Source organism: Populus alba, chromosome 13 (genome assembly GCF_005239225.2).
Source record: "Populus alba chromosome 13, ASM523922v2, whole genome shotgun sequence".
In the NCBI taxonomy this organism is placed as follows: domain Eukaryota; kingdom Viridiplantae; phylum Streptophyta; class Magnoliopsida; order Malpighiales; family Salicaceae; genus Populus; species Populus alba.
The window spans coordinates 11,963,069-12,106,248 of record NC_133296.1 but is presented as its reverse complement, the minus strand read 5'-3'; the positions used below and the strand labels follow the sequence as shown (position 1 = coordinate 12,106,248).

Here is a 143,180-nt window from a genome sequence, read left to right as displayed (position 1 = left end):
TTTTTTTTTTTCTAGAAAAAAATGCAATAATTTTTATAGAAAAAAGTGGTAGTTGTGCAGCACACAACTCATGTTGTATCTCACAATTCACGTTCTATACATGATAAAAATTTAAATCACAAGAAAAGTATTTTCTGAAAAAATATGTGTGTAGGGATGGCAGTGCATTTTGAACCCATGGATATCGATTCAAATGGATGAGATTTTTAGATAGTTGCTTTACAGGATAAATAATATTTAAAATATGAATATTGTCAAATTTAAATTTGCTGAAAACAATTTTTTTTCTGAAAAATGGTTTCTTTAGAAAATTAATTTTTGAAAATAAATGATTTTTCTGATATTTGGTAATACCATGAAAAATAAGTTGAAAAATAATTTTCAGTGTTTGACTATGTCATGGAAAATAAGCTGGAAAATAACTTATTAATATATATTTTTTGAAATTTATTAAAATAAATGAGGAACAAATCTTATAAATTAAAAAATTGAATAATAATGAAATTGAAAAAAAAATAAAATCTAATTTCATAAATTATCTCATATAAAATAAATTAATAACAATCAAAATAATGAAGATTAAATCTAATAGATAAAAAAGTTGAAAGCTGATTAAATTAAAAAAAAAATTACAATTTCATAAATTATTTCATATAAAATAAATAACAATACAAAGAATAAGAACCAAATTTGATAGATTAAAAAATTAAATTAAGAAAATAATAAGAGAAAGACAAATAACAATCATAAAAATAAGGACTAAAGTTGATAATAAAAATCAATTTAAATTAAATTCTAAGGGATGAAATTGAAAAAAAAAAAGATTCAAAACAAAATATATAGAAATTAAAAGTTTAAGGATCAAATTTGATATAATTAGCAAATAACATGAATTTCTAAATTTTTCACAACTTTTGGAAAGTGTTTTTCACCAAAAATATATAAAAAAACACTTTTTTGAAAATTAAGCCAAATTTTTTTTGATTGAAAAGTGTTTTCCGTTGATCAACTTTTTTTAATGATAAACAAACACATGAAATCACTTTTCACAAAACAAATGGAGCCCTAATATAAACTTAACTCGGGATATATACATTTATATCTCGTAGATATATATTTAGATTATTTATATTTTTCTGAATCTAATCTAATATATACATATCTTAATATTAACATAATACAAAAATATGCATGCATAATGTTTAAAAGTTCTTCCTTGAGTATGTGTATCAAATAAATTTTTATTTTTATTTTATGTTAAATAATAAATAATACTTATTCTATATATATCCGAAACTTTATAAATAATAAACGATATAAGAAAATAGCTTTATGTTGATTTTTGTACCTTTAAGAATTACTTGACTAACAATAATTTTAGTAATAAGTCATCTATATTCTTAAACCTCGTATCAACAAAAATCTTAGTGGTGAAATTAACATCAAACAAAAAATAAAGGCCTTGTTTATTTTTATGTTTTAAAAATACTTTAAAAAAATTTAAATTTTTTTTGCTTCAATTTAATATTTTTTTAATGTTTTCATACTATTTTGATATACTGATATTAAAAATAATTTTTTTAAAATAAAAAAATATTATTTTGATACATTTTTAAGTGAAAAAAAACTTCTAAAATTGGATAAAAAAATAAAAAAATATAATTGATCATATTTTAAACATAGGGATAAAATTAAATAATTGACACGAAAATAAGAGGTCAGTTTAGGACTTTTGTACATGAAAAACAAAAATATGGGACGGGCTTCCCATTTCTTTCTCAGCTCTCGCTAGCATTCACATACATTTAAGTAGATCCGACTCAAATAGTTTGCGGAAGCTCACCTTGCTCGAGTTGGGCCCCTGAATTGGTTTTTTTTTTTTTTCCTTAAAAAAATTCCCTTGAAGAACTTCCAATCCATGACTTTTTTACGTGCTATCTAAATACTTTGTTTTATAAGAAAACAAAATAAAATAAAAAAAAAATTAATTAAAATACAATTACTTAAATTTTTACTGAGATATTATGAAATCATTCAGTTTTTTTACTGGTCTCAAGTGGAAAATATTCATAATTATGAGGTTTTTCTTTTCTTAATTTTGTTATTTTTAGCTTATTGTCACTTAGGATTGGACTAATATTCTTAAATATAAAAAAAATTATTAAGAGTATGAATTTTTTTTTGACTATATTATTAAATCTAGCTACACGTTCATTCTTGAAATCTTACAATTTAGCTCTTTGTCTAACTCGAGCTTCTAATTGAATTGCATGGGAGCTAACCCAAATTAAATCGATTAATTTCATAGGTTCAAGTCAATTCTTGATAACCGGTAAAAATATGACTAAACTTTTAAAAATATTTTAAGATAATTTTTTTTTTTGGAAAAAAAATTAAAATAATAATAGATTAGATCGATCCTAGTTTCTCAACAATCCATATCATGAACTTCATTGAGTTTAATAATGTTTTCTTAATTTTTTTAAATATATGATAAAAATATATAATCATAAAATTTAAAACAAACCTAAAAAATAAATATTTATTTTGAGGAGATAATAACCCTATAAAAAAACAAAAAAAATTATATAATTTATTTCCCAACTAAACTAAAAAAATATCAACTGGGTTCTCATGGATTCCCCCATCACTTCAAATCTGATCTTTCAAAAAACAAATGACTATATTGATCTTGATGCATTTTCTTGGGGACAATAACAATTCTCCCGTTGATATTGATTCTAGGTTAGATGATGCATGTTTGAACTCGATTAAGTATCTGTCAGAGGGCTAAAAAAAAAAAAAAAAAAAAACCTCCATTGATTTTCATTTTTGCCTGCATGATGTCTGTTGAAATCATGATGATCATAAAAATCTGCTATTTTCTTTCCCCCGAAAACTTGACCAAGATGCTTCACTTATCTAGCAAATAGCTAATGTTGCTGGGAAGGACACTTGATTGGTTGTGTTATTGTCCAGTAAAAATCGATGACGTTAAGGTGTTAATAATATTTTATTCGGCAGTAAATTGACAAATATTATAAGTTAGTTTGTATTTTAATTAATTTTATATATTTCAAAGTTAATAATTATTTAAATTTTCAAGTCTAAAATTTATAAAATTCAAATTAATAATCTCAAGATGATCATTATGGTTGCTTTGTCGTGCAGGCTTAGCCCACGCAACAAGGCATGGCCCAAACAGTCCTTTTTTACCTGTATTATTACCTGTAATATTAGCTATATATATATACATTTATATATTTTTTATTTTGTATTATCACATATTAATTTTCAGAAGAGCCAATCCATCAGCACAGGTTTTACAATCACATAAAAAATATCATTATTTATTGAAAATCGCATAATTTAGATTGAATATAATAATAAGAATATCTGATTTCCTTTGCCATCAACAATTATTCTCCGTACATAAACTATATCATTTATTTTACCACACCGAACATCATTATCTAGTAATAATGTCAGGAAATTAACAGATCATATACACTTCTTCTCTGTAGTCTTCTTCTTCTCAGCACATGCATGGCCGTTGAAATAATTACAATGAAGCAGGCAAACATGACGTGCCTGTGATGTGATTTTCTTTAAGCAGATATGAGTAGATACAAAGGATGCGATCTGTCCAAGCTTCAGACTCCGAATTCCAACTTGACTGCGTGATATCTGTTGAAATCATGATATCATTAGAATCATGAAATCTAGAACACGGTGGTCGCGGATGAGCGTGTGGTCGGCAATCTTAATAGAGGCGGCGCGTGAAGAAAAAATGTATAAATTGGGAAAGAGAGGTAGCGAGGGGAAAGGATTTGTAGAAGGAGAGACAAGGGAAACTAGTTGTTCTAACTTGTACGGTGCTATTTATAAAACAATCTAGTCGTTTTCAAAAATCCGTGTTCATAGAATGACAGAAATGCCCCGGTATTTAGTTTTAATTACTTACAACACCATCCCTGTATATATATTTGTTATGATTAAATTAGATCCTCGGATTCTTAATTTTATGCATCGAGTCCTTTTACCATCTACCGTGTTCATAATTTACACTTTTTGTCCAAGAACTCAGCAGTAAGGACTAGTAGACCAACTTAACTTAACTGATTTGATCTTCGATTTCTAAAATCAAAATCCAATAAAAATACAATATTTAGCTTACCATATAATTAGCTATTAAATGCTTTAATTATCTCCAATATCCCAAACTTATAAAACTATACAATTTATTAAATCTTTCAATTATCTCCAATTTCCCAAACTTACAGAACTATACTATTTTTTTTCCAGTCATGATTGCACAACATTTATTTACACAAGTCATATTATAATTGTGTTACCAATTTGCATGATTCTTTTTTTTTTTTCCTACAAAAAAAAATGCAATAATTGTTATAGAAAAAAGTGGTAGTTGTGCAGCGCACACAAGCCATGCTATATCCAACAACTCACGTTCTATACATGATAAACATTTAAATAAATAGAAAAATATTTTCTTAATAAATATGTGTGCAGGGATGGCAGTTTATTTTGAACCCATGAATATCAGGTGAGATATTTAAATAGTTGTTTTACAATAATATTTAAAATATAAATATCATAAAGCCTAATTTAATATCTGAATTAATCAAACTTAAACTTAAACTTAACCCGAGAGATGTGCACTTATATCTTGTAGATATATATGTAGATTATTTATATTTCTTTAACTCATCAAGTATTTTTAATTTAACTTCTATTAATTTCTTTGCTATGTGATGGTATTTTTTTTTTTTAATTTCAGATTACTAAATTATGATTTTTCCATTTAATTCTTAGAAGGAACTTTCTCCCACAAGGTTCCATTTTCTACCTTTTGGATACACTACCATAATGAGATGAAAAAAAAAACATAATTTAGTAAGGTCAATTGCAATTTAAAAACTCTTAAATAGTAACCTTATAATAAAATAGCTTTACGTTGATTTTTGTACCTTTGAAAATTACTTGAGTAACAATAATCTTGGCGGTGAAATTAAAATCAATGAACAAAAAGTCTAATTCACCAAATTTAAAACAAAAGGTTAAAATTGGACAAAAAGACAAAAGGTATAATTGATCATATTTTAAACATAGGGATAAAATTAAATAATTGACAAAAAAATAAGAGGCCAGTTTAAGACTTTTGTACATGAAAAACAAAAATATGGGATGGGCTTCCCATTTCTTTCTCGGCTCTCGCTAACATTCACATTCAAGAAGACCCGACTCAAATTGGTTTGCGAAAGCTCAACTCCAAATAACCTGCTCAAGTTGGGCCCTCTGCATTTTTTTTTTTTTAAATTCCCTTCGAGAACCTCAAATCCATTACTTCCATGCTATGTAAATATTTTTTTTTATAACCAAACAAAATAAAAATAAAAAAAATAATTATAAAATAATTATTTAATTTTTTTACTATATTATTAAATCTAATTAATTAGTCAATCATGAAACCTCACAATTTAGCTCTTTTGGCTAACTTGAGTTTTTTTTTTATCAAACCACATGAGAGCTAGCCTGAATTAAATTGATTAGTTTCATGGGTCCAAGTTAGTTCTTGATAACTCATAAAAACAAGGCTTGACTTTTAAAAAAACTTCAAGATGATAAATTTTTTTGAAAAAAAAAATTAAAACAATGATAGATTAGATCGATCCTAATCCTCAAGCGACCGATCCATAGATTTCATTGAGTTTGATAACTATTTTTTTATAAATGTTTTTTTTAATTATATGATAAAAATATATAGTCACAAAATTTAGCACAAACCTACAAATAAACACTTATTTGAGACAATAATAACCCTATAGAAAACAAACAAGAATAAATCATGCAGTTTATTTCCCAACTAATCCAATATTAAAAGATAAAATCGAGGAAAAAATAAAAACAATTAAAGGACCAACACTAAAAAAAAGCATATCCGACTAGTGTGTGATCTCGTCAAACCTCTGAACCGAGTAACCCGAGATAGCACAACAAACTTGTGAATTAGGTTATGGATTTCAATGAGATTATAATTTGTAAAACTATTTTTTTTATTTAACTATATGATAATAAAAACGGACGATCACAAAATCAAACACTAATCCAATACTGAGATGTTGAAAAAAACAATTAAAAAAGAAGAAGTGAAACTCGTCAGACTTATGAACTAAGTTAACCAATCAAACTTGTGAACATATTCATAGACTTTATAAACTTTAATAACATAGCTTTTCTTTGAAACTACTTTTTTTTATTATGTGAGAAAAAAAATAGATAAAAAAAAGAGAAAAAAAATTCCCCACCAAACATATAAATCAAGTATGGCTTCGTAATTTTTTTCTTGAATAAAAATAGATTGGCAAAACTAAGAGACAAAGGTAGATCAAGATATTTAATATCACAATAAAGGTTATTTGCTTGATTGTGTTTAATGAATTGTTTATTAAAAATCAATTTTGAAATAAAAAATGACACACATATAAGATTAATTGAATAAAATAAAAAGACAAAAATATACTGTGCAAGGTTGCACAAATATTAAAAATAGTAGAAAAAATAAGTATTTTTTATTTCTAAAAATGAATTTAATAAATATATAATATAAAAAAATTACAAATGAATCATACTAATCACTTCAAAAATTAAACATATCCAATATAATTAAACAATAATCACACTCTGAAAAAGGATAAATAAGCAAAAAAAAATCACATATAAGTCAAATACAACTTAAAATTGTTTTAAAAAAAATATATAAAAAAAGTTCTAAATTAAAAAAACCAAAACTATAAAAAGAAAAGAAAAGAATGAGGCCAGGCCAAGCTCTTGACCATGAACAAAGGCCTCACATGCGGGTCTTAATTGTTTTTGTAAGTTAAAGCACTATAAGATTTCACAGTTTTACCGATGAAAATATTCTGTCGGTGTGGGATTCATAGTTCATCGGTAATTTTATTACCAACGACATCACCGATGAAAACCATATGTTGGCTTTCTTCGTCGGTAATATCTCATTCCATCGCTAAAGCGGTCGGTAAAAAAAAACATTGCCAATGGTTTTACAGATGGAAATTGCATGCAAAAAAAAAATTTCCTGCTTGAAATATACCGGCGGATTTATTTCATTAGTGAGTGTATGCAATATTGACATATTATTTTCGTTGGTAAACTCGTCGGTGATTGTGAAATTTGCACTAAGCTACTGTGAAATGCCGACAGATTTATTCCATCGGTCAACAAGTTGATGATTGTGAAATTTGCACCAAGCTACTGTGAAATGTCAACGGGTTTATTCCGTTAGTAAATTCGTCGCTAAGATCCCCGCTCTCTGTCAAATGACGAGGGATACATTCCGTTGGTAAAACCCTCGGTGAGTATTTTTTATATATTTTTTTATTTGCATAATTTTAAAGATTTTTTTAAAAAATTATTTAGAATATATAATATAAAATTATATAAATTAATAGTAAAAAAACCAATTATACAAATACAATTTGTATTAAACATAAAAAAATAAAGTTAAATAATATTCATTACAAACTAAATGTGTTTAAAAAAAAATATTAAATTAACTATAAAAATTTAATAATATTCATTACAAGTTAAACATGTCAGACTTACGAACCAAGTTAACCAATCAAAATTATGAACATATTCATAGACTTTATAAACTTTAATAATATGGCTTTTCTTCAAAATTATTTATTTTATTAAATGAGAAAAAAATAGAGAAAAAAAATTGGTCACCAAACATATAAATCAAGTATGGCTTCATAATTTTTTTCTTGAATAAAAATAAATTGGTAAAATTAAGAGATAAAGGTAAATTAAGATACTTAATATTACAATAAAAATTATTTATTTGATTGTGTTTAATAAATTATTTATTAAAATCAATTTGAAATAGAAAACGATGAGAATACTGGGTTGAGAATTAACACAGTAGTCTCATCTTTCCTTGCATAGATCGGTGTTCATATTCTTAAGAGAGATCATGTAACGAGGAAGGAGAATGCTGCCTTTTTTGCTGGGTGGAAAGATGAGACTACTGTGTTAGATTTTGCTGCCATCGATGGCTGGAACATTTTTTTAGCTGCTTGTTTTAAGTGTTGCTCAAGAAATTTTACTGGTTTTACACTCCATTGTTTTTAAATAATTTTTTTTTTATTTTAGATTATTTTGATGCACTGATTTCAAAAATAATTTTAAAAAATAAAAATATATATTATTTTAATATATTTAAAAATAAAAATTATTTTTAAAAACAATTATAATTATAATTTTAAGCAGGCCGAACTTAAGTTTAGATGGAATAAGAAGCCCACGTTCACTATTTTGGTTTGATGAAAATTGGCCCATAACTTAATTAAGGTCCTAAAATCTTATATTTTCATCCTTGGCAATAAGCAAAACCCCACGTCACCAATGTCCTTTAATCCTCACCCTCTTTATTTTGATGCTCTCCCTCTGTCCCCCTTCGGTTGTCCTTTTCTTTGGTTTCTTTTATAATTACTGGATTTTCTTGTCTGCTCTCTTGACTTACAGTTACTAAATATATTACTGGATAGCGATTTTTGTGATTTTTTAATGTAAAAAAATATTTAGATGTTATTAATATTTTTTTAGTTGAAATTTTTTTTTAGTCTTGTGAGAAATGATACGGGGTGACTTGGCTATTTTGATAGGATTAAATGTAATTTGAATGATTAATAAAAATAAATAATTTGAATTAAAATAAATATTTAAGATATTTTTTTTTATTAAACACTGAAATAAAAATATATTGAATTGATTTAAGTCAATTCAAGCTAAGTCAATTTGCATACCAAAGTTATGAATATATAAAAAAAATAAAAAAAATTACAAAACTAAATTTTTAATAAACCCAATGTCAATTATCAATAAACTTAATGTTTAAGAATGAAACTGCGAAAAAAAATCAATTATAAAAAAGACTCAAAAAATAATATGAGTCAACCAGTGTTAAACTGTCAAATTCACGACTTGAGTCACGAGATTGGGATAAGCTAATAGAAAGAAAACTAAAACGAATTATGAAACTCAATTCTCAATCAATCTAATATTAAAAGATAAAATAAAAAAATAATTGATTAAAAAAATTCATAAAAAAAAACTCAAGTTAACCAGGGTTAACTCATCAAACTCATAACTCGAGTCATAAGATAATAATAACTTTATATAAAATTGACCGAAATAAATTATGAATTCTAATTTTTAATCAATTCAATATTAAAAAATAAAATAAAAAAATTATTTAGTAAAAGAAAAAACTTAAGTCAACAAGATTATCAAGATAATCTAATAAAAAATAAATTTGATGTAGATTTTCTTTGGAATTCCCAGCTTTTCTATTTGTGCTAAGATCGATATAATTTATCTTGATAAGGTCTAAATTCGGATATTTGATGGTGCACTTTTTATAAAAAAAAGATAACCTGTCTCCTTTAAGAAAATTCTTGGCCTGGCTAGTGATTTTAATAACAGGCACGAGTTGACCTATCTAGAGCACTAGAAGTCAGATTTAATTAATTAATTAGTGGTGTTTTAATTGATGACCATCTTTCCAATATCTGCGTGCGTTTTGATCACAGTGATCTATAGCTGAAAACAACTGCGAGTGTGTGTAAATAATAAATAAAGACAACCTCGACTCCACCCTCTCATATTATTGGCCCTCCCTTCCCCCTTTTTCTCTGTTTGACATTATGATTTTCTCTCCCGGTGGGAATGCGATCCCTCAACAATCGCCATTTGCCGCCATCAGATTTCTCAGCTAGGGCAAACTGCGAGGATCTTCTCTCCTCGACATGTGACTGTTAGGTGAATTATGCACACAGAGCATGGAGGTTTGACAGTGACAGGCAGTCTGAGAGGGAGGCGGTAGGCCAGCAGAGTTTGGTAGAGGTAACATGGGTTCTTTTGCCTGCGGGCCTTCTAGAAGCAAAGGCAACGCCCTCCTTTTACACCATTAAAAAGCAAGATGTGTCATGGAAAAAACCAAAAGTAGATCCATGAATTGATGAGCAAAGACAAAGGTAGTTGTAGTTTCCAACGTCACAACTCACAAGGCCTACCAACCTCTACTGACCCACCTCTACCTTTCGTTTTCCGAGCGCCATGGCATGTCTCTTCGCAGCTGCTGGTGCTTATCCCTTTTGAGAATTTATATGCATATCTAGCTTGCTTGTCCCTACTTGCTGGTAATATTCTTGTTTTTATCTCAGAATCCTCCCCTCTCCCCTCCTAACATTTGAATTTAGAACACAGTGTGAATTTACATGCCACCTCAACCAGATAAAACCAATCAACAGTACTGCAGACTAGGCGCTTTTCAAGAGATGCTTTTCTTCGCATCATGTGATTCCAAGCTTATTGTATTATAATGGGGTTGACAACTTGACATTGATGGCGTCGCAGCTAAAAATGAACACACAAGGGTGGAGGTGGAGCGTGTATCGTGTACAGAACTCTCTTTTTTTTTATCTTCTAGACGATATTTTCATCTGCTCTATCATCATCCTCTTTTGCCCTAATATCATATATATCCATAAATCCGACTGATATCACCACAGAAATGAAGTTCTAAATAAAGAGAAGTTATGAATATGGACAAAGGAGAAAGTGACCAAGAAGTAGACCCCATGAATTGATGACAAGAGACAGGAAATGGTTGCAATTTCTAGCATCACTTATCTACCAACCTCCACCCACCTCTTGATGCATTTCTCTTGCTACAGTAGCTAAGCAGCTAGCTAGGAGTTTATCCATTTCGAAGTTCTTATCATTTTCAATTCTCTCAGCAGGACGCACGATTACGTGAGGCAGCTGCTGGCCGATAACAAATTTTGTGTCTATGTTATATATAATATATAATAATCTTATAGAATCTATTATATGTTTTATAAGAGTAGCAAATAGGCTATCCATCCGAGCGTATAGGTTTTTTTTTTTTTTTGCAATAAAAGTATATTGGTATTAGTTTACTCATCAATCCAGAATATGTATTTTTTAATGATTTTAAAAAACCCTCAATTTAGTGTATTCAAAGAAACTTAATAATTCTTTTAAATGTTAACTTCAAGGTTTAAATCTAAAAATATTAAGGAGTTGAAAAAATCTCTTTACCCACCACCATATCAATCCCTTGAAATTAGCTGAGTCATTACTGACATAACAAGAGTAACTTCTGTCATTCTACAAATACTAATTAAAAACTTCAAAGATAATGACTTTCAAAAATGAATTAAAGACAATAAAAATACAATCAACATCATTAGCATTAAAGCCAGAATTGTAAAATTGTTTTAGAAAGAGACCTGTTATTTTTTAGAAGAGAATAACGCTTAAAGCTATCGGTATGATTTTTATCTGTATCCATAACTAGAAAATTATAAATAGAAATAGAAATATCATTAAAAAATATTGTTGATAAATTATGGTGACATTTATCAATAAAATATAATATTGTTGTTTCTGTTGGTATTTTTTTATGTATCTGTATCATAACTAGAAAATTATAAATAAAAATAGAAATATCATTAAAAAATATTGTTGATAAATTATAGTGATATTCATCGATAAAATATAATATTGTTGTTTCTGTTGGTATTCCCTTATGAAAATTTTTGTTGGTGAATAACGAGGGTATTATAGGTGGAAATCAAGGAATAAAAGAATATGTGTAGATATTACCTCTTTATTTCCATAAAAAAATTACTTGTCAATATTACAAACATAATTATGAATGAAATATAACTATCGCTAATATTTGTTAGTAATATATAAGTTATAATCTACTAGACGACCCTCCTCCCCCATTTCTTCTTCTTTTTTTTTTCTCTTTTTTTTTTCTTTTTTTTGCAAAAAACAACACCCTTCCCCCTTCTTTTTGCATGATTTTTGGTATGAGGTGCAAGAAAATCAAAGAAATATGAAAAAAAAAAAAGGTCTTCTAGATTGGAAAGACATGGTTGTGTAGATGAATTTCAGACTTCTGCATATCTTGGAGGCTAGCTGGAACGCTTATATCTAGCACATGAAGTATGAGCGTTGTGTAGCGATCGCAGTTTGGTGTAGAGAACGTTTATATCTTTTTATATGACATTAATGTTGATGGGAGTAGTACATGCCTGCGACCCAACATCATTATGTACATAATATTAATATGGATGAGATTAACTCTTATAATCAACATTAATATTATTTGATATACGAACAACTCTTAGATAACCACTTGCCCAACTAGGGTATAGAGAGACGATAATCATAGATTCCCATGCTGGGTGCTTGGATGTGAAGAAATCTTAAGTTCAAGGACTTTTGAGTTTAGCATCTTACCAGAATAGTAGGCGTTTGGGCTTGTTGTGCAGCCGAGCTCTAAAAAATTAGATCTGATATCTTTTCAAACCCTCTTCGCATGACTTTTGACTTTTATCAAGCTTTTATAACAAGTCTTCTTTCACTTCACCTTTTAGACATGAATTTTATAAGGAAATAGATTTTAGCATGAAATACATTGATTCATAGATATCTAAGGTCAAAGGATAACTAATCAGGAGGATAACTAGTTTATAAACAAGAATCAATATTCTTACCATTATGTTTTTTTCAATTTATTTTTGGATGAAAAATTGTTGTTATTGTCACCATGAATAGGTTCGCTTATTCCTTCCTATCTAGGATTAATACTTGTTTGAAACATTCCATGTCTTTGTTTTCTTATTTATTTATGTAGCACTGTTTGTCTACGTACAAGTAGCATAACAAATCGAACTTTAGATACATGGCATATAAAAAAATGATCCATCAATTATGTCAAAGCTGAGCTCTAACAGATCATTCGTAGCTATATGTTTGCATTGCTTCTACCATGTGCCTAAGCTATATATCTATAAGCTAGGGTGTCATGCTATAGAGAGATTTGACTTTGTCTTTTTCTTTTTTCTTTTTTCTTTTTGAATGTGAAAGAAACATAAAGATTAAGGGACTTCCTTTGATCTCCATCTCTTCTATATATGGCTGGCTTATTTGGAAAATTTTTCCACTTGAAATTTTGGTACACGTGAACTTTATTTTCTGTTTTAATGTTGTATTTAAGAAACGATTTCTTGCCGCTGAGGGCTTAAAACATAACTATTTTATCAAAAAAATGATTAGTTAATTATCCAGCAAGAGTGGCAGCCTAATTAAAGGAGATTTAAATATCTTTAATAGTTCTAATAAAGTTTTGTATTCTGCACACTTTCCCTACCCTTACTCCCATGACAAGCAAAGAGAGAAGGCAAAGGATAACACAGAAAGGGGATTGTGGCAGAATAAAAACTCTTTTCATCCATGCAAAGTTAGAAAGTATGGTCATGCTTGTAGTTGTAGGGATGCCTGGATATTGCTTGCTCGCCAAATTAGGCTTGCTAGGGCACATGAAACACCCCGCCACACGAACCAATTAACGTGCACAATAAATGGATGTGCATGAATATGAACTGTATTCTTATTCTTTACACATCAACAACAACACATTTCTACTTGAAAAAGTTTCTTTTTTATATATATAATAACCCATTTTGTACCGGATAAATCTCCCTAATCAAAATTAAAGCAAGCTTAGGTAGCAGAAAGCATTGGGTACTTGTGGCCAATTGGGCATTTTGTTAGAAGAAAAGCGATGGGGTCACAGATGTTTGGTTGGCTAAAATCCCATTCCCATTAATGCAGGAATCCCGTACCTCACTGTATGGGCACAGCAGCACATGACACCCTCCCTTTCTTTCTCTCCTGTGAGTTGCGCCTCTTCCCCACCACCTCCACCACGACCAAACCCTAACTAACCAAAACTGTTCTTTCGTATCTCACAATTTCCCTTTCTTTTAATCTTAGATTCGGTTACCTACCTCCCAAACATGTCACATGTTCTCTCGTCTCCTCTCTCTCTCCAATAAGTGATCAGATCCATGTGGTTCTGAAATTCCTTGCCACATGGAGCACTTTTAGTGCATTGATTAATTAGGTTTAAGCTGCTGCTGCCAGGAGGTTTGCTTAGAGTCATGGAATAGTATTAGCTCTCTCTTTTGTCAACTGACCGGCGTACTGTTGTGTAAATTTTCAAAAAAAAACACCATGGACTCGGATAGTTTAATGCTTATACAAGATGGTCATATTATTATTATTACAATTAATATTACATGACATGCCTGAATGCATGATGCCCAAATGATATCAGGGGGCGATCCCTTGCTAGCTTGAATCACACACATGGCACAAGGAGACATAGAGTAATAAATTATGCGTCAAGTTAGTGAAATGGTGCTTTTAGGTGGAGACAGATCCGGCATGCTATGTGGACCATGTAATAAGATTCCATACAAACACGTGGTTTATGATTTTGATCAAAGCCTTGTAGCTAATTTCTTTTTTAGTTCAACAAAGTAAAATATTCTCGCATCAGCTGTGGTTTAGTGCTTCTAAGATTTCTGAAAGTACTAAACTAAACCACGGTCTAGGGCTGGAAGAACACAGGCACTCCCTGGTTTGTTTATATTCTCGAGACATATTGGGTTGTTGTTGGGCACATAGCACAGTTGATTCGAGCAAACGATGAACCACAAACAGGAGGGAGGACACGGTGTCAGTTAAACTAGAGGCATGATGCTTCTAGTTCTACAGTTTAACGATCAAGAGTGTTTTCCATATTACCAACATGTTTCATGTTAAGACAAAATCTTATACTAGTTTGGTGTGGTGAAAGTTGGAACCACGCAAATGCTACATCCAATTAAATATTCTCATTTCAATAAGGTCAGCACTCTACAACTTTTTCCCCTGTCCCTAAAATAATTGGATTGCACAATGAGCTAGAAACAACACTCTTGTTGCCATAAAATTGTAAAATTGAAATTGATTTTTTTTTTTGTAGAATTGATAATAATTAAATGATATTAATATGGATTAAATAAGTTTGAATTGATAAAATGATAGATAATTAATTGAGTATCGATGAATTATTATTCATTGGATTTATTTATTTAATATTTTGACTCATTATTACATTTTTATACCAAATTAATAATTGATTATTAAATTGTGAATTCATTTTTAATTATCAAAATTTAATTTTGAAATAATTGTTACATTATTAAGAAATATTGTCATCATTATTTTATATAGGTTTTCTATGTAATGGAATATCATCGTTCTTGGATGTATCGAGACTCACCTCAAGGGTTGTATACGAAATATTATTATAAAGGGGTTAAGAGTTTTATTAATTTCATACTTTCAAATCCAAAGAATATTAGTGGAGGTGAAATTAGATGTCTAAGTGTAAAGTGTAAAAATAAAAAGTTTCACCAATCAGATGTTGTCATGATGCATCTTAAAAAAAATAATTGTTGATAAATACTTGTGTTGGTTTACACACGGAGAACCTTATATTCCTTATAAGACCATATTAGAAAGGATTGTTGTCTTAACATTTATTTCTAACAACATACATGAAGTTGTAGATGATAATAATAATTGTTATAGGAGTGTGGTGATGTATGCAATGAGAATAAATCATGGTTATTCAAGTGAAGGTTCACGTGGAGATGAAGAACTAAATCTAGATGTAGCTAAGTCTTTTGAACTTTTAAGAGATTTCAATGACCCATTATAGGATGAGTACACAAATCATAATAAATTATCAACCATTGCACATGTTAACCATCTAGTCTGATTATGATAAAAGAGAGACCGGTTATGATAGCATAATCTATGATGAAATCCAATGGCTTAGGATACCAAAAAATTGATACGTGTCTAAATTTTTACATGTTGTACTACAATGAAGACTGTAAACTTTGTTTTGTGACCATCAAAATATAGAGTTACTTAATGATGGATACATGTGGAAAAGCCCAAAGCTAATTTTGCCTTAAACAAAAAAGCACGATTTCTTTTCTCTGAATGACTTAAGAGTTTACGATTTTCTAATGGATATGCTTCGAACAAAGCTAGAATTGTGAATTTAGATAAATGCAAATTATATGGAATAGAGATATATGATTGCTATATATTTATGCATATCGGTCATTAATTAATTGATTTTGAGGTTCACAAATATGAAATTATATGGAAAATAACATTGATAATAAAATCATCAATAAAAGTTCCTTTGTTTCAATGGAGCCAACTTATAGAGCATCCTAAATGGATGCTCATGGTTGAGAATTAGTGAGGGAAGTTTAAATTTAGTATATATATAATCAATACTTTTAGTTATTAATAAAAGATGTATTTAAAAAAAAAAATAGAAAGTAATTATTTTACAAAAATTATTACAAGAAAATGTTTTGGTGGGAAAAGGCAAACTATAGGGTGGTAAGGCAAGTCTGGGAAAATTACAGCGCAACTAGGTAATTTTTAACATTTGATGTTTAAATTCTTTGTTGAATTGTAATTTTTTTTTTGTTATATATTTTTGTTTGGTGAATTTCTAAACCAAATTGCGAGATTTCTAGTATGACATGCACATCTATGCTAGGAGATATGTCGAGTCAAATAATTTTGAGAAGTGAAAGAATTGTAGACCTCCTCACATCACTGAGAGCAATTAAAAGAGATATTTAGAGTTATTCACGTTGGAGGATTTGAAAAGGTATTCACAAGGTAGGTTCTCAAATAGAAATAAAGAGACTCATAGTTCCATCAGAAAGCATACCGGCAGGTCGCTTCCTTTTACTAATCATTCGAAACACCTACTATGAGAGCCTATTTTAATTTTAAGTATTTTCTTAAAATGATAGTTATTATTTATGATAACCTTTAACTAGGGATTTATTTTGTAGGCTTCACAACTTGGACACGATCCAACTCCAATAAAGTTATACATGGAAACACATATACCAGGTGGGGGGGTATATAAAAAAAGGTGCAATAGTTCATGGACAACCAAGTTGGGGCGTAGTTTATAGACAACTAAAATTTGGGCATTTATTGTAAGTCAACTTTTAAACCTTGTGTACATTATTTGGACTACTTTTTTTATCCATATCTTTGAATTGTTTATTTTGCTGTGTAAGAACAATATAATGATAGCATGCATGCCAAACACAGGGAGGACCTTTTAACCCATCTAAGCTATGATCTAGAGTTGTGGTTGGAGGCTGAAGCAACTATTAGATTCAATAGAAATTGAGTTTATGGTATCTTTATGAGTATGACCCAAGTTATGAGGTTAGGTTGTAGTATCTTGATCGTAGACATCCCACAGCCCGATGTAAATCAACCATCATAAGCTGTTTAGGAGTTGGTTGAAAATTGAATTGGAGCTACGAGGGAGGAAAAATATGAAGAACAAGAAAGGTAGCAACTAGAGAAGATGATTTTATACATGTCTAGTTATTATCCTCTCCCTTATAGACGTTCACAAGATTTTCCTTCCCCTCCCTTTTCACCACCATTTTTATCCTCTTTTTAATGTTTATAAATATTTGTGATTGATTTTTATAGTTAAATTAATAATACTAAATGTATTTTTCAAGTTAAATATTTTGTTTAATACTGCTTAATGTCAAATTGTTTTGATAGAATTAAAAAAAGTGGTACACTACCAATGAAATTATTGATGGACATAAAACTCTGTCTGTTATTATGTCGGTGCAACATGCCAATTTTCCTTGAAGAATTATAAAGAGTTGCTAAGTGGCCGTTTAGTAGTGTGGTTGCGGGTGAGGTTCACCCGCAACCACACTACCAGGTGGTTGGTTAAAGGAAAAAAGATGTGTTTTACTGGTAGGACCCACTAATATTTAAGGTTGGAACGCGGGTTTTGAGAAGCACCATTTTGCTGCTTCTCATTCTGAGAATAACATCAACAGTGGAGCATGGCTCCACTGCGCACTGTTCACGTGAACAGTTTTTTTTTTTTTTTTGAAAAACCATGAAAATGAGTTTTAATTTTTTTTTTTTTAAAAAAAAATTAGTTTAAAAATTATAATAACGTACCATTTATGAAATTTGATCGCAATTCCAATTATGTTATTGCCGGGTCCGGTCCAATTAAAAAAAATTCAGTTTTTATTTTTATTTTAATTGTGTTCTATTTAAAAAATGAAAAGGAGATTGCTTGATGACGTAACAAAAGATTCAGTTTTTGTTGTTGCGCGCTTAAGAAATCATGAAAAATATAGTCCTTGTTGTATAGATTTCGCATGTGATGACATTGCACATAGTGTAATGGAATAATAAAAAATATTTGATATCAATATTATTTATTTCATGATGTAATAACAGTAGTTAAATTTACAATATTTAAATCAAAAATCATTAATATAAATAAATATATTTTTTAATTATTTTATAACCTTAATTTGAAAAGCATTTTTATTAACCAAACACATTAAACTACTTTTTCTTCAACCTCAATTTCAACCACAGTTTTAAGCAATCACCTATTTTTTCAAACCAACCTCAACTAAAAGTATTTTTTATAAAACAATTTTTTTTAAACCACAACCACAAAAGCTACCGTAATACCAAACACACTCTAAGTGTTTTGATATAGACAACAAAATCAACAAGAAAAAGTGGTTGTCACTGATTATGTCAAGTATTACTAACCAAAGGGTTATTTATCAGAAGTCCACCAATAATGTTTACCAACTAATATACCGATAAAAATTGATTGTCATATATTTTTATAACCAATAATGATATAACATCGACCTAATAATCGATGATTAAACTAATAATAAAATTACTAACAAATATAAAATCACCGATGCAATTCTACCCAACGACACGATTGCTTCGGTAAATTCGTAAGAGATAGTTTTACCGATGGATAAACAGCATTTCCATGGACGAAAAACTCCATCGCTGTAGTTCAATTTTACAGTGGTGTCTCTTCTCTTGGCACTTTTCGTGTGATGGGTGCGGTGCTTTACAGCTTTTTCATGTTAATTTCTTGGAATAAGATTGACCATTTACACTGGGATCTGGTTGGCAGGTCTGGTTAGATGAGATAGGGTCCCTTGAAATTAAAAAGCAAGTCCAATATCCGGTTCAAGGAAGGAAAGAAAAACCCGAGGGACTCAATTTATCCAATTACTAGTTAGTTAATTACCTGCTTCCGGTCCAGCTTTGACTACGAAAATCCGATGTATTTGTGTTAAAAAACCATAATAGATTCAATTAAAAGTCAAGATTATCCATAGTTTATTTAAATCGAAACCTGGAAACTATAAAGCCAATGATGTCAAGGGAAATAGATTGCTTGATTTTCTCTCATTTTTTGTTAAAGATCTAGCAAAGTCCACAAAAATGAAATACTGTAGCGTGCTTTTGACCCTTGAAACATTGCTTGCAGGATCATGCAAGACATCAACTCGTTCATCATAAAGTTTTTTTTTTTCTTAAAAAAAAATGCTATACAGAGTTGATTTGCTATATATTTAATTTATATGATCAGAAATTCTCTGTCAATTGTATTGTTTATTAAAAAATTATTCAAAGAAACACGCAGGAGGCGGGTAAAATGGTAGAAAGCCGGTTTATATCCATTCACCCACGCAAGGAATGGATTGCAAATGTGATAGGCGGGGCGAGCAGCAGGATGATGATTTTATTTTATTAAAAATAAAAAAATTAAGTCCACTCATAGATTAATTGAATGTGTTCATAAAAAAACAACAATTAAATCTGGATTTGAACTTGTGATTTGGCATAATGAACTTTGATTTATAAAATTAAATATTGGTTTAAAAAATGAATCATCTCTTAAAATTAATTTACACTCGTAACTTTGATGGATATAACTCAATTGATCAAGATTTGGGTTTGCTTGAAAAAGATCATCAATTTGAGTTTCACAAATCTCAGAATTACTGAAAATTTACATGGTCGTTAACTGTAAGGCTATTACACTTCCTTGTATAGAAAAAAAAAATAACAATATTAATACTAAATAGAAAAATAAAAATAGAAGAAATTAAAACTCCTAAACTTGAAATAAAAATATAAAAATAATTTTAAAAAAATATTTATTTTTTCTAAGAACTTCTGCATTAGTTTTCTTGGATTAGAAAAAACACAAATTCAAGTTTAAATTGTTAATGGAAAGAACTTCTTTAATTGAAAATCATCTTCTACTATGAAAACATCCAACATAATGTTCTCCTAGCAGGACTTTCTCAATCGGAAAATCAATGATCCTTTTGTGTGTGGGTCTTCTTATAATGGATCTCATCTCTAAAATTTTCAATAACAACATACAATAATTAACTATTAAAAATCATTAGGTTTTGATATTAAACAATAAATTAAAAAATAAATGACAACAACATTTATTATATATTAAAACTCTTCAAAACCAACAACACTGTAACTATGAAAAGATATAACTCGATGGAGAAGAGGAATGGTGATGGATTCCTATGAAACATCCAAAAACAAGAAGAATCAATCACACGATAAATTAAAAAAAAAATAAAAAATTTTTATTAATATTGAATAGAAAAATAAAAATAGAAAAAAAAATTTCTAAACTGAAAAATTAAATATAATTAAAAATATTTATTTTCTTAAAAAAAAAAACATATGCATTAATATTTATGTGCACATAATATGAAATATTTAGCTTGCGCATTATATCTTCATTAAGTAATATACTAATAGGCGTGGGGAAACTACTGTAGCTTTCCCATGTCTTTTACTTATTTAAGCTGTTTTTTTTTTTACATGTTTTTTTTTTAACGCGTGGGTTTTTAACTGTAGCAGCTTTGTTTTTTTTTTCCTCGCTTTTGTTTCTTCTATTTTTTACATATAATGTATCACTGTGCACACAATGAAACACTTTTTTTTTTTTTTTCGTTTTGCCCATTGTTTTTTTTTTTTTTGCTTTTTTCTTTGTGTTTTTTTTTTCTTTTAATGAATTTTTTTTGTTTAATTTAGTTTGTTAATGTGAAAAAAAAATTTAATTTAGTTATCATACTTTCATTACATGGATCTTGGTTTTCTTTATATATTAAACTGGTTAAGAACTTAGCTTTGTAGCTTTTTTTTTTTAAAAAAAAAAAAAAAACACTATGGATTACTACAGTGTTTCCCTTACATGATTTTTGTTTGGCTGCAGTGTTTCCCCCACATGTTTATTTTTTAAATTATCTTTTTTAAATTTATTTTTTTTAATATTGAGTTGGTTGAGAATTTAGCTTTAGCTTTAGCTTTCCCCACGTTTTTTCATTATAATTATTATTATATTGTATTATATTATATGATTGTTTTTTTTCTTTTGTTTTTTCTTTTTAATGAATTTTTTTTGTTTGATTTAGTTTGTTAATGTTAATTTTTTTTTAATTTAGTTATCATATTTTCATGATACGAATTTCGGGTTTGATGGGTTAACCTGATTTGACAAGTTATTTTTTTCATTTAGTTTAGTTTGTTAAAGTTAATTTTCTTTCTATTTAATTATTAGACTTTCATGACATGTATCCTGGGCTTGACGGGTTAACCCGGTTAATTCTAGGTAAACCCGTCATTTTTTTTTTTCTATTTAGTTATCAAACTTTCATGACGCAAATCCCAAGTTTTACGGGATAACCTAGTTTAAAGGATTAACCCAATTAATTCAATTTCTTTTTCTTTCTTTTTTTCTTTTTCTTCATTAGTTTTTTCCTTTTTGTTGATTTTTTTTCTTTGATTTTTTTAATTAATCTATTTAATTATCATACTTTTATGACATGACCTTATAGCCAGATCCACATCTAATATTCTTGGGTTCGGTGTTACAGTCAGACTCACTTAAACTTGGATCATGCAAGTTTAATTTTATTATTAATATTATAAATATTACTCTTAGGTCAGGCGTTGCAGTCAAACCCCAGATTCTTGAGTATAACTTTACAGAAAAACCCAAGATGTTTTAAATTTTTATTTTTTTAATATTTTTTATATAAAAAAAAATGACCCGCGGCATCACACGAGTATCAAAGCTAGTTAAACTCTATTTATTGTATTTCTTATCCTTTGTAAAAAGTTAGAATGATGCTAACAGGAGGCACGCCACTTTGAATTAGTTAATTTAAATTAAAGGTTATTTGATAATGATTCAAGATCTTCACTTAATAAAAAAATTCTTAAAATAAATATGATATATTTATTAATTATATTTTATAAAATAAAAATTATTTTTAATTAATAAAAAATTCCGAATACAAAATAAAAATCACCTAAAACTCCACATATAATACACATATATATAAAAAATAAAAAAATATTTCTCGAATATTTTCATTTCGAATACCAAAGCAACTCTTGAAGTTTAATTGTCGCAGGGAACAACATTTTAATGTAAAATACTAAAATGTCCCTTTTGAAATACAAAACGCATATCCGCTATCTTAAGTACTAGGCATCACTGTAACCCGCTGAGCAACTCAGTGGCGGTTGCATTGCAATAACCTCGTCACAGATAAACGCCAAAACTGAATGATTATATCCAACAAAGAGATCAAAGAGAATCCAAGAAGCTTACAACCCATTTTGCGAAGAGTAAAAAATGTTTTGTTTTTCTTTCTTTCTTTACATGCCACGGTATACCTAAACAGCATCCCATCATCTTCTTCTTTAACTGCCTTTCTGATTACAGGGGCGGGTGTTGGTACGGTACCTAAACAAAAGCATTTATTTCACATCTAACCAAAGGAACCAAGATCAAATCTACTGACAGTACTAATAACATCTATATTATAGCCCATTATTACTATGATTCCTTTTTGAGCTCTGATTCTGATTCTGATTCTGGCAATTCCTACACAATTCCCTTCTTTCACCATCCAATTGCCAACACAGACAAACGGGCCGAGTTAACACACTACCGAATAACTGGCAAGAAGAGACTGGTTGTTGTAGTCTTGACTCGGCCGAGTTGGCGGAAGAAGTCTGAGTGGGAGCTAGCCCTATAGTTAAGTCCAAGTTTACATCTTGATCTTGATGACTCTCCCTCTTCTGTTGCTGCTGCTGTTGTTCTTCATCAGTTGTCATGCTGCTGCTTGTACAGTTATTTTCTTCAACAGAAGTAGTCTCTGTTTTCTTGGGATTGAAACTTGAGTACTGACTGCTATGAAAATTGTTATTGTATTTGAAATCAAGCTGGCTTTTTAAGAGACTGATTTCGGCTAGTGATTGAGGTGGGGTGTTTTTGAAGTCCAACTGGGTGGCTTTGGTGGTGGCAGAGGTGGTAGTTTTGATGGTGGCAGTGGTGGTTTTCTCATTTAGAGGTCTGTGTGTATGTGGGTCAATGCCACGGCTAATCAGCTTTCTCTTGATATGTGTGTTCCAGTAGTTCTTTATCTCATTATCTGTTCTTCCTGGTAATCTTCCAGCAATTAAAGACCATCTGCGAGTAATTAAAATTTAGTTCATAATTAAAATGACTAATCAAGAAATTACTCCATTGAATCACCAGAAACAAGAAAGAAAGTTTGCACTTTTAGCATGAAACCCAGAAAAAAGACTCGTTTTCTTTCTTGTTTTTGGATTTAACTTTCAAGTAGTATAGAGGCTTACTTGTTGCCTAGCAAGCTATGGAGCTTAATAATAATCTCATCTTCTTCGTCAGTAAAATTCCCTCTTTTAAGATCAGGCCTCAAGTAGTTTATCCACCTCAATCTACAGCTCTTGCCGCATCTAAGCAATCCTATATAAACACACAGAAAGCAAGAATTAAGAAGAGCTGAAGAGGGCGAGAATAGCTTAGATAAGATAAACAAGAACAACCTGCTAATTACCACTCACCAGCAGCTTTAGGTAGAGAGCGCCAGCAACCTTCACCATGGACCCTGATATAGTCCATTAGGCGCTGGTCTTCCTCCTTAGTCCAGGCACCTTTGTTGGTGTGTTCTTTTTCACAACAAGGTGAGCGACCCATGAATAGTAGCAGCAATAGCAATAATCCCTCTGATCTTCTTTGAAATCTAGATACGGGGTGGGATATCGAGAGACACAAGAAGGCTGCTAGCTTCAGCTCAGCCCCACAGATAAACTGTGGGCCGCTTCACCCTTTCGAAACCAGATAACAAGTAGGAGGTGGTAATTACCTGATTGAACAGACAGAGAAACAAGCTTTTGACAAGAAGAGACAGAGACAGGGAGAGAAAGAGGGGGAGTTTGGTTGAAAATTGGAAGAAGTAGGAGAGGAGAGGAGAGGAGAGGAGAGGATATATATATGTAGAGTAGGAGGAACAGGAGAGGAGAGAAACGAGCGAAGAAGCAAGAGACTCGATCGATAAGGGGAGAGAGGGGGTGGATTTGACCAAGTTGGTGAGAGAGACAAGTGGTTACAGATAGGGCTGGATTTGGTAGGTAGCTCTACTTTTACGTCAGATTCGGTCTCTCCTTGTTTTGTTTTAGCAAAGGGAGAGAGCTTCTCTCTTCCCCTCTCTTTCAAATCAAGGAGTGGAGTTGTACACAAATTATAAATTAAAATGCATCTACCACTCGCATATAAAACCGAGCTTGTTTCGTTTTGTGATTATAATTATTTTTTAAATATTTTTTGTGTTAAAATATATATTAATAATATATTTTTATTTTTTAATTGAGTTTCGTAAAATATTGTTTTCATTTGTGTATCAAAAGTGCTTTTAAAAAAAATTAATAATTTTTTATTTGCTTCAAATTAATATTTTTTGTGTGTTTAAGATCATTTTAATGTATTGATATCAAAAATAATTTTTTAAAAATAAAAAATATATTATTTTGATGTATTTGCAAGTAAAGAACAATTTAAAAAGCAATCAAAACAATACAACTACCAAACATTTTATACATGTTTTTCATTGCACATAAACTTCAATCATAATTTTTATCAAACATGTATCTAAATCCAACTAACCACACCTAACTATATTTTTTAAAAACTTATTTTTTTTCAAATTACAACCATAAAAATTACCTCAAAAACAAACATAAAGATTTTTTTGAAACTTCCCTGTTAAAGTCTCCTAAAAGGCTATCTCCTCCTTTTTTTTTTTTTCTTTTCTTTTTTCCTTGTTTGTTTTTCATTTATTACTTTATTTTTTTTTTATTCTTTACGGTTTTAGATCATGTACTGTATTAATTTATACAGTAAATTCCTATAATAATAATAAACCTACTGATCCACGTGAATTAGATAAAAGTTTGTGTTGGTTTTGAGTGGCAGAACATGCAAGTCTTCTTTCGGTGTTTTACATGTATAAATGAGTTCTAATTTCAGGCTGCTTGCAATAAATCAATCTATAATTGAATTTTATGACATCCACCGAACTATATTTTGTCTTTGTTATTGTTTTTTAAATATTTTTTATGTTTTAAAAATTTATTTTTAAAATAACCTTTTCAAAGCAATTTTAAAAATATAAAAAATATTTTAAAATAAAAGTTTTTTTAAGAAAAAACACTATTTAAGTTTGTTGGAAACATCTGCTGTACTCGAAATGTGTCATTAACACGTCAAGACATTAATTAAGTTCGGTTTGGGCCTCGCCGTCCCAAGACGTCCATGTGCGTCTGGAGGGTAAAGGTTGGGTGTGTAATAAATGTCTCATCGCTCCAGTCACCAATTTATTGAAAGGCCGCTTTTGCCTACCTGTGTTCTTCGTCTTCTTCTTCTTTTCTATCTTTGCAGTGTCAAAGCAAATCTTCGTCGGAGGAAAGATGGTCCTCCTGCATATCGGACACGCTCCCACTCATAAGTCACAAAGGCAACGACAGTGCCTTTAAATGAATGTGCCCTTTGCAGCCTGCAAAATGGGCCATTTGTGTGCTCAAATCCTCGAATATGCTCCTGTGCTTGCAATTCCTTCTTCGTCTTCTTCTTCTTCTTTCCCCGGCCCAGTTAGCAATGGCCAAATCACTTTCAAGCAATTTGTTTGCCTCCTCCCTGTTGGACTGAGGGTCAGATTCCATTCCACCTGATCCAATGTGTTGCCCCTTGCTATTCTTATCCATGAAAAAAGATTAATAATGTATTGCTGGCTGGTATTCAACCACTTGCGATGGTTGGAAACTTGAAATGAAATATGGATCTAAAAAAAACGATAAGCTTAGAAGTGCAACAATGTGACGAAGCTGAAAGTCGCATTATTTTCTTATGCACAAGCATGCCTGAAGAATGCTTTTAGGTGACTGTGACATTAAACATGGAACCTTTCAAAATAATATAAAACTATCAAGAGCGGCGAGTCAAAGTCCGAAGTTCATAAAGGAAAGAAAGAAAGCAGAATTACCAGCCTCGGTTGTTTGTGCCCTTGGACATACAGTGATGTGCTATTTTTACCATTACAGGGATTAATACACAAGCAAAACTGGTAGGAAACCAGTATTTCAAATGCTAATAAGCATTAAATAACAAAATATTTAAACAGCAGGAAAGACAGATCTCAATCAAAATACAGAGACTGAAAACATTTGTAGTAAAATGCAAAGTTGCCTACACAACAGAACCTAAATCTCAATCACAGGGAAGATCACTGTTTAATGCTGAACTGGCAAGGCATCCCATACAAGTCACAAACAACTTATTACAATCTTACCACTGATTTATTAAATCAAATTTCAGAAACTAAAGATATAACCAGTAACAGTATAGTAATTACACTAACAAAACATTGTGAATGATAGGGATATATGGCATCGATATTCCATCAGTTCCAAATCAATCAGAAGCATTTATACAGGTTCAATCCCATTTAACATGACCTAAAACAAGTATTCTCTCAATAATCTTCACATAGATACGATCATCAATATCACATAACACATAACCTAGAAAGAGAATGATGTACCTAAGTAACGAGCTTCATCTTGCCAAGCATCACATTCACTGCCTGCAGATTCCATGCCTTTCAATCGGAACATGGATGAGATTTGGTTTGGTTCTCTCCAGTCTTACCCATCCATGTACTGCATACGTTCTCTCTTTAAATCTTCATGAGTCAGTTGTAATGATGTCAGCCCTCTTTGAGGGAATGCAGCCATGTTGATCCACTGAATGAACTCTCTATTAGCAGTGGAATAAAGCTTTTAAAGCATCACCAAACCACTGAACATTGCACTTATAGGGCTCTGTTATGAATGTTTTTGTTCCACTTGAAGCATTAAAATAAATAATGGCAATAGCTGTGGGTCTGCAGCTCGAGTGGAGGGATTTTGTGATGGTGGAAATAGGAACAGATGGTCAATGGGATCAAGACAATAATGACAAATCATTTAGCAAAGGAGTTCAAATGCTCGGGATGAACATGAAACTCTAACCTAAGAAAACAATATCTACCACTCAGCTTCCTTCTCTAAACCAGCATGTGGCAATCCAAATCGAAGACATTTAGGATCAGACTTGGATTGTCACAGACGGATACTTATTGAAGGAGAATCCATTCCTTCCAGGCTGACAATAACAAACCAGTTGGTGACTGTCCGACTCTAAATGGTCTAAATCTTAAGCAACTACATCGATAAATCTTGAATCTATATGCGACTAGAACTATCTGAGTTAGTTACATTGCAAACTTGTCACAGACTGTAAAAACTCTATGCTTGAGAAAATGCTAGTATCTACTATACCGATCAAACTCAATAGTCGCTGACACTAGCTTATACCCTCACATCATATCAGAAGCATCATTAACTACAAAATGAGAACCTTGCAGGTGAAGAGACTAAAATTTTAGGAAACGAACACGATAATCAATACATGCATGCATGCATGCATACATACATGTATTTATATGTATATATATGTATGTATTTAAAAAGTTAACAAGCAGAGTATATCCTACAAGTTCAACAAAGTTGTAATAACTCGTAAAGCTTTAGCCTGTAAGCTTATATCCAATTTGTAACCATTGACAATGAATATAGTTCAATTGTAATCCAATTCATACATCTTAATACGAAAACATGTTTCCTTAGAAAATCAACTTAACCCTTAGCTGAACCTCGCAACCAGATTCTCCTAAATATATTTTGCTATGTTTAGAAGCAATGAACAAAAAGAAAAGCAGAAGGGCAGGCTACTTTATTGCATGACAGAGCTTTGCATTAATAACTTCAACATACATTAGACAAATAAGTGGAAAACATAACAAGCCACAGATTTGACATTCAATAAGCATGCCAAAAACATATGACTATCTCAATATAAAATACAAAATTATCGTTTAATGAAAATTCAAGTGAATAATCACAATCCATTTATTCTACATAAAAAAAAATAACAACATTGCCTAGACACAATTCCATGTCTCATGATCAAATAATTACCTTTAACCCAATTTTCCCATATCTGTGACAAAATTAAATCTCAAAGTTCTCGTTTTCTTTTGTTAAATAAAAAAATCACCTACAAAGCTCACTTTTCTTCCTCGTTGGACTCTGATTTTTGCGCTGCAGCAGCGGCTTCCTCCTCCTTTTCCTTCTCCAATTGCTTAACAGCCTCTTGTTCAGCAGCCTTCTCAGCCCTCAAAATAGGCTCATAATAATCACCATGAGCCTCCATACACAACTTCAACGCACTAGTAATTTCAAAGCACTTCTCCACAATATCTTCATTCTTTTCCTCCACTTGTTTAATACAGTCTTCCCATGCTACAAATGCGTCCTTGCAACCACCTCCTTTCATGAACAAACAAAACCCACACTCCCCTTCCTCTTCTTCCTCTTCTTCCTCTTGATTTCCAGTCATGGGTGTATTCGTTTGGTCTGTTTCTTCAAGGGTTTTGGTTGAATTCAATGACTCTATGGCTTCTTTTGATGCTGGATCATCAAAGGAGGGTTTTGCTTCTTCCGGGGTTTTAGGATCTGAAGAGGGCATGTTGGGTTTTGATCAATTTAGGGTTTTGAGAATTTGCAAAGAGGAGGGTTTTTGCCTTTTCTTGATGAATTGGTTTGGATGGAACTAAGGAAGGAAGGAAACTTCAATGGCTGCTTTAAACCTCCTAAAAACCCTTTGACCCCATGTAGAGAAGATGGTCAACTGGACTGGGTCTTTCTGAACGACCTGTCGTTTAAGCCTTTCGTGACCGGTTTTTAAACGGTTTGTCGGTAGCTTTGGTTTGGGTTGTTTGGCTTGCTGAATTATAGTGAACTAGTTTTATAAAAATTTCCAAGTTAATTTCTAATATAATAAAATAATGTTTATATTTTTAAAATATAATGATTTTTTTAATTTAAAAATACTGACATATTATTTATCCTTTGGGTAGAATTTTAAGTCAATTTCTAATGTGAAAAAAAATACATTACGGATATGTTTTCATATTTTATAATTTTTTTAATTAAAAAATAAAAAAAATAATTTTTTAAAATTTATAAAATAAACTAAGAAATATATGAATAGATAAATAAAAAAATATTGTTAACACTAATAAAATACTAAAATAAGAAGCTAATCTTAATAATAGAAAAAAAAAAAAGATAGATGTACATAAAAATATTTTATATGAATTGTTTTTTATTTTAAAATTTATTTTTAATATTAGCATATAAAAATATTCAAAAATAGAAAAAGATTAATTTCAAATAATTTAATTTTTTTAAAAATCCAATTAAAACATTATCCCAAACAAACAAAGTGTTTAAATAAAATATTCTTTGAACATATGCCCCTGACTTCTCTATTTTATTCTATATTATATTAATAATAATAGAGATAATTTGTATATGAAAAAATTATTTATAAATAAAATTTTCATAACAAAATGTTATATAAGTTGATATGTTAATTGTCAAGAGCGTGTTTGGCAGTGTGGTAGCGGTTGCTTTTCAAATAGTCTTTCATACCGAAATACATGTTAATGATGTTTTTTCATTTTTAAAAAATTATTTTTGACATCAGCACATCAAAATGATCCAAAAAGTACAAACCACACTCAATTTTAGCAAAAAAAAAAATTCAAAATTTTGCAAAACACAACCCCAAACACTACCTAAATAGTTAAATACATGGATCTCAAGAATGATAAATGATTGATCTTTCATGAAAAAATAACAACCACAATTGTTTGTACACAAATTTATTCTTATAGCATCACTCTTTGCAAATTGCAATTATATATGAGATTTGGGAATAAATGTCAAGATTAGCTCTTTTATTATTACAATTATGCAGTCCTACCCATGAAGGATGACCAAATAATTAAAAAGGTATTTTTTTAATTCAAATTTTGAGATAACCATTTAGGAAAAAAAAATTATTATCTCACAAATCATCGTAAATTAAAATAATTAAAATTTAAAAAATTTTAATTTGAATATCATACTTCTTCTTCTTTTCTTTTCTTTTTTTTTCATCACAATCAAACCTATTTGAACCCAAATTAAAACCAAAATGCATATTTTTTTCAAATGAATGGTTGAATTGAAAGATAGCAAACTAAAGTGCAAAGAGTAGGTCAAATAAATGATGTTTTAGAATTTCATTTGAAAAGTTCAGTATAGTTCCCCATCTTTTTTAGCTATTAGATAACCAGTCCTTTTAGTTTTCTAAAATTCAATTTTAGTACCAAACTTCATTTCTATTATTTTTCAGTTTTTTTTTTTTTTGTTAGAGGAGATAAATAGATTTGCTAGATTTAGCATAAAGAGAGAAATTTTTTGATAGTGATTTTTCTAGACACAAAAAATAGTTGATTTTAGTGTGAATGAGTTCCATTTCATGAAGGAAGTTTGAACTAGATGTTTTTTTTTTCTTTGCTTTGTTTGAGGAGGTAGATCTAACTATATGATTTATTTTGGCTTCAAGTTAATTTTTATTTTTTGAACTACATTTTGGGTTTTTTTTTTGTGGTCATGGATAAGTTCATTAAAGTATTTTGGGTTGTTTTCTAGATGTTTGAATCAAAGATGGGTTAAAAACTAGTTTTTAAATTGAAAAAAATAAACCCCTGATTTTTTTGGTGACCCATGTCATTGGCATTTGCATAAAACAAATAATGTTTCGTCTATTATTTTTTTTTAAAAAAAAAAGGATAAAAAGACATGTTGCTTGTCCTTTTAAAAAAATATAAGACAGGCCTTGGCATGTAAGGTGGGCTATTTTTTTAATGCATGGGCCCACACCTCTTTTTTGTTTCTATTGGTTTTAGAAAAAAATTGATAAAGCAAATCATTACATTCAATTGAATTTATTTTTTAATAGCAAGCTTTAACAGGTTAATCTATAACATTTTGGTATTTGCTTTTTGGTTTAATATTTTTGTCCCTAAATTGAAAAAATATATATAATTTCACCATATGTTATTGATAATTAATTTTTTTTTCTTAACTCAAGCCTAAAAGAAAGCAGTTTCGTCATTTGTTGTCAATAATCTATCATTTTTATCTTGTTCCCATGTGCCTATCACGATTGGTTTACTTTAAAAATATGTTGTTTTATACAAAAAAATATTATCGTATAATTAAATAAAAAATAATCTCTAGAATAAAAAATGTATTGAATCCTATGACGTGCAAAACTTTCATCGCGAGTTTATTTGATTGACTTGAGTTCATTATGTTCATTTTAATCAAATGTTGTTTTCCATCGAATTTATTTTTTAACATTAAGTTAATTCATGATTGAACTTTTCAATTTATTTTTTTTTTCTTAAATTATTTCTGCATGTTTTGCAAGTTATCCCAAATTAATTCAAGTAGAATCAAATATTTTTCCATCTAGTATTAAATACCATTTAATTTATAGTTAAAATTTATTTTTAAAAAAGATATATTATTAATATCTAAATATTTTTTTGTGCTAATTTTTTTTATTATTATAACCCGCAATATAGCACTGGAAAAATTGCCAGTTAAAAACTAAATATACGCATTATTTTTCTTGCTCCTTCTCTGCATGGATTGACAGGTTATAAGAGTTCAATGGGAAAATAGCAGAAAGCAAGATTAATATTAAAAAAGTATTTTATTTTTAGTTTTTTATAAATAAGAGATTTAGACCCCGAACATCTGTTAGAATGACGGGATTCTAATGTCAATAAAATTACAGCTCATTGACAGATGTGTTCTTTTCATTTATAGAAAATCTTTTTAGAAAAGATAGAAAATAAACCAACAACATCTCAACATTTGATTATTTTATATACAAGTATATTTTAACAATCAAGATACTAATTTTATATTATAAGGAAGTCTATTGGATAACATTTTAAAATATAGTTTAAGATATTGTTTGATGTTATAGTAGTAATATTTTTTAAAATTTATTTTTAATATTAGAACATCAAAAACTATTTCAAAACACTAAAAAATTATTATAAAAAACTATTAAACAAAAACGATCTAAATTTTATCAGTCCAGCAAAGTTATCCGATCCAATCTCTTTCCATTTGTGTTTTAAAACCGCATCATTGTCATCGTTATAGAGCTGTACAAGGTATTTGCTTCAATTTTTAATATTCATGGTTTTTATGCCTGGTTTGCTGATGGTTTAGTGTATGTTTGAAATTAAGTAATTTTTATGTTGCGGTTTAAAAAGTAATTAAAAAAAATGGTAGGTCAAGTTTCTTTAATTTTCATGTCTCTTTTAATTTTTAATGGTACGTCAACATTCAGAAGATTGACATACGTCAAGTTTCTTTAAGTTATTCAAAAGTTTTTATATATAAGTTTAATTACGTGTCATTTCTATTTCTATTATTTTCTTAATTGATTAATTTTTTTTTATAAAATTATAAATTTATGTGATTTAATTTAGTATTTTTTTCAAAAATCAAAAGTATTTAAAAATTTAAATTCAATATGCATCAAGATATAAATATATTCTTTAAACAAGTTAATTACCTTTTGATTTTAGTTTTTAATATATATATATATATAATTAAATATCTATCAATAAAAAAAATTAAACATTGATATTAAGTTAGGAAACAATATTAAAAGAATCTTATAAAATCTGCATTAAGTATTTTTCATAGGTTTGAGATATATTACTATTCTGATTTAAACACAATAAAAACAATACAAATGAGCATATGACAACATACAAACGAGATTACGCTAAAGAATAATATTAGAGATAATTAAAGCTTTATGAAAATTTCTTTATTTAGTGATATGACATCATGCAATTGGAATTTATCAAGCACTCAATTTCATAATTATAATTATCTCATTAAATGTGATAAGATATACATCCCATGATTTGAAATTTCTTCCTTTGCCACGTCATTTAGTAATTAAGAAATAGTAAAAATATTTAATACCCTTATCATTACTTGTTTATAATATAATCAAATCACTAGACAATTAATCATATTATATTAACATATATATGATTCTCATTTAAAACAAATAAGGAAATTTCTCTGCATAATCTTATCCATTTATTAAGATTTATCTCACATAATGGATGGATAAGATTTGTGTTTGCGAGTGTACAAATGCCTATTCGAAATAAGAATGCCTATTCAAAATAAGAATGGAAGTGGAAATTTCTTGGCATAATGTTTTGTTTAAAAATGTAATTATGATTAATTTTTTAAAATATTTTTTATATTAAAATATATTAAAATAATTAAAATAATATTTTTTTAATTATTTTTAAGATTAACACATTAAAATAATTTAAAATATATAAAAATATATTTTTTAAAAACATGGCACAACCGTTTCTAAAATTATAGTATTATGTTTTTCAAGGACTAAAAACTACAAATAAAGAAACCAGAGTTTTTTAAACCCTAAAATTATAATTCTAAATAATAGAAAAAAAAACTCTAAACTGAAAATTTATTAATATCAATTATCTGAATAATATGAAATCTTTATTTGTAATAGCCTACATGTTTTTAAATAAAACAAATATTCTAATTAATAAAATCATAATCAATTTGAAAATTCTAATCTAAATAAAAATAATAATTCATAAACAACTAGACAAATAAAAACTTTCAGGTTTAATTTATACATGAAATTAAACTTAGCTAGTTTTCATTGTAGAATCGAGTCCTTAGAATGTGTTGATCAAATTTCAACCAAATATCAATTTTTGTATTATCAAAATCTAAACAATTAAGGAAATGATACAATAAAGAAATTATGATAAAAGATATTGTACCGTGTTATTTCCTTAGTCGCAAAAAATCAAAGCTGGCATGATATGCATCTAATTCCCCTAATTTTAACACACACAAATGCTATAAATAGTGCCTAAAGTTATGTACTTTTTCCAATACCTTTTATTTTATTTTTCAGTGCTTTCCTAGTCATCTAGTTATTACTATATTCCTTTTCTTTTACTGAGTAATCACAGTTGAAATCACCAATGATGGATCGTGTTCATGGCCGTGAACAACGAGCTCTTCATGGGCATGATTCTTTTCTTTATTCTCTGTCACCATAAATTTGGATGTTTAGCTTCAAATATTAGTATATGAACACGAGGGTGCATGGTTGGAATCGCTATAAATGGATCGTGTTCATGGCACTTCATGTCTTCTGTGGCAATTCAAGTTACAGGGTAGATGAAATGCCATGAACAACGATCTCTTTATGGGGTTGATTTCTTATCCTTAATTCTTTCACAAGTTCTTGAGAATTGTTTGCTGTAGATGGATGTTGTTCATGGCATTCCATGTATTTTATAGTTCGATATTATTAATAATAATATATGATATATAGAATGTCATGAACAAGCATCTCTTTATAGATCGCCTTACAGATCCAGTTTAATCCAGGAGACGAATCATAATGGTTCACCAGGTGAAGAAATGAATTCCTTCTCTCTATTCAGTATTCACTCCCTCACCATATTTTACTGCTCCATTCGGCACTGCAACTTGCAGTATTCATTCACTATTTATATTCTTACTTTCTTATCTCCATATGATCCTTATCAAGGGAGGAAATAATGCGACTCGCTTTAATTTCCTTTTTCAGAATATAAATTCTATAAAGGTTTTGTTCTGTCTGCATCATATAATTATATATTTTCTTTTCTTTTCGAACATGGCAGCCAAAGCCTTTTGAAGGTCTAGGAACTGGCCAAGGCATTGCAATTCCTAGAATATGTGATTTCGAGTAACGTTTCCTTGCAAGAATTAAGGAGACCTTTTCTTATATTCTTATGTTCTTGTTTTCTATTAATGTATAAGCAAGATTTAAGATAAAAACCATTTCTAAACTGGACACAGTCGTGTTATCTTTGCGCTGGCCTGTCCTGTCAAGATAGTTCAACATTATGAACTCTGTATCTTACAGCTCAACTCCTGCAGAATCTCCTGTGTCAATCTCATCATGATGCCACTCAATTAGTAACAAGGTTTTCCACCCATCATGATTTTATATGCCTGCTTCAAGAATTTTAATGGCGCTTGTGTTCAGACTTTAGAAGAACAATTTAACATCAATGAAGATATTGGTGGGGGGGTTTCCTGTTTTTACATAAAATACTTTCTTGAGTCTTTTCACCATAATTTGAAGTCTGATTAATCGACATTAAACTGTTTTTATTGTAACTTGAGATTAAAGGCCAAACTGCAGAGAACAAATAACCAAGATGACAAAAAAACAGTCAAGCACAACCAGAGAATCATATTTTGCCAATCCAATAATAATTCTGGATTTCAGCCAGATGTACAAAATTATACCATCTTGGCAATAAATACTTTACAATTATGCTGTGTAACATAAATTACTAATATGGTTCTTTGAAGAAGACAACAAAAATGAGGCAACCAATTGAGAAGAGTATGATAAAAATATCAAACGTAAGAGCTGACATTGCTTGATCACTTAGACCCATGTTTCTTCCACCAAGACGATCAACCATGTCCGGTACAGATTCATATCTGTTTATTTCTTGTTCATAAGGATCTTCCAATCTCATCCTCATTTTCTCTGCTTGCCGGCTTGCAGCCTCTTGAGCTAGTGTCCAATCATAAAATTTGCGTTTCTCTTCATTGCTTAAGATATCATAAACTTCTCTTAGTCTCATGAACTTTTCTGAAGCTGATTTCAGTGGAAGTGAGGTTGTGTCTGGATGGTACTCCTTCGATAGCCTCCTGTATGCGGTTTTAATCTCCTCCATATCAGCATCTGCTGATACGCTCAAGAACCTGATGATCATTTGCAATTGGCATGTTAGTGCTACTTACTCTGGTTTTATGGATATATATGAATTAACAAGTGCATTGAAGGAACCCAGAAATACATGTGCTAAATCCATAATTTGCAAAGTAAATACAAGAATGAATCACATTTTTAATCAAGTTCAAAAACATCCATATCGAACGTCATGTCTAAGAACTAAACCCTCGACTACGTAACTAGATGAATAAATTCAATCGAAAAGTGATAAAAAGAAAGTCTTTAGACTCCCTTTGAATTAAGGATGCTCAAGAACACTCACTGGTAATGAGAATCAGAAGAATCATTGAGCAGATCAGCAAACCTCTTTCCCAACATATCGTTCTGCTCATCTTCTGCTTGCTTTGTCTGCTCTGAACTAGTACTACTTCCTCCAACCCACCCTTCATCTTCGTTGTCCCAATGAATTCTTGTATCAACCCCTGGTGGTGCTCTTTGGGGCTTCTCTGGGCCTCCTTGTTCTGCATAAACACCAAAAGCACTCCCTCTGTTGCCTGTTCTTCCTGGTGGAGCTTTTCTTATCAACAGATGTTTTTTTCTACGGTGGCCACTGCCGTTTTGGGTCCTGAGAAAGAGAGAAAACGGAGCTTGAGTGGCAGTTGTGGAAGCCATGAAAGAGAAGAAAGACCAGTATGGCTTGTAAAGGTAAGGAGAGAAGCTGCTTCCATGACCTCACATTCCTGTGGTTCAGGGCGTTGATTAAGGCCACCTTGGCCTGTTGTTTGTTTTCTGCTGATATATAACAGGACCACTATGTCCTTTGTGTCATTTGCATTTTCTAATTTTTGGCGACCGGAGAGATAATAGTTATATGAAAGTGATGTTTTGGAGTCTATTAATGATTATTTTTTAAAATATTTTTTATTTGAAAATATATTAAAATTATTTTTTTAAATTATTTTTAACATCAGTATATTTAAATAATATGAAAACATCAAAAATAAATATTTGAATTAAAAACAAAATTTTAAAAACATTCAAATTTAAATTGTGCTTTCATGTTAGCGGTCAACGACAACCAACAATATGTTTGATTCCTAAAATAAATGAGTTTTGTGTTATGGATGCACCAAAAAATTAAGTTTTAAATGCAAGTATCGTGTCTCCATGTTATTTTTAGTTGGGATTCATAAAAAAATACCTAGCATGTCTTCAACCATTAGCCTGAAGTTACCAGAAAGTCCCCACTAGTCTCCTTCTTCCATAATGCAATGACTAATTAGTTTTTGTCTTTTTTATGATGCTTCCAGAATGGGTTCTAGCAATTTTTTGTAATAAATGTAATGGGTTTTTTTTTTCCTTTTATGACATCTGATAGATTTAAAACTATTTTATCATTTATTTCAAATGAATGTAGTTATTGAATCCATCGTTAAAATATTTACATTTGATGTCATATAGTCTTTATACAAGTTGATTATCTTTAGTTTATAGTCATGAAAAATGATTTTCACTGACAATTGAACTAGTCATTTCATGCACTACTACATTCAGTTTATCTATGTTCTATGTTTATCTTTCAGTAATATATTTCCCTTTAAATTATATGTTATAACTTTAAAAAACAAAGATGATAGTGCTTGACAACAATAGTTTATGCATTGGTATAATCCAATAACTATATTGATAAGTCTTTAATGTCAATACATTTGCATTATCTTTATCAAAATTAACCTGTATTTACATCGTAATAATGTTTGAATTCAGCGTGTAAGCACATAATTTCAGTGTCAAGTTTATTGTTTATGAAATGGATTTATTTTTATCAATGAATTGTATATCCTTTTATCTTAATCTCACTAAACTTACAGTAAGTGAACGCAATATTTCAATGTGTTTTAGTGTTCATTGATTTTATGTGCATATGGAATGATGAATCATGTTATGGATAATTATCATCAATATATTCATAACTATAATGTCATTTGCATAGTAAAATGTATATGAGAAACTTAACAAAGCATTACAAGTTGTCACATTGCATCAGTATTGCATAATAAAATGTAATGGCTATTATGCACTGTATTTACAAATTAGAGTACTACTGATAATAATTAATTAAACAAGGGTATCTATCACTAGAGATGATATCATTAGATTAGTTAGAAGAAACAGGAAATTAGACCAAGATGATTGCAACTTTGCAGGCCTATGAGAGGAGCTGTTGGAGTAATTGGCCTTCTTAATGCATGAACTTTTTGGTAAAATTAATAATTTTTCTAAGTTTTTTTTTTATTTTATTATTTAGTATAAGAATCTTAATGTTTGATGGATTCTATAATTAGTAATTAGATTTTTTTTTCTTTTTTAAAAATTAGGATATTGGCCTAAGGCTAGTATAAATATGGTTATTTATTTTATTTTTCAATAGGATTTGATATTTTGATAATTTAATAAATAGAATATTCGTTTTCTTTTATTTTTAAAGATTATCTATGATACCTAAGGTTTTTCTCAAGCCCTTATTTTCCTTTCAATTCTAATTATTCAGGTTTTTTACTACGTTAATTGATATGTATTGTACGTGTTTATAGTGAAGGATGGTTTTTTGATTGAGGAGATTCTATCCCAATAAGTTTTTGTTGGGCATGTTCATGGTAGATGATGGTTTTTGACTTGAAAGGCTCTCAAGATAGAATATGATGTTAAACATATTCGTAGTAGAGGAAGATGATTTTTTTCATCGAGGTTTAAACTCGTACTTAAAGATAGGTTTGTAACGTTGATCTAATATTTGATGAGTCAGGATTTGAAGGATCTTGAAAAGAATGATCACGACTCCACATCCAATTTTGAGATCCCCCGTCAACAACATAAGCAGAGAAGGCAACCTCATGATCGAGATAATTACCATTAAAGACTTAGGATTTTGGGTAGGACTCCTAGAGTTTATAATCACCCTACATGCTAAAGGATTTATGTATTGTTTTGATTAGATGGATAGGGATAGTTATTTTCTATCAATTTATGATATATATTTTTATGATGTTAATTATAGCATAAACAATGATAATAATAGGAAAGATGATGTCTTCATTAACAAGTTAGAGGTTGAATTCAAAAGGAACATGAAAGGTGCTCAGCAAAAGAAAATTATTAATTTAGTCTATATTGATCATTTTAATTACAAGTTTACTATTATCATAAAGGTATATTTGTTCAAGGATCGTATTGATATAACATGCATTGATGAAGCAAGTTTAAGATTTGCAATTCATTACTCTAAAATCCAATTAAAAAGATAATTTGCGGATTGATGTTTCTTATGCAAAATCTAACATGAAATGACTGAAATTGACATGTACAATTGTTATACACCTAAAACAAAGAAAGAAGAGGAGCTAAGGAGCCTTGGTTGAAAATCTACGAAATCGAGAACAAAAACATTTTGATTTTTATAATGAGGTCTTTTCAATTTAGGAAAAACTATTGCAGGAGCTTTTTAGAAAAAAAATTTAAAAAATTCTTATTTCTGTTTCTTTTATCTTATATAGTATAATAATCAAATATTAGATGGATTGTATAAATATTTATTATGATTTTGTCTAAGGCTAGAATAAGTAGGATTGTTTGTTCAATTTTGTTTTAGCAATTTTTGGTATTTTTATGAATTAATAAAGATATTATTCTTTTAAGCTTGTTTTCTTGATTATATGGCATTTAGAGTTTTTCTAGAGACCTCTTTGTTCAACTCATTCTAAGTTTTCTTTCCATTCTAATTAAAAATTACATGACATTTAGAGTTTTTTTCGAGCTGTTTTTATTTAAATATTCCAGGTTTTTCTTTCTATTTTAATTAATCAATATATATAAACAAAACTAATAAGCATCAGTAAAACATTATAGATCAAGACTCATTGCACTGTGGATTGCTACAGTACGATGATATTTTTTTCTCTATAGTGCAAGCTAATAAAGTGCAAATTAAGAGGTAAAATAGTATTTTCATGAGCTTTACTTAGCATTATCAAATTGATTAGGGTTAAATCAGTCTTTTCACTTTTTTAAGCACAGTAAAAATCGACAACTTTTTTTATGTTATGTTCTCTCTCTTCAATTTATGCACTAAACTATTCAATTTTTATAAGCAACCTTTTAATTTGTTTTTCCTTCAGATTTGGTTTCTATTCTTTTTATTACTATTTATTTTATTTAAAATAATTTATAAAATTAATTTTTTTTTCAATTTAATTCTTTAATTTTTTTATCTATCATATTTGATCTTCATTATTTTAATTGCTATTGTTTTTAATCATTTTCTTGATTATTTTATTTTTTTTAATTTTATCCCTCATTGTTTTATTTCATTTGATTTTTATATCAGATTTGTTCATTATTTTTTTAATTGTTATTTGTCTTGTTTTTTAATTTTGGATGAATGAGAATTCTGCTTTGTGATTTTTCAAGTTTGTCTTTTATAGGATAACCCGGTCTCATGATCCAAATCACAAGTTTGAAGATTAGTCTAGTTTGATTTCAGTTTTTTTATGTTTTTTTTTTTAAATTTGATTCTTTTTTCTATTTTATTATTCAATATTATATTATGGGGCTTTCAGTTTCATGAGTTTTGCCACTTTTTTTCTATAAAGTTATTTTGATTTCATATCTCAAATTATAGGGTAGTCAAGTTAAATCAAGTTAACTTGAATTTTTTTTATCTTTTTCTTTCAAAAAAAATAAATCAGTTCTGCCTTTTATTATTTTGTTTTGCATTTCTTTATTGAATTTTTTTTGTAGAAAATTATCTCACCCTCACAAGTAGGCCACGAGTTTAGCATGCTTGTTAGAGTCAAGGTTATATATATATATATATATATATATATAAAATGAATGTTTTTAATTCATTCTTTAGTATTTGATTTATTTGTAATTGAGCTTTGAATTTTTTTTCATTTGCTATTATTTTTTTTGCTGCTGGTTTATATATATATCAAGTTTATTGAATATTTTTTTTTTTTTTAAAAACATTATCATTGTTTGAGCATAATTTTTTATCTTAAAAAAAATTTAAGCAACACGGATCACCTTTCTAGTTCTACTATGTAAAATCATTTGCTGAAAATCCAAGAGAGAATCAAGGTACATTTGAATTTAGAGATCACCAGTAAATGGAACAAAACATTTCTATCATTGCAGTTGAAGAACACGTGTTAATTTAACTCTTATGTCTGTTTTGAATTATCTTTGAAAAGTTTTCATTGAGAGCTTGTACTCCCTCGAATCTTTCCAAATATCCTTTACCTCGAAGACTTTTTTTCAATTTTTATTATTTATTTTTCAATAATTAAATATTCTTTATTCATTTATTGCTATTATTGCTGGGTACTTGTTACATGTTGGATCCATCTTGGCCCGCGTAACTATGGACGGTGTCGAGACTTTACTAAAGACACGAGTCTCGGAAAGCTCAAGACATAAATTCACGTCTTTATTTTCTGGACTGAAATTAAGATGTGGGAGCGGGTCCTAGACCTGTATCCTAGAAAATTCAGAAAGTAAATTCATGATTTTTATACTTTAAATCAGTCATAATAAACCTGTAACTACATTAATTAATTAGAGTTAAACTAACTTAAAATACACAGTTAAACTCGTGACTTATGATGACATAATTGAAATAACTTTATAAAAAATAAAGAGAATTATAAAGTTATTTTAAAAAAAAAAAATATATTGACTTTTAAAACTTGTGATCCGAATCATTAGACTTGAAGTATCTAATTTGAAAAAATTTTGAAGTCCAATTTCTTTATCACTCATATATTGAAGGAATGAAATTGAAAAAAAAATCAATTATATTAATTTTTTTTAGAAAAAATAGTAATTAAAAGAACGATATTCAAAATTAAAATACAAAATAAACTTTGTATTTAATTGAATGGTGAAAATTGAAAAAATCAAATTTAATAAAATGACAAAATTTTAAAAAATAAATGAGGCTCAAAATTTACATAAAAAATAAAAAAAAAAAAAAAACAATGTTGTAATTAAAAAATGAAATTGAAAAAAATAATAACTTTTACAAAAGAACAAAAAGCAATTAAAAATTAAAACAATGATGACCAAATTGAAAAACATAATACCATCAATTTGAAATGAAGAGGGAAATTGAAAACCAATAAAACTTTTATAAAAAAACTAAATAAAAAATTAGAAAGTCAAAAAATAAAAACCAAATTAGAAAATACAATCTTTGATAAATTGGGATTCGTTGATGAAATTGAAAAAAAAAAAACTTATACAAAAAGCCAATACCAAAAAAAAAAATCAAAAGATATAAACTGAAAACCAAATACTCAAGAGGGTCAAGCTTTAATTTTCAGGGAATGAAAAAGAGAAACAAAAACTCATTGATAACAAGGTAGACCATCAGCATGGATATGTGCACACTAATAAAAAGAAAACAGAAAGAAAACATGATATGTTTCCAATAACATGATATAAATGTAATTTTAGATGTCAGGGGATGCCGGACACATCACTCGAAAGGCACAATCACCTTCCACTCGCCCCTAGACGTGCCCCACACACATTTTTGTTTTAGTTTTTTTCTCTTTAAATACAAAAGTTCATCAAAGCTAACTTTTTAATAATAAAAAAAATATATTATGAAAAGTCAAAAACACCCCCTCTACTCGAGCCTTAATTTTTTTTTTTAATATATTTTCACACACTTTTGACACTAGTTTAAATTTTTTGATCCTTGAATCAATTTATAAATGATAAATAACCAATATAAAAAACCTTTAATATCTTAGAAAATCAGTACAAAGTTTCTTTTTGTGAAGAGACAAAAACAATATTACCTTGTCCGATGAACAGTAACAATAGATGTAGAACTGCAGTGATGTTTTACGGCCAATTAGATTTGAGCAATTTTAGTCAACTTTCAGGTCTGACTTGGATGGAAGTGGAGGTGAGGTCCGCATATGGAGTGCTCAGGGTCTTATCAACAGTTGAGCAGGGATTCTCCTCCTTCATGTAGCATAGGGACAAACGACAGCATTTAAACCCTTACTTTTATTCCATCGACTATAACTTTCTACAGTCATGGCACTATTTATCAAGGATATTATACGTTTTTTATATTATTTCACTTTTAAAAATATATTAAAATAATATTTTATTTATTTATTAAAATAAAAGGACGGATTATAAGTTAACCATGGCTCTAAAATAATATTAAAATATTTTTATGTATATAAAATTCAAAAGTCTTTTTCGTAGCTTCTGTTTTTTTTTCACTTTTAAATAGCTTTTAAATCAGATTCACACAAATATACCAACAACTTTTTTCAATGATTCTTGACAAATAAAAGCTTATTCCCAAAAAAAAAAACAAAAAAACAATGGATTCTTTTTAAAATATTTTTCTCTTAAAATAATATTTTTTTTAAAATCAACCCATTTAAATAAAAAATAACAACACTGAAAATATATTTTCTATTTCAGAGTGTGAATATATTTTACTTCATACACAGTTTTAAAAATGTTTGTATAATTAAACACATGCTAATAAAAATCATTAAAAAAAAAAAACAATCTAAACCATGTTATGTAAAAATATCATTTTAATATATTTATCACAGGAAAAACTTCCACAGCAACTTATTCCTCAATCGAATTTTAAATAAATTAATGACAACAGGGTTACATTAATAAAAATAAATTTTATGACGAGAGAGGATATCCATTAAAGAACCAAAACTAAATTAACAATCAAGGCAAGGTACACATACTTTTTTAATTTAGTGAGCATTGTTCTAAATCTTGTATTTTTCTAAACATGTACACTTTATGAAGATAGGATAAGATTTCCTCCTGTCAAAGATTTCACACACAGCAGGTATGGAAGGCCATTTTACTTTAAATTACTCATCCAATCTCATGAGTTGGCTTTTGCTCCGATTTGGTCCCTTCTCTCTCTAACCCATCCTCACTCGTGTCTGCTTCTAATGAGCATTCAAAGAAACAAAAAAATGGTTTCTTTTTCACTTTTAGACCAACACAACAACCCTAATTCATTGTCTTAGTGTCCCCATTTGACATCACAGCCATGCTATGTTCCCAGTCCAATGAAATAGCTTAGGTTTTCAAGAGAAAAAAGGGCAAAAATCTTCACTGCCCATGCTCGAAACCATGATTCATGCTTTTCGACACAAAGCGGAGATTGTCACTATAAAAATCATGCATATATGTTTTCTAAAGTTCATACCATATTATCTTTAACTAAAAGCTTAGTCTCCGTTGTTTATTTTTCCTGGTGCGTGCGTGTGTATCCAATAATTGGTTCACATTACAGATTACTGCAAAGAAACATCGACAAAGCTAATCATCAGCATGTTAATGTCATTTTAGCCTCCTTTTCATGTCCTTCAACTAGATTACTCGCTAGATTAAGATGCTATTATACTAAATAAAGAAAAAAAATAGTAGTGATAATTGATTAGGTCTTAAAAAGAGAATACGAAAGAGACCACTGGAAGGAATTAAAGATCAAAGTGGAACAATAATAATTACTAGACTCCAACAGGCTGAGGAGGAGCTGAAGGCGGAAGAGGAGGAGGAGGGGCCTCGGCAGACACTGGTGGAACACCATCTCTACGGCGGTGGGCATTCTTGTTATTATGCATCCAAACCTTTAGCACGTTTCTTTTGATACCGATTTCGTTACAAAACTGATTAAGAGCCATGTCATCATGTTTTTGTATTCTCCACCCTATCTTCTCAGCAAACTCCAACATCCTCTCTTTTTGCTCCTGCGTGAACTTTGTCCTAAACCTCTTGTTACTGCTGCCAGAAGTACTCTTCACCATAAACCCTTTCCCCCCTGACCCCACCACATTCACCTCACCTCTCTCTGGCGTCTCTGACCGTCGATCATTATCAAGATCATCAAGACCGTCATCATCGTCATCATCGTCATGAGGGCGTGACATGAAATCATGAACCGGGTTCATGTTTTTAGTAGTGGGCGCACCATACAAGAGAAATTGCTGTGGTGGTGGAGAGAGGAGGAGTTGCTGTTGGTGCTGTCTTTTGGTACTACTTTCCCTTCTATGGAAGTTACGGTGACAACCACAGGCAGCGCAAGTGAGCCAATCACGAGTGCCATCGTCACCACGTGGCATGAACTCACCGCAACCGTCATTGGCATGGCCGCCAATGGAAGCAGCGTGGTTCCTCATGCATTCTTTGTACTTGACAACGTTTTTGCAAGGGTCTTTAGTAGCTTTGGGGTTGGAGATCATGGTGGTGATAGGTCTGGTGTGGAGTACTATGTCGACATCTTGGTCATGGACAGTTTCAGATTTGTGGTGTTGTTGTTGTTGGTAGGGTACAACACTCAGGTCCATTTTGGAAAGAGGGAAAGAGAGCTGTAGTAATGGTGTTTTTTTGTTTTTTGTTTTTGCTTGCTGGGTTAAGGCGATGGGGTTATGGTAAAGGGTGGATTTAGGAGAACTGGAGAAGCAGAGGGCAAGCTTAAGGTTTTGTTGAAGGAGATGGAAGAATGGGAAATTGGGAATGTTACGTTGATGGTTTTTTGTCAACTTGTAATAATCATGGCTGTGGAAGATAGCGTGAAATGAATTTAAGACAGGCATCACAAAAGAGTGAGTGAGCGAGAGAGAGAGAGAGAAGCAGAGTGGCGTCATAAGTTCAAGTGACTTACAGGTGGCAGTCAAGAATGTATGGGAAAGCTAGTATTCGTTTCTCATATTAGTACAGTAGTTATAACTACCAAGAAAAACAGTTTATTTTTTTAAAATGATGCAGGATTTTCTCTCATTATTTACAATTTAGATTTGAAAAATGAAAATAAAACCTTTCGGTGTTATTATAGCTGCCCTTAGATCTAATTTTTGGTATGAGAATATGATATTGGTTGTTTTTTAAAATATTTTTTATTTAAAAATATATTAATATTTTTTTTTTTTAAAAAGTATTTTTAACATCATCACATTATAAAGATTCAATAATAAAAAATAATTTTAAATAAATAAATAAATATAAAATTTAGTAAAATATCATTTGCAACACAATTTTAAAATGGTCTTGAGATCATAACTTATATATTCTAATATTTTAACCACAAGATATCTATATTCTTTTATTATTATTATGGTTATTAATCCATATAATTAAAAGTAATTTATTAAAGTTTTGTCTAGTTCTATCCCCAGATTAAAAAAAAAAATGGTTATGAAAACAGAGATATATTCTCATATTTATTGTATTTTAAAATAATATAATTTTAAAAAATATAATTATTTTATATTTTTATTTTTATTTCTCCTACTAAACATGTTCATGACTTTTTTTTGTGTGTGTGTGTGTGTATAATTTTTTTTTCTAAAATATTAACCAAACTCAAATTAAATTTGTTATGTAAAGAATTCAAACTTTTAGAAAATTACACTGTCAACTACGCTCCGTGTTGTTGAACTAGAAAGTAAAAAATTCAAGCATTTAAAGGTGTTCTCGTTAGATTTCACTTGAATATGAAATCCCAAATATCAATAATTTTATTTTATATAAAAATTAACATTTTTTTGAATGAAATCCATTGTATGGTTTGAAAAATCTAAATCGTGAGGGCATAAAAGTGGTGATGGTAGGCAGCCTTTTTTGGGTAAAAAACGCCATCACTGACACGTGTCAGTCATTTTTGTGCTAAGAGATTTAACACGAATTAGGAGGAGATTACGGACGTCACCACTCCACCACCTAAGAATCCTCACAGACAAACCAGCCATGGGAATTACCGTGCAGGTGTCGCTTTCTAATTGGGTAAATCCTGTCCCAAAAATTACCAGCTCGTGAATTGTCAATGTCTTCATTATCATCAGAGATCGTGGGCCCCACCACGTGGGATTCTGATACAGAAACAGAGGATCCAACGGCTGATGGAAGATCTCCACGTGATATGATCTTTTTGTTAAACAAAAATAATTTTTCCCGCACGTCACGCTTTTCCCGCCATGCCGTGGGGCCCATAAAGAAGTCAGATTAGAGAGAGCGTGGGTTTCAAGGTACAGAGGACGGGGAGGGAGAGGAAGAGGAGAGGGCAGCGCTCCACCCCCACCACCACCACCCCCTCCATTACGCTTTCTAGTTACTGACAACTTCATCAGATTTTCCATCAACTACTCCTGCGCTTGCCATTCCATTCAAATAATAATAATATTTTTAATTTAATACACAATTTGACTATCAATAAATCCCCGTATTTTATTATATCACCAAATGCGACTCGTAAATATATTTATCAACATTTTTATTTGCTCAATGTCTTTTCATGCACGGTCATTAAACTAGGTTGAATCTGTCACTTTTTTTAATATTTATATATATATATAATCAATCTTATTTTAATAAAAAAATATTATTTTATTAATTTAGATTAATTAATTTACGTGAGCATGTTTAAGAATTTAGATTAATCAAAATCTTCATTAAATCTCATATTTTCATTAAATTGGGTGTCCAAAACTCATTAAATCTCATATTTTTTCCCTTCTATTCAAAAGAATTAACTAAATTCAACCATTATTGACACTTTATGCACATGTCAAAAGAATTAACTAAATCCACCCATTCACCCCTTTTTAACATCAAAAAAATAAAAAAATAATATTAAATAAAAAGTATTTTTATTAACTTGGAATGAAGATCCAAGCTATGTTTTAATGATTCTTGCTTCTTCATTTTTTCCACAATAATTGTTTTCGACAAAAACATGTGAATAAGCATCCTTTTCGGCTTTCCTTTGGAGCAAACAAATATGCATATGATTAATATTTTCAAAGTTAAATTTGGACTTATTTTTTTCGTGATTTTCAATTAAAAGGTCTGAACATGTTTTTGTTTCAGATGTAAGCATGACCTGAAGTGTGTTGTTTGTGGAACAAACAACACTGCAATGATTCTCGTTTGAGACTATAAAGGCACTGCAGCAGTGTTTTTCAAATGAAATCCGCAAACATTCATGTAAGCAATGATAATTTGCTCATCGTGTTGTTTGTGCCTGGAGATTTCCTGTATACTTGTGAATTATTATATACGAGCCGACACTCGCAAAGTATATATTATATACGAGCCGCTTCAAGATTATGGTTGTAGTTGTTAATTTATATCACCGCTTCTCTCTGCCCTTTTATTAAAAAAAAAAAAAAAATTCTTCTTGTGATCTTTTCTATCTTAGAAAATTGTTTTAAAAACATGTTAATTGATATATTTAAGGGTATAAATACATTGCTTAGGTGTTTATAATGATACCTAATTTTAAAAGCATTTTTTCATTCTAGTCCTTTAACACTTATGATTCATGCGATTAAGGTCAAATTGAACAAAATCCTAAAGTTCTCTTTCAATTGGATCCCTGGCCAAAATTCACTAGTACCTCCAAGTCCTTTCCCATTCACATCCTTGTTCCTAGACTTGTAATTTCTTCAAATTAGGATTTGATTGGTTATTAAATCAAAATTATTGCTTCAATCAAGTCCATGGATGAATAAATGGGATTTCCTAACTCATCATTCTAGTCCTTATCCTTTAATCCTTCCAATTTTAATCAATTTTGATATTTTTTTTCAATTGTATTTTCAATTAAGGTGCTTATGATAATATGATAATTCTTTATAATCTATGTAAGATATTTTGTATATAATTCTTTAATGAATACTTTTTTTATAAGATTATAGTTTTGATCTTTAAACTTGGAAAGTTATTTTGTAATTTTTATGTTTGTGCTAATTATTTTTTACATATCTTTGTTACATCCCATAGTATTAAACTAATCTTTAGCCTTATATTATACAAATTATATCTACTTAAACTAAACATCAACATACTAAAATTTCAAAGTTTCAACATAGATCTCAATCAAAATTGAGCTATTAAATACCAATGAGTTGCTCAATGGTACTCCTGTAAACAAAGAATGACAATGTTTTTACTTCTAATTTAACTTTTTTCAATTTTTTTCATTGATATCAAAGAATAAAAAATTGAATTTCTACCGAAAGTACAAAAATGGAAAGGGGAATAAAATAGATAATCATGATTGTTGATAAGAATTTGTTTTTTTTTTTAAATAATATTTAGAGAGTATTAGAGAATAATATAAATTATATCTTGAGACCTTATTTAATAGCTTAAACTTTTGGGTTAAGATGATTATTTGACATAGTGTCAAAGCCTTGATTATCAAGCGGTCACGAGTTTGAATCTCACTATCCCTATTTATTTGATAAAAATTAAGCACAAAGTAATTTGAGGATATGCAAGTTTTAAGCTCAAAAGGCTTTCACATGAGTAAGTGTGTTATGAAATAATATAAATCATATCTTGGGACTTTAATTATCGAACAACTTAGGCTTTTAGGTCGAGATGGTTCTTTAACATAGAGTGATTTTGAAATTCTATGAAATAACCTTTCTAATATAACAAAAAAAATATTGGCAATTTTTTTTAGAAACAAAATTGTCCTCTCTATTAAAAAAAAAAACAAGTAAAAATCCTATATCATAGCCTACTCCTACGTTACGGGTCATATTAATTTTTTATAATGTGAAAACAATTATCTTGATAATGTGTTTTTTATTTTTTAAAAAATTAATCATATACTCAAAAATATTATATATATTGGACATTGTTTATATATATATATATATATATATTGAGAGTGCAACATAATATATCAACCTGGGTTAACCTAACAAATCTACGACTCGAATCATGAGATTATGAGAACCTTTTAGAAAGTAAATCAAAATAAATTATGAAAGTCAATTCACAATCAACCAAATATTGAAAGATAAATTTTTAAAAAATAAAAAAAAAAAATGACAAAAAAAAAACTACTCAAGTCAACCTAGGATAATTTATCAAACCCACAACCCAGGTCATGAGATAGATATAACCTCATAAAAAAAAGTCACGTAGCCTAATTTCTAATTAACTCAATGTTGAAGAATAAAATAAAAATAATAAAATAAATAAATAAATATTAAATTATGTGGAGTTGATATGATGTGACACAACTAACTTGGCAAGTCCACAAAAACTCAATGATCGATAAACAAGTAATTTAACTAGAAAAAATCAAGTCGACATCTTTATTTTTTAAATATTGAGATGACAACATATTAGACTAACTTTTGTTAACCCGGGTTAATCTGTCAAATCCGCAACCATAGACATGAGACCACGATAACTCTACAGAAAACAAATCAAAATAAATTATAAAGTCTAATTTACAATGAACCAAATATTGAAGTATGAAATTGAAAAAATAAATCAATTAGAAAAAAAAAAAAAAAACTCAAGTCAACCCAGGTTAACCTGTCAAACCTGAGACTTAGATCATGAAACCAGGATAAGCCTTTGGAAAAAAATAATAACAAAAACATAAAAATCAATTCTCAATTAATTTAATGTTGAAACAAGAAATAAAAAAATCAATTAAAAAAAAAAATAACCCGAGTCAATCCACATAGTCAGCCAAAACCGTGACTTGAGTTATGAGTCCTAAATAACCTTATAGAAAACAAATAAAAAAATTATAAAGAACAATTCTCGACCAATTCAATATTTTATGATGAAATTATAAAAAATAATTTAAAAATAACTAAAAAAAATATACTCGGGTTAATCCATTAAACTTGTAATTCAAGTGACAAGATTGATATATAATCTTGTAAAAAAAAAAGTATAAAATTTAATTTTTAGTGAATAAAATATTAAATGAAGAATTAAAAAAATCATTTTAAAAAGAAGGAAAAAAAACTTATTTATTTATTAAACAAATAATGTTAATATTTATTTATTAACAGATGCATAATTCTTCATGGTGCTTTACGTTAGTGTGGTAGGGAAATATGTGATGGAGCTTAATATAAGCTGACACATAGCTGACTACTGGACATGATATCCTTCCTGTGGAAAACTCTTTACCATGACGTGACATCACGTAGAAAATTATGCCAGAGCATTATTATTTTTTACTATAATTAATTGTAAAACATAATGAAAAAAAAAATGTTACCCATATTTACATTTCTTTACAGTAAGTGTGTGATTGACTTTCAGTAATTTTTGTAGATGTGGTTCAAAAAATAAAACGACAAATTATAATATAAATTTTTAATATGATATGGGTTGATTTAAAGTTTGTCTGTTGTTTTTTTAAAATATTTTTTTTTTATTTTTTTTTAAAAAATTATTATTGACATCAACATATTAACATATTAAAATGATCTAAAAATATATATAAAAAATTAAGTTAAAGCAAATAAAAAATTTAATTTTTAAAAAAAATATTTTTAAAACATAAAAACAAACAATTTCTTAATCAAATACATTCAAAACTATAATTAAAACAAAATATAATTTTAACCATACCGCACCACACTCATAATTGTACCCTAAGAGTAATGTTGGATTTGCTTTCATAGAAACAAGTGTCTGGTCATAAAAAAATATATATCTTATTTTTAATTTTTATTTTTAGAAAAAAAATGTTCATGATATTGACATAATTGTTTTCATTCAAAAAATAAATAAATAAAATCATCAAGATTACGACCACTTTTTTCATAAAATATCAAGATTATAACCTATATAAAATATAAATTTTATTTTATCCAAATCAGAGAGCTATGGTAAAAAAGTTACGTCATTAAGAGCGTAAAACAAATCTCACATTAGAATCTAGTTTTCAAAACATGTTTCTTGTTTGGATTGGATACGTTGTTATCTTGTCAAATGTTTTCTTTTTCTTTTTCAAACATTTTCATATTGTTATTATTAAGGTCAATAAACTCCTTTAATTTTTTGATTATATAACAAATTAATGAACCATTTATAATATTGTTTTTTGCATTTTTAAAATGTTTGGATTAATACGTTGCATTATCAAATTCTATAAAATAAAGGCATAATGGTCCAGAGCCATCGCTCAATTTATTTATGGACATTATTATGGTTTATTATATAATAAAAATATTGATAAGATTTTTCCTTGAGTGGACTTACATATAAAATGTTTTTTTAAAAATAAAAAATCACAAGTCAAATGGACAATTATACAAAAAAATCATATGTAGTTAGCCAGGAAATAACCATATATATTTGAAAATACTTCAGATAAATAATAAATACTTTAAGTGTGATTTAAAAGTCAATCCTAATTTTTTACGGGACCAATTCCCCATGGAATTTAGACACATCCAAACAATTATCTCGGGAACTAAAATCACCTCAAAACAAGACAAAAAAAAAAAAAAATTATTCTCAAACAAGCTAAAATTTCTTATATAGTGTCTTAATCTTTGATGTAAATAATTTATCATAAAACTTAGGGCATTTGAAATGGTTATGAGCTCTCATCATTATCAGAAGATATTTGAACAAAGAAGCTGATTGAAAACTGAATAAGTGAAATAGATCATTTTATCTTTTATTGAATATATTTGAGCTTTATTTTTTATTAAATACATTTCCCATGTGTGTTTTAGACTAAACCACATCTTTTAATGAGTTGTGCTTTTTTTTTTTTTTTTGTCTTATTTTGTTTTTTGAAAACAAAAGATATTTATTTAAAAATATATTTTTGGCATTTTATTTTCATTCATGATTAGATAAATATAATGAAAAATTCATTTAAACCTTTTGAACTTAGTTAAATTTCAAGACATACTAGGGGCAATCCCTCTTTTAAAATCTCGAAATGTATTTTTCATTCCCAATAAGCCTTAAAAAATAAAGTCTTGCTTAGAATAATTTTTAAACCCCAAATGTCCTTTCCACTCCCAATAAACATTAAGAGGGAAAGTCTTGCTTAGAAAGATATAGTTATGTCCAAAATCGAACCCAATTTGTTTTTTTCTTACAAAGTTTTCTTACAAAGGAGAGGCTCGAACACGAGACCTCATTGAAGGAGGAGAACTCTATTGCCAGTTGAGCTACATGCTCATTGGAATGCCCTAGCATATTAAAAGATTATAAATAATATCTATACAGCTTGTGATCCCACAATATTTATGTTGTGCATATAATTCTTTATACCATTAAGTCACAAGTTTTCATCAATAAATGGGAAATCAATATAACATGAAGTAAGATGCTTTTATTTTAAATGTTGAAACTCTCATTTTGAATCCAATATTTTTTTTCTTAAAAAAAAATAGTCTTTAATTTATCACAAATCCATGTGAGCCTTTCATTTTATAAATGCCCAAAAACAATTATAAATACATCAATTTGACATAAATGGTTTAAAATCCAATATAAAAGTAGCTTAATCTCTTGATGCATGGAAGTTGGCTTGAAGATGTCCTTATAATTATCTCTTTACATGAAGTTAATTTGACTATTGGATATAAAATCTTTAGCATTTTGGTTTCATGGATGTTTTTTTTTTTTATTCGATAATAAAAGATATTTTTAGCACAATTTATGCATATAAATTGATACTAAATTTTTTCTTCAAATGATTTTGAGGATATATCCATATATTGGCCCCAATAATTTAAAGGAATACAATTTTCTAGATATTGGCCTTACAATTTGAACAATTAAAAAATAGAATAAACTTTCTTAACTTTCTAAAATCTACCTAATTCATATCAATAGGTTCCTGATTATGAGCACTTGTCAATCAAGAGCTATTTTTATCCTAATACAAAGAAAATAGTTGATTTATTAGGCTATGAAATACTTTTTCTTGAACAACATACAAAAAAAAAAAGTGGCGTTGAGAAGCCTCGAAAATAATATTCAACACGGAGGAAATTAAATATTTTCCTCAATTACTATTTAAATTGCTTAGTAAAAAGTGAATAGATCTTTTGCTCTATAAAATCCACGTTATTATTCAACATATTATGCATAAAACCTCAATAAACTAGGCATTATAAAATAAAATATGTTAAATTTAAAGGCATATAACCTCAATCTAAAATTATTGGAAGAAAGATACGGAAAAAGAAAGAAAAATAAGCTACCACCTAAAAGAAAGTTGAAAAGGACTCATTCTAGATAAAAGTGGAAAGCATAGGTAGATTTTAAAATACCATGTTTAAATGTTAGTAAGTAAAATAGTTTTTATTCATTTTAAATTAGGACATAAAAATAAAGTATCAAAACATATAAAAATTGCATTTCCAAATCATTTGAGCGTTAATTCTAGATTCAAGCCCATGCATGAAGAATTTATTAGAATATTTATTTTTTGTATTTAATTTATTTTATTTTATTTTAAATTAATTTTTTTATGATTCTGGATTGTTTTGATATGCTAATATTAAAAATAATTTTTTTTTAAAAAATATATTTTTCAATAAAAAAATATTTTAAAAATTAAATCCAAAAAACTACATAAGAAACTTTGGTCCATCAATTCATAAAGAGATTGTCCAGTATAGTACCAGGTGTCTCCTTTACTTCCTACAAAATACCAAACCTATCCCCCTTTCCTCGACATCCAGAACCATAAACAAAAAGCAGCAAACAAGACAGCCAGTGTTCAAAAAGACGGCAATGATTCCATGCTTCTTTGACAACCGATGAGGCACCATCTTTGATCCCTTCACTTGGGGTCCCTTCAAGGACTTCCCTTTTCCTTCATCTAATTCACTTATCTCTCATGAAAACTCAGCATTTCCCAACATTCACATTGACTGGAAAGTGGAAGGAGACCTCTGAAGCCCATGTTTTCAACGCAGATCTTAAAAAGGAGCACGTGAGGGTGGAAATTAAGGATGGTAGGGTGCTTCAGATAAGTTGGGAGAGGAATGTGGAGAAGGAAGACAAGAATAAGACATGGCATCGTGTCGAGCATAGCAAAGATGGATCGGATTAAGGCTTCTATGGAGAATGGTGTTCTTGCTGTGACTGTGCCTAAGAAGGAAGTTAAGAAACCTGATGTCCAGGCTATTGAAATCTCTGGTTGAATGGGATTATACCTCCTATTGATCTTCATCAAATGCGCAAATCTCATGTTAGTAGCTGAAGATCTTGGTGTCCTTGTTAATATGCATTCAAGTGTTTGCTTGTGATTTCAGGTTTTCTTCTCTTCTTTACTCTGTTCGTCTGTAGATCACAAGAAATTCGACTGGATGTTGATTTTTAAGCCAAAAAAAACAGCAAGGTCATCAATCAAATACACTATTCAGGATGACATTAAGCTAATAAAACCCAAACATATTCTTCTTCAGGACGGAAAGCTTGAATTTCTGAATTGGCTAATAGGCTCCATCATGCTCAGGGATGAAATGGAAAAATTAAAAAAAGAGAAAAAGCAAAGCTGATGAAACATCGAAAACTAGCAGAGTATCATAGATGAATAAAGTAAAGTAAGGTAGCAGACTTCTAAAATAGTAGCAAACTTATGCATCTGCCTTTTCAAAGAGAAGATACTGAGCTAGAAAGTAACGTCTATGGAGGGGAAAGCTTCAACTATCATACGTTCAAGATGTATAGACTGCAAGTTAAAACACCAATATTCAGCCATAGATAATTGCTTAGATCAAGTGTATCTGTTAAATTGTAAACACGTCACAGGTGCAGTCATTTCCACGACTTTATGGAAGCCAAAAGTGTCTTGGTTGCTTGAAGCAAATCGCATAAATTAAAAGTTTAGTAAAATAAAAAGTAAAATAAAAAACATTATTTACTGTACGGAGAATTCACTATAATTTATGTTTTGGCTGCAGGTTATTCAAAAGCAGAATTGATCTACTTCTTTCCCTTGAGCCGCGCGTCTGTGCAGAGTAAATTAATTAACTCGACATTATTCAAGAACAATGTTCACTTCAAGAAGTGAGCAGTATAAAGTAAATTAATTAACTTTACACTGTTTATTTAAAAAGTGCAGACCTAGTAAAAAAAATTTATTTTTTTTAATTGTATTTTACTCGAAAAATTAATATTTAATATTATTCAATGACACTATATAAATTAGAAGGAGATCACATGATGACATAACATTTACAAAATTTGATCACAATTCTAATTTTATTTCTGATGATATTTTACCTAATTTTATGCACACTAAAAAAACCACGAAAATAGTAGTTCTTATTGGATGAATTTTGTACGTGAAGAAATTATAAATAGGTTAATAGAATAATAAAAAAATATTTGATATAAAGTATTATTTATTTAATAATATAATAGTAGTAGTTAAATTTACAATATTTAAATTAAAAACCATCAATATTAATATACATCTTTTTTAGTTATTTTATAACATCAATTTAAAAAGCATTTTTAACTAAACACATTAAACTATTTTTTATTCAATCTCAATTTTAACCACAGTTTTAACCAAACATATATAAATACCAAACTAATTTTGATCAAAAGTACTTTTTATAAAGCAATTTTTTTCAAACCATAACCACAAAAATTATCACAATACCAAACACACTAGCTGAGTAATGATTTGGTTTGTAACAACTGAAAATTCAATTGCATAAAGCTAAAATTCCTTAACCGGACATCAATGAAGCAAGCATGCTAAAGCAGGCAGAGAAGACCAGAGAATTCCATGGGAAATCTTCTATTAGACATGTTAGAAAAAAGATCATTGTTAGATTCCAATGTCATTTACAACAACAAAACCTAAATTCCAACGTCATTTACAACAACAAAACCTGCAAGCAATAATATGCTCAAACAAATATGATCCCATTCTCCTTAATAGTATCAATAACAATTCCAAGTTTACCTTCAATCCGCTCATCCTTTCGAGGTTCATATGATATTGCATACACATCGGCTTCCTTGGATCTCTCAGCAATAAGCTTCCCTACAATTCTACAGGCATTGTGATCTGTGAGTGATGGTAAACTGTGTCTAAGATCCTTGGCATTTGTAGTAGCAACTGATATCACTTTACTTGTTCCTCGGTGCATCACTTTTGCCTGAATAAATTTCCTTGAAAAGAAAACATTTAGTAAGAATGGCTTCATATACATTTCTGTCCTCTGTTTCCAAGATTTTTTGTTAGGTTTCTTCTCAAGTTCACCTCGAGATCTTCTGGTCCACGCAGCTTGAATGAAAGAATTCTGCAGATTTCAGTGACAAATATCAGAGAAAGTTTCTTCCTTGAAAGGTCATCTGAAACAACACTAATTTCTGCTCTAAAGATGACGCGGAACCTCTAGGTTCAAGCAATTCAGAGGATTCCATAAAAGTAATGCACGACCAACAATAATAATTACCAAAAAAAACTATCACACATGACAGTAAACCTCAAATTTCTGTAACTCTTCTGTTGACTGTTAGGATGCAAAATACAGTTCCAGGGAAGATCATAAATAGCATTGAGTTCTATTTATGGTGATCATCAAAGGTAGATGCATTAATACAAAAACCATATTTTAATGCTTTGTGGAGAAATTCAGAGGTGAATCAATGAATCAAAATTTCATTCGCAAAAACAGAAAAGAGGAAGATCAATGTCGATTGATAGGATATTAATCTGTAGCATTTTCTCCATGGTGGCTGCAAATCACATCTAAGCCATGACCTGAATAGCTACGAAACAATATAACTATAAATGAGAGCATATTTGGAACAAAAACTACTAAATTATTCCTTTTCCTTCACCATACTAGGACAGGCATCAATGTCTAATGCATCAACATGGAGAAGCAAGTGCCCTGCTTTTTTCTTTGTATTTTCTTGTGTTTTTTTTTTTTTAATATAAAGCAGTAGCCATAGTTTAATAAGGAAAAAATGAACAAGATGATTACACAAACGAGGGTAGCTACATCATACTGCAACGAGTATGTCCTTTAGGATAAGGAGCCTTCCTGGTTCAGCTACCATACTAATAGTGAGAAGATACAAGCAAGTAATAACTGTTTTCTAACAATTTTTCAGCTGTAAGAATTCATTGAGAAACTAGCGTGTTTCATCATCTTCTACTACCGAAAGTTGTGTAAGATACGAACACAACCAATCTAATTTTCTATAAAATCAAATGATTTCTGATGGAGTTGACCTGCTCCTACTACTATATCAAAACATAAAAATTGGGACTTGGGGTCACTAAAATAATAAAGTTAAGACCTTTTCCATTTCCCTTCATCCTCAGTTTTCACTAAAATAGTGCAGATTTTGCATCAGCATCTCATGCATATCACATTGAAATCTCATTTTCTTTCTTCTTCAAATGTTACCACTCATTGAGAAAATATAATAACACCCCACATCGCAAGAATTGAAAAAAAACTTAACCATCTCTCTATAACTATAACTAGCTCCACCCACTACAAAAACATCTCTAAAAAATACCCAAAACCACAGAAAAGCAGAAAAACGTGATACTCAACATATTATTCAAAATTGTTTCCCTTTTCAAAGACTTTCTCAGAAAACAAACAGAGTGTAACGAGAGATTGAAGAAGAAAGTGCATACCTTGTTGAGTGAGGGTGGGTTGTTGTTGATTGAGATGTTTATAGTGGGAAACGAAGAGACCCATGAGATTGAATTGGGTTTGATTGAGCGAGACGACTGAGTTGGGATCGAGTCCGTGGAGAGAAGTGACCGAGTTGAAAGAGCTGCAGAAGAAGATAATATGCAGGCCATCTTCTTCAGTTCTTTGTGGGAGGAACTAGTGGCTGGTTTGAGTAAAAATAATATACTTATGGACTTGAAGTTACTGGCTGAATTACAGGGTTCATGGCATTCTGGATCGGGTATGTGAGTATAATTATATCCCATTTAATTTTTTGATATTTTATTTATTTAATATTTTTAAACTTGAAATAAATTTTTTTATAATATTATAAATATCTATTATAATTTTTACAGATTGAATTTATATTGTTAATTTTCATAGATCAAAACTTAATTACAACTAATATTTGAGTTAAATAAATTAGTCTAAAATTTGTTATAAGCTTTATCTAACAATTTAGTCATAATATATCAAATCAATTAAATAAAATAGAATAATCAATTGCAAAAGAATAAAAAAACATATAACAACAAATTAAATTTGTTTTTATAGAGCATACAATTTAGATTAGGTTGAGTGAGTTTTAAAAATTTAGACCAGCCACTTAATATATAATATCTATTTTTAAGGTTTTTTTTTTACCTATTATTGTTTGTGATATTCTTATTATTTAACTTTCACAAATTGAGTTGAATGAGGTCAATTAACGAAGATATTATAAACGAATCAGGTTTTTTGAACACCCCTATTGAATTTCCCCAACCGTGTGAGTTTTAATTTTAGTCAAAAAACAATATTTATCTATTTATAAAAGAGTTTATGAAAAAAATGGTTCATGAGCATAAGCTATTTTTACTTAATTTATATACAACAAATTTGAAACTTGTGAATTGAATTCAAATTATAAGTTAAATTAATTTTTGTGTTTAGAACTATTTTGAAAGTATTGATTTGAATTCCAAATTAAATTAAATTCATAAAAATATGCAAAAGCAAATCAAATGAGCTATGGTAATTTCTTTTGAAATTAACATTGAAAATAACATTTTAAAAATACTCGCTCTTTTTATCCTTCAAAAACCCTACAAAGTAACTTTATATGATCCATAACTTTCTCTGTCAAAAAAAAAAAAAAACATACCTTCTGTTTTCCCTTTCCTCTTCGAACCCCACATTCTTTAACATCATTGCTTTCTCCATACCTTATTTAGAAGCAAAGCACATGTGGAATTGAATTTAATATTGATTGATTCAAATAGCCTATTGACAAACAAACATAGCTTTGATGCCCCTGAGGGCAACTCAATGCATCCATAAATTAAAAAATTTCAATACTCCAGTGGCCATACCAGACAAAGAAGTGAGTTGACCAGCTGACCTGCGTGTATGCCTGTTTCCGGTTGCTGTTCAAAGGGCAAAAGAGGTGACAGATGCCAAATGTCTTGGAGATGGAGCTGCACATGATGGGGAAGAAACCCTCTTACTTTACTGTGAGACTTTAAAGCCATAAGTAGTGCTAGCAGCAGTCTGTCTTGGCTCCTTTGCCCCGGACTTTTATAAAGTAGCACGTTCCTCTACGAAGGTGCGTTTCTGACCACAGTAGCAAGTGTTCTGTAAGGAACTGTGAAGGTGCGTTTCAGACCACAGTATCTGTAAGGAACTGTGAAGGTGCGTTTCCGACCACAGTAGCAAGTGTTCTGTAAGGAACTGTGGGACTACTAGAAAAGGCTTATGCTTATCGAGCCCTCAATTAAGAGGAAGATGTGATTTACTTTTCCCTGTTTTTCGCAAGTTAATCAGAATCGCCAAGATCCCCTCTTGTTCTTGCTGCTTGGGATGGGCAGGAAGAGGTTACAGCCTTTTATGTATTAAATTGTTAAAAGACGGGCGAATCAAACAAATCAATTTGCCTCAAAATAATATCATCCTTTTATTTTTTAAATTTTATTTCTAATTTCAGCAGATCAAAATAATAAAAAAAACACTAAAAAAATTAATTTTAATTAAAAAATACAGGTTAGACTCAATTCCAAACGGGTTCTAAAAACTATACAGAATCACGATCTCAACTTAGAAAGATAATAAAGGCTATACAGAATCATGATCTCAACTTAGAAAGATAATAAAGGCGCCTTTCGAAAAGGAAGAACCGAGGCCAAAGAGCTGCAATTTACATACTTATTACCATACAATATTACCATTCATAACGCCTTCCATGCTATTGATGCCTCCATTATCCTAAAGATGATAACAACATAATATGCCAAAGACATTACAACTTCCATATGAACAGAGAATGCAAGTACATCTAGGTAGGTAGGGCATGATTCACAACTGGTCCTCTCTCTCAATTTCATGCAACCATGGGTGGCACTCATCCAATTTAGTTGGAGTTACTCTCTTGCGTATCAACATTTCAACAGTTGGGAATTCCCTCTTCCTCCCACCTCTTGGCCTAGATCTGAACTGCCGATCAGACTCCACAAAATCACCCTGATCCAAAAGTAATCCAATTCAGAATGCCAATTCATTTTCTAGACATGTTAGCAATACAGATTTCCACGTTGATGAGCAAAATGTGTTTGAAAGACCTGCACATAGAACTTACAGGAGTATAGACATGCAAACCAGACTTTTCATGGTTATCTCTCACATGTTTGTATGCGAATCTCATGTCACAACCTGGAAATCCACACAAAAAAGGCCTGTGTTCAAGGTGCACTGCCTTCACATGCTGATTAAGATTTGTTTTCTGCACACAAACAGGAAAAACCAAATTAAAAAAAAAAAAAAAAGATTCTGGGCAAGCAGATAATGGCTCACTTATCAGAATTAAATACTATAAAAAATAGAAAAGTGGATAATATAACATTAGTGACATCTTACAGTAGAGAATGTGTGCTGACAACCCTTGAAATGGCATTTGATTCTCTCTGTTGAATCACTGGCAGGTTCATGGGTGCGGAGATGCCTCTTGATGTTCTTTTTCAGCTGTTTTGTGCCACATATATCACAGTTAATGTATTGGTGGCTGGAATGAATGTGGGCCTTCAGGCATTCCTTATTAGAAAAATGTTTCATACAGCCTGGTTCTAAACACATTGCCTCCACGTGGTCCAGGCTCACTGCATTAGAGAGGATAATAATCAGAAACTGCATGTAGGATAAATTGATGAAATTCCCAATCCTGAATAACTTCCTCATTTCAAAAAAACATCAACTGTGATATTAGTGTATGCGTGAAAATAAAGCAACTTACCATGAGAATCCTCGTGCTTTCGCAGCTTTGATGGATATCTGAATGCCTTCCCACATCCCGGCTCCTGGCAAGCATACTGCTTCTCACCTCCAAAACTACTGGAGGGAGAACTCTCATCATGAAGTTCTCTAACATGCCTTTTCAAGTTGCTTGGGTAAACAAATTCACGATTGCAATTCTCAATTTGACACCTGAAAAGTTTCCCTTCATGCTGGAGAAGGTGGCGAGTTAAGTGATCTTTCCTTCTATAGCTGGCATGGCAATCATCAAACAAGCACTTAAATGGTCTCTGCAGAATCAGAAAAACAAAAAAAGTAAGAAAAACATTAGAAGCAATAAGTTCTTAGATCACCAAAACTAGTCTCAATAGACACAAACAAAAGCCTTCAAACCTCAAACTCAACAGGCACGTGATTGAGGCTCACTTGATGGAGCTTCTCAGGAGGTCTCCCAGCCTGATACTAGTCCATTCAAGTCCAAACTTGAAGCCTCTCGCATTTTGGAGTTCTCTGAGTGGGATCCAATGCTCACGCATTAACTTTCAGATGTTTTTCTAAATTAAAACGGTACTCCTGCAAAATACTTACTATTCAATTCGTGCAAATGCTACAAAATGACCCACCTTGAGCAGCGTCAAAAAAAGAAAATCATTTGAACAAATAAATCAAATAGAAAGCAAAACCATGAGTGCAAGCAACCTATAAAGGTAAAAATCATGGTCAAATACCTCAAGAGAATGACTTTGCATGTGTTGAATCAAATACGCAGGCTTTTTGAAACTAGCACCGCATTTTTCACATGTGTTGGATTTGACTCCCTCCTTTCCCTCATCCCCATCAACACTTTCCTCGTCCATCTCCTCCTAAGCAACAGAAAAAACAATGGTAAGGCTGCAATTCAACTTAACCAATCTTCAATTTCAAAGTAGCCATGTTCTTAAATAGCCCACAAAAGAATTAGGTTCCAAAGCAACTTTAAGATCATGTAAATTAATACCAAATAAAATATAAGAAAAAGAACCACGGGATCATAAAAAAAGAACAAAATCCCAGAATAATGAATAATAAAATCTGAACAATTAACTAGTAATAAAACTGACCACAGACACAATCTTGGTCCTAATTCGATTAAAGATTAAAATATAAACATATTTCCCAGTTCAACAGGCGAAACCAACAATACAAGTTGAAGCCTACCAATACTAACTAAACAGACACAAACATATAACGAGAGAAACAGAAATTCATGTTTTAAGACAGACCTTGTGATGAGTGAGGACGTGAGAAGTGATAAGAGACTTCTTAGATCTGCAAATACCGCAATAATCACAATAATACCGCCTTATATCTCTGAATATAACTGGCCTTTCTTTCTCCTCTTGTTCTTCCTCCATCATCGCCATCTCTCTCTCTCGAAAGGGTTTTGATTTTTTTAAGTTTTGGTCCGGACAGATTGCAGAAAGAGGAGCCAATGGAAACCCTTCTACACCTATAAGAACCCTAGTGGCTGCTACGAGCCCTGGACCTTGTCGCTCTTGCTTTTTTATTTTTTTCTTTCGAACAAGGTAATTATAATTACATTTTGCGCATGTTTTTGGGTTAAAGAAAATCAAAAGCCCAAAACAAACCAGAAGGCTATAAATTAAAGTGGGCCCGATTCACAGACACAAGAGGTCCACTACATAAAAAATATTATTTTAATAAAAATTTTAAATAAAACATTTTAAAAAACACTGTTGGATTACGAAACAAAAACAATTTATGAGTTTATTTAAGAATATAATAGATTATTTTTAAAAAAATATTTTTTATTTAAAAATATATTAAAATATTTTTTTTTATTTTTTAATTAGTACATCAAAATAATTTTAAAAAATAAAAAAAAATAATCTAAAGTTAAAAAAATCAAGAGTTTTAAAAAACATGTTTGAACAAAATGCCATCCATTTGGATATTGCTATTTTACGCTGAATAAGATTAAGAGCCTGCTTTCTTCTTCATTTTAAAATTATTTAAAAAAAATGTGAATTTTTTTTTAAATCAATATTTTTTTGGTATTTTTATATTATTTTAATGTATTGATATAAAAAATAAGTTTTAAAAAATAAAATAAAAAATATTATTTTAATATATTTTTAAATAAAAAAAACTTTTTTTTTTTTAAAAAGACGAAACTCTCTATCACGCCAGATTCCTCAAGGAAATCTAATAGAGGAAGTTAATTCGAAGATGAATGCTTTCACTGGGAGTTGTTTACTGTTCATCAAACACTACAATGCTGAAAGCTTCTTTTAGATCTCCTCCGGTTAATAAAAATAAAGGAACCCTCAAATTATAATTAATTCCCACCTAAAGCCCGCGTTAATTTACTGCTGCTTCGATCTAATTATCATGGATGCTACAGAAAATGAAGAAACATATGTTGAAGGAATTGAGGAGATTCAAAAGATTCAAAAGCTTCAGGGTGCTTCAATATCCTCCTCATGACCATCAATTTAGGCACAAACAAAGACTTTGTAGCTGGATGCTTTCAGCCACCAGATTTGGCGAGCATGCAAATCCCAGGAGCAGCTTTTCTGAAACATTGGCGGATGTTTTTTCAGATCATAGTTCGATTTTTGTCACAACTTACGAGTCGAGAATTGATCTCATGAGGGTTTGCATTGCTGGTTTAGAAGGAACTCCATACTGTTTGGCTTGTTGAGTCTTAATCAAGGGTACAGGTTTCGGCTCGGAGGAAAACAACAATCATGGAATCCGGAACAATCCGATATATCGAGGGTTCTTCTCTCCATCCAACGTTTGATTCTGAATGATAAGCCTTATCTGGACGAGTCTATTAGTTTTGTCTACTCTTCTAAAGAGAGATGCTCAAAATATAACAATGAGGTATTCATGTCATCCTGTGAGGCCATGCTTGCCATGCTCAGGTTTTCTCCAGGTGATTACGATGATTAATTTTGTGCTGGGGCATTTTGGAAAGAGAGCTCACCGGATTCTCTTGATTTATAAAGATCAAATGCTGAAATATAAAGGTGATAATGGTATGAAGCAGTTGTTCTTCAAGCTTGTGAAAGCTTTTGAAAGCAATGGAGCTTGTTGCCAGCATCATTGTAGCAAAACAGAGGTTGAGCAATTGAAGAGAGAGAGATTGAAGACGGGGGATTTTCCATGGAAGAATGTTCCAAATGAAGAACATGTCTCAAATTTCACAGAGCTTCTCAAGTTTACATTTAGGAATTATTTGGTAGAAGGTTTCTCTCTCTCTCTCTCTCTCTCTCTATATATATATATATATATATATATATAAACTAGGGTTTTCTTTAAGGATCTTTCTTCCTTGAAAGTTTTACCATTTATTTGATTGATAGAGAGAGACTACACATACAGACCATTGGTTACTACTTGGATTTGGGAATATTATTTTTCTTTTAAAATTATTTTAATCACTATCTTAGTTGAATAACCCAAAATCAAACATTCATTACATGTATAAAGCATTTAATACTACCAAAAAGAAAAAAACAATAAATTGGAGGAAACATTAATGGCAAACGAAAAGGGGAGAGAAGTTAGTATAAATGCACATCAAGAAAAGCTTATTAAACATGTAAATAGTTGGGCGAGCATACTTCTAAAATACTCGAGTAGTAATTAGTAAACAACCTTATGCAACACCATTTTCAAGAAGAAAATATAGAGTTGACTTTGCATTTCCATAATGGAATCGTTAAGGTAACTTGGAGTTACTGTAATAAGATATAAATCAAAATATATTTGATTGAACAGAGAAGAACATAAAAATAAATCTATTTTAAAGGTTTTTAGAGTGAATTGTATAATTTCAAAACAAAAGGAACACATAGGGCATGCCAATATTTTTTATTCGTTATTCTTAAAATATTTATATAAAACTATTAATAATAAACTTGTTTAACTAAGATATACAAGGATAAAAAATAATTATTATTATAGTTTTATAACTCGACTTGGGATAAGGTTCATATCTTGAGTGGGGAATATCAACGTTGATTTTTTTTATAAAATCAAAATGATATCTTTTTGACCAATTTTTTTTTAATAAAAAATATAGGTTTTTGACCTGGGGTTTAATTAGGTTGACTAAATCATGGGTCAACTTAAGTTTTTTATCGAGTCAAGAAAGGTCAACCCTTCTTCTAGTTTTTTTTAAACTTGGACCGATCCAGCCTCTAGATTATTATGGTTTCAAGCCAATCTATCAAGTCGATATAGGTTTTATAATTAAAATTATTATATTATTGTTAATTTCAAAACTTAATATAAACTAATATATATATAACTCAATCTAAAAATTATTTTTAAATGTAACAACATTGTTCTATAAATTTTTCATTTTGATTAGTATACTCTACTCCAATATATATATTTTGTGTGCAACACTAATGCTAGCCTTGTCAAATTTCAATTGACAATTCTCCCAACTTATTTCTTTTTTTATTTTATTTTATACTCTTTCTTCAATCATTATATTAAAAAGAAAAAGAAAAAAGAAGATCAACAAATTAGGTAGCATAATAACGGCCTCCGTTATCTCACGTAAAGAAGATCAACAAACTTTGCTTTTAAAAGTTTAAACAACCCCCTCTTCACAATCTTCTCTCTCTCTCTCTCTCTCTCTCTCTCTCTCTCTTATAAAAAAATAATAATAATAGTAAAAACGAATTCTCTCTCGTCAGGCATTTCTCGTGTCTTGTAACAAACTCAAATTCCACCCCTCACATGTTCCATCAACCTAACTCTAAACGATGACCACCACCAACACTACCGCGGCAACCACCAACAACACCGCCATCAACTCGAGTTCCAAGAACGTAAATCAAGATCCAGGCTCATACTTCATAGACGTAGCACGGCAGTACTCATCACCAGTTGACGGAGAAACAGAGCTTGAACCGACGGAGTTAAACACAGTGAAAGGTTCTGGAGGGTTTCTTGTGGTTTCCATTGATAAATTGAGTGTTAAATACACAAGTGTCAATCTTCATGGTCATGATGTTGGTGTTATTCAAGCCGATAGACCGGCTCCGGAAAAACGGCTTGTTTATTATTTTGAGATTCATGTAAAGAATGCTGGTGCTAGAGGACAGATTGCTATTGGTTTTACTAATCATACTTTCAAGATGAGGAGACAGCCTGGGTACGGCTTTTCTTTTCTTTCTTTACCAATTTGATTGTAATGTAGAGTCAGTGAGGGAATGCAATTAGGGCTTTTTGTTTGGTTCTTGAGAGATTTTTAGTTGCTACTTACGGAAGCTAATGAATTGGGTTTCTAAGATTACATTTTGGCATATTTTTGGTTCATTAGAAAATGCAAATATAAAGAAAGAAAAGGGAAATTATTTTTGTATTAGAAATGCAGTCAAATATTCCATTTTAGAATGCTCCATTGGCAGGGTTCTTATACTGTAAAAATGTTCTTTTGAAAGTATAATTATTACAAGTGCTTGATTGGAAGTGTGGGTTTACGTTCTTGCGCACTTTGTGCGAGTTTTGAATTGCAAGGACTTGTTAATGATAGTAATACTGTGATTCATTATTTGTTTCTTTCCACTTTTTATTGGTTGGGCAGGTGGGAAGCAAACAGTTATGGATATCATGGGGATGATGGCAATCTTTATCGTGGACCTGGAACCGGGGAGGCATTTGGACCAACTTTCACGACCAATGATACAGTTGGTGCTGGTATCAACTATGCTTCACAGGAATTCTTTTTCACGTAAGTAAGTTGGCTCACATTGATTTATGGATTGCTAAAATTAAACTCTTGTTGCTCTGAGTGATTGATAATTCTACTTCGTGAACTCTTCTTCTGTTACTTCTCCTCTCATTATTACCTGTTCTCATTGTGCTGATATCAGTAAAAATGGAGCATTAGTTGGGGCAGTGTACAAGGACATGAAGGGTTTGCTGTTTCCTACTGTTGCTGTTCACAGCCAAAATGAGGAGTATGTAGCACCTCTTTTAACTAGTTAGTATTATTCTTAGACAGCTTGTCGATTCTTGTGCAAGATTTAAATATCCAGATATGGAATAATGTCTTGTGGACACTGTTTGTTTGTTGAACTTGTGCTACCAACATCTCTTGCCACCTATAAATTTTTTTCTCTATGCAAGGTTCTAGTTAATTATTTATATATATGGAAAAATGAATTTAACTGCATTTTTATTTTATTTTCCTTTCCTTTGCTAATTGTACTAGCATTACCATTATGCTAGAGGATCTGATAACTCCAGATACATGTTAATCTGGCAGGATTGAAGTAAACTTTGGGAAGAAACCATTTGCTTTTGATCTTAAGGCAAGATATCCTTTCTTTAGCTTCATTCTTATAGACCTTTTCCCTCCCTTTCTGGTTAAGTGGGTTTGCAAAATTTTTCTTCTCTGTGCAAGGTCATTGCTTAAGCCTGGGAAGGTCAAGTTTGTTTTGTATGGTAGGCGATAAAGTTCAATGGATGACCTTTACTTTCAACTTTCTATTTGTTTCTCCATGGCTTGCCTTTTGGAAGAAATTAACCTATCACTTCGTTTTATGAGTGTTCATAATACGAACAATGAGAAGATGGAAGTTTAGTGTTGAGGGACACTTGTTGCTTTGATCTTATGTTTAACCTTGCTGACTTGCTGTAACATGGTGTTTCATTTCTTTTAGGTGATACAGCAAACAGCTTACAATATCACTTCATGAATTTTTTTGAAACAAGGCTAAATATGATGTAATCCTGGCACAATCCACATGTTGCATGCCATTTCTTATCATTCTGGGTCTGCTTATACAATTCTCTAGATGAATGGTTTCTTCATCACCTGGCTTTAGTTGTCTGACTTTTTAGGCTAAAACAGAATTTACAAATTTAACTAGTTTACGCAAGTTGAAGTCATTCTAGTTTGTCAATAGACTGACCACTGCTTTGTATCCTTGCTTAGGAATATGAAAGACAAGAAACGATGAAGCAACAAATGAAAGTTGACAAAATATCTTTACCGCCAATTGTTAGTTATGGGTAAGTCTACATTAGATTTGAGTCTCTTTTATATATATAAAAGAGGTTCTGAATTTAGGTCTGTGTAACTTACAAATATGCTTGTAATTGGAGTTTTACTTACCTATAATATGATGTCCATACCTCAACAATGAAAGAGTCAGTTGGAAACTGATATTGGAATTAATGAATGGATCAAGGCAAGCTGTTCATCTTTGTCTGTCTCTTGTTATCATCAGCTCCTCCTTTTCTTCTTCCAGTCTTTAATTTTGTTTATCTGAAATTTTTGACCCTGGGTTTTGTGATGGGGCATGGCTGAAGTGGCCTTGGTTTAAAATCTTATAAAATAACCAAATAAAAAAGTTTGAAAAGCCCTTTGGTGTATTTAGAAATAGGGTAGATTACAATAACCTCGAGATTTTATAAACCTAAAGAGCTGCTCATATGTTTGAAGACATTACAAAAACCCGTTTTGCACCTAAAATTTCCTTGAAAGGGGATGATTTTGAAAATATCAAGGGCAGTTTTTGTAGTATTTTCTTAAATGTGGAAGGGGTTTCTGTTAAATCCTCAAACTTTTGGATGGCTTGTGTAATTTCACAATACCTGAGGGGGGCTATTGTAATTTACCCTTATAAATAATAGTAGACTTGCTAAACTTGATCATAGTATTTGATCTTGCCCGCTACCAATAATCATCATCTATTATCATTATTTCTGGATAATTTAGTTAATATTTTTTTTTTCATGGGCAGACTTGTTCGCTCGTACTTATTACACAATGGCTATGAAGAGACACTCAATGCATTTGATGTGGCTAGTAAAAGTAATATCCCTCCTATATATATAGCTCAGGAAAATGGCTCTGGTGAACAGGACATTGCATATGCATTAGCACAGAGGAAAGCTCTTCGACAGGTATGAAATTGTTTGCCAATGGCTGTTTATATTAAATTAATAGTTCATATCGGCTGGCTTTAGTTTCTGTATGCACTTCATTGAGTATATGACAAATGCAAGTGGCATTATGAATAACTAAGATACTCTGGAGGGATATTTTGATCAAAAGCTCATTACCATCTTTAGAGTTTCACTTGGATATTATGTATTGATGTCTTGTGTGACTAGGGTTTATGATCCCCTAAATGATGCATTCTCAGATCATTGCTGTTATAATTAGAGGTTCTGCTGTTTTATGAATTCGTTGGGCACCATGTGTGTTTTGAGTGCTTCTCTTTTGTGAATCCCATACTTGGTATTCCACCCTTTGACATTCTTTTAGGAATATATTGGAGTGCTTCTGAGATGCGCAAACATTGAAAATGGTGCTAAGCTCAGGTGGGGTAGGGTCTGGAGGGTGATCAGCTTCAGAGAATGCGATGTCTATATGTTAATTTAACTCTGTTATCTGGAAGGAGTAGATTTGTGCATGTTTCATGTGCAAGCAATGTAGCGACCTGATAAAGATGTGTGGTATTGGATGCCAGTAACAGCTAATGAATAACATAACCAGGCTTTTCTGGTACATGAGTTGTACTTTATTTGGATTTATTCCATGGGTTTAATTGGAAATATTGGGGATGGTTGCTTGCTGCAATTCCAAAAGTATTGGCTTTTACCTGCAACGCTGTAGGTACGAGTCTTGAGATCAGCCATGTATACACAAATGTTGAAGGATAGGTTGCAGCAAGAATAAGTTTCCTCATCTAGGTTGTGCATTTTCTATTATGCTAAGATGGTCATAATTAAATTCAAGAGGATCAGATTTGTTAAATTGTTTCTCATATGGTGTCTTTAATGAAATACTTCGACTGTGATGATCATCATTCTTCTGGATATCGTTGTTCATATTCTTCAATCTGTCATGACGCTTGTGGAATATCTATTCTATTTAAACCACTTTTATTTATTTATTTATTGTTTCTTTTCTTCATTGTGAATATGGTATTTGTTTTTGCTGACTTATTTTCTCCTTTGAAGCTAATCAGAAATGGTGAGATTGATTCTGCATTCAGTAAACTTCGTGAGTGGTATCCCCAGATTGTTCAGGTGAACACTATTTACAGCATGGTTGCTGTTTTTAGTCTTGTGTTTCTATTTAATATGTACATAGTATGTAGTTGACTTTGACATTCAAGATTTCATTGTGAATTTTCTGGAATCTTGATATGTACTCATAACCATTAACTTCAAGTATGTCCACGCCTCCTAATCTAATGGTTTCTCCTAATATTATTCTTTGATTTCTTATAATCATCTACATGACCCGTTCATTATCATTATTGTCACCATGACTTCAGTACATTTAGATTGTCCAATATTATCCTGTTAAATAGAGATAGTCATAATGCCGTTGTGACAGCTTGGCTCACAACTGGGACATAATTGTTGCATAGTTTATCACCTCTAGTTGGGTTTGGCAGTTAGATTCAAAGGTCTAAGGCCCCCATCTGGGAAGGTTGGGGCTTAAATCAACCTCAAGTCAAATTTGTTTTGGAAACTTTTGTAGGACCCTTTTCCCACTGATCTACCCAGCTTCCCCTGTCCTGCCTCGCTACAGTATAGTTTCAAAACATTAGATGTTATTGTTGCATGATTCACAATCATGTAGAAGAAAATATGACTTTTTCCTTGAATGGATGCTAGATGAGTCAATATTTCCCTCATGATTGGTGGTCCATAATATAAATTGTCCTCTATTGGTTGCTTGCCCATTCTGTGTATATGGGAACTAATACAACCCTCCATAGATTATGAAAGTGAATTTCATGCAACTGTTGCCAAAATAGTTATCTGTCTTTGTCTAAGGACTAAAAGGGCTCCCAATTAAATCAATATTTGTTAATAAATAATATAATCTCGTGAGCTTTAAATCAACCTTTAATTCCTTTCTTTTCACTCTTCTAACCTGGACTTGTAGGACTTAAATTTATGGCATCCTCAATTATTTATTAGCCTTGCATTGTTGCTGGACCTTTTGTGACATTATTGTTCTCAGTTTTTTAAGGATTTTAAAAAAAAAAAAAAATCTATGAGCACAGCCAAAGCACGTCTTTGAAATTTCTGTCATGAGATTTCAATATTAAACCTCGTATGGTTTTCATCATGTTTTTTGCTGTTCATATGATTTTTTTTCTGTGGCATTCAATTTTCTATTTGAGCAGATAGGTATTAATTGCAATTGTGTGATTAGCTTTACTTGAAAGCTCACATTGTGTGATGCCTGTTGGAATGGGTTTGCCAATGCATAAAAGTGTTGGGAGGTGCAGGAGCTTTGATTTATGTGTGCTATCTGGTTTATTTTACATCATCCCATCATGCCCAAAAACAAATTTGCTAAATTGGATTGTTGATGCTGGATAACAGTAAAAAATGAGATCATTATTATGAGTTCGTGTTAGTTTAAGTTCTGAATTATGAACTTGCATTTGTTTTCATTATGTCAATACAAAATTTGGATGTTCTATCATCGTTGATCAATAAATTTTATCTGATGTGATCTCTATCTTTATTAATATGACATGTGAGGTGTTTTTTTTTTTTTGCAGGATGAAAAATCAGCCACCTGCTTTCTGCTTCACAGTCAAAAGTTTATTGAACTGGTTCGGGTATATGTTATTTCCCTGTTTAATTTGCTAGTCTTATTTTCTAATAAAGAAAATATTTAACTCATAGTTATGAATACAGACTTGCATGGATGTACATTTTCTGAAAGTTGCTTCAACATATCTAGAAACTTGATTCTGCCTCTTCTTCTTCTTCTTCATCATAATAATAATAATAAATGCTTATTACTATTATTAATTTATTTTTGTTGTATGCATGTATTTTCAATGATTTTTTTTCATCCAATCAACCAGTGTTCCTTGTATAGCTCACAATTAGGTTCTCCATGGGAATTGTTAACTGTTCTACTGTATGATCGTGATTTCATGTCTTCTTTTGAGTACTTGACTGGATGTCTTATCATGCAAACTTTGTATAATGTATGTAGGCTGGAGCACTAGAGGAGGCTGTCCATTATGGAAGGATTGAATTGGCAAAGTTCTTTAAGCTGCCTGGGTTTGAGGATCTAGTTCAGGTACTCAGTAGATTTTCTGTCAAGCACCATGTTCTTTTTGTCTTTTTGCGCATGGGGATTTTTCCTTCACACATAACTAGGGAGGAAAGAAAATCACTGTTGATATTCCCTTGCTTTTGCAGGATTGCGTTGCCTTGCTGGCGTATGAAAAACCGCATCAGTGCTCAGCCGGGTATCTGCTTGAGGAGTCACAGCGTGAGATTGTGGCTGATGCTGTAAATGCCATGATTTTGTTAACAGGTCCCAACGTGAAGGATGCACAAAGCTGCTTGCGATCTCATCTGGAGAGGTTACTCAGACAGCTTACTGTTTGCTGCCTTGAGAGAAGGTCCTTGAATGGGGGTCAAGGTGAAGCTTTCCACCTGCATGGAGCACTAAAACTTAACAGCGGGAAGAGGGCCAAGTGCTCTCATTTATAATTCTTGACACTATTCATATGGGTAGTTGACTTTCCCTCGCTGCCTAGCTGCTGATGCAATAATCAGATGCTCTGGGGATTCTCTACTCGCAAATATAATCTGAGAGGCAAGACACTATAAACTGTAGTCTCAATGCGGCTGTTAGATTTGCCCGGAACATTTTGCTTTTAGGCTTTACTGTAAATAATTTGGTTTACAAATGCTCAATTTGTTAAGTTGATATGCACAGTTGATTTTACGGAAAACACTGATTGTCTAAGAGGGTGATTGGCGTTGTGTTTTTGATTTTTTTTTTTTTAATTTTAAATTAATATGTTTTTGATGTTTTTAAATTATTTTGATATGTTGATTTTAAAAATAATTTTAAAAATTAATTTGTATATTTCTCAGAAAAAAAAATACCTTAAAAAAAAAACTATAACTATACTCTAAAACACGTTATAAATGCATCATTGATTCTATAGGAAACAGGAAACACTAATAGCCATTCATTGAGATTTATTAATTTATTTATCTATTTATTTTTATAGGCAGAAAAAATGCAAGGTGTATCAAAGTTTGAGGAGGCGGTGAAAAGAGTTTAACCGTGTTTTTAAAAAATTAATTTTTTTTTTTGTATATTTTATATTATTTTGATGTGTTTATTTGAAAAATGGTTTTTTAATGTATATTAACATAAAAAAATATTTTGAAAAACAACAATATTTCTAAACTGAAGCCACAAATGCAGTCCAAAGGATTTTTATTTCTTAAGAAGGAGAAGATTGAGTTTTACACATGGGAATAATGTTCAAATATTAAATTAATGTTTCTTGAAAAAAAAAATCATAAAGGCACTCCCTTCCCTTCCTTGTTGCAGGCTACTGCTCTGAACCTGTGACCGGACAACAAGAAACAATAAAGAACAGTAAGTGGGTGTAAAAACTAAATGATAAATCTAAAATATATCATTGGATCAAGTAAATTATATGCATGGTGATTCAAACATCAACACTAACTTACCTTTCTTCAAGCATCAACACTTTACGGCCTTAACATACTTGATGAGCATGTCAACAACATCTGACTGCACCTCTGAGGCTGACTTCTTCAGGTTTTGAATCTTCTCTTCAGTCTCCTCTCCAAGTCGCTCCGCCGTGAAGCCAGAGTTCCCACTTGTCTACACGGTTTACAAATCCAAACAAAACTGTAATTCGCGTTCCTTATGGAAGTAAATATAGCTCAGGTAACGTGTAAATATGCATACCTCATCTACTTTCTTTCGGTGCTCCGATTCCATATTGGAGCGATAAAGAGCTGCCTCTTTCTCAGCTTCTTCTTTAGCTTGCCTCAACCTCATTGTCTTCACTGAACAGCAAAGTGAGATTTTTGGTGGTGCAATGAAGTGTAAAGGAATAAAGAAAAAACAACAAGAGGAGATTTTCCAAACTATTTTGATGGTGGCTGTGTTATTATCTCCTTACAGTTTCTAGCAGCAGCAACCATTTGTTGTGCCTCCTGTTCTGCGGTGAGTAGCATCTGAATCCCTTCATGACTGGAATCCATGGTAACAATCAACTGGTAACAACAACTCCTTCAGAAAACAAATTCTCATTTTCAAGCACTTAAAAAGGGCACCCTGTTAAAATAAGTTCTCCACGCACAAGTAAACTAAACCAGAGCAGACCTTCAAGCTGGTTAACAGAACCATCAAATTGCAGAGAAGCAAGGTTAAAAAAAAAAAAAAAAACTGATCTGAACCTTCAACTAGAGTGCACAAATGGAGTTCGAATTCAAGAAACTCGAATCCAAATTATTAAAGCAAATGTAGCGTGATTCTTCAAATAACGCATGGTTCACTAGAATTTTAGCATTGCACCTGATATAAATTAAAGAAGCCTGAATCTGATGACAGTACTTCCTCGAAGCATACTACAAAATAAAATTGCTAAACAAGATTTCTGAAGACATAATAATAATGGTGAATGTTAAGAGGTGCGAGGCCGGAAAAAGATTGTGAAATACAGTGTAGTTGAAAGAGATAAATCCTGTCAATCTTTCGAATTCTTGCATCAAGATCTTAATTATGAAACATGACCTGTATTATATATTTTTTTCTTTGAGAAATCTCTACAGGATTGTGTTCTATATCCATGCATGGTATTGCCAATCAAACTGAATAAATAAATTAATTTGGCTGAAGAAGCAATCAACTAGTGCAATTAATTTTTGCAGAACATAAACTAAAAAAAAACAAAAACAAAATCACCATTGTTAAATGTGCATGCGCATCTCAAATGCAACGGGGGCAAAGAAATCATCACGCGTAAGAAGAAAATACAACATAAATACCTAAGGAAAAGAAGGAAATGCTGAAGAATTCTCTCCACAAGCCCTGTCCCAGAATAGGGGAAAAAAGGAACTAGGTTTCTTGGAAATTTGAGGGGGAGAGAAAGAGAGATTTTCTCCATAATTAAAGCTATCTGTTAATTAGGCTTTTTCCAAGTCAATATGGTTTGCATGACGTGTAACCATATCCTATCCTTGGAGGGCACTACTGGCAGCTGAGAGGACATTAATTTTGATATAATTGATTAAGAAAAAACCATTTTATGTTACAATCTTTTTTAAGGCTTCTTAAAGGTTTATTCGACATCTCTTTCTGAAGGGAATTTTTATTTTTTAGAGGGAAAAGCATCTTCGCATCCATTTTTCCGCTTCCATTTCTTCATGGGTGGAAACCTTACCCTGGACTTTATAAATAATCCAACAAACTTCTTTATGCTCTCTTTTTAAATTTAGCCTTAGACATTGTCAGTACAGTGCCCTTAAGCTTATCATAAGCTAAGATCTTGACTCTAATTAAGTAGTTAATTGCACTTGATATAAAGATGCGATCTTGTTTATTATTGCAGTAGTGGTTACATTTTAAAATATTTTTTTATTTTTTAATAAATATAAAAAAATATTGACAATCTAAATATTTTTTTAACCTTTTAAAAAATTTGTTGAAGATTTGGCAATGTACAAACACACAAAAAGCATAACAATTATTGTATATATATTTTATGATACATAAGTATGGTTAACAATAGAACTAACTAAAAGCATATTCTACTAATATCCTGAGTATAAAGTTGACGCAATAAGTAGTGCCTGTTTGGCATTGCGGTCAAACCGGCTTTTCGAAAAAATTCAAATTTTTTTTTTTTGCTAAAATTGAGTGCGGTTTGTACTTTTTGGATCGTTTTGATGTACTGATGTCAAAAATAATTTTTTAAAAAATGAAAAAACTTTATTGGCATGCTTTTCGGCACGAAAAGCTATTTGAAAAGCAACCGCTACCACACTCCCAAACACCCTCGAGTTTTTCTTCAACAACATAATTTAAAGCGATTACCAAATACATAATATTTTATATTTTAATATACAAAATAACCTCTCTAAACAATATCTTGTTTAACAACTCATAAGTCTTCAAAGCATATGATAAATTCATAAATTTTAAAAAACCTGGTTCTTTAAGATAATATAATAAAAAGTTGATTAAAATTATCTTTTAATTTATCCACCTATCAATTATTAGTTAACCCCCAATATAAATCTTCACTTGATCAACAATGACATGATAATTTGATCCTTTATAACCATGATGACTATAGCATCTATGACATACTAAGAATACACAAAGTTAATAATATTAAATGTCAATCATTCATTTTATTATAGTAAGATCATACTGTTCATCTATTCCTTTATTTTGCCAACATCTTTGAAGAGATTTTTCAGCTACAAAAATTGTTCTCGACATGAAATAAACCTCAACTGTTTCAATCTTTTATATTCTTACACTGCTTATAGCTGATTGTTTCAAAGTGAAAGTGCTTTTACTTTGAACTTTTTTATTACTTTTTCCCTTATTTGACTTTCTTTGGTGGTAACATCTGCTGAACAATATCATCATGTGATTATCTACATATCCTCTCTTCATGCACCCTTTGTTGTGCACTAAAAGGATTAAAATCACCTTGCATCTCCTTAGCTTTATTTCTTTCTTCAACATTCCCTCAAAGACTGACGAACATTCAGAGGAAACTTGCGATATTGTTCCACTTCTCTAATATTTCAAGCTAAAGGTTGCTTGAATCAATTAATACCACCACTCGCATAAGCTTTGTTACAGTACAATCACCCCACTCGACCTGGGAATTGAAGCTTTAGAGGATAACTGTGTGGAGTACAATAACAAAATGAAAATAACTTAAATAAGTAGATATTAAAGCAGGAAGATATTGTCTTCATGTAAAATAGCATATGAAAATACAGTAGAAAATCAAAATCCATATTCTTCCTACTAATTAAACAAACACATCTTGAAGACAAGATTTCCTGTTTAGCAAAATGCTAATAAGGAGTTAGAGAAAGCTCATTTTTTTTTTCTATAAAAGAACGAACTTTGTAGAAACACACGGAGCACAGCTCTTGCTCTCACGTTGTTGCTGTACATTCTCCCTGGCGGTCTCAGCTATGTAGGAAATCAATAAATAACGTCTCTCTTCTCCAAATTTAACTTTAGTTTCCCGCGTTTCTAGTCTTGACTCCTAGTTGCACGCTCTTTCTTTCCTTTCCCACCAAAATCTACTTTGTACAAACACCACCACCACCTGCTAAAAGAAGAGGAAAAACCACCACCCCCAATTTCCCCCCAGCCACCATCTCCTATGCAACGATCCTGTTTAAATTGTATTCAAATATCAATATTTTTCTTTGAATTCCCCCACACTGTCTATGTGTATATATTTTGATGAATGAATAAATATCAATGATCAAGAAACAGAAAAGGAGCCAATCCTCCACGCATCTTGGGATCAGATCAATAGTCCTGCTACACTTCCGTGGAATTAGATCATGAATAGACTTATTCACACCCCAACAGCAAAGTTCCGCCGCTTCAGGCGCCACCACCAACATGCCACCAGCACAACAGATCCTAACCCTCTCCAAATCCTATGGCGGTATCAGATACTGGATCCGGACAGCGAAATTGTAATGTATTGGAACCATGTCTTCCTTCTCACTTCCATCATTGCACTCTTCATCGACCCTCTCTACTTTTACCTCCCTTATGTCGGTCCTCAGAACCGAGACCGAATTACTATCCATTCAGACTATATTTATGTTTGCTTATCCATCGACAAACAACTTTCTGTGTTGATCACGTATTTTAGGTCCATAGCAGACATGTTTTTCTCCCTTCATATTCTTATGAAGTTTCGTACAGCTTTTGTTGCTCCTAGTTCTAGAGTTTTTGGACGGGGCGAACTTGTTATTGATGCTAAGGAGATTGCAATGCGTTATCTCAAGTCTGATTTCCTCATCGATCTGGCTGCTGCGCTTCCGCTTCCTCAGATTGTCATCTGGTTAGTAATTCCGGCCACAAGAAACAGCAGCACTGGCCATGCCAACACCACGCTCTCGCTTATCGTTCTTATTCAATACATTCCCAGAATGTTTCTTATCTTTCCTTTGCATCAAAGGATCGTAAGATCTACAGGTTTTGTTGCCAAGGCTGCTTGGGCCGGAGCTGCATACAATCTAATTCTTTACATGATGGCCAGCCATGCATTAGGTGCTTCTTGGTATACATTGTCAATGGGTAGGCAATTCTATTGCTGGAAATCAGAATGTACGAAAGAGAATAAGGCAGGAATTGTAGGCTGCATCCATAGTTATCTAGATTGTAATAGTTTGGGAAATCCTGAACGCCAATATTGGAGGAATGTTACCGATGTTCCTGCTAATTGTGATGCACGTAACAGCACTCTCACGTTTAAGTATGGAATATTTGCTGATGCTTTTATCAATGATGTTGCTTCCTCACGTTTCATTGAGAAGTTCTTGTACTGTCTCTGGTGGGGCTTAAGAAATCTGAGCTCATATGGTCAGACCTTGGAAACGAGCACATTTCTGGGTGAGAATGTGTTCTGTATTCTCATATGCATTATTGGTTTAGTTCTCTCGGCACAGTTAATTGGCAACATGCAGACCAACTTGCAATCTATGACGGTGAGAGTTGAAGAGTGGAGGATTAAGCGGAGGGATACAGAAGAGTGGATGAGGCATCGCCAGTTACCTCCAGATTTGCAAGAACGTGTTCGCCGATTTGTTCAGCACAAATGGCTTGCTACTAGAGGAGTTCATGAAGAATCGATACTGCATTCACTGCCTTTGGACCTCCGACGAGAAATTCAGCGACACTTATCTCTGGCCCTTGTTCGTCGCGTCCCATTCTTCTCACAAATGGATGACCAGCTACTCGATGCCATATGTGAACGCCTGGTGTCATCATTGAGTACCGAGGGAACTTACATAGTTCGAGAGGGTGATCCAGTAAATGAGATGTTGTTTGTCATTAGAGGACAATTAGAGAGCTCAACCACTAATGGAGGAAGGTCTGGATTCTTCAATTCCATCACCCTTAGACCTGGTGACTTCTGTGGTGAGGAATTACTCACTTGGGCCTTAATGCCAATATCAAGTGCAAACCTGCCTTCTTCAACACGAACTGTGAAAGCCCTTTCTGAAGTTGAAGCGTTTGCACTTGAAGCTAAAGACCTTAAATTTTTTGCTCATCAATTCAAGCGACTGCAAAGCAAGAAGTTGCAGCATGCTTTTAGGTACTATTCTCACCAATGGAGAACATGGGCTGCTTGTTTAATACAATCTGTTTGGAGAAGGTATAAAAAGAGAAAGATGACAAAGGAGTTAGCTTTGCGAAATAGCATCGGGTACATTCAAATTCCCGAGCGAGAATATTACTATAGTGATGATCAAGCAGATGGAGATTACGAGGAGTAGAGTTGTGGGATGTAATCGATGACAACGCAGACAATGTCTATCATCTCGTAGCCACAACCTTGGCTTCAAGATTTTCCGCAGACACCAAAACAGAGATTCACCAGAAGAGTGGTTCGTTCTGCTTCCTCCAGCTTAAACATGGGACAGTTGTGTAAACCAGATGTGTCTGATTTCAATTAGACCAAGAAGATGATTTCATACAGGAAAAACGGGCTGTAAATCAAAGAAAGTAGCGCTAACCAGAAAGTAGTCAGAAATTTGTTTCAGATGTATGTGTACTGCTAGACTGGTATGCATTATCACTTTCTTAATTTAATGTGTCTAAATTTTTCATCATAAGCTGCCAAATAGTTTTGATAAAATAGTTCAAGGCGCAGTTGAAACAAAATAAAAATAAAAGTAGCAAGGCGTTTGATTTGAAAGTCGAGGATGGTGAAGCACAACTAATCTGCAACTCAAGATGGTTGCCATATATACTCAAGATGGCTTACTCTTCAGATCTGTGTAAGAAGCTGCATCTCACTTTGATCATCGTTAAGACATTTTATAGCTTCATCAAAATGATATCCAACAAGCACTAGTACTGGTTTCTGGAATAGCTTTTGTTGTGCAATAGTCATTGGGATAGTTGTACTACTCAGTCTCAGGAGACAGTGCAACAGAATTCAGGAAGCCAGAAAATTATAAACCAAATTCTTCAGACAGTTTGTTTCGAATGATGGACTTCCCTCCTGTGAGCACTAAGCACATCTTTGCATTCTCCAACTCCATCCGCAATTTCCAGCCCCAGTAGAGATAAGATATCATGGTCATAGAATCTGCAATATAGAACATTATGGAATTTTCTAATAGCCATGAAAAAAAAAAAAAAAAAAACCATCTCAAGAGTAGGTCTGTTGATATATATATTTTCTGAACAACATTAGGATTGCTGAATCTTGAATAAGAAAAGCATTTGCGCACATGATGGTGCAGGCTGGTACATGCTAAATCAATGAAAGATGATTTTCCTGTCCTTAAACGACAGTAACTTAAGAACACTCGACTTCCTGTGAGTATTATCTCTCCCCTCTTTGTTCTGGTGTCAGCCCTCCTTTCCCACAACTTGGACAGCTCTTCATGCCAAATCCTTGGCAATCAAAACATCTGAAACCATATTAAATTTCCTCAGAAACAAGTAAAAGATAAAATTTTGAATGTAATATCCTTCATATAAATTGATAAGCAACTAATGAAGTTCTTCCAAAATAGGTGAAAACTTACTTCCAACGCTCGAAGATATTTCCATTCTTTTTATTTTTACCCGTTCCCTGGAGAGAAAAAAATCATTAGTTCTGCAGTATTTCAGATGAGACTAAAAAAGGCACATGCATTTCAATGAGTTACAATTCAGAACTAATATCCCTCTAGAAATCATAATGAAGTATTCTCTGACAGGAAAAGGGTAGCTAGGAGGTGTAGACAAGGTCACAATCAGGGCAATAAATCTGTGGAATTATTATTATTACTACTATTTTCGTTAAGAAAGAGTTAAATATTTGCAGCACAAACAGGGCAATTCGGAATATGCTCTGCCCTGGGGTTTTAACAAAATCAACTCCATGTATGATAACACTGCAAGACACGTTGAAGGGACAATACCTTGCAGCCTGCGCACTCCATTGCACCTTTGCCTCCACAAGTTTTACATCCGTTCAGAATCTGCAAGACACGTGATGAAGGATATTAAAGAAGAGCAGTATATGAATTTCTCCACATATGCATAGTCCAAAAAGCGTGGAGTCGTCACTCTTTTATTAGGATTGGTTATCCAGTGTATTTTTATCTAATAATAATCATGGATTTGCCTCATTGGATCATAAAGAGCTCAAAAAGATCACCATAGGAATATCTTACCGAGTTGAGTGAAAATCCACCAGATTTTGCAGCAAAGACTGCAACTGTTCTCACTTTTTTCTCTTGACACATGTTACATATTCTGGGACGAAACCCGGGATGGATTGTTGATGCGGGAGCACTGATCAAGTTATGGCCACAAAAAAGATATAATTTGGTCATTGTTTTTTGCTTGATGAATCTAACAACGTTGCTCTTCCCCTGGGACTTGAAATGTGATCAGTTTATGGTCCTTGATGTTTGGTTGTGGTAAAGGGGGTGATACGATAGCAGGAAATTGCCAGAGCCACAAACTTTTCATGGGCCATTATCCTCTTTCTCACCCGGTCCACAGGTGCTTTAAAAGAAATGACTGGTTATTTATGTTATTGTATATGCTTTGAATCTCATATATTGGTTATATTTTATATTGATTTTGTTTATATAAATATATTTAATTTTTAATAAAAAAATTTATTTATTTTTAATATTTTTTAATGAATTTATAGTAATAAAAATAAAGTTCTCGAAACAAAAATGTTTTGTAAAAACAATTATAAAGTTCTTATAATTATAAAATTATTATCGCATCAAAACATTATTTCTAAATGGTCTTGATCATTGCTTTATTAAAACTAGCTATTAATTAAAGTCATTAAAATTAATATATATTATATTTTTTTTATTTATTTAATAAAAAAACAATTGTTCTCGTAAGTTAAGATATAAAAAATACATATAACTAAGATATATATATATATATATATATATATATATATTTATATAACATGTACACTGAATTGATTTATATAAGAGTTTTATATGGAAAAATAACTTTTTGCTATGAAAAAATTCATGTGATGTTTGTATAAATAATTATTAAATTTAATATTATTAAGTTATTTTATATAAAGAGTGTATGTTTTCATCTGTTAAAAAATAGCAACATGTAAATTGTTCTTGTAAGAACGAACATGGTAGATTTGGAAGTTGAAATTGCAAGGCAAGAGACAAATAGAAGATCGTTAGTGCATGATGCAGCGACTTTAGTAATTAGAAAAGATATATAAACAACATGATTGTGTGTCCTTGCACTACAAAAAAAGAGAGGACAAAAGTGATAAAATCCAATACAAAAGGTATAAACAAAAGCATATGCATGCAGATAAAGAAAGGGGCTCCCAGCTTCTTTGGCAAAAGTGACTAGAGCTGCCATGGATTGAGTAGTAGCTCGAACACATAGTGCTGGTTGTAATTATCATACAGATGGTGGTCTGGAATCAGTTATCCTGCATCATAGAAACAATCCATGATCAAAACTGAAAAAGGTCAGATTAAGCTGCAAAAAGCTAAAGAAAGAAAGCATTTTTTGAAGGGAAAAAAATGGGTGAATGGACAATCCATGATCAAAACAAAGAAATTATGAGAGAAAATTTCTTCTTTTTGCTTATATGATAAAGAAAAATGCTAATATTGACGGCATTAAAATATAAAGATTTAAGATTTCAAAGTCTTTAAAATCATGACAATCTTGGAAGTTGGAACAATAAAAGATGAAGAAGATAATAAAGGGATGGGAAGTTGTGGCAGTGCAAAGGGAGCTTGAAGAAGAAAGACACCTTTGCAGTAGAATGCAAAACAGCATGCATTTGTGAACAAAGCTTAGATAAACCTAAATAAATCATGTGGCAGCACAAAGAAAGGAAGCATGGGATTGTAGAGAGTTTTGACAGAGGCTGGGGAGTCTGTGCCTGTATTTATTCATGTTTTATATGAACTTTTCTTAGAACAAATATCAATTTATATTATTTTCTCAAATTTATTATTCTTATATTTTTCATAGGTGCTTGAAAATGATCATTTCATGATTTTTTTTTTAGTTGAAACTTGCTTGCTTTCACGATGATGATAAGTTTTTGCTTTGAAAACAATGCTTCTCATTAAAATACATATGATTTTGTTAAAATAAAAAGAAATGCATGAATAAAAAAATTAGGTTTTTGACCAGTGTTTCGTTTTTAAGATAGCTATAAATAGATTTTGGAGACTTGCCATAAACGAACGCTTCTTTTATCGTTTCCGAATTCCCATTCTCCCCTCCTCTGACTGCTAAGCTCAAAACAGACACCTCCATGGCGATTTAGCAAGTCAGCCGTCTCCATTCCTTAAGTTTCCAAACTACCCCTCCGCCATTTCCATGGCGAAATCGGATAATTCGAAATCGAAATCGAAGCTCCCTCCTTACGTCGATTCCTCCGCCAATTTCCAACCTTCCAACAACCCCAATTCGTACTCGCTCGAGAAATTTAGACTCTACGAGACTAGACAAGTAACAAAATTGAATCATTCTCTTATCTCTTTTGATTTGAAATTTGTGCTTGGATTTTGGAATTTGAAGATTAAATTAGAAAACGGTAGAATTTTTGAGATTTTTAGTATTTAGGGTTTCGTATAATGGCGGTTTCAATTGATTTGAATTGATTGATGGTTAATATTTAAATTTCTTGAATCTTTAGTTTAATTAAGAATTTCATTGTTTTCGGAAGAAATTAAAACATAACTAATAAAAATATTCTTGATTCTTCTTAATCAGAGATTTTATCTAGTCGGGAGTGACAGGAGGAGGAAATTGTTTCGGGTATTGAAGATTGATCGATCAGAGCCGTCTGATCTCAATATTAGTGAGGATCTAGTTGTTTATTCTCCACAAGAAATAAACAACTTGCTTCAGCGAATAGCTGAAGGGAATCGTGCCACTGGGGGCCTAAACTTTGTAGCGAAGGCTTATGGGATTGCAGGTTAGTGTTGGTTGACCAATTCTTGTTTGTGTATTTTTTATGTTTTTTATGTGGACTTCTTTGTGACAGTGGTTTTACTTGTTGTGTTCTTTTGGTGTTTTTTTTTTTTTTAAGGTTGCATTAAGTTTCTGGAGTCTTATTATTTGATTCTAGTAACAAAGCGTCGGCAAATAGGATTTATTTGTGGTCATGTGATCTATGGCATAGACGAGAGCCAATTGATTACCATTCCTCATGTATCAGTTCAAACTGATTTGGCTCATTCTAAAGCTGAGATAAGGTATTTAATTTCCTTTGCATGCTCCTGATTGATTGCTTTATGCCCCCAGCCCTGCCCTAATCTCGCTTTATGTGGGGTTGCATACAAATTTATCGTTTTGTTGATACGCACTGCTGTCTACTTGTGTCTTTTCATTTCTTCATCTAGAGTTAAAGGTTTCATGATTTCTGGAAATTAACATCAGAAACACACTCACACACGCATTCTCTTCTTGATTTGTCCTTCTCCGTCCGTTCTCTATATTATGACAATGGTTATTCACTTACTCCACTCCACCATTTGTTTGCGTGTGTGTTATGTGGTGATTATCACGCCTTATTTGCAGCTTCTCCTGTCCTACTTCACCAGAAAGGTAAAACAGTTTTTATGGAAATAAATTCTTATTTCACATTCACGCTTCAGATGATATCAGTGACTAATGATAAAACCAGCTTTGCTGGTGGCTTTTTACACGATTGCAGAATTTTTAAGCTCATAGACAACATTATGTGGGAAATTTGTTGGACATTGTTGCCATTATCATTAAGAAAAGATGCCTTTTGGCATGACTCAAACAATTCAATTTCTAGCTTGAAATGAAGAACGTATTAGGCATGTATTTTAAAATTACAATATATATATATATATATATATATATATATATATATATATATATATGAAGCTTTTTAAGACTCCTTGTCCAATTCATTTTGGGAAGTGCTAATTTAATGTGAAATCTGAGAGAATCTTATGAAGGACAATTTATCCAAATCAGTAGCGAAAAGTGCTAGTTTGTATTACTTTATACTGCTTAGTACATAGACTCCCTTTCTCTCCTCCCTTAGCATCAATCTTTAATGTTTCTTATGAATGAAAAATTGTTCCTGTTTCTTTATCCTAATGAGCAAGCATGGTCTTTATGGCCGGAGAAGTGAGAGATCATGTAGTAAAATACTTGTTTAGAGGAATAAAATAGCCGTGAAATTGCCGAAGATATTTCTAACCTTGTAAGTGGGAAATGTACAAGAGGATCCCTAATCAAGAATAATCAATTTGCAATTCTCAATGCACTTGATAACATTCAAGAAGGAAAAGAAGTGAATAGGAGAACAAGAAATCCCCCAAAAGAAAACACAAACGTGCATTCCATTTCCTTATTTATTACTATCTAGTGTATAAAGAGCACAGATGATGTGCGGCCTTTGTAGTTATATCTTTCTTGTTTCATTTTAAATTATTTCTTCTTTATCAAAAGGGAAAAAAAAATCTATAGTTGAGAATATTGACATGCATATCATTTTAAATTATTTGTTTGATTGAGAGCAGTGCTTTTGGGCTTCTATATGTATGTATGCATGCATGGATGCATGTATATATGTTAAAACTAGGAGTGATCATTTTTTGTTCGGTTTTTACCTATAAAAACAACCAAACCAAAATTTGTAAAATATATATAAAAAAAAAACCGAAACCAATTTCAATCGACCGGTTTGGGTTCAGTTCAATTATTTTAAATTAAAAACCGAAACCCAACTGACCGGTTTCGGTTCGGTTTGATTCGTTTCGGTTCGATTTGATTATTTTATATTAAAAACTGAAAGTTATATTGTTTTTTGGGCTTTTTTTGGGCTTTCTAATGGGTTCTTTTCAGTTTGGTTTGGTTTGGTTTATTTCTTAACTAAACTGGTTCGGTTCGGTTTTTTGATTTCAGGCTTATGAAACCGGAACCGAACCGAACCGAATTTAAAAAAAAATATTATGATCGGTTTTTTTTATGGTTTAATTTTTTCGGTTATTTTTTCCCCGCTTTTCTTGGTTTAATCAGTTTGTCGGTTTTTTTGCTCACCCTTGGTTAAAACAACATAAAATATAAATGTTCTTAGAGATGGAAATAAAGAGGATGAAGAATTTTATTGAAAGGAAAAGGAAGGGCAAAAGAGTAAACACAATCTACTTCAAGAGCATAAAACCTGTTTTTCATTATATACTTTCGAAGCTTTGATGTATTTCGTTTCAGTCTTATCTAGTACTGTTAGATTTCTTTCATCCCTTGTCTAGCATGAGTCTGATTTTTAGTTTCTGAATAGTTCTTCTATCTGTTGCCACAAATGCAGGTACAAAAAGCTATTATCTAGTGTAGATTTGACTAAAGATTTTTTCTTTAGCTATACATATCCCGTGATGCAAAGCTTGCAAAAGAATGTGATGTCAATTGGTGAAGATAGGATGCCATATGATAACATATTCGTGTGGAATGCATATCTAACACGAGCTATTCGGTCTAGATGTGGTAATGCTATGTGGACAATAGCATTAGTGCATGGAAATTTTAAGCAGGTATGCAATTCTTTTTATATGTTGTATCTCTAATTAATCTGTCAATGATCATGTGTCATGCTAAATATTTTACACAAATTTTATGCATCAATATATCCTTGTTGTAATCCTGCAGATGCTTTTTTGAGATAATTTATTTTTTAACATGCTATTGCTCTATTTTTGTGTTTTCTTTTAAGTTGTACTTCTTTCAACCATGCACCCACATTATTATATGCTTGTCAATTAATTTGGTTTGATATTCTGTATTTCAAGAAAATGTTTTACCATGGTTCAAAACCTATTTCAGACGTTATGTAATTCCTTCTGGCTAAAATTGGAAGAATCACTATTACTTAATAGAAAGGGGTAAATTTTGAAAGATTTGGAGATGCTTGGAATATAATTTGTGAAGAACTGTAGCACAAATGAAAAATATGCACACATCTTTACCATATTCTTGCTGATTATTTGTTTGATATCTACTATATTAAGAAACAATATGGCCATGGTTCAAATATAATTTGAGATGTAATGTAGTTTGTGCTGGGCAAGCATTACTAGTACTTAATGGAAATGGAGTATGAATTTGGATAAATTTTGGAAGATTTGGAGAATGCTTGGGGCATACTTTTTGAAGAACTCTAGCCCAAATGACAAATTTTATAATTTGTTTCTCTTAAGATAAAATAACAACTTCGTTTCTGTGGTTGAATCTGAGTTATCAGGTCTGCTATATCCCTTGCTGCTTTACCTCATATGATTTTGATTTTTGGAAGTAGGACACATATCTTGATAATTTGGGTTTTGTTTCTAATTACATAGTTATCTTGTAGAAATACATTCATCCAATGTGATTTCTTGATAATAGCTTATGAATTCATTGTTGTTGAGTGTAATGTGTATTAAGCAATTCAACCAATTCTACTATACTTAATCATGGCAGATCAGGTTGTCAATCTTTGGGAGAGGCTTCAGTGTTTCACTGGTTTCCAGACGCTCTCGACATTTTGCCGGTACCCGGTATGTTTTGGTTTGAACAAGTTTGTCTATGTGTAAGGCTCAGTTGCATCTTGAAGTATCATGTTTTACTAGCATAATAAATGGGTTTATGTCACTGGATTCTGCCCAGAGGTTTCCAAGCTTTTATTGTGGCTTTCTCTCTCTCTCTCTACACGCACACACTCACAAGTCCATGCGTGTGGGAAGTAGACAATATATATGTTTGTCTGTGTGTGTATTGTTCTTATGTTAATATTTCAACATCTAGACGATCTATTTGGATTGAACATAAAATAATCATGGTGGATCTGACTGCTGAAATTTAAAAGCCAGGAATTAAACTGACAGTGGTCCCAAAATTAGAGGATCCTGTTTGTAATTTTATTGAGAGCATATTCAGAGAGATCCCAACGAGTTGGGGATTGAGGCTTAGTTTCTATTGTTGTTGGTGTACATTTAGAGATACGCTTGTTGATAATTTACTGGTTCACAAGTTTACAATTAGCTATGTTGGGGAAAGTACCTAATTAAGAAGCTGCCTTCGGATTGTGTTGAAGTTGATTTTGATGTGGTCAGTTTAGGAGATTAGATGTGACAGAGTGAAGGATAATGGTCTCTTTTTCCTTTGATATTAGGGATTGAAATTGCTTGTTTGGGTTCTTGACTGAAAAATGATTGGTTGGTTAGCGCTTCTCTCTCTCTCTAAGACAATTCCTTGGTTAGTCATGCCTCCACCTCTCAAATAAATAAATAGCGAAATTCTTCACAAGACAGATGGGAACTGCAGCTAACAAGTGTGACAAGTTGACATCTCCACTACAAATGCGTGTAATGCTTATTTTGGGCTTGTGAACCACTCTATCTTGATAATCCTAGTTTGGTAGATCTCTCTCTCTCTCTCTCTCTCATCTTAATTTCAATACAAACCACTCTTAAACCACTAATTATGTTAAGTATCATTGATGGAACCTAGGGAATGGCTGAGGATAATTGCAAGCTATGTATTCTATTATTTATCTATTTTTGAGGATGTATATGCTCCAGAAAATAACTAAGTCTCCCATCATTTAAAAACAAATCTAAAAGAAGTTACCTCCTTAATAAAATGGATGACCCCCCCCCCCCCAACAGACACATAGGCAGAGGAATTAAAAAACCACCAAGTGTAATTGTCTTGACAATTTTATTTGGCTGCCACTCTTATTAGTTCCTGGTGAACCTTTTACAATTGGTCGCCTTTATTAGTTCATGGTCAACCTTTTAAAATTGGTCCGGGTTGGTCAGGTTGGCAGTCCAAACACCTGGCTCAGCCAGTATTTGACTGGGTTTTCTGATTCGATTTTGACAACTTTACTTCATTTGCCTTCTTATATTTTTTGTGTAGAGATCGAATAATGAGACTCATATTCTCTTGACATTATCCGTATTATAATCTACATATTGTGGTCTGTGTTAATGTAGTCGTCTGCCATTGCATTGTGATGGGTATTATTTGAATGATTGTGATGGCCTGTGGGAAACCAGAGATTTTCATTTGTTTTGTGTCCTCATTTTCTTTGAAGTTATATCTACTTATTTCAGAGGAGTGTGCTGAAACACTGTAAAATCTATTTTTAAATTTAAGACAAACCTTTTGTAATAACTTTATGTTAATTTGAGTGCAGTTACTTGAAAAGAGGGGTTAATGATATGGGAAGAGTTGCAAATGACGTTGAAACTGAGCAAATTGTCCTTGATGAAGATGCTGGATGTTGCAAGGGGAAAATGAGTTCTGTTGTGCAGATGCGTGGTTCGATTCCCCTTTTCTGGAAACAAGAAGCTTCACAATTAAGTCCTAAACCTGATATAATCTGTAAGGCCATTGATTCAACACATTTGATTAGTTTATTGTTGGGTATTGGAGTGATGTATATCAATTAGCATTTATCTTCATATAAAGAAGACTTCTGATATTTTTTCCCAATCTATATCAGTGCAAAAGTACGATCCTACCTACCAGGCAACGAAATTGCATTTTGAAGACTTGGTGAAGAGATACGGCAATCCCATAATAGTGCTTAATTTGATAAAGGTTGTTTTCAAATTCATTTTTGTGCTTAATATATTCAAGGCTTTTTTTAGAGTCTGTTAATAGGTTGTATAGATCTTGCATTATCTTACTTTACACAATTGAATAATTATTGCACTTGATTTAATTTACAAAGGAATGCATGGGATTAGAGTTCGTTTTCTTGTTTTTATAATATTTAGTTGCCCCTGGCAGTTTCTTTTATAAAAGTTTGCGTGTTTTTATAGTATTTCTGATTGTTCTTTACAGGACTTTAAAGAAATGCAGCTTTATCAACTAGAATGTCATTAAATGGCTGTCTTGCATTTTCTTCATGTTTTATCTATACCAACAAGGGCATTAATAAATGGTGACCCAAGTTTGTTATTTCATTCCTGAACTGGAAATATATATTAAAATGGTGAGTGCTTATTTCCACACTTCATTATATATCAAAATTAGCAAAAGCTTATTGATTCCAGCGTTAATATTTCAGAGGAGAATGCAATGATGTGTCTGTTTAAATAATCCTTTTAAAATATATTATCTTTCCATCATACTTCTCTCACTCTTTGATAAAGCAGATGAAGTGGCATGTCCTTGTTAACTGGCTCTCACTTTCTCCCTAGGAAGTGTCAGTTTATGGAGGATCTTGAAGTTATGGAAACCATTTCCGGATCTTTTTTAGTTTCTGGGATAATTATGAATTATAGCAAGCCTTATCAAAATTAATATTCAGCTTTCACACATGGACTAATTTATTTATCTGTGACATTCTCTTGTTTAATCTTTCAATGCTTTATCTAATTTTAGAAGTTTTCTTCTATCAAACATGCTTACCACATATTGGAAGTCTTTTCTAATGTTTATGTCATCCTGAATTTCATTTAAATGCTCAAATTCAGACTGTTGAAAAAAGGCCTAGAGAGATGATGCTGAGGCGTGAGTTTGCCAGTGCAGCTGGGTATCTGAACACAATTCTCCCGAAAGAAAAACAACTTCATTTTATCCATTGGGACTTTCACAAGTTTGCGAAGAGGTAGACATCTGTTTCTTTTCACATGCTATTTTATAATTAATAACCACCTTGAACTGATTTTTTTTATTGCTGTTTCCAAAGCAAGTCTGCCAATGTTTTGGCTGTTTTAGTTGCTGTGGCAAGTCAAGCACTTGATTTGACTGGTTTTTACTATAGTGGTAAACCTAACACAGTTAAGAGGAGAGCCGACCACCTTAGTCGAACAAGCACCGGAAGGTATTCCAGTTTCTTTAGTTGAATTTATTTAATTACTTAAAACTTTCACGTTACTTTATGATTAGAACTCCTCATGTAACCTTCAATCCTAGTTTGCCAATGCTTGATATTCCTTTTTGTTGAGATGCTGGGTCATCCATCATTCCCCTTTTATTTTGGTTTTTGAAAAGTATTCACAAACCTTGGTTTATGAAGGATTAGTAGGAATTTGTTGCCCAAAAAAAAAAGAAAAAAAAACAAGAAACATTCAAGGTGGGATAAGCCATGTTGCAGATAAGTAATTGAAGGTCATTAAACTTCACGATTAGTGCACAATATGAAGATTTTGAAGCAGCTTTATCATTATAATGTCATATTTTAAGATCATGTACTGTGGTGGATTGTGCGATTTTCATTATTTATAATGATTACAAACAATGGCCGTTAAATATATGTCCATTACAGCTGTAAAAAAAAGTACTATAATCAATTATAAGCATGGTAACCTTGGACATTAAGAAGCCTTGAAAGTAGAAAGCTTTCTTTTTGTGCTTGTAAGCTCTGCAATCCAGTGACGTCTTCTTCCTGTTTTGTAATTTAGCCTCTCTGTTGCAGAAAAGCATAATGCTTGTCCATCTTTTTTCTGTCAAGGCTGTTTGCCTTGGCAGAAATGAAAATAGGTAGACTAGAATTTGCATTTAGTTGATTTTATTCTCTACAGGGATGCTTCTCTTAGACATCTAAGAGCTAGTTCAGGAGATCTTGCAAGCATTGGAAGTAATAATGAAAATCTAAATTCTATGATTAATCGGGATAGAGAGAGTGATTCTAGTCAACTGAAAAAACAAGACAAGGTTAGTGCTGAAGGACCAAGTTTTCAAAGTGGAGTTTTACGTACCAACTGCATTGACTGCTTGGATCGTACAAATGTTGCCCAGTATGCCTATGGTCTAGCGGCTTTTGGACGCCAACTTCTTGCAATGGGTCTGACAGACATGCCCGAAGTTGATCCTGATAGTACCATTGCTGCTGCTCTTATGGATATGTATCGAAGTATGGGGGATGCTCTTGCCCAGCAATATGGTGGCTCTGCTGCTCATAACACTGTATGTTTTCTCTTGAATAACTTCAGTGTTTTTATGATTTAATTTTCTCATAACTGCGGTCATCATATCAAAACCTGATCTTTTGTTTTAGGTGTTCCCTGAGAGGCAGGGAAAGTGGAAAGCTACAACTCAATCTAGGGAGTTTATTAAGTCTATCAAGCGATACTACAGCAATACATACACCGATGGTGAAAAGCAAGATGCAATAAATCTGTAATAGATCTTTCCATCATGCTTTCTACTTGATTTGAGTGCATGGTTACTTTCTTTATAGCTAAGCAAACAAGGTGAATTTTCAGTGCCTGAGAATAGATGCTTATTAAATATAACGCTATTTTTTATTTCAAGGTGTTATCACTAGTACTTGATTATGGAGACTCTATATGGTAAGTGGGCATGTAAACTTTTGTAAAGATAACAAAAGGTACCTCATTATGTTTTTTATTGCTCAAACACACAATTTTTTTATTTATTTTTATTGTTTAGTAATTGGTGTTTTGCCTGCAAATATGAATCATATTCGAATTGAAATGTTTCCTCTTTGGAATAGCTTCTATTCTTAATACTTGTTATTTTGTAGTTGTGGACTCTAGTTTTAATAAGTTAAATATTTTATACATATTTTATACATGGGGATAAGAGAAATAAATCTAACACATTAAAGCAAAAAAAATTGACTGAATTCTTGGAATACAAAAACCACTAATAGGTTGTTACATTTAACCAAAAATCTAACGCAAAAAGCAAGATCTATATTCCATGTTTTATTAGCGAAGTAATACTTTGATATTGATTATATTTGTATATGATCATAAAATATTTTGCTCAGATTTTTTGTGATTAATACTATTTTGCCGTGCATTATAGATGCACAATAGCTTTCTTTCCTCAAGTGTGTTCTCAAATTACAATGTCTGCTGCTTTCCAGATTTCTTGGTTACTTCCAACCACAGGAAGGGAAATCTCCTCTTTGGGAGTTGGATTCAGACTACTATCTTCATGTCCATGGGAGTGCGATAGGAGAAGTAGATCCCCCCTTTCCAGATAATTGGTAAATTAAAAAAATCAGTGTTGGTTTTGTTCAAATTCAGCACATATATGCATACTTAACCAGAAGGCTCTATTTTATCAACTTCTGATTATTTTACTGCATCTTACTTTTCCAGCAATTCAGAAACCAATGCTAAGCCTGTAGGAGTTGGAATAACTCTTGCCCCTATTCCAGCTTGCAGGGGGGACTTTTCAAGAATGAAGTTGACATCATTTGATAAATTGATTGACCGGACATGTAGTGCTATAAAGAATGTAAGACTTTGTAAAGAACCTGATCACAGACCAGGTGGCAGTACAGGAAATTCAGGTGTGGCTCCTGATGCAGTGTAAGTTTTCCCTTAACTGGAGCTGTACCTTACAACCTGATTATGTCATTTTTCTCTCTGCTGCGTGCATTTGTGGGCACACGTCTGCTCTTGCCCTGATGTGCACACATTTTTTTGTGCTTGGTTCAGCTTTCTAAAATCATCAGTTGTAAGTGTTTCTGATGCTTCAAACTATCCAGGATGTGCTGTGCCTCACATTACAGTTACAAATTTTATGTATTTCTTTATTCCAGCACTGTCTATACTGCATTAGACAGGAATCTTTCTGCTTGTTTCCCTTAGCCCTTTTAGAGTAGTGAAAACATAGCTGTTTGCATCATGGTTTATTGGTTTGTTTTCTCCTGTCTGCCCCTTGGCAGGCTTGGTACTGGGACATAAAATGATTTGAAAATGTGAAGAGAGAAAGGAATATCAGGATTTATTGAGGGATACTGAATTTCAAAAACATACGAAACAAAGAAAGCAAATTGAGGACTTTTCAGTGTTATGCTTAGCTTGGAATCGGAGAAAGTAACAAACTGATGTTGTTTATGCTGATTTAAGTCTTTATCCTTCAGACCCCAAGTGTATTTGCGTTAGAGAAAATTCTAAAAATGGTCTATAGATCATAAAGTTCTTTCATATTTTTGTTCCTTGTTGTAATTTTGATTGGCACTGGCCTCTTGCCTGCTCTGAAATGGGTTGCTTGGGGCATAAAGTCTGGAAGATGTAGTACTCGTTATCTTTTGCAAATGCTATCTATATTCACCGAACATATATTTTTTGCAGTGAAATACAGCTCAAAACCCCAAATTGGCTTTTTGGCCAGAAAAGGTATGAAGAGAGTGGAAGTGCCTCCAAGGCTGTTAAAAGTGAAATTGAAAATGGAGCATCTTGTAAAGAGATTGATGTTGATGGTTACTCGGGATTAAATTTGCTTTCTTCTGTTGGTGATAACAATGAAGAGGATATCTTCCGAAGGTACTTTTATATATTGTCTCCCCATTTCTCAGAGAGACCACCTTGCTCGTGACCTTATTTCCTGCAATGCAATGCTTCCCAGGTTGGCTTGATATGAGTCAAAGTTTAGCTCTATTAATAGCTTATGATTGAAGCAAGAGTCTAAACACCTGAATAAATTTTTGAATAATGCTCCTTGATTAAGAATGTTAATCCATTCAGCAACTATATTCATTGAATAGAAAATGCATGCTAATCGGGAAGCTGCAATTTCTATGATTTGTACCCTCTTTTTGTTTAATTTCCCTTTTGTTTGTGGCAACTCAAGTGTCAAGTTGTTTTTTGGGTTCTAGGTACCTTGCAATGACCTCAGTTGATGAAGCCAGCGGTTGTTATGGTGGTACCCTAGTACTAGGTGATCCAGATGAAAGCAGTGAGATATATAAACATTATACTGAATTATGCCAGGTAAATTGATTTATAAGCTCTTTGATGAAGCACGCTTGAGAATCCTTGGCAAATAGGACAGGCTAGGCTTCTTTTTTCACGAGTAGCACCGGTGGAAATTGCATTTGCAACCTGATGAATATATAAAGGGTCTTTATTTTCTAGTGAACTGGACACCTTTTAATGAACAGTATTTGTGCTAACAGGGGCCAGCTATGGAACCCTTTGAGCACGATCTGGACAAGGAGATACACTATGCCAATGCTCTACGCATGAGCACAATTGAAGTTGTAGATGATTCTGGTGTTGAAGCAGAGATGGAAGCTGCCCTGATGGATTACGAACGCATTGGTGCTGATCTTGGAATTTTGCCACTGTCATGCAAGTCCTTCGCCACAGATCCAAGTTGGTTGACAAGATGGATTATTGGGGAAGAGAAGACAGCAAAGGCCTAAAGTCTCTGCCTTTGCATGCGTGATATGACTGTTGCGAGCACACAGAAGTTTCTTGTTCTCAGAAAAAAGGTAAATAATTGTTATACAGAAAAACAAAAAAGAAGCAAAGTATATGGTCGTTTGTTAAAATATGCAAGTGGTAAAGAAATGCTATCTTGATTGGGGCAAGAAACTCATCTTTGTACATGCAGCCTTAACATGTACATTCTCTTTAGAGGAAAATTCATTCGACTGCAAAGTCACTGTTGCGTGTGTCCAATAAAACTCTCCCTCTCAGAGAATGCATTGCTCTTTCCCTTGTGCAAAATGGCATTTACAAATACTATTAGTCACTCTTAGTGTTTGAATGAAGGTGGACATCCTTCATTTCATGCCTGTTATTGCCAGAGAAAACCTATGCCTACGGTGCCTGACAAGACCACAGAAATTAAGCTTATGAATAATGATGTGAATCCAGCAAAAACTCAGATGAAGATCTTATTCTGACTCGGAAGACCGGAATCTTAGTTGGGATTTCTTCTCTTTATTTATGCTTTCGATGACTTGATAAATTGGCAATCTTTGATTTAGTTGCCGTTCCTACAGACAGTTTTCAGGTGTACTGGAAATATGTTTAATAACAGAGACTTTCGGTGAAAACATTGTTTCATTTCCTTCCTTTTTGTTTCAAAAGTTTCCTGTTTTTCATTCTATATCACTGGTCAAGATGAGTATGCTGATACAAAGACTCCCAAATTCATCAAGCTAATTAACGACATAGACTTTTCAAAGTCAAAGTATACCTACATTATCTTTGAGTTCCCACATTGACGAGTGATAATTTGGTGACTGATATTATTAATAATGTTGGTTGCTGACTTGTCAGATGCGTTTTGAGACTATATGTGTTGCCAATTACAAATTTATAAGAGCAATAAGATCCAAAACAGATAATATTTAACAAGTTGGGCCGAGCTATGAGAACTTAGGCTTAATCTAATATAATTTTATTTTTTATAGACTTCAAACATAGATTAAAAAAAAAAAAAAAAGCTTAAAAGCTTTTTTTCTTAAAAAGCATATCTTAAAAAAAAATATATGGTTGAATAACTCTTATGAAATATTTAAATTTGATCCAATAGTTTTATTTTTTTTTGTAGATTTTAAATGTGTATAAAAGACACTTGAGAGTTTTTAAAAGAATTTTGTTACTTGAAAAATTTGTATTTTCAATTTTATTTTTATAGACTGTTATTAATGTTACATCTTACTATAAAAGTCTTGTAGTCCGTAGTCCATTGATGGAATGATGCAATTCAATGAAAATTTTTTGATCCCCCTTTTCTCTCTTGCTTTGGGAACGGTGCTTCCATCTACAGTTCCTTGCTTTCCTTTACTGTAAGCAAAAAAGGCAATGGTGTTTCCTGCACCAAGCAAGCGACAGGTGCAATAAATTGACTTTGTCTTTCTTGCACCGACCACGAACTTCTTTTTTTCCTTCTTTACAAAGATTATTACCCTACACACATTACGAATTTCTCTCTCTTTTGCCTTAGCTTGCGTGTCTCCACTTGTTAATTTCTTTCTTTCCCTATTGAATTGTCGGCTTGAGACTAGGCTGAGAAAAAAAATAAAAAACTGATTAAATTGTGAAAATTAAAATAAAAACCGATTCTTGAAAAAAATTAATTAAACTAATTAAAATATTTTAAAAAATTATTGGTTTAATTTAATTTCAGTTTTATAAGAATAAAACCGGTAAACTTTTACTGAACTAAACCGGTTAAGTTTTAAAATAATAAAAAAAGGCTTTCTAATAGAGTATCGTTTTTTTTTTGTTTACAAAGATTTGCATAAATTCTTAACAATTCTTTTAATTTAACTTCTGCATTAGTTCTCTAGAAAAATTGTCAGAATTCCAATGTCCTAGAAGGCTCACCACTACCAACAGGAGCATTGTTTGTTTTATTTACCTATTTCTTGATTCTGTCATAATAAGTTCCAAATGCAAATGGAAATCCGGTTCAGTTTTTTGGTTCTTGACATTAAAAGATCAAATCAAACTAAATTGAAATTGGTTTGTTGTAACTAGTTTTGGTTTGGTTTTGGTTTAATTTTTTTTTTTAAAAAAAATTATTTAGTTATTTTTATAAATAATAACCGAAGCAAAAATGATAACTCCTACACAAAACAAAGAGCAAAATAATTTCAAGCAACCGTAGCCGAATTTGCTTAAATAAAAATGGAAAAGTTATTTTCTTACTGATGCAAAATCGCATAAGCTTTGCTATAAAAGCAAGTGCAATGGCATTAACAAGAACCCTTTGTTATTTGGAAAATAAACATAGATCATCCATGATGATGTTTTAAAATTCAAAATATATAATTAAAAAATTATTTAGTATTTGATATAATGGTTAATTAATATATTCAAGTGCTTGAATTTCTTTTTCATAATCTAAGGAACTCCAAGCTTATAGTAAAAGCTTGAATACCTACAAAAATAGTTCCAATGAGGGGAATTAAAAGACACTTCGATGATTGAGTCAGTATATTTATGAGAAATGCATTAAATGATTTAAGATAATAAATGATTTAAAAAAATATTAAATTCAAGGAATAAATATGTTTGTTCTTGAATCTTAAGTTAATTAATGCTTTGAAATCTGTGTATCTTTATCTTAAAATATAAAAAGTTATGAACTATTTACCTAAATAGTTCAGCGGGTATTTATACCCCCCGAACCTTGTTAGACTATATATATATATATATATATATATGAGCTAGTAAGCATGGTAAGTCCCTTAAGAGACCTTGTATGCACTTATAAGCATAGGAAAATCATTACCTAAATATGAATGATTATTTTAAATGGATAGGCATGACGGTTTATCATGTATTTAATACTTATATTTTAGAAGATCGTTCAAGATTAGGCATATAGCCTTAGGATTTGGTAATATCCAAGTTCTTTGGGTGTGACATGTTCGTCAGACCCATGTTTCCTTAGACTTGGTTGACTAGCAAGTCTAAGTTTTTGGGTCTGGCATGTTCTTCATAACCACGTTTCATTGCACTTTGTTGACTGTTAAGTCTAAGTTCGTTGGGTTTACTATGTTCACCAGACTCACGTTTCCCTGCACTTGGTTGACGGCCAAGTCCAAGTTTTTTTGGGCTGACATGCTCGTTAGACCCACATTTATTTAGGGCTTGGGTGAATATCAAACCTAAGTACTTTGGGCCATGTTACCTTGCGTTTGGTTAATTATCAAACTCAAGTACTTTGGGTTTGGCATGTTTGTCAAATCTATTTTATTTAAAAATATTTTTATTCATAGAAATCTTAAACAAAAGTTAACTCATCAGTTGCCTCCTAAAACTTTAATATGTAATCTTAAATTAAAGGTTTAAGAGATTTTGAGGGAGACAATCGGTCAATAGACTTCTTGTCTTTCCTTAGAAAGAGACAATAGGGCTTTATAGATCTAAAACGATTTCTAGAGAAAAGAAAAGGGGTTTTAGAAAGACCACTTGATGACGCACACTAAATATTGCAGGCTTTTGGTCTTTCTAAGGTTATAGATGAGTTGTCATCTTTCTTGCATTCCTATCTTTCCATCTTCTTGTACTTTTCTTAAGCCTTTTTTCCAAGATTTCTTAACTTAGTTATTTCCAATATTTTACAAAAAAAGGCAATTTGACAGCAAAAAGGAATTTATTGACTAGGTAAACCAAATCTTTTTTCCTTGTGCTTTTATAAAACCTTCTTTAATCTTCCCTCCCTTCTGTCATTATGACTTCTTAAAAAGGAAAAGGAAATATATCTCTTGAAGGTGATATCAATTTCAGGCTTGAAACTAAAGCCACTCATCGAAGTCTCTGATTATAAGAATTGGTCCTAGATATGAGAGGGATAGTGCCTAACTTTCTTTTGCTAAAAGAAGAGATGAGGATGTTCCCCGAGAGGTATCAAACCTAAGGAGACATTAAGACTACATAGGACTCTTGTGGACAACACAAAGAGTTTAGTGACTTGGGACCAATGTTAGTCAGCTAGGAGATTATACTATTATCGTCCCTGAAGTTGGTGACTGTATCTCTCAAATCACCAGCAAATATGATTGGGTAATATTATCATCACAACCCCTATATGTCTATACGAGTTTGGATACTCATTTCCTTTATAGGGATTTGTAAGGGATGTTCTGAGGTACTACAATCTTAGTCCTACTCAAAATCATCCCAATAGATTGACTATTTTATTCTCATTTGAAAAATCATTGAGGATTTTGAAATGGAGAGCCTTTAGTCAGAGTATTTAGACAATGTTATACCTTGATCAATAGCATTAAAGAGGGCCTTCAATCCCTTGATTTTGGAGTTTTGTCAATAGGCAAAATGAACTAATAAAAAATATCATAAAGAGAAAGTCCTTTTGATAAAATAATAGAGGGAACTATGGGTTATAATAAGGAATAATAGCTTAGCCAGACCTCAAGATGGGTATACTCATACCTAAGCTAAGCTAAGTTATATTATATTTGTTTTTAATAATAAAAGTACATATTATACTCTTGTTAAAATTTGCCTAAACTAGTATATGTATTTGTGGTAAAAGACTACTAATTCTAAGATAATGATTTAGGATTTGAGCTTGGCAATAAGACCTAATCCCCACTTTTAGAATAAAAACGTTGGACTTGGAAGGATGGTAATAATCAATTAAGCTTTGGTTCATTTTCTTTGGTTACAATTGAAGTGGGCTAGATGTCGTTACTCCCTTTTAATGGGTTTATATGGAATTATATTGATCTAGCCCAAGTATACCTATCGTATCAAAAGTCAAAAACATGAAAATAGGATTATGGATGTAGAATCAACTTGTTTACCCTTAATGCAACATACGAGGAAAAGTCTAAGCAGGATTTATAATTCACTAGATAATTTTGAGTGATAATGAAGTTTATCATTTTCAAGTTAAGATAGGCATGAACACAAAAATCAACATTCAAATGCATAGTTGCTTACCTTTAATGTGACATAAAAGAAAAAAAAATATAATTATGATTTACAATTACTAGTTCAACCTTGAGTTACGAGAAAAATACAAATGCAAGAAGTAAGAATATAAAAATATATACACTATATTAATATTTACAATACAAAATCATTTACTCTTAATGCAATATCTAAGGAGAAGCCTAAATAGCATTTACAAATCTTAGACCAATTTTGAGTTATGAAAAACATAAATCAATTGACAATCCAAGTAAAAACAACAAGAACAAATTCATAGATCAATCAAATCAAAAACAAATTCATCATAGCTCAAAAACCAATAACAAGTTAAAAATTAATTGAAATAGATAATTTAATGTGTTAAGTGTTTAAAAAAACCCTTTAAAGGCTACGAACATCTTTCAAAAAACACTAGAAACAAAATGGATAATATCATGTAAGAATCATGAGATGTCGCTACTAGTAACACGTGGATCCATACATTGATAGGGTTGGAGAGCATGACTTGTTGGATTAGGTTTACCTTATTCTCTTCTTCCTTTATGCATTGGCTATCAAGTTTATTTTTATTAAAAAAAAGAAAACATCACATAAGAAGTTTCAAGTTTTTTTACTTTCTTTTTCCTAGTTGAGTTTTTGTAGGTTGTTGTTATAGTTGTTGCTATCATAAATGGCTATGCGAGTGATGGGGAAGAAAGGAGGATTGAGGTTGTTATATCACAACTTAGAAGGAAAAAAAAAAAAAAAAAAGGCAATTGCTTTAGTGGGCTTAGTCAATGGAGAGAAAAGTCTGAGTTTATCAGCGATGATAATGTTTATAGTTAATAGAGAGAAAAGATTAGGATGATGGCAACTGTTATGGTTGGGGCTAATTGGCTAGAGTATGATAAGAGAGAAAGGAAGGTGGTGATTAAGGTAAATAATAATTGGAAAAGAGGGTTTTTTTTTTTTTTTTTTTTTTTTTTTTTTTGACGGTTTCTTTCTTTCTTTCTTTTGTCAATCTCTCTTCTTGTTTTGGAAGGAAGCTCAAACTGTTATATTTATTTTGGTTCTTTTTTTTTTTTTTTTTTTACTTTTCTATCATTTTATTCACTTTTTTTGTTTTTGAAGTTTTCTTATTAAAACGGTGGTAAATAATAATGGATTATAACAATAAAAATATATATTTTAGAAGCTCCTATGACATAAACATATGCTTATATTTAAATTTCAACCATTATATATCGCCTCTAATTTAGCTTTATATTCTTAAATTTTATTTTAGATAAATTTTTATTATTCTATACTTAGAAAAAACTAAATATTTTAATTATGAATTATCAAAATTTGTATAGCATTTTTGAAATTCTAAATATCAAATACTTAATCACATTCAACAAAAAGTCTTGATTTTTTTTATAAAAAATAAAAAAAATTATTAAATATTGTTGAAGAACATTTAATATATAATTGAATAGTGCACATGGAAAGCAAATAAGAAATTAACTAGTTTACCCTTAAATTTGTACAAGTAGAAGTTTTTACAGACCAAAAATAAAAACTTTCCTACAACAAAACAATGATTAACATTCAGCAACAAAAACATTCAGCCCCAAAGTTTTTAAGTGAAATTTAGGCAAGAAAGTAATGTAAATTTGCTAGTTTGGTTTTAAGATAGCATTTAGAAATATAGGCTAACTTATATTTTAAAAAAATTCAAATTTTTTATCTTTTTTACTAAAAAATAATATTTTTTTTTGAATCATTTCAATACACTAATTTTAAAAATAATTTTTAAAAATAAAAAAAAATATCATTTTAATATATTTTTAAAATAAAAAATACTTTAAAACCTTAAAAGTTAAAACTACTTTCAAAATAGGCCTTAATAAACCAATCTTGGTATGACTCCGGGTCAACCCGGGCCCAAATTTGACAAACCAGTTTTACTCTCTCTCTCTCTGACATAAACCTCTCGCTAAGCCACTGCTGCTGCAGTTTTCCAGGTGAGAGGACACAATCAATCAAAGAAATGGAAGACATTGAAGACTTGCTGATTGGTAATGGAAGTGGGTCTCCTCCTGGATTCAGGTTGCCACTGAACGCAGTTGGAGTAAACCTCAAGAAGAACAAGAATAAGCCGAAACTGCATGCCAAGCAACTTTCTGAAACCCCTATCTCTTCCAAGATTCCTGGCACTCAGGTCCTTTCTCTCTGTGTTTAAATTTATGCATGTTCATTATATTTTTTCTATGAGTATGTGTTGGTCTTATTATGTTTTTTTTTTTTCCTTAAAAAAAATGTTGTCTTGGTCCAGACAATATATATCAAGACTTTTGGATGCTCCCATAATCAGGCAAGTTTTATGCTTTTCTTTCGAATTCTTGAATCTTTTCCATTTAGATGTTATGAAGTGGTTTATTGGTGCTTTACAAGAGATATATTACACGGATTTGGCGGATGCTTAATTTCCAGTAGTTAGGACCTTATCTTGGTTTTGGGTTGGGGGGTTGTTACATGAAGAATTCTGTTGGAAATATCGAGAGCAATTTTTATGGATACTCAGATTTTTTATTTTGGGATATTAAACTGAACTTTCAATTTGTGAAGAACTAAAGTTTTCAATCTGTATTGGTGGATTTTGTTTTGATCTATAAGTTACTAGTTTGCTATGATTAATGAAGGCCGGATCTGAAACTATTTACCATGGGAAAGGTGAAGCTTTGCTGTGTTTTGCTATGAAAGGCAGTACCAGGTGCTGTTGCGATCGTAATCTTATGGCAATTAAGTCATAAATAAAGTGTTTTAGTAGTTATACTGTAAAAAATACCAGCTTGTCCTAGCATTATGGATTATTGAGCTTGAACTATAAGTTAAGCGGTTCTTTGTTGGCTATGCATATCACCATTCCCCAGCAGTTTTTGTGTATCAGAATTTGATAGTGTGAACTCCTTTTTAGTTCTTGTTAATTAGTTTTCTCACAGTTGATAATGGTGGCAGAGTGATAGTGAATATATGGCCGGACAACTTTCATCATTTGGTTATTCATTAAGTGATAGTCCTGAGGAGGCAGACCTGTGGCTGATCAATACGTGAGTTCTTCATTTGTCCCATACTATCTATTAATTTTTATGAGAATGATTGAACTGTGCTGCAATCAGGTGGACTATATGTTTCTTGTACTGTTATATTGTTCCATGGTTGGTGATTGATGATGCCCACAAGTAATTGTTTGATGGAATAATTGTAATAGTTTTGAGTGTCTATGCATTGACAGATGTGGAACTTCAAATTTTGTCTTTGCTGTTCTCATTTCATCTTTTTCACACATTTATTATCAAATTTTTAAATAAAGTCTCAAATTGGCTAAGTTACTAGCCATCTGGATATGCCTGTAGAGATCTGGGGTAGAATTCATGCCCTCAGCCTGTCAGGGCTATCATGCTGCTGAATAGTTATAGGTACTCTGTTCTGTGTTCCTTTGCCAGTATGAATCCTACCCTTTTTCTAGCATAAAGAAAAACACTATTTGTTCATTCAACTTCTTATTACTGGAGTATCAAATGATTCATATTACCTAATGCAGATGCACTGTAAAATCACCAAGTCAATCAGCCATGGACACTCTAATATCAAAGGGTAAAAGTGCAAAAAAACCACTTGTGGTGGCTGGGTGTGTGCCTCAAGGAAGTCGGAATGTGAAAGAATTAGAAGGAGTCAGTATAGTTGGAGTCCAGCAAATAGATCGTGTAGTTGAAGTTGTAGAGGAGACTTTAAAAGGTCATGAAGTGCGGCTTCTGAACCGCAAGACATTGCCAGCACTTGACCTCCCCAAGGTGTAAATTTTACATTTTCTTCAATGAGGTTCTTTAATGTTGGTTTTTTTTATGAGCAGCTCTATTTCTCATGACAGGTGCGAAAGAACAAATTTGTTGAGATTCTTCCCATTAATGTTGGGTGTTTGGGGGCCTGTACTTATTGCAAGACAAAGCATGCCCGTGGGCATTTAGGGAGCTACACTGTCGATAGCCTTGTAAGTTCATGACATGGACAACTGATACATATTGCTGCTGTTTGAATTTTTTTTGGTCTTATTATTAAAATTCCATCTGCAGGCAGGGCGTGTAAAAACAGTTATAGATGATGGAGTAAAGGAAATATGGTTGAGTAGTGAAGATACAGGAGCTTATGGTAATATTTTGATGCTTCTATTATTGTGTATGTCGATGATCTGCAATTTTTTCTATTTAGAAATCTTGTCTCTACAGGACGTTTTATTAAAATGATTTTGCTACACATCATTCAATGGTCTATTAGCAACCATTGCTCATTTTTGCCATGTTACTGTTTGAAGATGCTGCTGATCATTTACATTTCTAATCCCTAAACTAGAGAAATAATAAGTGAGAAATAGATCTACTGCTTACTAATAAGGAAAAATAATTATAAAATTTACCATGTTCATATCATCCAGTGAAATAGAATATTGCTGCTCTGCAGACGGAGTTTTGTTACATGACTCATGAAAAAATCTATCATGCTTAGAAAAATAAATAAGTTGAGACGTTAATTGTACTAGTTCTTCACAATACAAGGTGTTGAACAGATTGAATTTCTTGAAATCTTACAGGTCGCGACATTGGGGTTAATCTTCCAATTTTATTGAATGCTATTGTTGCTGAACTTCCTTCTGATGGAAGCACAATGCTTCGAATTGGGATGACAAATCCACCTTTTATTCTGGAGCACCTGAAAGAGATAGCAGAAGTTCTGCGCCATCCATGTGTATACTCCTTTCTTCACGTGCCAGTGCAGTCTGGTAGTGATGCTATTTTGACTGTAAGTCCCAATGTTGCTAATCTTTTCTTTTTAGTGCTGCTAGTAGCTTCTACCTACCCTGTAACAGTCATTCCAGCTGTAATTCTAAATTTATGTAAGGGTAGCTACTAGAGAATATCATTGTATAAGAGCCCTTATGTTGATAACTGTTCGTGTTGACAGGCAATGAATCGAGAATACACTGTGAATGAATTCAGGACTGTGGTTGATACCTTAACTGAGCTAGTTCCAGGGATGCAGATTGCTACCGATATAATATGTGGATTCCCTGGTTAGTTTGCAGACTCAATTTCCACTTCGTGGTCCTTTTTGCATACTTTTATTTAAGTCTCACTTTACTAATTCTATATCTCTAGAACAGTATGACATAGAAGTTATTGGCCCCTTTCAAGTGAAATTGCTCAAGTGAATTATCCTGATATGACATTTGTAATTTCTAGATTGTGAAATCATATATGTCACCAGAATTTTTGGTACTCCATCGGTTCGGTAACAATTGACTCTTCCTTGCTTTTCAAAGTCAATATAACTTTGACTAGTTTTTTTTTCTTTTCAATTTTATATTAGTTGATCTTTTAACAAAAAGGTTGCAATAAAATATCAACTGTAAAGTTTCTAAAATTTAATTTTTGAAATTTTTTTGTCAAAAAAATCCAATTAAAAAGAGTAGGTCAGAGTTAAAAATTGTTGACTCATGGAATTTATGAGGGCAAGGGCATTGGGAGTATTGTGGAAGCTAGGCTTTCTTTTTCCTTTTCTTTTTGTTATTTTGGTTATTTTTCCAGAATAACTTAGGAACAATTGAAGCAGAAATTTGATTATTGAGGGGGTATCGATGATATTGGATATGAAGACCCCAATTCTTATTTCAGATTATTTACGAGTGGTTTTGACATTACTTGGAGGAATTATTTACTGGTGATAGAGAGAGATAAAAAACAGTTTGAAAGATCCAAGAACCTTGTCAGCAGTTTGTATTCATTTACAACACCCTCTATAAAAAGTATTTGGTGTTTTAGCTGGATAGTCCTTGACATGACAGACTTTTCTTGGGTTTTGCAGGTGAAACAGATAAAGATTTTTCTCAAACTGTCAACCTTATTAAAGCGTACAAGTTTGCTCAAGTTCATATCTCGCAGTTCTATCCTAGACCAGGTATGCTGTTGATGACTTCACCTTTTGCTTAGATTTTATCATTACCCTTCTAATTATGTTTTAGCCTGGTGTTGCTCATTGTACTTGTTTTTTTTTTCCGTTCGGTTTCATCAAATGTACAATGAGTGGCAATTGGGAAAAGTTGTATATTTTGTGGAAGAAAAACAGCATTTATTTCTTTTTGTATCGTGAGCGACTGCTGTGTTATGAAAAACATCACTTATCTGTTATGAAAGCTCGTCTCTCTGTTATTTCACTTTGACATCTAGTATGTCCTGTTCACTGTGGAGTGTATTATGAAAATTTATGTGGTACCCGTGCCATAATGGACTCTGTGTGTAATTGCATCGACTTTGTGGTTATTTTCTATCTTAAATCTGCTTTCTGATTTCAGGGACACCTGCTGCAAGGATGAAGAAGGTTCCAAGTAACATAGTGAAGCAAAGAAGCCGTGAATTGACTTCTGTGTTTGAAGCTTTCACTCCTTACAATGGAATGGAGGGCAGAGTGGAAAGAATATGGATAACAGATATCGCCACTGATGGAATTCACTTGGTAAGATGAAAGCATCTAAATGAAACACTCTGGTTCTAAGGCGTCATGGAAAGGTTACTAGGATTGCATGTTGAATGTTTTTCTGATATGTTTTGTATGTTCTGCTCGCTTCTCTTTAAATTTGAGAGCCCCCCCCCCCCCCACACACACACACACCCACCCTCACTTCCTTCCTTTCCTAGCTTAGTTCAAATGGAGAACTTGCTTCCTTTTGTTTTCTTTCCTTTTTTTGAATTGAATGGAGAACTTTATTAGCTTATGATTCAGCCTCTTATTTTCATTTTCTGATTAGTTCTTTCATTTCCCAAGGTTGGCCACACAAAGGCATACGTGCAGGTGCTCATAGTTGCTCAAGAAAGCATGCTGGGTACTTCAGCTATTGTTAAGATAACCTCCGTTGGAAGGTGGTCAGTTTTTGGAGAAGTGATTGAGACTCTCAACCAAATAAATCAGAAATCGAAGTCTGTCGAGAAAATTCTCAGTGAGGAAAAATGTTCTCCCTGTTCCGACCCGTGTGACAGCTGTGCATGTTCCGGAGAGTCAGAACCTTGTGCTTGTGGACCAGAGAGCTGTGGAGGACAGAGTACTTTAGAACAAAGTGATGTTTTGCAGAATGAAGTGCTTCAAGAAGATCAAAATAGAAGAAATCTCATTGGATGGTTACTAAGAAAGCGGAAAAACCAGGCACAGAAAATGGTGGAGAATGGTATTGCGTCGGGATCCCAGAAAAAGCAAGAATGGGCCAAACGAGCTCCGGAGGAGTGGGGTGTTGTGGATAGGGCACTCCTAGGAGGATTAATTGTCAGCGTTTTTACTACTGTAGCTTTGCTAATACATCTTGGATTTAAGACCATGTCATCCAAGTGAGGTTCATGTGTTGCGTTTTACTTATCCAATTCTTTGTGGGAGGATTTTCATGAAAGATTTGACGAATATGGGAAATTTTTTGTTTTGTAAAAGGCTAGAGTTCTGTTACAATATTTTTGAGGAATAGCTACATGTTGCAAATCCCTTGGGAATTGTGTAAGGCACTCGTTTCTTTTGCAATGATTAATATGCTTAAGTTTTTGCATGCATTATTGATATTAGAAACTGTTTCACACTGTGTAGCCGTCGCTTATGTTTTGCCAGCTTTTTGGGGCATTGTTTACCATTCATTTAGTATAAAATATGATCGCTCATAGACAGTACAGAATCTGGAATAAAGAGCAAAAAGAATAGTTTGGTTTCATACATGGGATTGAAGAAATGTGGGATATGCATATTCAGCAAAAGCGAGATTGTTTTGTGGATTGGGTGTGAGGCAGAAAGTACCCTAGCTGCTTTCCTCCTGTCTTCTGCTGTCATGACATTGGTGGAATTATTTACTAGATCGTATTTCCTTGTCCAGAATCAAGCAAATAAGGTGTTTTAAGTTACAGCAGTTTCCAACTCAAAGTAACATATCTGCTCTGGACGGTAATCTTTTGAAGAAGTTGACAGGCACAGAGGGCATCCTGCTCCTGAACCTGGGATGTCGAAGCACGTAGAGTCCAACCAGCACTGCCACTACCTGGAATAGAGTGACATAAATAAGAATAGCTCCGATTAACGAAAAGAGGATAAAGATTGCCGTAGCCCTTGGATCCCTCCAACTTAGTAGTGCCTGAGCTCTTTCCCCTTGGCTTGCCAAATCTCCAACCACTGTCTGCACCCTACCGGCAACACTTCTCATCCTGTCATATCTCATCCTCACAATGTCCGATGGCCGGGATGCTGGGAATGTTTCGAATTCCTCATCAAGTTCATCTGGATGGGCGTTGTCTGCCTGTGAAAGCCTAGCATCCATGTGAGGAGGGTGCCTTGGCCTGAACCGATAATTCCATAACCCAATCACAAACAGATAGAGAAAGATTGTGGGCAGTATCAACTCTGGATAGCAAACCAGTATGAAGAACAACACGTGCACTAGACATGTTGTTATTGGATTTCTCCAGTAGCAAATGTCATTAAACCATTTACAGACAGCCGTGACCCCTGAAAGCATTGACATCATGCGATGAACATTAGCTTTGCTTCTCCTCAAACTCCACATATGGTAATCCACATCTAACATGTACTCCACAGCTTCACGCCTAAGCGGTGGCTCAGATCTTGATAGCCTTGCTGCCACTATCTGCATTGCCTGGTGGCGGAGCCAGTCAATGTGCCTAACAGAAATTGGGTGGTAATAGTGCATTTTGGGAAGCAATGGCTTGCCATAGTGAGCCAACATATTAACCCAAGCTATGCATGTAAACCTTATTGCCAAGTGAAGTTCCCCATGCTTCTTTAATCCAGAGTGGGTAAGAACTAGCAATGGATAGTAATGTGTATATATTCGATCAGTTTCCAAAGTTGATAGCCGAATCCTTACCTTCCCAATTCTCTGATCTCTTGCATCTTCTTTGCTTCCATTAATGTGGCAATTGTCAAAGACACCAATGGTGATCACAGTGCAAGGATCATAAACATCCCAAGTATACTGCTCATTCCAACGAGGATTCAGAGTATCGAGAATTGTTCTGGTTCGAACCCATTTGTTGCCATACTTGGACACACAATACGCATCAGTAGTCCTGCCATCCTTTCCCTTCAATGGCAGCAGATTTCGTGCACTGAGAATCCCAAGTTCAAGGATTCCAATCTTTTGCTTCCTCAGGTGCTTGGATGACGGCTGCAGATCACTGCTAAAATGCGTAGACTCATCAAGGACGTGATACCCTGCATCTAAACAGAGACAGAGTAGGATCTTGCTTGAGAATTTATCTTTCTTCTTGTCACCCTCTTCTATGAACGAAGGCCTGAGGAGATTTAACCAGCGAGGATCTGGGAGCTTATGCGCCTCAAGTCTTGTTGGTAACCCTTAACTGATAAAATGACCCTTCCCAGTATCTCATCCTTGCCTTGTCCTATCCTGTCCTCAACAGACACAATTATGAAATCCTCAAAAGGCTCAGACGCAACAAATATAAGCTCATCATTCCAAACTGGATTAATGGTTCGCATCTGCGAAGGCTTAGTGACCCTTAACTGATTACCAAGTTGAACTTTTACATACACATCTGGCATGCGGCCCCTGTCGGAGGGGACAAGATCTTGGGCTTCAATGACATGAACTCGAAGGTAATACAGCTTCGGCGAAAAGTAGACCTTCGATCGTGTGTTGGAAAGGTTCGTCTGACTAATGTCATGAGCATCACTATGCCATGCCTCAGGAAATGACTCATCAGCCTGTGTTCCCATCCAAACTGCAAGCATAATCTCTCCTCTGGTCTTCATCCCCTTCTTGTCCTCCAATATGTACCACTGAGGAGCCAGAGGACTATCCGGTGGCACTCGAAGAGGGACTTCCGATAGATCAAAAAAAACTCTGCCCACAAAATCATCCTTGCCAAAATCCTTATCCTTCACAGTAACTTCAAGTAAATTGGACTGCAATCTATCCTTTGCGAAAGCAAAAATTTGCGTCCACACCGGGTTTTGGTTCTTCTCCAAGAATTTAGTCTTTCCCTTATAGTTCCCCAGCTTAACTTCAACATATGGATCAAGACTCCCAGAAACATCCATAACAGGAAGATCTCTGGCCTTAACCACACTCACATACAAGTAATGCATCTGCTCCACCAAATCATAAGTACTCGCCATCTTGTCCCATCCTCTGTATCGCATACGTGCAGCCAACGGTGGACTGGTCTCTACCAACAAGAATTCAGGATTCTGCCTAGGCATCTGCATACTCATAGCAGTAGGTGGCCCTGCTCGAGCAAAATCAGTCCTTGTCTCAACTGTAGGAGCCTTTTCTTTCATAACTTGAGGCTGAAATCCGAACCCGGTAGACACAGAAGGAGCCGGAGCAGCAGCGGGAGCAGCAGTTGCAGTCCCTATAGTGTGAAAAGTCCTCACTTCTTTATCTTTATTTTTCTTCTTCTTCTTCTTCTCGTGGTCATCAATAACATCTTCTTGAAGCATGGTGGTCTTGATTTCTTGAAATACTGGAGTTGCTTCAGTCTCAATATTGCCAGCATTTGTCGGAGGAGGAGGAGGAGGAGGAGGAGGGTGGCTACCATCATGTGCTGCATAAATCTTGAGGGCTATATCACCTTTGACATGCGAAAAGGGGCCACGTTTATCAAGAGGGTATCGCTGGGGATCAATGGCCTCGGAATCAGATAATAAAGGCACAGAGATTCCAGAGATCCTAACACAACCAAGAAAGTTCTTGTGGTGGCCGCCTTTTCGATCATTGTACACAACAACTTCAATGGTCTTGTTGGGAAGATCTCTTGGGTTTCTTACTTTGAAAACAAGCTTTTCATTCCAAATAGGGTTAAGCTCCTGAGGCTTGGTTTGAGTCCTCTGGCTTTGCTCATCAAAGTCTACTTGTACGTAAGGACTGGCTGAACCATGGCCGTCTTTGGGCATTAGGTCACAAGCATCGTGAACTTCTACAACTAGTATGGTCATGGTGTGGTGGTAGTTGAGGGAGAGGCTTGACGGGGTTCGTAAGATCTGCTCGGACAATAATTTGTCAGCTAAAAACGAAAGGAATGGAGGTGGTGGGTGGTGGAAGAGTGGTTGTTGGAGATGAGGCGCTTAGTTTTGGAGTACGAAGACAGGAACATGAGTGGGGATAGAGGCAGATTCTGGTGGGCACATTTTAACATTTCGTAAGCTTATCAAGTGTGTAGGGTCTTGATTTTCTTCGATGGTGAGAGAAAGAGGCTGCTGTTCTTGGAGTTGGTCTTCCTAGGCAATTATAAAGTGGGGACTTGATGAAGATAACTCCGAGTCGAAAATAATCAATTTATTCATGAGCCTGATGGAGGTTTTTCTCTAAAAGCAATCCCTGATCTCTCGTTTTCAAGGTATTAGGCAGATCCTTTATTAATTCATCCATGGAGATTGTCTAGTCCTTTAGCCTAAAAGGTCACCAAAGCAGATTGATTCTCCCTTTATTCATCACACACACTCACTTTCTGCTCATCTTTTTGCATAATATTGAATCCACACTCTTTTAAAGTGTGGATATTATATTCTTCCCTTTATGTATCTGGATTACTATAAAAAATTAAAAAAAAAATTAAATTTTACCCGACTGATATCGTATCGGTGAATTGAGGCACGAGGGTAATTGTGTAAACTAATCATCTACCTGAATTCTTTCTTATGAACTCAGCCAGCCCCACTTCTTTGACCTCTTTATGCTTTTGTCTTTTTTTAGAAAAAAGAAAAAAAAGGGCAAAAACATAGTTGAGATGTGTTGGTAACATGTCAACAAACAGGTTTGATGTGTCAGCTTGATTATTCAAGACTTCATCTGAACATTTGCTTAGCTTGAAAGGCTTCGGGTACTAAAAGGATAGAGAAAATTGGAACCGAGGGAATTTTATGACGAAATTTTTCTATAATAAGTGTATTACAGTTATTTTTTAAATAATATTGGTTTTTAAAAATGTATTAAAATAATATTTTTTATTTTTAAAAATTATTTTTATATTAATATATTTTTAAAATGATTTAAAAACAATAAAAATATATTAATTTGAAGTAAAAAAATAATTTTAAATTTTAAAAAAATATATTTTAAAACGGAAAAATAAACATGCTATCAACTCTGATTGAGTGTAAATTCTTTCTTTTTTATTACCAGCCATGACCTGTCCACCATCTGTTTGTCCCTGGAAGTGAAACAAATTCAAATTCAAATTCATAATATTCAAGATTCAAGCTTTGACTAATAAAGAAGATATTTATCGAGGGCATGTTTCTCTACGTGGTGGATTTTTTTTTTAATTTAAAAATAAATTTATATTTTTTATTCTTTTAAATTTATTCTCAACTTGAAAATATATTAAAAAATTAATTTTTTAAAAAATAAAATTAATATTTTTCAGAAATACAAGGAGTGTGTTTGCAGGTTACTTTTCAAAGTGTTTTTTTATGCCGAAATATATTAAAATGATATTTTTATTTTTTTAAAAAAATTATTTTTGAGATCATAGCATCAAAAATGATCTAAAACATATAAAAAATTTAATTTTTACTAAAAAAATAAATAATAAAATTTATAAAAAAACGGTACAGCTACGTTTCCAAACAAGATTCTAAACACAGCACAGCATGAATAATATCCATATTAAATAGGAATTCAAGTTGCTGCTTCCTCTTTTCTTTCCTTTTTTGCCCTTGCTGCCAAAATGTTTCATTAAAAAATATCTAATTAAAGCAAGTAAATATACATTTCTTACCATTTAATGGTAAATTATAAATTATTTATTTTATATGCCTTAGGCTAGTTGCCAGGACCTTAACATGGAGAAAAGTAGGAAACCTCTCTCTCTCTCTCTCTCTCTATTATTATTCACATTTTTTTTCTCTTTTTCTTTGTTTCTTTTGATCTGCATTATTTTAAAGGCATCTTTAGAAGTTGTGTCCAAAGGGTCCCACCAAGTTTCCTATGTGGTAACGGAATAATCCGGGGGTGGAATTTAATATAGTTTCTGTCATTCAACACAAATATACTGACAATTACTGGTTAACTATATAATGTTTTTTTTAGGATGGCTAAAAATATTTTTTATTTTTTAAAAAATTATTTTTAATATCAGTATATTAAAATAAAATGAAAATATTAAATAAAATATTAATTTAAGTAAAAAAAAATATTGTTAAAACGTAAAAAATAAAAAAGGAATTATTGGCCATTGATTATGCATACTCTTGATGTCAACAGCTTGTTCTATTTGGAACCATATTACCGACAGTTACAAAATTTATGATACCAATAATAGCCTTCCTTCCTCCAGCCAGCAACCACTGCCTGATCTGGTTTATATATAAATAAAATTCTTCATTTTATTAAACTCCAACACAAATGTTAAACTTAATCTCAATTTTTCTCTCTTTACATGTATTTAAGAAAAATATTTCCTAAACACAATCCCAAGGCAATTTAAATATCCCTGGGGAAAAAAAATCCAAACTGTATATAATAAAAAGGAAAAACCTCAATTTAATCCCTAGCCTATATACCTTTTTTCTTAATTTATAGCTTTTATCAATTTGGTTTTTCTCACACTTGTCAACTGGATCCTTCTTAATTTAAAAACTCCATAAAATTTTTAATGAGCATGAACAAATTAGGAACTAAATTGAGATCTTAATTTCTCAATAAAAATCATCTAATTGAATTGGGTACTATGAAATGATCCAAACAAGATTTGAATTTTGGCGTAAAATTTTCTACCATCTAATTCTATGTTATTGAGCATAACTCCAAACCAAACTGTTGGATAAATCTCAAACTTTACCATAATATTTTATAGGTATTTTATAGGTATTTTCCATACACGTATTTGTCTATTTTTTATTTCGACCAAATCACTTTATTTCTATTATATTTGGGTTACTTGGGAATCAAATAAGTGTTATCATTAATTTTTGCTTATGTTTTATATCTAATTAATCTTCAATTAGATAAAATCAATAAAAACCCTAACATAAACCCTAAAATTTTTATTCTAAAGAATTCTTAAATTAACTATGTAAAATAACAAATTAACAGAGGGAAAGATGAATATGTCTCAGATTGGTTAAATAAAGAGCTTGTGAGTAGTGGTGGCACTAGTGGTAGTGAAGGTTAGGAGAAATATATGCTTGCCACAGGTGGAGGGTTATAAAGACAAGCAATGGCTGAAAGAGAGAGACAAAGGTGAGGTCCGTCGTGAAGATGAGAGAAGAATGATTTTGTTGTGCTAGAGAAGATAAGATGAGGTTGCCTGAGTTAAGCGCGGCTTAGGAGGACGAAGAAGCGGTGGAAGATAAAAATTAATAAAAGAGGGGAAAAAAGAAGGAAACTGTTGTGAAATTAATTAGGTATTGTTTGGGGCTGTGTTTCTACCTGTGTTTTGTAAAATTTTGAATTTTTTTGTTTTTGCTAAAATTGAGTGTGGTTTGTACTTTTTGGATCGTTTTGATATGATGATGTCAAAAATAATTTTTAAAAAATAAAAAAAATCATTGACATGTATTTTAGCACGAAAAGTTATTTAAAAAGCAACCGCTACCACACTGCCAAACATGCTAACCAAGCTGACGTGCTAATACTATATACGTGACCAGTGGTTACTTATTTAGGTCTGGCTTGATTTTATATTTTAAAAATATTTTTTAAAAAAATTAAAATATTTTTATTTTTTTATTTTAAATTAATATTTTTTAGATATTTTTAGATATTTTAATATAATAGTGTATCAATTTAAAAAACAATTTTTTACTGTGCTAAAACGGGAAAATACTGTTACAAGGGCATTATAATAATTTGAGGAGGAAGGTCCAGAAATAAAAGAGGAGGGTGGGAGATTATGCGATGGGACAAGGAAAGTCTGCATCGGAAGGTACTGAGTGGAGGCGGTTGCTTTCAATATTTTCAGTGATTGGCCTTTGACTTACAGGTGCATCAGCAGCGGGTGGAGTTATCTATTTTTAAACACAAATTAGTACAGTAATTAATTATTTCTCTCGCCTCCAAATTAAGCTGCTTTCTTCTCTTGTCTTTTTTCAGAAATTAAATAGTGTATTGATTGATCTTCCTTGATTAAGATTGTTTCAGCATAAAGGTGTTCATGCTTCATGGGAGATCTAAAACTCAAGCTCATTGTTCCATGTTTATATTTCCATGTTTTTTTTTCTTTAATTTCTTTCCATTTGTATTATTTTTTCATTGATATTTAAAGATAAGCTAGGTTATGATTTTATGAGATCAAGATTTAAGTGGGATTGGAAATACAAATTATAAGAATAAAGACTATATTTAACAAAAAATTAAAAAAAATACTCCATTGCTTTAAAAATCAATTCATGTTTCGATATCAAGTTTTATTTTTTTATGTTTGTGTTTTGATGGAAGGTCGTTTATGTTTTCTTAGCTTTTAAAGATATAATTTATGTTTAAAAAATATTATATTTTTTAAAAAAAATCCATCACATCTTTAAATCAAACACACTGTTTGGAAATATGAAAGAAAATTACTGATATCTTGAAAAGAAAAGAGATGTTAGATGAATTTTTATTTTAATTAATTTATCTTATTGAGTGGAGTTTGATAAAGGTGATGACAGGCTACCTTCCACAATAAATGATATATCGTACAATTATATTAAAAAATAGACTTGCACTGTCTCCTTCAAAAAAACAAATTAATAATAAACTATTTGATAGTGTTTATTTCAACGGCTAGACCCTGCGTTTTTTTAAAATTAATATTATTTTAAAACATTTTAAAATAAAATTGTTTATGAAAAACAACCTCAGCGCACCAAGAAACTCAGTAACAATGGCCAGTTATCTAATAAACACGTGTACAATGATAGCAATCCCAAAGACGGACGTAACTACCCTCTGCACGTTGTCAGTCAGCCTCAAGTTGGAAGCTCGCTCATCTTGTCCTTATCTTTTATTATTTTTCGAACACTAGTGAACAAGATAAACTCCAAAATCCAAAACCCAATTTCCCTTTTATTTATTTATTTATGCCCACAGTTAAAAACAATTCTACAAATGGATGGACAGCTGTTTTCTCTGTAGCCAATCTGGACTGTGAAATAAATAAAAATTAAAAATCAATCTTCTGTGGGATATAGAATGTTTGGGAACATAGCTTTATTTGTATTTAAAAAAAAATTAAAAATTTTTATTTTTTATTAAAAATTAATTTATTTTTGCATATTTTGATGCGCAGATTTTAAAAATAATTTTTTAAAAAATAAAAAAAATTATTTTAATATATTTTGACACGAAAAATATTTTAAAAAACAACCAAATCACACTTCATAAACAACATACCAGATAATCTTATTTTGTTTCTTATATTAGATTGTAAAGTGTATACTCCATTTACATGTTAATTAAAATTAAAATATTAATTTTAAATTCGAGTGAAGAACTCAATACAAGAAAAACCCATACCTCTCGAGATTACACGGCAGTGATATAGTGGAAGCATGAGAAATTAATGTCCCATCACATAATTAAATACAAAATTAATTAAATTAGTTTATATGTATTTATATAAACTAATGTTTTATTTTTTTTCTTACAAATAATGATTAAGGCACGTATTGTTTGTCGGCATTGGACAGCATAGTGACAATACATTTTGAAATAATTACAGCTTTAACTTATAATAGTAGATGCTAGAAAAGAATGGCATCGATGCATGTGTTTGCTTCATTCACTTTTGTATTTTGTTCGTAGCCACCCACGTGCAAGAGCACATGCCCGGTCTTGGCTTCTTCTTCCAGCGCATTAACATCATCTTTTTTTTTTTTTTTTTTTCATCTGAGATTAAAGAGATACTAGAAAAGCAGCAAATACGTTAGGTATGTACTATGTACAGTACGGTATGTGTCGCCGACACTACTTTAGTTATATAGGCATAGGCCTCCTAAAAGCTACCACATTTATTGTAATTAAGAGTGTTATTGATTATATTTTAAAGTTATTTTTATTTAAAAATATATTAAAATAATTTTTTTTCTTAAAATTATTTTAATATCATCATATTAAAATAAAATGAAAATATTAAAAAAATTAATAAAAAAATTTTAATCTCATATGAAAAGAAGAAAAAGAAAAGATAAAGAACAATGACCCAAGTTTTCATTGTGGGCGTGCCATGTGCTCGTTGAGCAAAAACATGCCGAGTGAAGGCTGATTCCTCCACAAGGTGGGGGTGACGATGGATTAGATATCTGGTCCATGTAATGGGTTAGTATCCATGCATTGTCCTTGGGCTTGAAAAATGAATACACGGATAAATTTATTGGTCAATCTAAAAAAATTTAGAATTTTTATTTTGCATCGTTTTGTTTATTTTTTTAATTTTTATATTAGAAAATAGAAAGAGAAACACAAGGGAAATAGAGAAACTTGTCACTCAATCACAATCCGACCACCGGAAAAAAAAAATATCTTTGTGTTAATGAGTTTCTTTTTAAGAGAAAATTCATTGAAGGTGGTTTTTTATGTAAACATTATGGGGAAGTTAAATCAAGTTCAGTTTTGATTTCATGGATTTGGTTGATTTTTTTTATTGTGATTTTGAGGAAGTCCAATAAAGTTTTTAATTTTATTTAAATAATAAAATTTAAAGTGGGATGACTAAAATGAAAACACAAATAAAATTCATAGTCAATCTTAAAAATTTTAGAATTATTATTTTGATCTAAAAATTCATTTTGTTCATTTTGCAATCCCTAAGTCAAAGAAAAGAGAGAGAAACATGTTGATAAATAGAGAAGGAGAGAAAAAGTTATTGTTTGACCACAATCCGGCAACCATAAAGGAAGATTTTGGTGTTAATGAGTTTCTCTTCTAAAGAGAATTTAGTTGAGGTGATTTTCTTCTCTAAACATGACAGGGAAGTTAGATTAGGTTCGGTTTTGATTTCATGGATTAGATTAATTTTTATTTTTTATATTGATTCTAGGGTTGCTAGGTGAAAATTAATTGAAAAATGGATGTTTAGCCCCTCCTCCCTAAAAAAAAAAATAAAAAAAAACAAAACCAAAAAATATTAATTTTAAACAAATAAAAAAATAAAATAAAAATTTAAAAATTTTTTAAAACCACTTTTTAAAACGTAAAAATCTTACATTAATCATTTCAAATTAATGTAAGATTTTTTTTATTTTAAAAAAAAAAAACATCCTATACAGGTGATAGATGTTGAGTTTTGTATATTTTTAATTAAAAAAACATGATATTTGCAATATTAACATATTTTTTTTTATTATATTCAAAATTAATTTGAATTTCTACCCGTGATGTAGAGGCAGAAAATCAAACTTGTTAATTACTATACCGAAATTAAAAAGAAAAATTCTAAATTGGTTGTAGATGTTGAGTTCTGTAAACCACAATCATCTAAACTCTTAAATGTAAGATAAAAATAATAACTACATTAGTTACTTGGTTATAATTTTTTTATATATTTAAAATGACTTTTAATTTTTATTCTGATAAATAAATCTATGTTCTTTGAAAAATATAACCCTCCCTATATTGCAGTGTGATTGATGTGCGTGGATAAGTTGGCAAATCCGTACTATTATATAGAACCTATCGTGATTGGTTTGGTTCAGTGAATCAACTACATGCAAAGGTTCATTACATTTTCAGGGAATTAAAGGGAAAAAAAATAAGATATAGGTCTAGAAACAGAAAAATTGTGATAATGATTATTTTTTAAAGTTTTTTTTTATTTGAAAATATATTAAAATATATATATATATATATATATATATATATATATATATATATATATATATATATTAAAAACACAATACATATCCACTAGGGTGCACTGCAGTGAGAAAAATATGCAGTTAGGACTTAGGATGGGCCAGCTTCTCTTCGTAGGCTGCTGTACTTGGACTTTCTCCTTATCTCTTACTATTGCTGTGCTTTGTCAATTTCCAGGCCTTTTAGCCCTGTGTAATAGATATTTGCCTCCTAATTACCTACGATGATAGGGAAAAAAATATCGGATTGCGAGGTTTAAAAGTTGATTTACTAATCTCAATATAATAATAATATCATATAATTTTTTATGATCTGAATACTTTTTTTATATGTTATTCTTTTATCTAATCCGCAACATAACATAAATTTATAAACCAGTACATCTAAAAAACATTAGAAAATCTAATAATAGTTCGCATGAATATCGAAACATCTGTTTTTTTTTTTTTTTTTTCTTTTTTTTTTTTTTTTTCTTTTAATCACATCATTCTATAGTCTTATTAGATGAGATTAGGTTTGAAATTATGGTAAAAATACTAAATTAAAATATAAAAGAGTAAAAAGTACAAAGTGGAGGCTAACATTAAATTCACAATATTTTTTATTTGGTATGAAAATTTATTTGGTAGTCTGTGGGTTAAAGAGAGAAGAGAAAACTTGTTGAAAAGTGGTAGAAGTAAAAGAAACTTGTTAGTTGTTACGATTTTGACACCAAAAATAACTAATTATGGTGTCAAAGGTTTCATACGATGAGATGAAAAGAGAGTTTCATTTTTATGCGTCTATAATAGTAATACTAATATAAATATAAATATAAATATAAATAAATAAAAAGTTCACATTAAAAAAATAAAAAAAAAGATATTTTATTTTCTTTGAATATTAATGAGCTATATGTTTTTTTTTTTTAAGTATGCATATTATATTAATACATATTTATTCATAAAGTAATTTGGGTTAACCAAAAAAATAACATGACCTAAACAAGTTAACATGTCAAGTCTGCAACTTGGGTTATAAAACTGAATAACCTCATAAAAAGAAAATTATCAATTTGTCTGTTAAATAATATTACATATATTATTTTAGAATAATTTTATAAATTTATTCAATTAAATCTTACTTGATTTTTTTAGGTCTAGATATGTAATCCCTTATATTAATTACATTCTAGTCCTTTAATTTCTAAAATTTATTTATAATCAAATCAAGCTTGATTAATCATTCCATTAGGTTCCTAATAAGTTGCTCATAATATAAATCATAATCTTAAATAAAATAATATTAAATAAATTAAACAATTTAATTTATTATAAATTTAAAAATTGATTGATTTATATTTGAAAATTAAGTACGATGTCTAGCAACTTGTCATGATCCCCCAAATATTAAGAAAGTAATAACTGGTTTGACTTAACATTTTAATTACCTATTAGGTTCCCTAATAAGTTGATTAGAATATAAATTATAATCCTATATAAAATAAGATTAAATAAATTAAAAAATTTAATTTATTATCAATTCAATAATTGATTGATTTATATTTAAATATTAAGTACAATGTTTAGCAACTTATCATGATTTTTCAAATATTAAGAAAGTAATAAGTGATTTTATTTAACATTTTTATGACTAGTTTCTCAGTAATTATTATCCTTTAATCAAGAATATTTCAATTTAGGCATTATAACATAAATTATGTCTGCTTTGTTAAATCATTTTAGTTCTAAACACTATAGTCATTGATTTTTTAAATAATATTTGAAATTTTTTTCAAATCTCATTCCACCTTAGTCAAGGGTTTCAGAATCAATATTATTTGAGAACTAATAAAGTATTTATTTTATAATTCACATAAGGTGATGAACCTCTTTTGATTATTTATATAATTAATGTTATACCTAATATTTATTTATTTGTTACCCTTTACTTGGATAACGTGGGCCAGAATCAAACATAACATTCTCTATATAAGATAACTTAGTGATATCAATTCTAAAAATTAATTATATAACTATCATATGAATCTTTTCATAGACATGAGTGATATCTCAATATGAATTCCCTCACAGGTCATTTCAATGTACATATTATCTAATAAGCACTTACATATTAGTTTTAGTGTATTTCTCATATCTCGGTTTATGAGAAAGCAACTTCTTCATTTCATAATTGAAGGAACATTATATGTACAAGTTTTAACAACTGATTCACGTCCAATTTTAATAGAACATTAACTAGGAAATATTTAGAAATAGTACTTTGATGTAATAAGAATCTCATAATTATAACAATTTTATAATTTTTTATACAAAGTTTTTTTATTCTATGAACTTTATATTTATTCTATGTTCATTTATTAAATATAATTGAATATTAAAAATAATTTTTTTTTATTAATCATAAATATATTTTATATAAATAAAATTAATATTACATAAACCAACCAACCAATTAACTAGATACGAGATTGACTAACACTTTTTACCAATATAGAGTTGACCTAGAATCCACCGAAATGAAAAAGGGAATGGGATAAATTAGCTAGCAGCGAATAACAATGTCTTGCGAGGAACATAAACTAATGAATAAATAAACTTAATAGGGAGCAAATAATCTCTTAAGAAATAAATTTCACCCCCCCTCCCCTAATAATAGATTCATCCATGTTCCCTTCCTATCATATAATTTAAAATTCTTTATTATTTTTAATTATCAGTTCGAATTCCACAAATCTCAGAACTATTAAAGAGTTATATAATTGTTAACTTTAAGACATGTAAGATTAGTTGAGATATATTCAAGTTAGCTCGAACACCAACGTAAATAAAAAAAAAATTCTCTTATTGTCAACCTTCTAATTTCATAAAAGTTGTAATGTTATCCCTAACTGTTAAATCATCTAATATTCTATACTTTTTTTTAAAAAAAGTTTTTAATTGTTGTTGCGAGATAATATAATATATATGGGGATTTGAGAGGGAAAAAGAGGGAAAAACATGAAAAGCAAATTAAAATATCAAGAAAAAGTTTAGCTTCTTGTTATTTCTTAATGCTTCTTGTTAGTTATTTAAGTAGTAAATATTGGCAAAATCGAAACCTATTTAAAGCAATAAATATCGCGACAACACAATTCTTTTTTTAATGGCAATTTTCAAAGCTTCTTGTAAGTTAGTCATTTTGAAACGCCATTCGTAACTCTTGCAGCATTTGCTCAAATGAAGTTATATTCAATGTCTTTGAGGGTGGCGGAGATAATTTTCATGGGAGTAGAAATGAAACGTTGATAAATTAATTTATAGAGCCCAGATTATTGTTTCCTCTTTGGTTACATACAATTTATATAGAGCTATACTTTGGTTAATCAAACAATTAAAATTAAAAAAAAAATCATATAAAAACATGAGTTGAAACAAGAAAAGTTCTAAACATATAAAAGCACAAATAGGAATTTATTTCTAGGATTTGTTAATTTCTTCCTTTTTTTTGTTTGCTTAAGACTTGCCTTAACAAGGAAAATTGCCAAAAAATAAAAAAGTACAGAAAATTGTACCCATTTATTTGTTTTTTTAAAAGGGTCGGGTCAATCAAGTATAATATATATATATATATATATGTTCTTTTAGAACATTATGTATTTATTTGAGAATGATTATTTTTCAAATGTTTTTTTTTGTTTGAAAATACATTAAAATAATTTTTTTTTACTTTTAACATTAAGATATAAAAATAATCTAAAAATATATAAAAAATTTAAAAACATAATTTCAATGCTAAACAAATAATAGTAGCAATCTCTCAATTTAGGCAACTTGGTCAGAACAATTTGTATGCATTGTATTTTTCTGTTAAGAAGATAATTGCTTTAATTTCCATATAAATAATGGTGAAGACAGATAAAGCATTCACGTTATACATTCTTGGCCACCGCAATATCACCATAAAAATATTTAAAAACGCAAATTAAAATTATTTTGATGTATTTTGATATAAAAAATATTTTCAAAAATAATTATAACTATACTTTTAAGCAGATACACATATTATTATTGGAGTATGGCATCATAAGATTTGAGCTCGTAAGAAAATTGGCATATATTTTGATGGAACCCAATCCTTTTCCAATAATTTATCTCAGAAGGTCACCTCTTCAATCAGAACATATTTGTTTCCCCATCACAACCTAACTAGAGTTTTTGTTTTCTTCGTCTTCTTCTATCATATTATGTCAAGGGTTGCTATAATTAAATATATATTCAACCAGATGAGATGAAAGGGTCACAGTTCAACAGAAGGAGAAAACATAAACATAAATGAACTGCTGAGAGTTAAAGAAGATTCTAGAACAGCCTTCATCTGAAAGGCTTTAATCATTATTCTCATTCTCGGCAAGCTCGATCTCAGAGGTGACAGACGCAATCATCTCCTCCAGAAACTGAATTGATTCAGATGGGTTTTTTATGTGTTTTAAATCATGTAAATCCATACCTTCTGTGCAGCCGGCCATCATTAGCTCCAACTCAAACCCTAGATTTCTCCGCCTTTGTTTCTCCAGTTGCTGATTCAGCTTGGATGCGTTTGTGGTGAGAAAAGCTTCTTGGTCCACCATGTATTTTCCTGGGTTTCTTGATGGTGATCTCTTCAACTCTTCAAACGCAAACAGTGCTTCTGCAGGGGAAGGCCAAATCTCTGGTTGATCATCGTAGGCACTGAAAATAATAGCGCAAGCAGCAACCCCACAAAGAGTTGCGAGTTCATCAAGCTTCTTCAGCAGGCCAGCCTTCCTCTTCCTGAAGGTCACTTTCCTGACAGATTCGTTGGAAATCAATTCATGTTTTACCTTCCTGCGGCCCATTGTTAAGAATGCCAAGAAGATTAAATAAATATTTCTAGAATTTGATGATGAGTTGAAAGCCTCAGAGATTATGGAAGTCGAGAGATATAGAAGCAAATATGCTTAAATAGCACAACATGGTAATATAAATCATGAACAACTCAGTATTTCCTAGTGTAAAATGGTAAATGGGGGGGAGTTACAAGACCTTAAATAATAAGAAAAAAAAAATTAAAATTTTAATTGAGCCCTTTATTGAGTTGCAGGAAAAGACTCGTCTAGTCAAGGTTTTACTAGGGAGTTTTGTTTTTCACCCCTATGTGTAAAGTAGTATATTTATTGGATCCTAACCATTCAGGCTGCGGATTAGATTATTTTTTTTTTAAATTATAAAAAAAATATTAAGATGTTGTTAATATATTTATTAGCAAAAAAAAAGTTTTCAATTATAGAATTAAAATCTGATGTATACTTAATAACATATATTTAAAATATTAAAATGATAATATATTGGATGATATATTATATAAAAAAAAAATCTTGTTAATTTGTTAAAAAGATCTTCATAATCTTCCTTGATAATAAATAAAAAAAAATGGAATTTAATAAAATAATATTTAAAATACATTTGTAATTCATATAAGAATAATAATAATAATAAAAACCATCTAACAAACTGTTGGAGGGCGAAAAAAAAAAAAAAAATCAAATCGTAACAGAAAACCAATTAAACTGATTAAAATTTTTTTAAAAAAAACCGGTTCGGTTCGGTTTTGGTTTTATAAGCCTAAAGCCGAGAAAACCAAACCGAACCCAAACCAGAAAAAAAAAAAAAAAAAAAAAAAACAAGCTAAACCAAAAAAAACTTAGCCAAAACCAAGCAAAACCGGAAAAAACCAAGTCAAAACTGATCCAAACCGGAAAAACAAGTCAAACCAAAAAACCAAGCCAAACTAGTTTAAACTGGTTTTTGTCCTAAAAAACCAAACCAAACCAAACCGAAACCTGTCAGTTTAAACCTGTTTCGATTTAAAAAATAAAATTCAGTTTGGTTGTTTTTTTTATATATAAAAACCGAATTGAACCGAAAATGATCACCTCTATATTCATCTATTCCCTCTCTACTAATTAGTAACCAAACAAATGTCCCTTCCCTCTCCTGCCCATCAATTTCCTCTCACAACATTTCTCATCATCACAAATTATAGTATAAAAATCCACAAAACGCCAGACAGAAATTTCCAGTTTAAGAATTCAAAACACATGGGGAGACGGACAAAACCATCATCCGGATTTCAACCAAGACAGCACAAGTGCACACAAAGCAACTAAGCCGTTCATTAGAATTGCTAGAGAAAGAATGGCGGTTTAAAAACCCCCCGTTTTGGGAACTTCACAACGAATAAACAGTAGGGCATGATAACATCATTTCAGCTTTTCTATATATATAAAAAAATCATCAAAAAAGGATGGTTCATGAGTAGAGAAATCCTCGATTTCATCTCTGTTGCCACGAGAAAATGAAACAAATGCTACTGTTAACAGTGAACGCGATACTGCGTAGCCATAAGCATATTTGACCGAAGATTTTCTTCGATGCAAACTGCTTATTCAGGAATACATAAGCAGTAAAACAATATCGATGCTGAAAGTATATTATTGTGTACAGCAGGAGTTTAAAAATACCAACTTTAACTTGGAGACCAGAAACTTTCTTACAGGAAGCGGCTAAGCCCTGACATGAACTCTATAGATTTGTAACCCACATGGCAGGCTTTCATCTACATACAGCATAAAGGTGTGATGATACAAGCGGTGGTAATCTTTTAATTACAGGATGGAGATTCCAGAGAAGATTGATCAGCAGAATAGTATGATGGACCTTCAATGGAGTCTCATTAATCTGATAATTACATGGAACAGTGGGCAGGCAATGCTTCCTTGTTATTCTTTAGCCATGCATTTGCATTTTCTTTGCTGTTCCGTGAGTTCCTGCCATATTTCAGTCAGTCAAATACCAACATTTCCCTGCTTTTGCATTCCAATTTGTAGCAATATCTTCTAATCATGGAGGTGAGGGCACAAATGAGAGTAAATCTGGATAAGCAATTTGGATATATTCATGAATCTTAATTATCAAACAACCCAACATAATATCGAAAAGCGAAATTGAAAATTTATTTTAAAAAAAGCAAAAAAAATAAATCAAATGAGGTTAACCCACTAACCCTGTGATTATAAGTATAAAATTGAGATAATTTCATAAAAAAAGTGTAAAAAAAAAAAAGGATACCAATTCTTAATCAATCAAATGCTGAAGAATAAAATTAAAATAAAAAAATTAATTAAAAAAAACCAAATATCAAAGGATCTTATTTGATAACACTATAAAATTAAATGAGTACGAGATAAACTATAAAAAACAAGAGCTTAAAAAAGAAAGAAAGAAAACTAAAAAATAAAAACACTATGCAAACCCAAACAAATCTCATATACCTAGGTTAATCTCTCGAATTCATAACTCGTGAAATCCTAAACCTAGTTCGATCAATAAACTCAATTTCTAACTAATTTAATGTTGAAGGATAAAGCCTGGAAAAAAATATCAATTTTAAAAAATTGCTGAAGTAAAAAATAAATAAAAAAAATAAGGATCAAATCTAATAAAAAAAAAACCAAAAGAGAATAAAATTGCAAAAAAAATATATATATATCTAAAATAAAATAAATAGCAATCAAAAGAATAAAAGTCTAATCTAACATATGGAAAAAATAAAAAATCAAATTTCATAAATTATTTTATATAAAATAAACAAATAAAAAAACAAAGGACATGCACATAAATTAAGAAGAGAAAAGAAAAGAAAGGGTATTGACGCTAAACCAGAGACTTATTGGCCACACGCGTTGGCGCATCATGAAGGGGTCACATATACAATTCAAACGTCGTCAAACATGCCACCCACACACTAATGTGTGCGATGGACGCGTCTCATATTTTTTTTAATAATATTTATATTTGTTAAATAACCAAAGAGCCCATAAATGAATCTAGTTCTAACAAAAAACCATAATGAAAAGACAAAAAATCGTTGGACAACAATTTAAGATTTTATTTTTATTTTAAATGTAATTAATTCATTTCACTATGAAAATTGAAAAAACAAAAAGCCCTTATACACATGTTTAATATATATGTTTTTTGTTTTAAGAGTAATTAAATCATTTTATTGTTTCAAAAAAATGTGATAAAACTGATTTGTCTATATATAATTCGAAATGACTAATGGGTCATGTGAATGAAACCATTCTACCCTTTGATAGCAAGGGTCTTTTTTTCATAAGTGCAAAACAATCATTTTACTGTTCTAATCCACAGTGAACTGTATCTTGGTGAGAATGACGAATAGCTTTTAGTTTTTTAAAATTAAAAAATAATAATAATGTGGGGAAGTACCTGAATCTGCCTTTGAAGAAACTTGACATAGTCTACTGCCTCCTCTAGCATATCTGCAGTATTTGTTTGCTGCAACAATCATCGAGGAAAATGCCAAATCAAATAATTGTAAACTATGGTTAATCAAAAGAGTTGCAATATTCACTCAATCTGAAGAATTTCAACAAGGAACTTTACATCAAAGACCCTCTGATCCAATTATGGTATTTTACTGATTTTGTTCATCTTTCTACATTTTAAGCATCGATATCCATGAAGCCAAGGGAACATCATTCTCACACTGATATTAAAACTTGGTCAATTGGGAGGTTTTATAAAAGGCATGAAATTTCATTCCTGGTTTGCAGATATTAAATACGAGAGACAATCTGAAGTGAGAAACAAACAAGAGCATGGTATCAAGATCACAGATGAAGACCAAATATAAGCGAGGGAATCAGAAAACCAGCAGAAAAGACCCCTGGGATTTTGGAACAAATCCAATAAATCAAACTTCTGCTCCGTCAAGCAGTCTATATGCATACCCTCTCTTCCCTCACAAGCTCCATTAACCATGGCGGCGCTTCCTCCATGCACCGAGGTTTTCGCCTCTTGTTCAGAATACGTATGAACCTTGGGGGTGTTTTTTGTTATAAAAAGTAACAAAAAGGTAAATCCTTAAGGTAGTTTGCAATTTGATCTGTCTTGTATATAAGCCTAACAAATCAAACCCAGTAAACAGCTCCAATTTGAGCAATGAGCATTTTGTTACCCTATAGTTCCTTCATGTGGACCTTTTGCAGGAGCAACTAAACAAGCTTGTTCTCGGGGATTCAAAATACTAATTATAAATCAAACTAGCAATCTGGCCTGCACATGGCATTACGCTATAATGCCTTAATATGTGGTCTTGTTGGAAGATCATCTACGAGTGCTTTATCCCAAGATTTTGAAATAATACAAACGCCCAACCGCTTGCCATGAACATGAAAAGATGCCATTTCACCGAGAATTAACAAAGGAACAAGATGATATTAGGTAAGACTAGGAAGTCTTAACATTTACTAAACAATTGAGAGTGCTGGCCTTTTTAATAGGTTATCGCAAGTGAATATTGAAACTATAAAATATATGAACTTTAATAAGATATTATTCATAACCCCTTTCTAGGATTTAAGTTGGGCACAATGAATCCAATATAAGCCCATTAATTATTCTTTGATATCTTGATAGACTATTAGTCACATGTCATGATTAAAAGTTATTGGTTGCAAATATTTTATTTACCATGTGTTATCAAAATGGTTATAATTGGGAATGTCATAGACTATCGAGCTTTAGAATGGTTAGGCTTGAGCCCACATATTCATCTAGGATTTAACTCGTAGCATTAGACTTATTATCACCCTTAAAGATGGACCACTGGTAGAATAAGTAAATTGGTAGGAATTGAAGACAATAATAGCAATGTAGCTTGCCTTGGTTAAAATGTTTTTGGACAGAGTATCTTCCATTTAGCATAACCAATCAGTTACTTTAAAACTTCAAGGATCAATTAGGGTTTTCTAGTGACCTTAATATTAGGTGGTGACTCTTTTTTAACATAAAACATTTTTACCCTCTGTACAAAAAGCATTTCCCCTTCCATGAAAAAGAGGGTGCAATCATTGCAATGTCGGGTGTTCTGACACCTTTTATGTTTTGCTAGCAAAGACAAATTTGGATTCCAAAGTCATTCAGCTTAACAATTATGAAATCATTTTTCTTTCCACCACAAGCAAGTGCAAATCTACAAGAACATTTTAAACTCATGATGGATGAATCATGGGTTGAAGCTGAGATGAGCAACCCAAACAAAAATTTGTTTGCCCCCAATAATGCTAGGATTCAAATCTCAGGCATGAGCCTACCACAAAACTTTAACTCATGCCTTTACCATTGAGCCAACATTGCAAGTTAACATTCATCTATTCATTTTTTAAGAAGATCTTCACAACCGCTTTTGGCTACCAATTTTGAGAATCAAGAATATCCCATATCGAGACAACAATAACATTAGCTCTCTAAAGAACTTCCTCAAACAAAGCTCTTATATAATGCCATTTCTCTAGCCTTTGCATGTCCATAAACCTTGACCAAAAACTAATAATGAACACCTTGACACATACAAACAATCCTTGAATACCAAAGAAACCTTATTTTTATAGAGCATTATGTCAACACTCTTACAGACAATATGCTTTTGCATTCACCCTATCATCATTAACTCGCACCTTATAGTCAACTCACATTGTTTACCTTATAGTCAACTCACATTGTTTTAAAGGAGGACTTGATTCATATCAAAACTCTATAATCTTATTGTCATGGAATTGATGATAAATTAATTCACTAATTCCTCTAAAGATGAAATCTATATAATAGTTTATAAATTTATAATCGATGCTTGAAGAGTTATAACATTTAAATAATAGTATAGTATGATGTGGGGCACCATCTTTATTATTCTTGCCATAATCACTTTTAGGGAATATCACTTTGAGCATCCTATGGTTTGGTCTTTTTTTTAACTTTGCAACAAAGTTTTTTGAATACTATACTTTACAACCTAAAAATTGAAGGCATTTAGCACTTTACATCCTTAGGAGTTAGTGCCTAAAAAAGTAAACAAAAAATATGTATTTATTTACAAGATTGCCACTATATTTGAAATAATAACTAAAAAGTCTCTAAAGCCTAAAAATAACAAAAATATCATTTTTCCCCACCATAAACCACCATCTTCACCACATCTCTCCCTTTCTTCTGCATAGTAATATTTATCCTTCATCATTGAAAAACCCACATTGTCACCTTCATCCTCTAATATCCAGCCACCAGAAACACATAACCAACGCCAAAATCATAGACACACACTCACTATAGCCTCAATCAATTCTACATTAAAACATGGATGAAGTTTCTTGGCTTCACTTTTACATTAACGACTAGATAGTTGCTTTCAATTCCACATCCTTTTGAGATGATTTTTGTACTATATGTCTTGGGTTTTGAATTGATTTCTTGTTACTGGTTCTAGATTTGTGGATCTTGAAATGTGGGGATTTTTGTTAAACTTTCACTAGATTCTCTCTATTTGCTTTGCATAATTAAACTTTTTCCTTCTATATTTTGATTTGTGGTCTTGTAATAGACTAATAATTGTCACATTAGAGAGCCAAATGCAAATGTAAAGACATGAGAGAAGGTTGATGGTGATGGTGATCATGGCAACAATAGTGATGACAATGGTGTTGATATTATATTCAAAGAAGGTAAAGAAACAAAAAATCCCAAAGTGATGGTCAGGAGTGGCCGAGCTAGAGAAGATCTTGAGAGATTGAGAGAAAAAAGATACTAGTTTGAACAAAACCAAAAATATTGAAGGGTTCTATGTAGTTTAACAACTTTCAAGTTATTATCAAAGACAGAGAGAGCATGAGAGAGGAGAGAAGGTTAGCACCAAGAGAGAAAATGAATTGTGTGGTAATGATTACCTTTCATGCTTTAATATATATATATATATATATATATATATATACATATGGGGCATTATTGTCATTTTGTTGATTTTCAAAATCTGCTTTGACCTAGATTGCAAAGTGTAATATTCAAAAACTTGGTTGCAAAGTGTAAAAAAAAATCAACTATAGGATGCTCAAGTAATTTTCCCTTTACTTTTATTAATTCCTTAATTGTTAAAGTTTTCTAGGTTTTGAGGAATTCTACGAGTCCAACATAGTCTGATAAAAATGAGCATAACTTTTGATCCTACCATTAGATTGGGCTAAAAATTTTCCACATCATTGTAAAGGTCTAATTACATGAGGGCAACTAGTTCGCTAGCTGTTTTTTCGTCCAAAAGATATTGTTTCAGATTTTTTTTTTCCTTCTTGTTTTTTGATTTTTTTCCTCCTATTTAAATTAAAACTTTCAATTTAAGTAAGATGTTTAAGCTTTCATTATTTTTCAGAGAGAGAATCTATGAAATAAAGACATTTCATCATATATGAGAGTTTTCTCTACAATTTTCTCTACAATTCAAGGTTATAATCTTAAGCTTGAGAACCCTAGTTTATTTATACAATTTAGGGTTGTAAGACTTCAGGGATTGAAGAACACTATCCACACTATATGTTGTGTCAACTAGTATCAAAGCAGGTTGGCCTATTTGACGGAAGTATTAACAACTTCCGATTCTTTGATGTAGTAGAGGAGGCCATCTAGGACATTTTGAGGTCTCGGAAGATAGAACAAATAATTTAATAGCAAATACTAGATTGAGTGGAGCATTCAGTAGCAAAAATCACAAAACGCTTGAACTATCTGACACTACAAGAGGGATGCACAAATAGAAATCGTGACGAGGAGAAGAATGTGCTTAGAGACTTACCTTGGAGATAACCAAACCCTGGATTTATTCTTGCAAGCTCAAATAAGCATCATGTCAATTTTGAAAGTGGTGTATACAATAGGCGATACATTCAAACCTTAGTTAGGAATCAACCTTTTTGCAGACATGTTCCTAAATTCGAAGAAATTTTTTTCTTTGATGGAAATTTCTCATAGAAAGAATTTATAAAATGGTTATCAGACTCGGAAGCATATTTCATATTAAAGGTTCCTTTTTATCAAAAAATAGAATTTGTCATACACAAAGTTACTTATAGTGATGACGATTGGTGGTTTGAAGTTCTAGAATATAGAGTTGGTTCGAGTAAGCCTTTACTTCTATTATGGCAAACTATGAAAAAATATTAATTTAAGAGTTTATACAAGATAATTATGAAGAGATTTTATACAAGACAAATGAAAAATTAAATTACTATTAATTGTCTTCTATTCAACTTTCTCTAATAGCAAGGTGGAAAAATATAAAGGACAAGATTAACAGAGGCTATAGAGATTTTGTTGATTATGATAAGCCAATGCTTGAAAGGCATTCTCATGAGACAAATGAATTCCATTTGAAGCTTGATGTCCCTAGTTTCAATGGAGATCTAAGTGTTGGTGAATTTATGGACTATCTTACTAATTATGATAAAGTGATGGACTATTTGAAATTGTATGGGAAAGAGATCGACGGTTGATTGAATTTTGATCAAGTGACCTTTTCATGGTGCAGACGAGTCCAAAATGCTTTGTTATTAGAAGGTAAGATATGTGTTCATTATTGGTTTTGAATGAAAATATTGTTGAGGGATAAATTTGATCTGCTAGTTTTGAAATTTTAAAGTTAGGCCTTCTTTCAGGAGATAACATGGCAGAGGAGGGAGCTGAAAAACAAGAGGAATGTGAAGCGGAGGTGAAATCCAAGAGACAATCTAAAGTCAGCAAACAGGTTAAGATTAAGCTAACTTATGAAAAGATAGAACAAGTTGCTACATTTACTTAGGAGGCTGAAGTTGAAATCAAAGAAAACCATGGAAAATATTCTCTTTTTGAAGTCATAGTAAAGGCTAGTCTAGAGAGTTTAACAAAAGAGGGTGAATAAACTAATTTGGTTAAAAGTGTCAGTAAATTCAGTTTGTGAATAGGCTAGGTATAATGCTATATTTGAGATTCCTTTGATATTGCCAAGTTCAATTTCTAACAGTTAACTCGAGAGCAAGTTTTTCGCAAGTACAAGTGGCTGATATGGGACACTATCTTCATTGTTCTTGGCATAATTAGTTTTATTATACTAGTTCTTTAATTGTTAAGATTTTCCAGGTTGTAAGGAATTCTAGTTTACATCAAATGTGTAGTTTAATGAAAACAAGCATAATTTTTAATTCGACCATTGAATAAAGCTGAAATTTTTACAAATCTTTCTAAAAGGCCTAATTATATAGGGGCTACTAGATTGCTAGCTTCTTTCGTTTCTATGCTCGAATTAGACCCATAAGATATTGTTCTGGAATTTTCCTTATTTTTCTTATTGTTTTTGGGTTTTTTTTCCTATTTAGATTAGGACTCCAATGTAATTAGGATTTTACTAATTAGGACATTTAAACTTGTATTTAAACAGTCTTTCAGGCTATTTTTCGGAGAGAGAATTTATGAAATAAAGATGTTATAGAATGTATGAGAGTTTTCTCTAAAATTTCCTCCAGTTTTGAGCTTTAACCTTAGGCTTGAGAACCCATGTTTCTTTCTCTACCGTTTGGGACTATAAAAAAATAGGAATTGAGAAATCTAACACAAAGACTTTAGTAATTAATGTTCCTAACATGTTAGGAAAGCTTATATAGCAATAAAGCACCTAATGAACTTTCTCCTCCCTCCTTTTTCACTAGATCCATATTATTATAAAAGAGGCTCTCAAAGAATGCACTCCATCTTTGAACTCTCACATAAAATGATAGATGTGGGAATTCAAAGGATTTAACAGCAGTTAAAATACATTAAGTGCCCCGGAAGTTTTGCTGCTCTAGATATACTTGAAAATATCTGTTGTTTATTCAGAAAGGCTAGCAAGATTCTCTGTCAGGACAAGCATTATTATTACAATATTAAAATTGCAATCAAACTTTTTCCATGTTGAAATCTGAGACTACAAATTAAGAAAATCTCAACCCAGAGAAATTTAAATTTTCAATAAAAGTTCAAAAAGGAGTACCTTATCCATATTCGGAACAAGTTCTTGAAGTTTCCTTATCCGGTCACTAATTCTAGTTCTCCGAACCTAAGTCAGTGGGAAAAAAGTTCATTTAGGACTAACAAAAAGCACTTTGGCTTGTCTGTCCCTAGAATTCATCAGATAGCAAGTCAATTGATTCATCTTACTCTCTCCGCAATGCTCCGAGGATGTGTAGCGCAGCCACGCTTGGCACGAATCTTGCAAGGCACTGATTCCTCCAAAAGCTTGTCCATCTCCATTTCTATTAAACTAGAAGCCCTTAGAGGTCCAGTTTGCGCCCCTTTCTAGCAAAACAAACACTAAAATGACTACCCATTGCCCACAACAAAAATCCGAACATATACAGAAAAAAAGGAGCTAAAACTTCAGTCATGAAAGCAAAACCATTCTTGATTCTCCATTTTCTGGAAATAAGTGGCCAATTAAAGAGCGCCCCATCACAAATCAATTAGAACCCACATACTTCCACAAAAGATAAGAAAGAAAGACTACCATAACACAGTTAATTAATAACCAACATCAGTTACAAATTGGTGTGAACATACCAAAGAAGGTGGATATCTAGCAGAAGGGTTTTGAAACTCAAGCTCTCTAGCCCTTTTACCAGAAGGTGAAACCTCCATATTTGGTGGCATATACTCATAATTTGAAGCAATTCCATAGTTCGAAAAATACCCCTGATCACTTCCAATACCAGAATTCCCTATAAAATCAGCTGGGGTGCTGTTTTGCCTCTGAAAACCACCACCCGTTTCAAACAAACCCGGTTCCACAGCAGCACTGGAAGCGTTGAAGGGCGCTGAATTTCTACTTGAAGGTGCGTTTGAAGTGAGTAACTGAGTCAAGTTCTGATTTTGCTTTAATGGGTCCTCTTCTTCTTCTTCAAGAAGTGCTAGCAACCATGTGGCTGGTGCTGAACGGAGCCTAGGAAGCCCACCACCACCACCTCCTCCTCCGCCACCACCACATCCACCGCCACTAGTGTTGCTGCTTCCTGCTGGTGCTGGATGCATCTGCTTCCTCTCTCAGGTTTCAGAAGCTTTGATGGTTTTTTTTTTTTTTTTTTTGGTAGGGAAAGTGAAAGAAAAGAAAAGGAAAAGAATTTTTTTACTTTTTTTGGCACTTCACTTTGGTGGAATTAAAGAGTCTCACACAAAACCAGATTTTGTAGATGGTTCTTGTCTGTTATTTAATGCCTTAACTCTATACATCGCATGTGTACATGTAACTATGTTTACCTCCCATTTTTTACCGTGCGATGAGAAAACTTTTCATCAAGATAAGATGTAGGGTGATTAAGGAGGGATGCATTACACGTGAATTGTAGAGTAGCATAAAGTGGGTTGGCCTTTGCAAGGTTTCAAGAGCTGCAACGTCGTCGTTTTGTAGATTTGATTACTGTACTTCATCACGGTCAAAAAAATAAATCCCAGATGCGACGTTATCGCGTGCTTACACGGTCCAATGGAGAAGAAACTAGGAGGGATGTTATTGGAGGGGGTTGAGGATAGTGGGATTTAGAGAGTGGCAGAAAGAGTCACGTGAAAGCAGTTACTTTTTATGATTGTAGTTAGATTTTATTTTTATTTTTATTTTATTACGAAAATGCGGTTGCTTTTAATGGCAAATTTAAGGAGAGGTGACCGCCACTGCACCCATCCACATATGCACCCAATGCGGCCATCTTTCTTTTCTTTTCCTTTTAAGACTACGGTGGGACCCTCTCTTCTTCGTAACCCGTTAAAGCTGATATTCACATTGAGTTCATTTTTTTCGTTTTAAAATATTTTATTTTAATATATTTAAAAATAATAAAATTATTATTATAATAATTTTAAACGTAATATTAATTAATATTTGATAACATGTTTTTAACTTTGTTCGGAAGTGTTTTGAGAATATATTTGTTTCAGGAAAATATTTAAATTAATAATTTTTTCTTATTGTTATGTCAATAAACACGTTCAAAATAAAAAATATATATTTTAATATAATTTCAAACAAAACCAAAAATTTTCAACAAAACAATATATATTATTTGAAGGTCTTGGTTATTATAAGTGTATAATTAGTAAAATGTTCTATTTAAAAATATAATTACAGTTACTTTTTAAAATACTTTTTATTTATAAATATATCAAAGTAATAATTTTTTTATCTTTTAAAAATTATTTTTAAAATTAATACTTTAAAATAATTTAAAAATACTAAAATAATATTAATTTAAAGTAAAAAAAAAATTCAAATTAAATCGGCTTCAATTTAAAAAAGCTGAGGTTGGAAGAGTTTCATTTGATGTACAACTTGTTTCATTTGATGTACAACTTGTTGGGACAATCTTTTTTATTGTTCATAGGGCATGAAAAACTCCTTTTTAGCTCCTGAAATCTTTTTTTTTTTTTGTTCTTGCATTTTGAGGGTTTCACATTTCAATCTTAAACCTTATTTGTTCTACATTTTAGTCTTTAAAAATTAAAAAGAAAGAGAAAAAGTCATTAGAAACGAAGAAAGGAGAAATAAAGTGCTCGATCAACAACATTCTAGCCACAAAAAAAACTTGTTTTAATGTCAATTAGTTTACCTTGGAGAGAGAGCTTCAATTAAGAAGGTGTTTATCTTACAACAAGTTGTAAAAAGTATATTGGAATTCGTAAAGTTTTTTTTTATGCTATTGAAATTTTTATTTCTAGAATGATTATAAGTTATTTTTTGGGGATTGAAATCGATTTATTGAGGTTTTTAGAATTTTATTAAGATATTTTCATATGAAAACTAGTTTTAAATTAAATTCTTTGAGTCTAGGAACTTGAACTCCTACTTTTCAATCAACTTTGAGTTTAGGACTTAGTAGGTTAGGCCCAACACGCCTAACAATGCATAACCGCACACGCGCACATATATATATATATATATATACTAAAAATTTCTTTAAATCCTTTAATTAAATTAATATTTAAGCAATTATCCAGATTAGGACTTTTGTGATGATATTATCGATTGATTTTATGGATAATTATATGTTAGTCTATAAAGAATTTTTTAAATAATTTACTTATTACTATTGAATAAGAATAAAATATGTATTTTCTAATTGTAGGTTTTTGTATGATTTTCTAAAATATATTTTTCTTATATTTTTTTAAAGGTACTTAAAAATAATCTATTCATGATTTTTTTTTTAATTTTAGGTTTTATTTATAAACAACTCTTCTCATAAAATTAAATATGTTTTGCTATAAAAAAGAAATATATGAGTAAAAAATAGATTTTTAATTAAAAATATATATTTTTTAGCTTAAATCATTACAGTTTTGTGAATTTTTTTTTTAATCATTGTTACTTTTTATTTAATAAACTCTGTTCTATAAAAAAATTATTTAAAAAACTTACATGAATAAGAAAAGGATAATCTATATATATATATATATATTCGCTACAGTATGCGAGCAACTATGCTATTTAATTATAGAATTCAATTTGGTTTGCTCCGGAAAGCCTATTAATTCCATGGTACATAATCATTACTTTATATTATATTGAGATTAATATCTTGAAATTATTGTGGGTATAACAGTAAGAATAAAGAAGAGATTATGTATATTACACTGAAAATACATATTTTATGTATATTATATTATCAAATAAACACAACTTTTGATATGTGTCTTATCATAATCTATGTAATAGTCTGCTTAAAATTCTAATATGCGACGCCGACAACTCTCTTGGATTTAAGAGCCTAATGATTGCATTTTCTTCATTTTTCTTCCTCTTCTTCCTTTTTATCTACAAGAATAATATCTCTATGTGAAGTTCTAAGAGAAGTCTTTGACTTGCTATCCATCAAGCTCTTGATGGCTTTGTCAAATAACGTACATAATAGGGCAAATTTTACTTTAAAAGGTATAGATTTTCCTCCTTGAAAGTCAAAATTGATTTAAAGTTTTTCTTATCATTATCTTCGAGCATGGATAGTTTTATTTTGGGGATAGCAATATATAATGATTTGTGGTGGGATTTTGACAAACTATTTCCATGGTTTGGAAGAGGTATTTTTGTATACAAAACAAAAATAAAAGATAAATCTTATTATAGCAAATTAGTTTCCTCTTAAATCAAGGGTATTCATAGTGAGAAATAATATCACTTCAAAGTTCAAAGATAATGATAGAGAAAGATAAAGAATTTCTTACTTCAAAGTCAATAAATTACAAGTTTATTCTATCATTATTTCCTAATACAATTTCTTATACTATGGGGTGGTGATATATAATATATTGTGGTGTGATTTCAACAATCCCTAAAATGGGGAAAAAAACTTTAATACTAAGAGTATCCTGTACTTAATAATAAATTCATTTAAATTCAGTTATATAATCCAATTCATATCTGAATAGATCTTGCCCGCCAACCTAGCCTAGATTTAGGTAAAACTTTTGGCTACTTAATCTAATTAGACCCTAACTGGTTAATTTTTCTTTCATACTAGCCCAACTTATCCAGATTTAATAGTATAAAAAAACACCCAATATGTCAACATTACACGCCTAGCGCCATCTTTTTTTTCTCCTCAAAACATACTTGATAGATAGAGTTTCAAGTTCTTTTATGCCTGACTTAATTAAGAGAATTTTAAATTTTCAAGTTGAATGTTAAATATGATGGTATCAACTCTGTCGCACTCGACATTGCGGTAACCCTAAAAATTAATTCTCTTGAATTATGGAAAAAAGAACATATTTCTTGCATCCGGTTCTTTTAAGGAAAAATGTCTTCTTTAAGGAGTCGCCATATAGTATTATGGTCACTAGGAACCTTAACTGGTCAACAGAGATTCTATTGCTCAGGATTGGTTACGTAAAAGAGAAGATATTATCACCCCTTAAACGTTCTACCTAAGGCAGACTGCATTGCTGATTTTGTCTTGAATTGCTAAATATTTATTAGTTTATGCTATGATGATTTGTTTATAATATTCCTGACTCTGGCACCAGTGAATATTCGAGCTCGAATAATTTTAGCTCTGGCATTGGTAAAAATTCGTAGCTACGAAAATTAAATTAGATCAATATTTTGTATTCCCTACTCTAACGCTAGTGAATAAATAAATAAAAATAAAAATATTTTTTACACATGCACATATTTTTATTTTTTTAGCTAAATAAAATAAAAAATACGACGAATAAAAATAATATAAATTTAAACCGGTATTTTTATTCGTGACTCTGGCGTCAGTGAATAAACCAATAAATTTACATTATTTTTATTCATGCATACACATTTTTTTTTTTTTGAACTAGGCTCCACTCAGCCCAGCTCAGCCTGGCCACCGGCCCAAGCCAGTGGCCTGGCTGGGCAAAAAACTAAAAGCATGCGTGAATTGAATTCACGCGTGCATGAACACTGTGCGAAGGTAATTAAATTACCTTCGCACAGTGTTCTTGTAACAATTCAATTTGAAAAGAAGATGCAGAAAGGGGATGAAGAAATGGGCGTACCTGCTTCTGGAAACCGAAGATGCTTGCAACGCTGATGATGATCCTCGACTACTGCTTCCCTTTGTTTTCCTTATATAGCTTTTAAAACTACGAAGATGATGCCGGCATGCTGTGAGTTTTTTTTTATTGATTTCGAGTCTTTCCTGTTTTTTTTCTTTGAGATTGTGTTTGGGAAGAAAAACTTTTGATCTCTGCTTTCGAATTCCCATGCTCTGGATGAAGACTATGAGGGTAAGTAAGGGTCCTGGTGCTGCGGGTTGGTTGGACCCAAGCTTTCTCTGGTTCTCGCCCCTGTTTCCTCCTTGTGTTCTTCTCTCTGTTTTGTTCTCTGGTCTCTCTCTGTCTACTCCCTGTCTATTCCTTCGTTTATTTTTTTCGTTTCTGTTCTCTGAGAAGAAACAAGGAAAACAACTTTTATTCTGGTTCGTCCTCTGTCTTTATTTTTTGTCGATCGTGGCTTTTTCTTTTTCTCCCCCTTGCGCTCTCTCATCTTCTCTGGCTTTATAGCCAGAGAATACCAACCATTTGAAACGGCTTCAAGGCCATTACTGCCAGAAATGGCTCCTGAAGAAAAAGGCGAAGAAGGCGATGAACAGCTTCTAAAAACGGTTTCGTTTGTGTGATGGGAATGACCATTTTCAATCTGGTCACTGAAGTTCTGAAATCATGCAATCAAGCCCCTGTGTAAATTGTAATTGGACCCCTGTATCTCGTTGTTTTTTACAAACTAATCCTTGGACTTTAATCTTTGCAATTTGGACCCCAATTAAACTCCAAACTTTGATATTTTTTTCAATTAAGTCTCTGATTTCATTAATGTAATTAAATCCAAGTCCAATTAAGTCTCAAAACTCATCAATTCTCCAATTAAACCCTTAATTGGATTAATTAAATCAATTCCATGCTCAATTAAGTCTCAAAACTTATCAATTCTCCAATTAAACCCTCAATTGGATTAATTAAATTAATTCCAAGCTTAATTAAGTCTCAAAACTTATTAATTCTCCAATTAAATCCTTGATTGGATGAATTAAATTAATTTCAAGGTTAATTAAGTCTAAAAATTTATCAATTCTCCAATTAAACCCTTAATTGGATTAAATAAATTAATTCTAAAGTTTAATTAAACCCCAAAACTTCTAATCATATTGTCCCTAACTCAAATTTTAATTCATTCTTCATTTATTTCATTTTACTTGTTTTTTCATCATCCTTATTGTTTTTTTTCATCAATTCTTTTATCCTTTTTAGTAAATAAAATAATAAAAAAAAATGATAAAAAATTGAGTTATGACAAACTCTAAACTTAAACTCTAAATTATTCTTATGATCTTTGTTTTTATATGCAAAAAAGCAAATTTAAACTAGAAGGGTAATGAAACAACTTGATTGCTTTGAATGCAAAACATACCTTAGCAATTCAAGATCAAAAAAATAAAATTCATTGGATGATTCTTGATTTTAGTACAACTATGCACAGACATTCCTTAATAGGAGAACATGAATTGATGTATTTTTTTAGGTTTTTTGATAGTGAAAATTGCAAGCATACTAAATTACAATGGAAACTACAAGCTTGCTAGTTTATATGTCGAGTAATTATTGCCTACAAATTATTAGTTTACAAGTTAAATGGCTACTTATTATCTACCTATAGGATTAAAAGCTTACTAGTAACACGTTTTAAAGATCTTGTATACTTAGTTCAATTATAGAGCAATTATTGTTGATTTATTGTTGTTATCGATGATGTCCTACTCCTCTTACAACCTTGAGTTGTATAGAAACATAATGGATAATCATCTAGTAACCACCCATTCTCTTCATTATTTTCTTATTTCAAGGAAGCACAACTAAAATTACCCATCTTTATTACCTTACATGCATAAAGTAGTCAATTTTTTTTTACAAGTATAAATCTTATCAATTTTTACTTAAAGCTGAGTTTGTCTTTTCTTTCTTCTAATCCACACTTCATGACTACTTGATTTTTATGTGCATTACTTACCTAGTCCAACCCACAACCATACTTGTCTTTATTTTCTTCTAGCCCAAACTTTTTTTTTCCATAAAAAACGTTTATCAAGTCTAGCTCGTTATCAAGTTTGTCTTTCTTATCCTCTAACCCGGACTTTGTCTTTCCTTTCTTCTAATCCAAACTTCATGACTACTTAATTTTTATGTGCAATACTTACATGGTCCAACCCACAACCATACTTGTCTTTATTTTCTTCTAGCCCAAACTTTTTTTCCATATGAAACGCTTATCCAGTCTAGCCCGTTACCAAGTTTGTCTTTCTTATCGTTTAACCCAAACTACGTTATAACCCCTATGATTAATTTAGTAAGTAACATAGTAGATAAACACACATATAAATAAGCCTAAACCATCAAGTTAATTATTTTTATTAAAATAATAGATTTTTTTAATTTCTTATTGATTTGGGAAGAATAATTGAATTTTTTAGAGTTGGTTTTTATGTGATTCAACTAAACCCAAACGTAGATTAGCTTTTTAATACTGGATTTTTTTGGTCAACCAACCAAATCAAGTTAAATCTAACAACGATGCATACAAGTTGCAATATCTTTTTATTTTTTCTTTTATTCACCTTCTCTATTCTCTCTCTAAAATAAAGCAAAACCTAGTGTGATGTGAACCTCGTGATCACACAACATACAATCAAGATTGAGATCTAATCTTGGAAAGATAAAAAAAAAAATCTAATAGGAGTGTGATACAATGAAAACATGTCTCAATGCACCGATACTATTAGAATGAAGTAGAATGACGTCAC

General features: G+C 31.4%; 14 protein-coding genes and 2 pseudogenes across 20 annotated transcripts; 5 read left to right on the top strand and 11 right to left on the bottom strand.

The window, feature by feature from the left end:
• Positions 1 to 22,564: 22,564 nt before the first annotated feature.
• On the bottom strand, positions 22,565 to 24,352 carry LOC118035446 (transcription factor MYB8). The gene is made up of 3 exons (XM_035041019.2): positions 23,821 to 24,352; positions 23,593 to 23,722; positions 22,565 to 23,422 (listed from the first exon to the last, which is right to left on the bottom strand). Exons 1-3 carry the CDS (start codon positions 23,951 to 23,953, stop codon positions 22,771 to 22,773), a joined length of 915 nt encoding a protein of 304 aa, XP_034896910.1. The 5' UTR covers positions 23,954 to 24,352; the 3' UTR covers positions 22,565 to 22,770.
• Positions 24,353 to 28,063: 3,711 nt separating this feature from the next.
• Positions 28,064 to 29,041, bottom strand: LOC118035448 (uncharacterized). Its single transcript, XM_035041021.2, has one exon. It carries the CDS (start codon positions 28,877 to 28,879, stop codon positions 28,418 to 28,420), a length of 462 nt encoding a protein of 153 aa, XP_034896912.1. The 5' UTR covers positions 28,880 to 29,041; the 3' UTR covers positions 28,064 to 28,417.
• A 6,535-nt stretch (positions 29,042 to 35,576) lies between these two features.
• Positions 35,577 to 36,868, bottom strand: LOC118035449 (NAD(P)H-quinone oxidoreductase subunit T, chloroplastic). Its single transcript, XM_035041022.2, has 2 exons — positions 36,414 to 36,868; positions 35,577 to 36,120 (listed from the first exon to the last, which is right to left on the bottom strand). Exons 1-2 carry the CDS (start codon positions 36,761 to 36,763, stop codon positions 35,700 to 35,702), a joined length of 771 nt encoding a protein of 256 aa, XP_034896913.1. The 5' UTR covers positions 36,764 to 36,868; the 3' UTR covers positions 35,577 to 35,699.
• A 7,700-nt stretch (positions 36,869 to 44,568) lies between these two features.
• On the bottom strand, positions 44,569 to 45,749 carry LOC118035450 (zinc-finger homeodomain protein 2). Its single transcript, XM_035041023.2, has one exon. The coding sequence runs from the start codon at positions 45,505 to 45,507 to the stop codon at positions 44,671 to 44,673; it is 837 nt and encodes a 278-aa protein (XP_034896914.2). The 5' UTR covers positions 45,508 to 45,749; the 3' UTR covers positions 44,569 to 44,670.
• An 8,945-nt stretch (positions 45,750 to 54,694) lies between these two features.
• On the top strand, positions 54,695 to 55,141 carry LOC118035451 (17.3 kDa class I heat shock protein-like; annotated as a pseudogene).
• Positions 55,142 to 56,691: 1,550 nt separating this feature from the next.
• Positions 56,692 to 58,864, bottom strand: LOC118035452 (uncharacterized). The gene is made up of 2 exons (XM_035041025.2): positions 58,584 to 58,864; positions 56,692 to 57,225 (listed from the first exon to the last, which is right to left on the bottom strand). Exons 1-2 carry the CDS (start codon positions 58,752 to 58,754, stop codon positions 56,830 to 56,832), a joined length of 567 nt encoding a protein of 188 aa, XP_034896916.1. The 5' UTR covers positions 58,755 to 58,864; the 3' UTR covers positions 56,692 to 56,829.
• Positions 58,865 to 60,786: 1,922 nt separating this feature from the next.
• Positions 60,787 to 63,447, bottom strand: LOC118035453 (transcription factor IIIA). Its single transcript, XM_035041026.2, has 6 exons — positions 63,147 to 63,447; positions 62,613 to 62,747; positions 61,886 to 62,174; positions 61,513 to 61,751; positions 61,235 to 61,378; positions 60,787 to 61,119 (listed from the first exon to the last, which is right to left on the bottom strand). The coding sequence occupies exons 1-6, from the start codon at positions 63,285 to 63,287 to the stop codon at positions 60,955 to 60,957; spliced, it is 1,113 nt and encodes a 370-aa protein (XP_034896917.1). The 5' UTR covers positions 63,288 to 63,447; the 3' UTR covers positions 60,787 to 60,954.
• Positions 63,448 to 66,528: 3,081 nt separating this feature from the next.
• Positions 66,529 to 73,690, top strand: LOC118035454 (ran-binding protein M homolog). The gene is made up of 10 exons (XM_035041027.2): positions 66,529 to 67,063; positions 67,496 to 67,642; positions 67,785 to 67,871; positions 68,180 to 68,225; positions 68,852 to 68,928; positions 69,663 to 69,825; positions 70,888 to 70,956; positions 72,456 to 72,515; positions 72,902 to 72,988; positions 73,111 to 73,690. Exons 1-10 carry the CDS (start codon positions 66,672 to 66,674, stop codon positions 73,405 to 73,407), a joined length of 1,425 nt encoding a protein of 474 aa, XP_034896918.1. The 5' UTR covers positions 66,529 to 66,671; the 3' UTR covers positions 73,408 to 73,690.
• Positions 73,691 to 74,132: 442 nt separating this feature from the next.
• Positions 74,133 to 75,916, bottom strand: LOC118035455 (V-type proton ATPase subunit G). Of its 2 annotated transcripts, none has more exons than XM_035041028.2 (5): positions 75,739 to 75,916; positions 74,871 to 74,980; positions 74,654 to 74,754; positions 74,410 to 74,566; positions 74,133 to 74,281 (listed from the first exon to the last, which is right to left on the bottom strand). In XM_035041028.2, the coding sequence occupies exons 1-4, from the start codon at positions 75,855 to 75,857 to the stop codon at positions 74,423 to 74,425; spliced, it is 474 nt and encodes a 157-aa protein (XP_034896919.1). In that variant the 5' UTR covers positions 75,858 to 75,916; the 3' UTR covers positions 74,133 to 74,281; positions 74,410 to 74,422. The 2 variants fall into 2 exon arrangements, with proteins under 2 accessions (XP_034896919.1, XP_034896920.1); XM_035041029.2 differs by having other exon boundaries at positions 74,871 to 74,964; positions 75,739 to 75,865.
• Positions 75,917 to 78,294: 2,378 nt separating this feature from the next.
• On the top strand, positions 78,295 to 80,473 carry LOC118035555 (cyclic nucleotide-gated ion channel 18-like). The gene is given in 2 exon segments (XM_035041154.1): positions 78,295 to 80,239; positions 80,242 to 80,473. Coding segments are annotated over 2 exon segments (2,103 nt in total). The 3' UTR covers positions 80,400 to 80,473.
• A 652-nt stretch (positions 80,474 to 81,125) lies between these two features.
• Positions 81,126 to 82,459, bottom strand: LOC118035456 (uncharacterized). Its single transcript, XM_035041030.2, has 4 exons — positions 82,141 to 82,459; positions 81,886 to 81,945; positions 81,508 to 81,554; positions 81,126 to 81,390 (listed from the first exon to the last, which is right to left on the bottom strand). The coding sequence occupies exons 1-4, from the start codon at positions 82,300 to 82,302 to the stop codon at positions 81,303 to 81,305; spliced, it is 357 nt and encodes a 118-aa protein (XP_034896921.1). The 5' UTR covers positions 82,303 to 82,459; the 3' UTR covers positions 81,126 to 81,302.
• Positions 82,460 to 84,092: 1,633 nt separating this feature from the next.
• LOC118035457 (phosphatidylinositol-3-phosphatase SAC1) lies at positions 84,093 to 96,755 on the top strand. Of its 4 annotated transcripts, none has more exons than XR_004685184.2 (18): positions 84,093 to 84,448; positions 84,713 to 84,917; positions 85,032 to 85,197; positions 85,523 to 85,549; positions 87,291 to 87,513; positions 88,439 to 88,515; positions 90,159 to 90,346; positions 90,468 to 90,565; positions 91,447 to 91,580; positions 91,662 to 91,796; positions 92,497 to 92,881; positions 92,973 to 93,094; positions 93,810 to 93,932; positions 94,048 to 94,260; positions 95,029 to 95,220; positions 95,553 to 95,667; positions 95,853 to 96,170; positions 96,489 to 96,755. XR_004685184.2 is itself a non-coding variant. In XM_035041031.2 (17 exons), the coding sequence occupies exons 1-17, from the start codon at positions 84,317 to 84,319 to the stop codon at positions 96,099 to 96,101; spliced, it is 2,784 nt and encodes a 927-aa protein (XP_034896922.1). In that variant the 5' UTR covers positions 84,093 to 84,316; the 3' UTR covers positions 96,102 to 96,755. The 4 variants fall into 4 exon arrangements, 2 of the variants coding, with proteins under 2 accessions (XP_034896922.1, XP_034896923.1); XR_004685185.2 differs by having other exon boundaries at positions 96,454 to 96,755; XM_035041031.2 differs by having other exon boundaries at positions 95,853 to 96,755.
• A 6,236-nt stretch (positions 96,756 to 102,991) lies between these two features.
• Positions 102,992 to 108,704, top strand: LOC118035459 (uncharacterized). Its single transcript, XM_035041033.2, has 11 exons — positions 102,992 to 103,282; positions 103,397 to 103,435; positions 104,080 to 104,171; positions 104,666 to 104,915; positions 104,993 to 105,112; positions 105,195 to 105,270; positions 105,710 to 105,918; positions 106,081 to 106,189; positions 106,981 to 107,073; positions 107,468 to 107,628; positions 107,938 to 108,704. The coding sequence occupies exons 1-11, from the start codon at positions 103,112 to 103,114 to the stop codon at positions 108,493 to 108,495; spliced, it is 1,878 nt and encodes a 625-aa protein (XP_034896924.1). The 5' UTR covers positions 102,992 to 103,111; the 3' UTR covers positions 108,496 to 108,704.
• Positions 108,705 to 108,745: 41 nt separating this feature from the next.
• On the bottom strand, positions 108,746 to 112,644 carry LOC118035458 (multiple C2 domain and transmembrane region protein 6-like; annotated as a pseudogene).
• An 11,544-nt stretch (positions 112,645 to 124,188) lies between these two features.
• LOC118035460 (agamous-like MADS-box protein AGL80) lies at positions 124,189 to 124,916 on the bottom strand. Its single transcript, XM_035041034.2, has one exon. The coding sequence runs from the start codon at positions 124,806 to 124,808 to the stop codon at positions 124,320 to 124,322; it is 489 nt and encodes a 162-aa protein (XP_034896925.1). The 5' UTR covers positions 124,809 to 124,916; the 3' UTR covers positions 124,189 to 124,319.
• A 1,281-nt stretch (positions 124,917 to 126,197) lies between these two features.
• On the bottom strand, positions 126,198 to 136,037 carry LOC118035461 (transcription factor bHLH80). Of its 3 annotated transcripts, none has more exons than XM_035041035.2 (5): positions 135,430 to 136,037; positions 135,031 to 135,168; positions 134,864 to 134,929; positions 128,245 to 128,313; positions 126,198 to 126,848 (listed from the first exon to the last, which is right to left on the bottom strand). In XM_035041035.2, the coding sequence occupies exons 1-5, from the start codon at positions 135,895 to 135,897 to the stop codon at positions 126,798 to 126,800; spliced, it is 792 nt and encodes a 263-aa protein (XP_034896926.1). In that variant the 5' UTR covers positions 135,898 to 136,037; the 3' UTR covers positions 126,198 to 126,797. The 3 variants fall into 3 exon arrangements, with proteins under 3 accessions (XP_034896926.1, XP_034896927.1, XP_034896928.1); XM_035041036.2 differs by having other exon boundaries at positions 126,198 to 126,779; positions 135,430 to 136,034; XM_035041037.2 differs by having other exon boundaries at positions 126,746 to 126,884.
• Between the last annotated feature and the right edge of the window lie 7,143 nt (positions 136,038 to 143,180).

What these genes read in the sequence shown, in the direction of transcription:
- LOC118035446 (XM_035041019.2), bottom strand. Translation starts at nt 23,953, where the DNA reads ATGGGTCGCTCACCTTGTTGTGAAAAAGAACACACCAACAAAGGTGCC. An exon ending in CTCTCTACCTAAAGCTGCTG is followed by an intron (nt 23,723 to 23,820) that starts GTGAGTGGTAAT and finishes GTGTTTATATAG; the next exon opens with GATTGCTTAGATGCGGCAAG. An exon ending in CATAGCTTGCTAGGCAACAA is followed by an intron (nt 23,423 to 23,592) that starts GTAAGCCTCTAT and finishes AATTACTCGCAG; the next exon opens with ATGGTCTTTAATTGCTGGAA.
- LOC118035448 (XM_035041021.2), bottom strand. Translation starts at nt 28,879, where the DNA reads ATGCCCTCTTCAGATCCTAAAACCCCGGAAGAAGCAAAACCCTCCTTT.
- LOC118035449 (XM_035041022.2), bottom strand. Translation starts at nt 36,763, where the DNA reads ATGGCTTCCACAACTGCCACTCAAGCTCCGTTTTCTCTCTTTCTCAGG. An exon ending in TCTTCTGATTCTCATTACCA is followed by an intron (nt 36,121 to 36,413) that starts GTGAGTGTTCTT and finishes AATGATCATCAG; the next exon opens with GTTCTTGAGCGTATCAGCAG.
- LOC118035450 (XM_035041023.2), bottom strand. Translation starts at nt 45,507, where the DNA reads ATGGACCTGAGTGTTGTACCCTACCAACAACAACAACACCACAAATCT.
- LOC118035452 (XM_035041025.2), bottom strand. Translation starts at nt 58,754, where the DNA reads ATGGCCTGCATATTATCTTCTTCTGCAGCTCTTTCAACTCGGTCACTT. An exon ending in ACCCACCCTCACTCAACAAG is followed by an intron (nt 57,226 to 58,583) that starts GTATGCACTTTC and finishes TGAAATCTGCAG; the next exon opens with AATTCTTTCATTCAAGCTGC.
- LOC118035453 (XM_035041026.2), bottom strand. Translation starts at nt 63,287, where the DNA reads ATGGCGATGATGGAGGAAGAACAAGAGGAGAAAGAAAGGCCAGTTATA. An exon ending in ACGTCCTCACTCATCACAAG is followed by an intron (nt 62,748 to 63,146) that starts GTCTGTCTTAAA and finishes TCTGTTGCTTAG; the next exon opens with GAGGAGATGGACGAGGAAAG. An exon ending in GTCAGCACACATTCTCTACT is followed by an intron (nt 61,379 to 61,512) that starts GTAAGATGTCAC and finishes GTTTGTGTGCAG; the next exon opens with AAAACAAATCTTAATCAGCA.
- LOC118035454 (XM_035041027.2), top strand. Translation starts at nt 66,672, where the DNA reads ATGACCACCACCAACACTACCGCGGCAACCACCAACAACACCGCCATC. An exon ending in CATTTGCTTTTGATCTTAAG is followed by an intron (nt 68,226 to 68,851) that starts GCAAGATATCCT and finishes ATCCTTGCTTAG; the next exon opens with GAATATGAAAGACAAGAAAC. An exon ending in GGTATCCCCAGATTGTTCAG is followed by an intron (nt 70,957 to 72,455) that starts GTGAACACTATT and finishes TTTTTTTTGCAG; the next exon opens with GATGAAAAATCAGCCACCTG.
- LOC118035455 (XM_035041028.2), bottom strand. Translation starts at nt 75,857, where the DNA reads ATGGAGAAAATCTCTCTTTCTCTCCCCCTCAAATTTCCAAGAAACCTA. An exon ending in GGTTGCTGCTGCTAGAAACT is followed by an intron (nt 74,755 to 74,870) that starts GTAAGGAGATAA and finishes TTTGCTGTTCAG; the next exon opens with TGAAGACAATGAGGTTGAGG. An exon ending in ACCGAAAGAAAGTAGATGAG is followed by an intron (nt 74,567 to 74,653) that starts GTATGCATATTT and finishes TAAACCGTGTAG; the next exon opens with ACAAGTGGGAACTCTGGCTT.
- LOC118035456 (XM_035041030.2), bottom strand. Translation starts at nt 82,302, where the DNA reads ATGACCAAATTATATCTTTTTTGTGGCCATAACTTGATCAGTGCTCCC. An exon ending in GTGGATTTTCACTCAACTCG is followed by an intron (nt 81,946 to 82,140) that starts GTAAGATATTCC and finishes CGTGTCTTGCAG; the next exon opens with ATTCTGAACGGATGTAAAAC. An exon ending in AATATCTTCGAGCGTTGGAA is followed by an intron (nt 81,391 to 81,507) that starts GTAAGTTTTCAC and finishes ATATGGTTTCAG; the next exon opens with ATGTTTTGATTGCCAAGGAT.
- LOC118035457 (XM_035041031.2), top strand. Translation starts at nt 84,317, where the DNA reads ATGGCGAAATCGGATAATTCGAAATCGAAATCGAAGCTCCCTCCTTAC. An exon ending in AGTCGAACAAGCACCGGAAG is followed by an intron (nt 91,797 to 92,496) that starts GTATTCCAGTTT and finishes TATTCTCTACAG; the next exon opens with GGATGCTTCTCTTAGACATC. An exon ending in AAGCAAGATGCAATAAATCT is followed by an intron (nt 93,095 to 93,809) that starts GTAATAGATCTT and finishes GCTGCTTTCCAG; the next exon opens with ATTTCTTGGTTACTTCCAAC.
- LOC118035459 (XM_035041033.2), top strand. Translation starts at nt 103,112, where the DNA reads ATGGAAGACATTGAAGACTTGCTGATTGGTAATGGAAGTGGGTCTCCT. An exon ending in TGAAGATACAGGAGCTTATG is followed by an intron (nt 105,271 to 105,709) that starts GTAATATTTTGA and finishes GAAATCTTACAG; the next exon opens with GTCGCGACATTGGGGTTAAT. An exon ending in GCAGTTCTATCCTAGACCAG is followed by an intron (nt 107,074 to 107,467) that starts GTATGCTGTTGA and finishes TTCTGATTTCAG; the next exon opens with GGACACCTGCTGCAAGGATG.
- LOC118035460 (XM_035041034.2), bottom strand. Translation starts at nt 124,808, where the DNA reads ATGGGCCGCAGGAAGGTAAAACATGAATTGATTTCCAACGAATCTGTC.
- LOC118035461 (XM_035041035.2), bottom strand. Translation starts at nt 135,897, where the DNA reads ATGCATCCAGCACCAGCAGGAAGCAGCAACACTAGTGGCGGTGGATGT. An exon ending in CTAGATATCCACCTTCTTTG is followed by an intron (nt 135,169 to 135,429) that starts GTATGTTCACAC and finishes TTGTTTTGCTAG; the next exon opens with AAAGGGGCGCAAACTGGACC. An exon ending in CTCGGAGCATTGCGGAGAGA is followed by an intron (nt 134,930 to 135,030) that starts GTAAGATGAATC and finishes CCACTGACTTAG; the next exon opens with GTTCGGAGAACTAGAATTAG.